General features: G+C 43.5%; 5 protein-coding genes across 5 annotated transcripts; 3 read left to right on the top strand and 2 right to left on the bottom strand.

Moving 5' to 3' along the window:
* Window positions 1-17,803: 17,803 nt before the first annotated feature.
* PSKH1 (protein serine kinase H1) lies at window positions 17,804-35,899 on the top strand. The gene is made up of 2 exons (XM_070952860.1): window positions 17,804-18,724; window positions 35,582-35,899. Exons 1-2 carry the CDS (start codon window positions 17,804-17,806, stop codon window positions 35,897-35,899), a joined length of 1,239 nt encoding a protein of 412 aa, XP_070808961.1.
* A 6,007-nt stretch (window positions 35,900-41,906) lies between these two features.
* CTRL (chymotrypsin like) lies at window positions 41,907-68,517 on the bottom strand. The gene is made up of 14 exons (XM_070953206.1): window positions 68,463-68,517; window positions 66,867-66,970; window positions 64,592-64,671; window positions 63,532-63,613; window positions 61,581-61,761; window positions 60,919-61,052; window positions 59,523-59,672; window positions 53,288-53,393; window positions 48,621-48,724; window positions 46,377-46,456; window positions 45,355-45,436; window positions 43,761-43,941; window positions 42,826-42,959; window positions 41,907-42,068 (listed from the first exon to the last, which is right to left on the bottom strand). Exons 1-14 carry the CDS (start codon window positions 68,515-68,517, stop codon window positions 41,907-41,909), a joined length of 1,635 nt encoding a protein of 544 aa, XP_070809307.1.
* Window positions 68,518-69,323: 806 nt separating this feature from the next.
* LOC139323738 (leukotriene B4 receptor 1-like) lies at window positions 69,324-70,313 on the top strand. The gene has a single exon (XM_070953204.1). It carries the CDS (start codon window positions 69,324-69,326, stop codon window positions 70,311-70,313), a length of 990 nt encoding a protein of 329 aa, XP_070809305.1.
* An 11,162-nt stretch (window positions 70,314-81,475) lies between these two features.
* EXOC3L1 (exocyst complex component 3 like 1) lies at window positions 81,476-95,736 on the bottom strand. Its single transcript, XM_070953007.1, has 13 exons — window positions 95,694-95,736; window positions 94,273-94,433; window positions 93,040-93,259; window positions 91,712-92,387; window positions 90,554-90,671; window positions 89,515-89,640; window positions 89,256-89,356; window positions 88,386-88,496; window positions 88,111-88,252; window positions 86,427-86,552; window positions 84,753-84,908; window positions 82,269-82,393; window positions 81,476-81,662 (listed from the first exon to the last, which is right to left on the bottom strand). Exons 1-13 carry the CDS (start codon window positions 95,734-95,736, stop codon window positions 81,476-81,478), a joined length of 2,292 nt encoding a protein of 763 aa, XP_070809108.1.
* Window positions 95,737-99,466: 3,730 nt separating this feature from the next.
* Window positions 99,467-116,027, top strand: E2F4 (E2F transcription factor 4). Its single transcript, XM_070952959.1, has 9 exons — window positions 99,467-99,622; window positions 104,474-104,583; window positions 106,675-106,838; window positions 107,712-107,753; window positions 108,025-108,086; window positions 108,673-108,946; window positions 110,763-110,954; window positions 112,832-112,876; window positions 113,447-116,027. The coding sequence occupies exons 1-9, from the start codon at window positions 99,494-99,496 to the stop codon at window positions 113,560-113,562; spliced, it is 1,134 nt and encodes a 377-aa protein (XP_070809060.1). The 5' UTR covers window positions 99,467-99,493; the 3' UTR covers window positions 113,563-116,027.
* Window positions 116,028-118,984: the final 2,957 nt, after the last annotated feature.

The raw sequence follows: 118,984 nt of genomic DNA, 5'->3' as shown, positions 1-118,984 counted from the left end.
TTCTAGGCGATCTTCAAAAGCAGTACCATGTGGGTTGCATTACAGAAATCCAGACAGGAGGTAGCCAAGACATGGCCACGAATAGGGCCCTCCTAATTCAGGATGTGGTTGCAATTGTTGCACAAATGTACGTGCAAAAGAACCCCGAGCCATGGCTACTACCTCCTGCTCTCTAAGCAGAAGTTGTGAGTTTGAGAGGTTCCCCAAATCATGCATCCTGTACAGAAGCAGAGATGGAAAAGTCTCAAAGTCCATAGTCACTTCATCACACGAAGGTTGAGCCTAAATCTGTTCCTCCCCATCCAGAACTCCCACAGCCTCCAGATACTGATCTGGGACCTAGATGGCAGGAAGCACAATCTTTGAATATGTTAAAGGTGCGCCTTCTTTCCTTACACATATTAATCATGGAAGCTGGCACATACTAGGAGTTGCAGGTTCCTATCCCAGGTCTCTATCTGGTCTTCTCCTTCTATCTTCTCTGCTTCATGTTTCTCACCCTCTTCTCCTTCATCCTGGACTGCGTATTGAGTCAGACCATGAGGTCCCTCTCCCTTTGTCATGTCCGTATGGATTGGTAGAAGGCAAAGCTTTCCCAGGTTTCCCTAGGAAGAATAGGGATTAATTCCAGAACATTCTCCATGCCAAGCAGGAGAAACATGACCATGAATCATGGACCTTACTCAACCATGACCTGGCCCTACTCAAGAGACCCCCACTAGATAACGTTTCTCAAAGGTGCTCAAATGTGTTCTGGTGTCCCACAGTCCTTGTGTCCATGTTTTTGGCAGTATCTCATTAGGAGAGACAATCTGGTGAGAGATGACATGAGGGCTTGGTGATCTTCAATGAGCTTAGCCACTTAAGTCTGTGTGCTGGGCATTTATGTGTGCACTGACATCTGTTTGGTGGCTACTTTATTTTATAGGTTTCCCAGTTCATCCGTTCAAGAAGACATTCATCTGTAGTTTCTTCTTTTTTGTGTGTGGAAAGCAATTATTTTATTTCTACCCACTTGGTACTTTTATGTTTCCCATTGGGTTCTCCAATTTTTGGCCGCCTGGAAGGCAAAATGAATCCAGTGCTGTGTGTGTTGGCGACGTTTCAATGAGGTCCCACTCGTCATCTCCAGGCTGGTGTCTTCGGCTTCATGCTTGTGCAAGGAAAGCGTGATTGGAGCTGCCGTCTCTCTATAAATACTGGTGGGGAGGTGTGGGGTGCTGGCTTTGTTGCTGTGAGCGGGTTGGTTGCCTGTGTTGTTACATCTTGATTACTTGATGGAGTTGATGTTGCAGATTAACTAATCAAAATGTAACAACACAGGCAACCAACCCACTCACAGCAGCAAAGCCAGCACCCCACACTTCCCCACCAGTATTTATAGAGAGACGGCAGCTCCAATCACACTTTCCTCGCACAAGCACTGAAGATGACGAATGAGACCTCGTTGAAACGTCGCCAAGATACTCTCAATCTTACACGGGAAAAGACCCAAATACACCAAAACTTGCATACCTCTACCCGTGAAAATCTACGAAATAAGTTGGTTAAAATATTTAAAATCCTGGTTAAAATCCCAGCTTAAAATTTAAAATTTTAAATATTTTAACCAACTTATTTATAATGATGTGGGAAAACACCCGAGATTTTAATTTTTTGCATATGCACACCCGCAAAAACTTAAGAAGACATATATTAATACACACACACACACACACACACACACACACACACACTGGACATAGCTAGTAGGGAGCCTCACTTGTATGATTGATGACCGCATAGCTTGTCCATTGATCTTGCTACCAACGAGAGGGTGCATGTAATATTTGTATCACTGCTGTTACGAGCCAAATTTTGAGCATTCTGCATTCTCTGTTTCCTTACCGATATGAAAATATGGGTGAAATGGGATGATCATGGTCTTAACTGTTTTGTTGGCAAAAAAAATATATATATATTTTTGGAAGAGCAGATACAAAAGTATCTTGCCAGCATGGCCTGTCTTTATTACAAAGACACTTCTATGTCTTATCGCTCCTCGTTGGATTAGAGAGAAATCCTCAGCTCTTGTCCATTCATATCTGCTGTTTAAATGTGTATCTATATTTCTATTAAAAGGCATTTTTGCATTTCTTCTTGTCTTGCCTCAGGGCTGAGCACAACACTTCATACACTTCACTTTGTACACCACGCTGCCAATCATCTTTTTTCTTGGGAATTTACAAAAAAAAAAAAAAATTCAGTTTTCAAACATTAGAAAACTCAGCAAACTAGCATTGATCCCACAGTCAGTTTGCTTTCTCTCTTTTGCTCTTGACATAGTTGGTCATGAAGAAAGCAAGCCAGCCAAAAAAAAAAAAAAAAAAGTAAGAACAGGAGATCTTATCCTTCCTCCTATCTCCAATTCCAGGGTCTCAATGTTGTACATATAACCAAAACCGCATCACTCAAGCACCAGGAGATATCAGCAATCTTGGAGGAAGACCAAGGTTTGCAACACAAAAAAAGAGGCTTTGAGTTGGGGGAAGAACTTTAAGGGAGGAATGCAACATGTAGTAAGTATCCCTATTTGGTAGATCCTGGATAAAGAAGGAAAGCGCATCTCAGATAAGTTTCACGGGAAGTTGCTTACTATGAGTCCATCTAGTACCAGAACAAGCCCATCATGGGCTACATTATTTGCAAATAGCTCTCTAGGCCCTGGTGGTGCAGTGATTAGAATGCAGCATTGCAGGCTAACTCTGCCCACAGTCTGGAGTTTGATCCTGATGAGGCTCAAGGTTGACTGAGCCTTCCATCCTTCTGAGGTTGGTAAAATGAGGACCCAGATTATTGGAGGCAATATGCTGATGTTTTAAACCACCCAGAGAGTCCTGTAAAGAAGGGGTCTCCAACCTTGGCCAATTTAAGACTCCCGGAGTTTTGGGAATTCTGGGAGTTGAAGTCCACAAGTCTTAAAGTGGCCAAAGTTGGAGACCCCTGCTGTAAAGCACTATAGAGCAGTATATAAGTCTAGGTCCTATTGCTGTTGCTAGGGAGGATTCATTCCCAGCTACATCTAAGTATGAGGGACCAAAGGAAGCACGATAATGTATGGAAGAGATTTCAGAATGGCATATGTCCATTGTGGAAAACTCTCTACATTTCGTAAATTTAGAACTTGAGTCCTGAAGAGGGCCTTGCAGGTTAACTTCACACCGCATTTTAGCAAGTCTCATACGGGCAACATGGTTTCCTGAGAAGGCTCCTATTCACGGTGGATAAAATAAGGACCACCGCTTTCTGAACTGTAAGTATGAGAATGCTGTAGAGTAGACTTCCAGAAGGTCTTAAGATGCACCTCCCATCAGTCATTTAGGGTCAGAAATGAAGCGAGAGAAAGGAGCTTCCGGAGAAGATGTTCACCCATGCATTATGCAGGGCTGGGAGACGCAGCAGAAGAATGTCTGTGCTACATTTCTTTTAAAAGGTCCTTACCCATCGTGGGACACGGTGGCTCAGTGGCTAAGATGCTGAGCTTGTCAATCCAAAATTCAGCAGTTCGGCGGTTCGAATCCCTAGTGCCGCATAACAGGGTGAGCTCCCGTTACTTGCCCCAGCTTCTGCCAACCTAGCAGTTCGAAAGCATGTAAAAAATGCAAGTAGAAAAATGTGGGAAGGTAACAGTGCTCTGTGCACCTTTGGCATTGAGTCATGCTGGTCACACGACCACGGAGACATCTCCGGACAGCGCTGGCTCTTCGGCTTTGAAACGGAGATGAGCACCACCCCCTAGAGTCCGGAACGATTAGCACATATGTGCAAGGGGAACCTTTACTGTTACATTTTACCCCCTTCTACTCTGGAATACAGGGCACGAAGAATGCATTCTAGCACCGATTTACAAGGGAGGGCAAAAGTTAACTCGCAGATGCCTTCCTCCCCATCCGGATATTAACCGTTTGGCTTAGTTTCTTGCCTGGTGCTGCCATTGCTGCCTTCCATAATTCAATTAATCTCCCTATTTGCTTAAAACCTTAACACCTGTCTTAGTCCAATTAAATCCATGCCTTTGGTCTGCAGCCATGCTGCTCATTTCCAAGCACCTTCTGGGCATGTGGGTTGGGGTTTTTTTTATTGCTGTTGTTGTTTGCCATCCATTATAACGAGAATCTCAAGTTTTATTGTCACTGATGATGAGTTAGTTTGGAGGGCATCAAGGGCCTCCGGGAAATAATCAAACAGCATCCAACGCATCTTTCTCTTTTTATTGCTCAGGATACCTGCTTAACTCTGTCGAAGCTTGAAGGTAGATCTTATTTACAGAATGTTTCCCTTTATACACTGATGGCTGCATTTCTCCCAGTAGAATATTGCAAAATTTATTGATGTGTTCAGATGTAAACACCTGAATTAGAGGGAGCATATATCCAAGTATTGTTGTGAGCGTAGGAGCAGCAAGCCTCATAAACTTGGTTGTGAGGTTTTAATGGAGCAGGGAGAAAGTATTTGCGATGCCTATTTTTTTCATTCTCTTTCTTAATCGTAAAGTTGGCTTCCTCTGGATACAAAATTAGAAAAGTAATCAATACGGAGGGCTTGCCTATGGAATCTGGTTGATTCTCCCCAAAAATTCATCCACCCACTGGAAAACAATGCAAACCATTTACTACTCCTTCTATTATTGCAACAATCCGAGCCATAAAAAATATTGCTAAGTGGTATCAGTAGTGCCTACATTTACAGAAACGGCTTCTTCTGCATCCTTGGGATGTTAATTCTTTCTCCCTGATAATCTGGGCTAAGAGGCAGCTCTTTGTAATTCATCCAATGGAGCAGGACTCTCCAAACTTGGCAACTTTAAGACTTGTGGACTTCAACTCCCAAAATTCTTGGAATTGAAGTCTACAGGTTTTACAGTCGTCAAGTTTGGAGACCCCTGCTATAGAGACAAATGCAAGGCACTTGCCTTCTTCTAAGCAAGCTTAGGTAGGGACAAAGGAGAGTTCTTCTCCCTTCCATTGATGGAAACCATGCATAAAAATAGTTGGACTACAAAATATTTGCAATCCTAGCAGAGAAAAGTCCAGTGTAAAAAAAGTGATCCCTGCAATCATATTCATGCTGTGTTTTGTGTAGACCTGAAGAACCACACCAGCAGTCCCTGGAACACCAAGTAAGAGGTCAGACGCAGTGTGAGCATCCAGGTTTAGCCACGAGGGGTATCATGTAGTTTGATTGCCTGACAAACTGTCCACGAATCCTTGGCTGTCACCAGTCTTCTGTCTTTGGGTCCTAAAGTGTGAGAAATATGGACTTGCAAGCTGATTCTCTCTGGAGGCCATGAGCTCAGTGTTTGCTGAAAGCACAAACAAGAGCTGGAGGCCTCCAAGGAGCTCAAAGCTTGCTTATTTCCATCTCTTGCTCTGTGCTGGCACGCTTCGGGGAGAAGGAGCCTCTTCCTTGTTAGGCCTTATTATAGAATCAGGTGTGCTGGGACAAGCAAGGGAGACGCAGGCTTTCTTTGCCGATAGTCACAAAGTAGTTTCAAAGCCTGGAAGCTCCAGGTTGTGTGTGTGTGTGTGTGTGTGTGTGTTTCTTTCAGCCAGCCCTGTCCTTAAACGGCAGCATGTAAGGCAGTCCTTGACTTATAACCACAACTGAGAGCAGAATTTCTATATTGTTAAGCCAGGCTACTCTTAAATGAGCTGTGCTGATATTATGACCTCATTGGAGTGGTTAAGTGAAACACACGGTCATTAAGTGGAATCTGGCACCCCTCCCCCCCGATTGATTTTGCTTGCTGGAAGCCAGCTGGGGAGATCACAAACAGCAATCACGTGATCTCGGCAGGCTGCAACTGTTGTAAATGCACGCCAGTTTACCAAGTACCCAATGTTGATCCCGTGGTCTTGGAGATACTTGTGTGTCAGTGGTAAGCACGAGGAGTCCAGTCATAAGTCACTTTTTCGAGTGCTGTTGTAACTTCAGACAATCATTAAACGAACGGTCGTAGGTCGAGGACGACCTGTATTCTATGCCTGGCATCACAATATAGCACGCTACCTTCCGTGCATTTGAGATCCTCCTTTGCTCATTCTGTTGAAGGGGGAGGGGGTGTCTTCTGCCCAGATGATACAAGTGGCCACATCTGGATGGATCATTGATATACATCAACAGTCCCTTTCCGGCTCTGTGGACCAGCTGGCAGTGGTGGAGGGGTGGGAGAAGGGATGGTTTCGCGCAGGCAGCAGGAATGCACAACTTCATTTGCGCAATTGGAGTTTCATGCGCTTACTCGCTTACCCGCTGCTTGCACGGCCTGTCTCCCAACAGGCCACAGGACTGGGCCATGGCTCAAGGGTTGGAGTCCCCTAATCAGGGCTGGGATTCAGCCGGTTCAGACCAGTTCAGACAATCAGCTGGGCCCACTCGCCTGCCCCTGCGCTCTACCGACCTATATTTCCTTTGTTTGAAGCCCAGCTGATAGGCACAGCAGAGTGGATTGCTCTTCGCCTCAGCTGTTTTACTTACTGGGGCTGCAGTAGAAGGTAAGTTTTAGAGCTGTTTTCAAACCACTTAGCGGCTGAATCCCACCACTGCCCCTAATATCACAATATAGCACACTACCCTCCGTGCTTAATATACACCCTGCATACAATATAGTTTTTTTTTTCCTTTTGTTTTCTGTTTCTGCAACACATACTAGATCAGGGGTCTCCAAACATGGCAACTTTGCTGGCTGAGGAATTCAGGGAATTGAAGTCCCCAAGTCTTATAGTGGCCAGGTTTGGAGACCCCTGTACTAGATGTATACTCAGTATTAACAATAGTGTTAATGTTAATGAATGCTCATTTTAAACGGGCCCTGGTGCATTGGATGTAGCATCTCTGGGCTGTAGGATCTCCTGGATGGAATTAAAGGAGGAGGAAGAAGAGGGTGACCAACTATTGTTGGGCTTCCTAAATGCTGGGATATGAAATCAAAGCAAAAGTTTATTTATTTTATTTTATTTTATGTGATTTGTATGCCGCCCGATCTCTGTAGACTCAGGGCGGCTCACAACAATAAAAACAAACCCAATGAAACATAAAACACATACAAAATACATAAATGTATAAATATAAATTTAAAGCATATATTAAAATAATCAAACTCCCTCAGTCCAGGTTGGGCGATGTAAACAACCATGTTTTTAATTCGCGGCAGAAGGTGCGAAGGTCAGGAGCCAACCGAAGCCCCAGGGGGAGTTGATTCCAAAGAGTGGGCGCACCCACAGAGAAAGCTCTGCCCCTGGGGGTTGCCAGCCGGCATTGCCTAGCCGACGGCACCTGAAGAAGGCCCTCCATGTGAGAACGTACCGGGCGATGGGAAGCTGTTGCTGGCTGCAGATGGTCTGACAATATCCTGGGCCTAAGCCATATAGGGTTTATAGGTCATCACCAGCACCTTGAATCTCACCCGGAGGGCAACCGGTAACCAATGCAGGTCGTGCAGGAGGGGTGTAACATGGGAGTACCGGGACCCTCCCATCACAACCCACGCGGCCGCATTCTGCACCAGCTGAAGCCACCGAGTGGTCCTCAAGGGCAGCCCCAGGTAGAGAGCATTACAGTAGTCAAGACGGGAGGTGACTAGCGCATGAATAAGTGTGCGTAGAGCATCTCGGTCTTTCGAGTTCAACTGATGTTTTTTGTTTTTTTTTTTTAATTTGATTTATATGCCGCCCTTCTCTGGAGACTCAGGGCGGCTTACAATGCGCTAAGCAATAGCCTTCATTCTTTTGTATATTTTATACAAAGTCAGCTTATTGCCCCCACAAACTGGGTCCTCATTTCACCTACCTTAGAAGGGATGGAAGGCTGAGTCAACCTTGAGCCTTGGAGAGATTCGAACCAGCAGAAATTGCAGGCAGCTGTGTTAATAACAGGGTGCACTAAACCACTGTACTATCAAGGCTCTTTTAATGTTCAACTGATGTTGATGCCCTTGTTGCCTAGACAAACAGAATCTTATCTGGAGTCATGACAATCCTTTCCACTGCCTACTCATAGCTCTTTCTGGTTGCTCCCTCTGCATTCCCATCAGACATTATTGACTAGTGATCTGAGAGCTCTCATGTTAGCTATTCTAGTAGTTTCATCTCATTTGGGTCCAGCTGTACATTGATATACTCAGAATGCGCTGTGTAGAAAGCAGGAGGATTTGAGAGAGGCTATTATGCAGTATGGATAACGCAACCTGGGGTCTGACAGGGCTTAATTAAATCACAACAAAAGGGCCAAAAGTATGCTTGGATAATGAATGCCAAGTACACAACCTGAAGACACCCCCTGTGCGGCAACAAATATGCAGCTGCTGCTCCCCTCAAATCATCTGCAGAAAGTTTAGCAAGGGCTGCGTTAGGAGCACAGAGATGAGAAAGTAAGGCAAGCCTTACGCCGACTATATGCTCATCACCCCAAGCTGTATTTTGTTTAACCATAGTTTCAGTGGTGGAATTCAAATTTTTTTACTACCGGTTCTGTGGGCGTGGCTTGGTGGGCGTGGCAGGGGAAGGATACTGCAAAATCTCCATTCCCATCCCACTCCAGGGGAAGGATACTGCAAAATCCCCATTCCCTCCCCACTCCTGGGGGAAGGATATTTCAAAATCTCCATTCCCACCCCACTCTGGGGCCAGCCAGAGGTGGTATTTGCTGGTTCTCTGAACTACTCAAAATTTCCGCTACCGGTTCTCCAGAACCTGTCAGAATCTGCTGAATAGCATCCCTGCATAGTTTGTTAAAAAAGCATTTGACTGGATGTGTATGATACACAAAGTCAGCATCCCCCAAAATATGTTTTCCATATACCAGTATAAGAGTGAAGTTTGGAAGGAGGCCCAATTTAGTGGATCAGGAATATAAATAAGGTTCAATTTGCTATTAGGGAGCTGTCCAAGGTGCTGAGACTTGTTTAGTCATTGCTGATGTTGTTGGTAACAACCTTCATCTACACAACAGCAACCATCACCCTGCCATCTTATTCATAGTTCTAGGCAATTTACTACTTCTCAAAGCAGCAGGAGTCACCACAGCTCCTGAAACAAAACTACATGAATCAAAAATCAAGAAAACGATAGCACTAATACTTTTTCTCCAGTTTCTTATGCCCTAACTGTTGGAATGGCAATGCATGTGCAGAATTTGATGTATTTGGAACTGCGAATAAGCCAAATTTTGAAATTTGAAATGTTCTAATTTTATCTTTATGATAAATGATGTGATGGACAGATTCCTCACTGGAACACTATCAAAACTTGCTAATGTTCTCCAAAATTCTCCTCACCTGCATCGATGGAGACACTCATTATCTCTCTAACATCCTTTCTTCCCCTTTTTGAGATCTGGCAAACCCACAGGGGAAAGAATGGTTATTTGCAAAGTGATCTTGAAATCTCTTTGGGAAAAGGGCCTACTTGTAATCCCAGACCAAAGCGAATGCAGGTATAGTCCTACCATGTATCTCGTTTTCCTGTTGCCCATTTATTCCCATTCAAATTGGCCCAGAAAAAACAGGTCTTTTAAGAGCGTCGTACAGATGATACAGAAATGAACCCCCTTCCTGGGCCATACATTTTTTTTAAAAAAATCTCCAGTGACCTACTTTATCCTCTCTGCCTTTTTCTTAATTCTTAGAAATGGCTCCATTCCAGATTTTGCCCATCAAGGCAAATTAATTGGAGTCAATCCTAATTTGCTCTCTATCGCTGCTTAGGCAGAAGATTAAATGCTTTGTAGACATTATCCCTTTCTCTGTCCCCTTGTCTCTTCACTGAGGGACAACCTCTTTCTGAACTGGAAAGGATTGTGGATGCTAGACTGGAATGGGGTGAGGGGGAGGGAGGATAAAGGGAGAGGATGATGCTCTGATTCAGAATTGGTAGTTGTGGGGAGGAGAGAGAGAGCGGCTGTGCCATGGCTATTATTCAGAGATTAGGCACCAGATGGGGAGCCTATTCCGGGCAGCTGTGTGACAGCAGTTAGTAAACACAGTAAAAAGGTGAAGGCCAAGGCTGTTCCTCCGAATTACAGTGAATTACAAATTATACTTGGAATGCTTTCCAGCACCACCAGCTCTTCGGAGGATAGGCTAAATTCAAGGATAAACAAATGAATATCAGTGTCACATATTTGCACATATATCAAGTTCACATCATCCAATGTTAGATATATATATATATATATGTCTTTTTCTTTTTCGTAGGCTTTTATGTGCATATTCTTTCTAGCCAGGTTTTACCTATGTAAATTAAGTTGTTCTGCAGCCCTGGTTCTGTGAAATCTCATTCACAAGCTTCTGGGCTTTTTTTCTGTTGACAAACTGCGACTCTGTGTTGCTCTCTGGGAGACTCAGATAGCTATTTCTGCCTTTTAAGGCGTTGTCAGTGAGCCACACCCTCTTCTCAAGTATCCTCCCTGTAAAGGTACAATATATATATATCTCCCAAAGGGCAGCACAGAGTCTGATGTCTGTCAGCAAGAAACAAAAAGCCCAGAAATGTGTGAATGAGATTTCACAGAACCAGGGCTGTATAACATCGTAGCTTACGTAGGTAAAACCTGGCTAGAAAGAATATGCATATATATATATATATATATATATATATATATATATATATATATATATATATATATATATATTTATAGGAACCAATCTGAGTCACACACCGGGACCAGAGATTTAGTCTTCTGAATGGTTGGGCTCTAGCTAGGGCTCGTTGCTAGATTTCCCTAGTGAGGAAAATCCTCACATCCTAGTCAACACTTCTTTACCCTCCTTCCACTGGGAAGGAGATACAGAAGCATAGCCAGCTGCACAAACAGGCTGAAGAACAGTTTTTATCCGTGGGCTGTCAGACTCCTGAATGCGAAATAATATCATAACTACATAGTACGAAGGACTTGCAGGGCGGTGCAACATGGGGTGAAATCCAGCAGGTTCTGGAGAACCAGTAGCAGAAATTTTGAGTAGTTCAGGGAACCAGCAAATGCCACCTCTGGCTGGCCCCAGAGTGGGGTGGGAATGGAGATTTTGCAATATCCTTCCCCCAGGAGTGGGATGGGAATGGGGATTTTGCAGTATCCTTCCCCTGCCACGCCCACAAAGCCACATCACACCACGCCCACCAAGCAACGCCCACAGAACCGGTAGTAAAAAAAAATTGGATTTCTCCACTGGTGCAACATGTTCACACTGGTGCAATAGGAGTGGGGTTCTGTTAATATGATTTATCGGGTTAGGGATTTTCTGTCTTCACTGTGAATTGTATTGTGTTGGGGGGCGGGTGCACTGAGGGAGCTCAACCAATCTCATTGTACATATGTTGTGCACTGATAATAAAGATTTGAATTGGTGGAGAGAAGTTCCCGGAGGACGGGCTCCAACATTTTATTTATTCTATTTTATTTTTATTTTTTATTGTTTCTGTATAAATAAGTTGTTGATTACAATCTTTTAAGATATTGGTTCAGATATGTAGTATATAACATACAAAATAACGCAGAAACTGTCATGGGTAGCATATTCAGAACTGTAAAAAACAACTGGTGCTTTGGGATAATTAACATCCTGGTCCTTTTGCTCCTGTTCTCCAGGTCTTATTACCTAATTTGAAGTCCAAGATACAAATCACTTACAGCCAAGTGTTACTGCAATATTAGCCAATTTGGTTGAGTTTTCCTATTTGGCTATTCTTATAATCGTTTACCAATCCCTTGAGCTAATACTACTGGAGCTACTCATGGTTTGGTCCTGCTGAGGTTACTAGATAATTTGCTCCCGAGAGCCTAAGACTTTCCATCATTTATTTTCTGCAACATCTCTCGATATTTGGCCTTAGTTGTATGAGACAGCAGAAAAATCTACTTTTGCAGGACACTGGGGAGAAAAAAGGAATAGGACGAGATGTTCCATCGTAATTATCTCCGGTCGTTCCGTTTGAGAAATAGATGCGGCTTTATATATATATATATCAGTGGGTGAAAGTGGGCCCTTGTGCAAGATAAGAGCCCTGGAAAACCTTTCAGGATTGATGTAAACATACCAACTGTATAAGAAGCCTTATTCGAGTTATGTCTGTCTGTATGTCTCTGTGTATGTCTGTGCAATACCACACAGTTCTTAATTTAAGTTTTGGGGAGACTTAATATTTCACCTATGTGTCCCTATTTCAGTGGTGAAATGTAAAATTTGTTCCTACCGGTTCTGTGGGCTTGGCTTGGTGGGGGGGTAATGTGACTTGGTGGGCATGGGCAACTTTTTTTTTTTTTATGTTTAAAAGCATTTCTTCTACAACCTCTTTGGCCGAAACACTACACAAATTGGAAGAAAGAAATATGCCACAAGAATCATCTTACACAGGTACCTCCTCCTCTCTCCCCAAAACCATTTTTAAAAAATGTCTGAAGGGGGCAGAAGCGAATCTGGCAAAAAGCGGTGTTTTGCGACAAAGACTCTGAAACTCATCGTTTTATTATAAGCTGCCTGGAGTCACTCAGGAGAGATGGGCAGTGCAGAAATGTGATGAATAAAGAAATAAAATACTTTTTATAGAGGCAGCCAATAAAAGCTTTCTACAGCATCAATACGTATTCCCAGCCTTTTTTTTTTAGAAGATATGGTATCACTGGGATTACAAACTGCTTTTTTACTAATTATCATGAGAATATTGGAGTATATTAAAGGCATTTTTCCAGCGATGCCACATGAGACTCTGATGTTTCTATATTTTCCATATAGAAATTAACTGCATCAATTAACCGAAGGATATCAAACTGGAGTGTATGGGTGGAAAAAAAGCCTTACTCTCAATCAAAAGGATTTTAACAAGGAATTTAAACCAGGACAGGTGCCAACCTGATGCCAATGATCTTTGAAGGACAAATCAGGCAGTCTACATGTTAAAACATGTCTATTATCTGGGCATTGGAATTCGAAGAAATCAGAGGAAGGATTTCCATCATGAAGACTGTATGGCCACACATTTTTTTTTTTAAAAAAGAGATTTATTGGGCTAATAAATGGCATTTTCATAATATCACAGCATCCAAATTAAGTTTTTTTCCACACACAGTTGTTTTTGTTTTCATTCATTCATTCCATAGCTGCCTGTTTCACATTTGTGACTCTGGACCAGGAGTGAAATTCAAAATTTTTCCCTACCAGTTCTGTGCGCGTGGCTTGGTTGGCATGGCAGGGGAAGGATACTGCAAAATCTCCATTCCCACCAGACTCCAGGGGAAGGATACTGCAAAATCCCCATTCCCATCCCAGTCCTGGGGGAAGGATATTGCAAAATCTCCATTCCCACCCCACTCTGGGACCAGCCAGAGGTGGTATTTGCCGGTTCTCCGAACTACTCAAAATTTCCGCTACCGGTTCTCCAGAACCTGTTAGAACCTGCTGGATTTCACCCCCTGCTCTGGACGGTTTATTATTAAAACATAAACTATACTTCCCCAAAATAAAGCAACCATACAATAGCAATAGCAGTCGCACTTAGACTTATATACCGCTTCACAGTACTTTATAGTCCTCTCTAAGCGGTTTACAATTTTAGCATATTGCCCCCAACAATCTGGGTGAAACAATACAAATGTTTAAAAACAGTAGAAAAAACCCGTGTTCATCCACTCATTCTAAAATTGCAAGGGAGTTAAAGAACATGTGAGAGTTTTGAACTTTATAATTTGTTAGTTTATTTTAGCATGTTTGTTAGATGCTATACCCTGTTTTTCCTCTGGGAAGTCAGGGGTGTGTGTGGGGAGGGTGGGATAAGGGATGGGGGGGGGAAGTGGTCAATAGAGAAATGTTGTAGCAGAAGAAAGTATATTCTAAGAGTAGAATATAGGAGTTGCTCAGACACTAAAGGAGGAAAATATTTCACAGCAAAGAAGTTAGAAAGGAGAGAGGAGGAGGGGGTAGGAAGAGGAGAGGGAGGGTGAGGAATGGAAGAAAGGAGAGGAGGAAGGGAAGGGAAGGGGACAGGAGTAGGAGTGAAGGCGAGAAGGGGGGAAAGAAGAGAGAAGTGGGGGAAGGGAAAGGATGAGGTGGGAGAGGAGGCAGGAGAAAGGAGAGAAGAGGAGGGAGGGAAGGGAAAGAAAGGAGGAGAGGAAAAAGGTTTGTTGTGGAATGAGGGGGGAAAAGAAGAAGAGCAACTCCGAATGTAATTAAAATGTCTTATTTTAATGCTTTCTTTAAGGGAAACATGTATATGTAGGATTTCTTATGTATAACAAAATGTACAATTTCTATTATGTGGGGAAGGGGAAAGGGTGGGGGAGAGAAAATTGTTTGCATTTCTTATAAAACTTTTCAATAAAAATAAAATAAAATTGCAAGGTTTCTTTTAAAAGGGAAGAAGCAGAATCAGGTTTTCCAAAAAAAAAAAAGGCGTTTTTAAACAAACGTCCGTCAAAACGATGCAGAAAACTATTTGCAGATGGCTTAGGCAAGGGCAAAAAAGAAGAATGACAGCCCTCTACAGGCGGGGCTTAAGTTTCCCTAGCAACCGTCGCCAACCGTTCCTTCCTCTCCCTCGTTCCCCCCCTCTCTCTCTCTATGGACCAGGGAAAGTCCCGCCCCCGTCTCGGCTCCTCCAATCACAGCAGAGGAAAGCGGCCTGGTACCTAGCGTTGTGTATTTCCCCGAGCGCGCGCGCGTTGATGACGTCATGACGCCAGCGCCAGGCCAGAACCCCCTGTGGGCTTGGGCTGGACCCGGTGCCCTCCCGGCCGCGGGCTGAGGTGAGTCCGTTCGGGTCCGTGGCCCGGTGAGTTCCGACCCTCGCCCCGCTCCTCCTTCTTCGGCCGGCCTCGACGGGGTTGGGCTGGAAGGTCTCGGTCCTCCCGGGGCCTGCGCTTGTTTTCCCTCTGGTCCGCGTGCCAGGCCCGTTTTCGGTCGCCCCCTGGGAGAGAGTCTGGGCCTCCGTCAGGCAGGCCGTTTTCTGCCCCCGGGCAAGAGTTTTTCCACGGCCGGCAGCGAGAGGTCTGGGATAGGCAGCGCACGCGTTTTGGCAGCTTGGTTGCCCCCCAACCCGTTGTTGTTGGAGACCCCAGGACCCATAATTCCCAGATGGCCTGTTATCCCAACCCATCTGGAAAGGAAGTAGTACTTCAGGAGGCTGAGATATAGAGAGAGAGAGCTTCAGGGGGCAGGAGAGGAAATGCCAGTAAAGGAGAAAGGGTGAGGAGGGGTGGGTCCCCACTGGGGGGGAAAAAAAAAGACTATATTTAGCTTTTTTTTAAGATAGAGAAATCCTATTATCCTATTATAATCCTATTATTTGTACCCTATGACTACCATTAAGTGTTGGACCTTACGATTCTTGATGAACGTATCTTTTCTTTATGTACACTGAGAGCATATGCACCAAGACAGATTCCTTGTGTGTCCAATCACACTTGGCCAATCAAAAATTCTATTCTATTCTATTCTATTCTATTCTATTCTATTCTATTCTATTCTATTCTATTCTATTCTATTCTATTCTATTCTATTCTCTATCTATATACCATCTATATTTATTTATCTATATATCATCTCTCTATTTATCCATCCATCCATCTATCATCTATCAGCTATTTATCTCTGTCTATCATGTATCTATCATCCATCCATCCATCTATCATCTATCAACTTTATATCTATCTATCATCTGTCTATCTATAGATCATCTCTATTTATCCATCCATCCATCTATCATCTATCAGCTATTTATCTCTGTCTATCATGTATCTATCTATCATCCATCCATCCATCCATCCATCCATCCATCCATCCATCTATCTATCAACTTTATCTATCTCTATCTATCTATTTATCATCTGTCTATCTATAGATCATCTATCGATCCATCTATCCATCCATCCATCCATCCATCCACCCTCTCTATCTATCTATCTATCTATCTATCTATCTATCTATCTATCTATCTATCTATCATTTAGTAATAGGCATCTGCCCCAGGCAGCCCCCCCCCCCCCTTTCATCTAGCTTGGTCTTTTAAACTTTACAAACTCTTTCACATCACCTGTTACCAAAGCTTTTTATTATTATTATTGCTGGCTGGGGAATTCTGGGAGTTGAAGTCCACGCATCTTCAAGTTGCCCATGTTGAAAAACACTGATTTAGAACGACTTTGAATTGAACTTTGTGGGTGAAGTATGTTTCTCGTTGTTAAGTTTTGGTCTCTCTTTTTTTTTTAATGGATTAACTTTTGAGATGTTGTTAAGTCAGGCCTGTCCTTGTGTATGACACTTCTTCACCTACCACATCATAGCTGTGTGTGTGATACTGATCAAGTGTGTGCCATTAGTTTGTGGTTAAATGTGTCTTGTGAAACTCTTAACATGTGTTTCATTGGATAAAATAAGGTAACCACAGCTCAATGTGTTGTGCAAAGATGGATTCAGGTTCTACGGCTAATCTAGCTGACAGGCAGTTGAATTCTTGAGCAAGTGAGAAAAGGGCATGGATGTTCTATCTAGACAGAACTCTCCCACCTTTTTTCAATCCAATACAAAGTTTGATCGCTATCTCTTTCTTGAGCCTGAATGATCATTCTAATCCTGTACATAGAGTTTGGCTTTAAAGAAATGTTTAGGATTATGTATTAACCTTTTAACACTGAATTTCTAAAGCTGCTTGGTTTCGAATATGGGTAGTCTATGTCTTAATGATAATTTGTTTAACAACACTTCAAATATAATTTATATTTATAATGGCCTTTGGAAAAATGACTTATGACCTGTACTTGTATTTACGACCATTGTATCGTCCCCAGAGTTGTATGATTGCAGTTTGGGTGCTTGGCAGCCAGCTCTTATATGTGACCAGTTTCAGTGGCCTGCAGTCATATGATTGCAATGTGTACTTTCTTTGCTATTTTTCAGCATAAAGCCCCATTGGGGAAGCAAGATCTGCTTAATGGCCACTATAAAAATTGTCATAAAATTGGGCCTGATTCAGCTTTCAACCACAATGACTTTGAATGGAAATTCTAATCCCAATTGCGGTCATAAATCAAGGACTACCTGTATTGCATTTCTTTTTGATAGGCTTATAAAGTTGTACTTATTCTGCCATTCTCAAAATATGGGGTTATCTTTCAGTTTCCCAGGTTTTGTTTCTATCTGCGAATAGCTGAAATGCGTATGGTAAACTTACTTGGAAAGATTCAAAACTTTCTTACGTTTGATTGCATGTGTATAAAATTCAGAAAAGTTTAATTAATGTTAAATCTAAAAACTAAAATTTTCTAAACTAATAATCTGTCGATGTAGAACATAAATTTTAATCCTCTTCCTAAACCAGGGTTCCCCAAAATGGTTAATATTGACTCCCAAGGGTTGATGAGACTATTCACTGTTTTATTATTCTATTAGTTAAAGTGGTATTTATTAAATTTCATATAATGTTTAGGGTCCATGAACAATTTGAAATTTCATGAAGGGTTTGATGAGCTGTCCTAAACTCCAGCACTAATTCTAAACCATAATAATTCCCAGGATTAGTATTATTGACACTGAAACCTTAATGCTTTCTACCCATAGAAACTGGATATTTTCTGACTAAAGATTTTTGATATTTCTAAAAAGTTCCTGATGTTTGAATTAAGCTGTAGATCCTGGAAAAATAATTGAGCCAACACCCTGACTGTTCTTTCTTTCTTTTCAGCTTCTTGGGATGTTGCAATGGTTGGAATTGCTCCAGACATGGTTGCTGTGGTGCTATCCTGGGAGACCATTTTGATGGAGGACTAGTACCATTCAGTGATGGGCTGTGGGACTAGTAAAGTCCTTCCCGAGCCTCCCAATGATGTTCATTTGGATCTTGTTAAAAAGGTCGAGCCCTACACTGGTTATAAAACTGACATATATAAACATTTCATCAAAGGTGATGGAGATGCCATCAAGTCTGCTATTCCTTCTCCTCCGTGTCACACCAATCCGTATGTGGAACAGCAGGAGCCCCGCAAGAACAGAGTGGCAAAATACCGTGCCAAATTTGACCCCAGAGTGACAGCCAAGTACGACATCAAAGCTCTGATTGGCCGAGGTAGCTTTAGCCGGGTGGTACGAGTGGAGCACAAAGCTACCAAACAACCTTATGCAATCAAGTTGATAGAGACCAAATACCGTGAGGGGAGAGAAGTATGCGAATCGGAGCTGTGCGTGCTACGCCGAGTGCGGCACACGAACATCATCCAACTCATCGAAGTTTTTGAGACTCAGGAGCGTGTCTACATGGTGATGGAGCTGGCGACTGGAGGCGAATTGTTTGATCGTATTATTGCTAAAGGGTCTTTCACGGAAAGAGATGCCACCCGAGTGTTACAGATGGTATTGGACGGGGTTAAATACTTGCATACGTTGGGCATAACTCACAGAGACTTGAAGCCGGAGAACTTGCTCTATTATCACCCAGGTATGGACTCTAAAATCATGATCACCGATTTCGGGCTGGCGAGTGCTCGGAAGAAAGGAGATGACTGCTTAATGAAGACTACCTGTGGGACCCCGGAGTACATTGCCCCAGAGATCTTGATCAGGAAGCCTTACACTAACTCTGTGGACATGTGGGCGCTCGGGGTGATCTCGTACATCCTACTAAGTGGGACTATGCCTTTTGAGGATGATAATCGCACCCGCTTGTATCGGCAAATCCTGAAAGGAAAATACAGCTACTCTGGGGAGGTGAGTAAAGGGATGATGATGATGATGTGTATGATGAGAACATGACAGAAGAGAAGTAAATATATATACACCGTCCATGTAATTACAAGTAATACTTCTAAGAGGGTGTGTGGTAGTGGCCTCATAACTGGATATCCAATTCAGCTATCCAGGCGATCGCCTCTGGCGTTGCTTCATGCAGATGTAGGGAACCAGGGAACGCACATTGTGGGCAATCTTGCACAATATGTTTAATGGTTTGTATATCAACACCACAATCGCAACAAGGGGAATCTTTTCGTCCCCACTGATAAAGGGCAAAGGCACTTCTTCCAGCATCAGACCTAATTAAAGGAAATAAAAGAATAGCAAAGCACTAGTGCCGTCCCTATACTGTTATTGCAGGGGCATTTTCAGTATTTGAATCACTTCTCAAAGGGGATAATCTGCTTTTTGTGAATTGCTCTGCTCTGAAAAGTTGGTCTCTTCTAGGAATATGCTTGTAGCCAGGGAATGGCCCAAATGCTGCAGTGTGACAGTACCAAAATAGTAATGGTAGAAGGAACTTTTAGCACTGTGCGGCTGTAATAGCAATAGCGCTTAGACTTATATACCCCTTCACAGTGCTTTACAGCCCTCTCTAAGCAGTTTACAGAATCAGCGTATTTCCCCCAACAATAATGTTCTTAATACTCCACCAGTGATATATGGATACATACTATTTCTTAATCTTTTCTTGAAATTTTGCCTGACTGGGGGAGAAGCCTTTTAGGTGTGCTATATGTCAAATTTCATGGATTTCATTTGATCTGTTCTTTCTCTGTGTATGTTTCGCTGGGTTATGTCATGCAGACATCTTTTATAGATGACCTCCAGGTTCCTCTTATGTATGGTAACTTGAATTAATATACATTGACTTTTAAATGCTTCTGATGAAACTTAAACCATAATTCCATCAAATGTATATCAAAAATATAAAGCTACAGTGTCTTGCCAAAACCGTTTGATTATTGAGTTTGTCCCTCTTAGATTCAAGAGCTGACTTTTCTCACTACCTGCATTTGCACGTAATAACCCCCCCCCCCCAAAAAAAAAGAGTTTTGGTGCATGACTCTTTGAAAGTGGAGCCTCATATTTCTGCACCGTCCATTTCCTTCCGGCCTGAGAGTCAGAAGAAGAATTTTGTGCAACTTAATTTAGCTGTCCACATTTCTTGTTTCTAAATCAAAATGTGATTTGAAACAAAGGATTTGTTACTGGCTTTCCTAGTAGTTGGCAAAACATGATTCCTGTTTAATTCATAATAATCAGCCAAGAATGGAAAAAAGATAAACACAATCTATTAAGAGTCTTCCTTTTAGCATGCACAAAGATGAATATCCCTCCCCCCAAGTGTTCTCCCATATTTTCAAAGAATTGTCTGTAGACTATACTAATTCTGGCTTAGCGCTACATACAATTAGGCATAACATTTAGAAATAGAATAACAGAGTTGGAAGGGACCTTGGAGGTCTTCTAGTCCAACCCCCTGCCCAGGCAGGAAACCCTACACCACTTCAGACAAATGGTGATCCAACATCTTCTTAAAAATTTCCAGTGTTGGAGCATCCACAACTTCTGGGGGCAAGTTGTTCCACTGATTCATTGTTCTAACGGTCAGGAAATTTCTCCTTAGTTCTAAATTGATTCTCTCCTTGATTAGTTTCCACCCATTGCTTCTTGTCCTGCCTTCAGGTGCTTTGGAGAATAGTTTGACTCCCTCTTCTTTGTGGCAGCCCCTGAGATATTGGAACACTGCTATCATGTCTCCCCTGGTCCTTCTCTTCACTAGACTAGCCATGCCCAGTTCCTGCAACCGTTCTTCATGTTTTAGCCTCCAGTCCCCTAAACATCTCCCCTAAATTTAATTTAGTTAAAGGATTATTGTTTGTTTGTTCCCAGCATTTTTCCTATTTTTTTGTTGCAACTTCCTATGCACTTGTCCCACAGGTGTTTTTTCAAGAGGAAACTGGACTTTCTGGTTTTTTTCTTTGAAGATGTTTCGCTTCTCATCCAAGAAGCTTCTTCAGCTTCTTCTTCTTCTTCAAAAAAAAAAAAACAACACCCCAGAAAGTCCAGTTGCCTCTTGAAAAATCACCTTTGGGACAACCATGACCTGGATAACTGAGAAATCTCCATATGCACTTTTTGTGAGGAAAAAAGAAGTATTTCAGCAGCAGGGATCTTTCTCCTTTTCCACTTGTTCAAAACCCGTGTCTTTTCAAAACTGAGGCTGGGCTCAATTTCGTAACTAAATTCGCTGAGACTGTTGACAGCGAAATGAAAATTGAAGTGTAGATTGACAAAAAAAATCTGACGCCAGCTACAGGTGGCCCTCCACTTACGACCACAATTGAACTGAACATTTCTGTTGCTAAGTGAGGCAGCTGCTTAGTGAATTTTGCCCCGTGTTACGACCTTTCTTGCCACAGTTGTTAAAAGGAACCACTGCAGATGTTAAGTTAGTAACACGGTTGTTAAATGAATCTGGCTTCCCCATTGACTCTGCTTGTCAGAAGGTCGCAAAAGGTGACCACGTGACCCCAGGACACTGCAGTCGTCATAAATATGAGTCAGTCGCCAAGCGTCCAAATGTTAATCACGTGACCATGGGGAGGGTGCAACGGCCGTAAGGGTCATAAGTTGTAGCTTCGAAAAGTCAGTAAATGAACGTACGTGGAGGACTACCTGTATTGCAGTTGCTGTCTGCCAGTACAGCAGCAGGTGTCTTCCTAATGTGGTTCCATTCTTGAAGTTTTCCAGAGGCTATTAAGCGATCAATGGCCACGGTACTCTAATAACTCATTCAGGTTCTGCTGACTTCAACTGCTCTAATTATTATTCTTTGGCTCCTGGATGATATATAGTTGATGACCAAGAAGGGAAATTTAATGCAGCTTGGAGGAGACACTACAAACACTTCTGATGATGTTAGCTTCCTTGCGTTACAGTGCTTATCGGAGCAGGATCAGCTCAATTTACCTGTTAGGAACTAATTGTGTTTTTCCCTGCACCCTGCAGCTTCTTTGCTTTATCAGGGCTTAGTTCAATAAGCAGAAGGCTTTGTTTTGCCATATATATATATTGCTGATAAAGAAATAAAGGAAGACTAGTATAGATCTATTTCAAGCTTTTTAGCTTTCATCAGCTAGCCATACCCTTACTTGGATTCGAACTTAGGCATCACGACACACAGCAGAAAAAGCTCCATCTGATGTGTCTGGTGATTCCAGATGAGAAGTCAAATGGTTTGATATATCCTATTGTTCTGCGTGGTTATGATTGATAGCAAAAACTCCAGGTAGAAGTATCCCCAAATTACCTGCCTGCATCTTTGACTAATTTATGAAGGGGGCCACATGACAGGAAGCGATAGGCAACGGGGAGAAAAAGGCATCTGTGTTTTACATTTTTTTATATAGAGAGGTTTTAAATATGTACTAAAATGTTCATGTATTTCACATCTCAGAATAGCAGGATGTGATGCTGTTAATCTTCACAAACAATCTGAGCAGCTACTTTTTGCTTTTATAGTTAAACTTAGACCGTCTCCTTAGATTTTCACCCAAAGCTCAGCAATAAATCTTTGTTTGGGAACTTGGATAGGTAAGTTGCTTGTATTGCAGATACAAGAAGCCCTAATGACAATAAGCTGCTGTACAATCTCGAGCCCTCTTTAAAATTTGTGTTTGTTTCTCCTATCTTCACATGGTAATAGACTTCTGGCTGCTTGTTTCTCAGCCTGGCCTCCTATTTTGATAACATCTGGTCTAAGGTTGTTAGTTCCCAGCCCTCCCAGCTTCAGTCTTCACAATTACACAACATGTTTTAAATATACCATGTTTCCTTGAAAATAAGACCCTGTCTTATATTTTTTTTGAACCCTGAAATAAGTGCTTGCCCTTATTGCCATGCGCTCAAAAGCCCGATTGGGCTTATTATCAGAGATTGTCTTATTTTGGGGGAAACAGGTATGAAATAGCTCAATATATTCTACATGTTGCAAAGTGCAGATGGAACTTCAGTAGCAGGCTGCAGTTATTTCCACAGTTCCTAATTTATTTATTTATTGGTTCGATTTATATGCCGCCCTTCTCCGGAGACTCAGGGCGGCTTACAATGAATTAAGCAATAGCCTTCATACTTTTGTATATACCTGCTTAGTAGGGCTTTTGGCCCCCCCTCCCAAGTGGTGTTCTTTTTATACAAAGTCAGTTTATTGCCCCCACAATCCGGGTCCTCATTTTACCTACCTCGGAAGGATGGAAGGCTGAGTCAACCTTGAGCCTGGTGAGATTTGAACTTGCAGTATAATTGCAGGCAGCTGGTGCTACTTCAACAGTGCTTAATCAGCTACGCCACCAAGGCTCCTGTACATAGCTCTGTTATGTCATCCTCCAGGATATTCCATTCTATTCAGTCATTTCATTTTACATTTTTCCTTTCTAATTAATGCTGAGTATTGTGTGGTTTTCTCATTAGAATGCGATTATGAGCTTTTTTCTTTTAATGTCTGCAAGCCTTAAATTCCCTCTGTGTTTGCTCATATGCTCCTGTTGAAGCCCAGTGACTGTTGTGGTTCTAGCTGTATTTCGTCTTAGCAGCTGTCCTCCTGCTTTCCCCCACAAAATCTCCCTTGCAAAAGTAAAAGTTGGTTGATAAGCTTGCACGTAGCCCAAGATTGTCTGGAAAGACACTGTGTTTTACAAGACTACCCTGTTTCCCTGAAAATAAGACCTCCCTGGATAACAAGCCCTATTGGGCTTTTGAGCACATGTGCTAAAATAAGTCCCCGCCCCAAAAATAAGCCCTCCCCGAAAATATTTAAACGCATGCACAACTGATCCCCGCCATTCCCTCTGGTTAGGGTTAGGGAGACAGAGCTGGAAATCAGGTAAGATGGCAAGAGGAGCCCCATCTTGCTCCACGTGCCCCAAAAGGAGAAGACCTCCCCGAAAATAAGGCCAAGCGCTTATTTCGGGGTTCAAAAAAATATAAGAGAGGGTCTTATTTTCGGGGAAACACAGTATTAAGGTTAGAGAAGCCTGGTTTCAAATCTCAGGAAACACAAAACTGCTTGGCTGACCTTGAAGAGTCACTTCAAGTAATCCTCGACACAGATTAGAGAGGAAAAATGCTACCCAGGCAACGAAAACATTTATTGCTAAGGTATTTGATAACGCACAGGCAGAACCCAATTGAATTTGCACATACAGGTAGTCCCGGACTTACAACAGTTCATTTAGTGACCATTCAAAGTTACAACGGCACTGAAAAAAAAGTGACTTATGACCATTTTCCACACTTATGACCCTTGCAGCATTCCCCCATGGTCACGTGATTTACATTCGGATGCTTAGCAACTGACTCGTATTTATGACGGTTGCAGTGTCCCGGAGTCACGCGATCTCCTTTTGCGACCTTCTGACAAGCAAAGTCAATGGGGAAACCAGATTCACTTAACAACCAGGCTACTAATTTAAGAACTGCAGTGATTCACTTAACCAATGCGGTGAGAAAAGTTGTAAAATAGAGCAAGCTCACTTAACTAACTTCTCACTTAGCAACATACAGTCAGGTCCAGAAATATTGGGACATCGACACAATTCTCCCACAAGTGGGAGGCACATATGCAAACTGCTGTAAGTCCTACACCGTTCACCTGAGTTGGATGTACATACCCTCAAATTAAAGCTGACAGTCTGCAGTTAACGCACATTGTGTTTGTTTCATTCCAACTCCATTGTGGTGGTGTATAGAGCCAAAGATGTTAGAATTGTGTCGATGTCCCAATATTTCTGGACCTGACTGTAGGTTTTGGGCTCAATTGTGGTCGTAAGTTGAGGACTACTTATATTAAACCTTTCCAGTTCCTTGCTTGTTATTTAATAATGATATTAAGAGGAAAATACTGCAGATAATGTATGAAGCTTAAAAGAAGGTGAAATAAAGCACTGGTCCAGCCTTCCCTTTTCATTCAGGATTTGTTTTTTTCTGTATTCCTAAAAACTGAAACGTGAAGAAAGGTTGTCTGGAATGTTTCTCAGGCTAGGGACGAAGTAAAGCAAAATGCAACTTATAAACTTTTCCCCATCGTTTAAAAGGCAGGGGATGCATCATCTGCCTGGAAGAGTGGTTGAAATTTGTCATTTACATTTGTCAGCTTGTCTGGGAAAACGGTCCACCAACGTCACTCCCTCCCCGTTGCTTTGTGACTCATAGCAGCTTTTCATTTCTAGTGAATACCACTTCCACTTGATACAAACTTTAATGCACCTTGACGCAGAACACCCTTCAGGAAGTTTTGGTGCAGATGTTGCCTTGAACACACGGTTGTGCATCACTGATGAAGTATTGACTTAACTCGGTGGTGTAATACACAAATGTAAAATTTGTAGAAAAGATTAAATACTGTGAGGAAACCAAGACTGCCTTAGACATCATACATAAATCGTGCCCCTTTTGGTAATTTTAGTCTTAAATTGTGAGACTGGATTAGTGAGGTTTTTTTATATTCCAGTTTTCTTCTAGATCTCTGGAGAACCCTGGAAAACTCTGGTCCTTTTATGACTTGTGGACTTCAACTCCCAGAATTCCTGAGCAGCATGTCTGGCTCAGGAATTCTGGGAGTTGAAGTCCACAAGTCATAAAGTGGCCATAGTTCCTCATCTCTGTTCTAGATGCCTAAGCTGTCTTACATGGAGGTCTCCTCTCATTTTACTTTAATAGCAACAACTCTGTTTGTTACTACCCTGTTTCCTCGAAAATAAGACATCCCCTGATAATAAGCCCAATTGGGCTTTTGAGCGCATGTGCTAAAATAAGCCTCCCCCCCCGAAAATAAGCCCTCCCTGAAAATATTTATACGCAGAGATGGAAATCAGGTAAGATGGCAAGAGGCGCCCCATCTTGCTCCACCTGCCCCAAAATAATAAGACCTCCTGAAAATAAGGCCAAGCGCTTATTTTGGGGTTCAAAAAAATATAAGACAGGGTCTTATTTTCAGGAAAACACGGTATGTAAAAAAGATGTGGAGACTCTAGAAAGGGTGCAGAGAAGAGCAACAAAGATGATGAGGGGACTGGAGGCTAAAACATATGAAGAACGATGGCAGGAACTGGGTATGTCTAGTTTAATGAAAAGAAGGACTCGGGGAGACATGATAGCACTCTTCCGATATCTCAGGGGCTGCCACAAAGAAGAAGGAGTCAAGCTATTCTCCAAAGCACCTGAGGGCAGGACAAGAAGCAATGGGTGGAAACTAATCAAGGAGAGAAGCAACTTAGAACTAAGGAGAAATTCCCTGATAGTCAGAACAATTAATCAGTGGAACGACTTGCCTCCAGAAGTTGTGAATGCTCCAACACTGGAAGTTTTTAAGAAGATGTCGGACAACCATTTGTCTGAAGTGGTGTAGGGTTTCCTGCCTAAGCAGGGGGTTGGACTAGAAGACCTCCAAGGTCCCTTCCAACTCTGTTATTCTATTCTGTTCTAAACTAGCCCAAATTCACTCATTGAGATGTAATGATTTAGAATGGTGTGAAATCTGGGCCTTGCCTGTTCTAACTTAACTGCTTTTATCACAATGCCCCTTCCCCTGTAAGATACTTCTAATTCTGGATCGAGAAACAATGGCTTTGCAGGTCTGGTTGGTTTCCAGTTCCTAAAAGCCAGCAATCGGTGTGATGGAAGCTGGAGTCCAACAGGAGTTGTAGGGCCTTTGGTTTCTACCCCTCATTAGTGTTACAGATACTTAGAACCGAGGGCTCAATTTCCAAGTGCATGCAAGAACAAAGAAACAAATCCATGAAAACCTTGGATGGAAAGGAGACTAAAATATTCTACTCTTAAGCGGACCTGAAGAGCGGTTCCACCCTTTCTTAGAAGAGAAATCCATTTACCAAGGAATGTGTTTTTGCATCGCTGGCAAAGAGATTGAGCCAGTGATGGTGAGGCTTCATGTAATCTCAAGGGGCCCTGTTGAAAAGGCAGAGTGTTCTTCCTTTTTATATCATTTTTTTTTTTAAAAAAAGAGAAATATTGAACGGAGTTTGAAATAAGATGCTTCCATCCCTGAGGTCAGCCTGACAAATGCACACTCTGAAACTCTCTTTTCTCCCCCCCCCCAGTTCTTTGCTCTTTTCCCCCTATCCTTAATGCAACTGTCCAATGTCTAATGTACCTTTAGAGTTTGCTCCCTTTTGTGCTGATCTGATTGCCTCAGCTCTGTGGCCAGATCTTGATGCAATGGGCAGAAAGGTTCACAGAAGTACAGATTCATTTGGCATTTGCTCTCTTTCAAAGTTGAAAATGGCCTCTTTGCCTGCAACCTTGGCCATCGGAAGCCTTGTGCGCAAGATGTTCCCGTGAGGATAGAAAGGAGTGTACTCGGGCTAATAACCTTTGTGGACTTGAATTTTGCCCACTGCGTATTGACCATGAGGACAGAGGTTATTTAATTGGGATCAAACTCATTTATTTTGCTTTCAACGGCTTAGATTTCAGGTTGATGCACCTGGAAAAGTGGACACAGATTGGATTGTTTGTTATTTCTCTAACTTAATTTTTGTAACGTAATGGTATGGTAGAATGCAGATTTGACTCAGAGAAGAAAGAGGTGAATACCCAGCCACTATTAGAAAAGAGATTTGAATTCTGAGAAAGTAGAAAATGTGAAATAGAACAACTCTTGTCTTAATTGTGTTCGGTATAAATTGAAGCCTAGAGTGGCTTTGACGGGCTTTCAGGATTCTCTACAATATCCTTATCCACAATCTAAGGCTTCTAGCATTTCCTATTTGCTAAACTTCACTATCTCAAAAGGATCGACACATTGTCTCTTAAAATTTATTCATCGTAGAATCATAGGGCTGGAAGGGACCTTGAAGGTCATCTAGACCAACCCACTGCCCAAGGCAGAAGTCCGTATACAATCCCAAATGGATGTTCAAATTTGGTCCCCCCATCTGATAGTGTCCTCAAGTTTCTTTTTTTTGTTTTCCCAACGTCGCCAAATTGTTCTCGCAGCTTTCAGCATTTATTATCTTTCCAAATTTGTGATACTTTTCATTTAGGTTTTCTGGAATTTTAGCCGATAAGAATATTGCGGTTTCAGTTCAGATTTTGGGAATGTTTTGATGTATTTGTTTCTAACGGCTTTTATCATATTTTTTTTTTTTCATTTGTATAAAATCTGTAATAAGCTTGCTTGTTGAAAAGCACCGGAGCAAGATGACCATGTCAAAAGTCATTTCATTACCCTTCCAGTATTTGGCAATGATTTCTTGGGAAAACAGGAAACAAAGAAAAGGTGTCTTGTAAAAATGAGTTCATGAAGTGGCATATACTGTAGAACCACAGAATTAGATTTCCCTCCCTCTTTCTTTCTTTCTTTCTTTCTTTCTTTCTTTCTTTCTTTCTTTCTTTCTTTCTTTCTTTCTTTCTTTCTTTCTTCTTTCTCTCTTTCTCTTTCTCTTTCTCTTTCTCTTTTTCTCTCCTCTGTTTCTTTCTTTCTTTCTATTTTCCTTTTTTTCTCTTTCGTCTTTCTTTCTTTCTTTCTCTTTCTATTTCCCTCTTTCTCTCCTCTGTTTCTCTCCTCTGTTTCTCTTCTTTCTTTCTTTCTTTCTTTCTTTCTTTCTTTCTTTCTTTCTTTCTTTCTTTCTTTCTTTCTTTCTTTCTTTCTTTCTTTCTTTCTTTCTTTCTTTCTCTCTCTCTCTCTCTCTCTCTCTTTCTTCCCCCCCTCTCTTTCCTCCTTGATTGTTCCAGCATATCGACCATTTGTTCAGACTCTGCCTTTTGCGTCTCCTTCATCCCCCCCCCCTTCATACCTGGTACATAGGTTTCAGTCTACACAGTATATGTAGCTGGTGTCAGTGGGTCCCTTTGTCTCCCATCTCTTCCTTTCCTGGGAGTCTGCCAGGCCTGGGTTTAGAGACACATTTCCCAATTAAGGTTTTGTTTTGCTGTTTGGACTTAAATGCTTTCCTGAAGGATTGGCAGGCTTCTTCTGAAACCTGAAAATTGACTCTCAATCAAGCGATCAGTGTCAATTGGTAAAATTGTGCACGTAGCTGATTGTGCGGAGGAGGCTTCCGGTTGTTGGTTTGTAGGAACGCCTGCTGCTGCTTCATCCACGAGCTGGCCTGTATAAATACAAGATGAATGACTTGTATTGACAGATGCCGGCAGCCTACGTAGCAAGTGCCCAGAGGAGTGCCATCCCTACAGAGCAAGTGCCATCCCTACAGAGGAAGTCAATATGTTGAGATATTTCAGGTGACAGATTTAGAAGTTATCTGGTAGCTGCTGGAAAATGAGGTTAGGAAGTTCCAAGTTGTTACGAATTTGATCATAAATAGCACTGAAGGATTCATTCAGCTTCATGACTCTGTAGTGCGAGAAAACTTGTATTTTTTTTTTTTAATTTGATTTATATGCCGCCCTTCTCCGGAGACTCAGGGCAGCTTACAGTGCGTTAAGCAATAGCCTTCATACTTTTGTATATTTTATACAAAGTCAGCTTATTGCCCCCACAAACTGGGTCCTCAATTTACCTACCTTAGAAAGGATGGAAGGCTGAGTCAACCTTGAGCCTGGCCAGATTCGATCTTACTTTTAATTGCAGACAGCTGGTGTTAAATTACAGTGCTCTGACTGTTGAGCTATCCAGGCTCCTGGATATTGTATTTGTACAATAAAAGAGCCCAAATTAGGCACTAGCCATGGATAAACCGCTTATCAATTGGCATGGCAAACTGGAGCCGGTGTCTCTATATTGGTTACAGCTGATTCACTTTTGCAATGTCTGACTGGCTGAAATTGGACAGCTACTGTAGCTCTGTCAAAAGTTTGTTACTGAGAAAATGAAAGCATTGAGTCTTAAAAACGAATGTATTTAGTTGTAGAAATGTCAAGGAATGCCCCGGGCCCCCTCCCCTAAGGAAGTACATCTAGTGGGACCAAGAAGAAGGGCCTTCCCTGTGGTAGCTCACTCCTTGTGGAACATCATCCCCAAAGAAATAAGATTGACTCCCACTTTGGACTTCTCTTTCACAAGGACTGGAAGACCTGGATTTCCCCGGGAAACCCAGAATTTGGATGGAGCCCCTCAAGTGGCTTGTTTGGAGTTTTATGTCTCTTTATTGGTTTTTTTATATGATATTTTTTATCTTTGAAAGCCACCCATAGTTCACGGAGAGTGAGTTGGGCGGGCATATAAATTTCTTTAAATAAATACCCTATCTTTTCTCCCTTTAAATCGGTGTTTCTCAACCTTGGAAGCTTGAAGATGGGTGGACTTCAACTCCCAGAATCCCCCAGCCAGCAGCGCTGGCTGGGGGATTCTGGGAGTTGAAGTCCACCCATCTTCAAGCTTCCAAGGTTGAGAAACACTGATTTAAATACATACAGTTGGAGAAGTCTCTGCGAAACTCTCATTTCCAAACATATGCATTGTTAAACATGAGCTGGACAAAACGGATAGAAGAGAGCGCCTGGGAAGGCCCTGTAAAATATCTGCTATAGCTTCAAAATGCTCTGGGCAGTACATCACCCAATTTCTCACTGTTTAGCTTGCTAAGTCTTTTGCTGACAACAGTCATTTCGCTGGCAATCTGTTACTTAGTAGTACTTATTCCTTTTCTCTGGTGTGCAGAATAAGAATATTGCTTGTTTCAGTCGGCTCAATATATTTAAGCCTGTGCTTCCCCAGAGCCTGATTCTATACTGATTCTTCACTCACAAACTGAAATAGTGCAGCAATTTCTTGAAGCTCTACTCTATATTTCATATGATACTGTAAATGTATGCACCACTGCATACATAAAACTAAACTAAACTAACTGGTCCCATTTATATCTTATCCTTTGTTAGAAAGTCAAGGCAGCATGCATACCCTTCACCCATTCCCAGTTTTATCCACATACAGCAGGACTGTCAAACACATGGCCTGTGGGCCGGATCCGGCCCATGATGTGGTCGGATCTGGCCCACGGGGCCATCCTGGAAAATGTGAGGGGCCACCCCGCGTCACTTCGGCCCGTCTACCCAATGCAAAGAGGAAACATGCCAGCAGTTTGGGGAGTCGCGTCAAGCTGGCCACGCCCATCATCAGCCACACCAACCCAGTCACCCACATCCAGTGAGTGGCGTCAAGCTGGCCACGCCCACCCACCCAGTCAGCCAGCCCCCCCCGAGGTCAACCACAGCCCTGATGTGGCCCTCAGTGAAATTGAGTTTGACACTCCTGATATACAGCAATCGTGTGAAGTGGGTCAGGTTGACAGAGAAGTTCAAGCTAACCGGGATGGCCGGGAGTTAAAGCTAACCGGGATGATCACAGAACAGCAAATCCTTCCTGTTTCCAATACTCAGTCAACCTTAAGCCTTGCTCCTAAGTTTTCATTTTCCATTAAGCCAATCGGGAGCATTTTTGAAACCTTGACAGAAGGTTCTGATAGGTGTTGATGGAACCTTTTTTCTCTCCCTCCTGCTAAAAGAACAAGGAGAAACAAAACCATTAACTAATCATTTTTGATTTAGAAAATTTATATTGCCACCCACTCACTCTCAAGTGACTCTTGGCGGCTTACAAAAAAATAAAAACCCAACATACAACAATAAAAACAATAACACACACACACACACACACACACACACACACACACACACACACACACACTTGGCGACAGCAATCTGTCAGACAAGACACCTTGATGGCCTCCATTCCACTCTGGGTTGCTCAGACCCATTGGCAAAACCTTGCCTTTTCAAGAAGATATATAAAAGAAATAAGAAAAATGGCAGAAGAGTAAAATAGAAATGAATTAACCAAGGATTTAGGGGTGTCAGGGAGGTTAGAATTTCCAGTCTATCATTCTTTGATTGTGAATAACATGACATTGTTTTTGAAAGACTGCAAGTAGCCCTTCAGGAAATCACGATGAAGCTTTAACCAAAGCATGAATATCAGGAACAATGGCGGTATAAATCACCAGGCAAAATAATTAATTTCAAGCCTCTCCTGTCCTTGGCGCTTGGGTTTCCTATTGGAGCAGTATCTCCACCCAAAAGCCCATTAAGGAGGCTCTGAACGTTTATAGCAACAGCTATGGATTTTGTCTATTGCTGCAGCTGCCTGCAGAGTCCCATTCAGCGCTTTCTCTGTTGCTGCTTGCTTGTTCTATGTGTTGAGTTTGGAACAATAAAGAGGAAGAAAGGAGTCAATTTTGGGGGTTAGAATTGGAATTCCAGCTAATTGGAACTTTAAGGTATCTCAAATATACAAATACTGTAGTACATTTCTTTTCCTGCTTGTTTATCCGCTCCAGACTAAAGTGGAGGTAACCCTTGTATGGTTGACTACTAGGCGCCATGCTACACCTACCTACCGTGTTTCCCCGAAAATAAGACGCTGTCTTATATTCTTTTGAACCCTGAAATAAGCGCTTGGCCTTATTGCCATGCGCTCAAAAGCCCGATTGGGTTTATTATCAGGGGATGTCTTATTTTGGGGGAAACAGGGTGGGCAAGGATAAATTGGCACTGAATATCCCGTGGTTCTGCTTTTGGAACCAAAACCATTGTCTTGGCATGTAGTATGATCTAGGCCCGTGATGGCGAACCTATGGCACGCGTGCCACGGGTGGCATGCAGAGTCCTCTCTGCGGGTATGTGAACAGTCATTCCAGCTCAGCTACATCACACATGCGCGAGCGCCTCCTGCGGCCAGCTGGGTCTCTGCCGCACATGCGCAGGGGGTGGGGCACATGCGGGAGAAATGTGCACAAGTGCGGGGGGGCACGCGGGGGCACATGCACATGTGCGGGGTTGTGTGCGCATGCATGATGGTGGGATGCATATGGGTTGCGCGTGTATGCATGGGGGCGGGACGCATGTGTGGGGTTGAATGCATTGCATTATGGGGGTGTGCATGTGCACGCTTTGGTCACTCGGTGCCAAAAAGGTTAGCCATCACTGATCTAGGTCATCTTATTAAGCCATGATATGGTTTATTTTGGAGAACATTTACATGTTATGCAGTGGTGGGATTCAAATTTTTTTACTACTGGTTCTGTGGGCGTGGCTTGGTGCGCGTGGCAGGGGAAGGATACTGTAAAATCTCCATTCCCACCCCACTTCAGGGGAAGGTTACTGCAAAATCTCCATTTCCTCCCGATCAGCTGGGACTCGGGAGGCAGAGACTAGATGGGGGCGGAGCCAGTCAGGATTTTTACTACTGGTTCTCCGAACTATTCAAAATTTCCGCTACTGGTTCTCCAGAACTGGTCAGAACCTGCTGAATACCACCTCTGATGTTATGTAAACACAGCAATTATGTTTTGCTAATGTGGTTTTAGTAAATTGCGTGAACCCATATGTTTGGTGTTGTGCTGGCGTTTTTATTTCTGAGGGATCCAGACTATTATTCTCGAGTGAAGGCTTGTTCTTCTATTTCTGTGCTGGAGAAAAATACATCTTGAAATTTGAATGTCACTATTGGAGAAGTTTGCCACGATCTGCCTGACTTTGTCCTTGAGCTGAGAAGAACGAAGACGAAGAACACACGAAATTGTTGGGAATAGGATACATATCAATTTAATTTATTGTTGTTTGTTATTTTGGTAAAGGTTTAAAATACTGATCCAGTACATATCTTAGGAGATGACTATGGAGATGCTGCAGTAGCCATATGTGCAGGGGTGGGCTTCAAAATTTTTAGCAAGGGGTTCTCTGCTGGGTAGGCGTGGCCTCATCAGCCTCCTGCACCACGACGGAGGGAGGCATTTTTGCCCTCCCCAGGCTCCAGAGGCTTTCCTCGAGCCTCCGGGAGGGCAAAAACAGCCTCCCCAGGCTCCGGAGGCCCTTTGGAGGCCAGAAATGGGCCCAACTTCTGGTAGGCCGGTTTTTCGCCCTCCCAGAGCCTCCACGTGCACCCTGCACTTACCTGCATCCAAAACGGGCCATGTGGGGATTACTGGGAGGGGCAGGGTGGGGTGGGAAGGACCAGCCAGGAGTGGGATATGGGGGTTTTCCGAACTGCACAGAATCTTAGCTAGAGGTTCTCCCGAACCCCTTCGAACCTCCAACAGCCCACCACTGCACACGTGTGAAAAATGGCCATAAGTCACTTTTTTTCAGTGTTGTAACTTTGAACGGTCACTAAATGAATAGCTGTAAGCCGAGGACTACCTGTATAATCCTTTCCAGTAAAGCAGCCTTAACAGTGGCTAAACAAATGTCAATAGCTAGTACATTTTTGAATTATATGCTTTAGATTATCCAAGCAATCATCAGTACTGGGTCTGATTTGATTTAGGACTCAGAGAGGGGGAAATGAGCCATCCTCTTTCCTGTCCATGAACTTGTTGCATACCAATCATCATCTTTTTTTTCCCTTGCTTTGACATTTAAGTGATACCCTAAGGATTGAGTTCAACTGCAGGTTTTTTAACATTGCATCCGATGTAACTCTCCTTGAGCAAATACTAAAAAAAAAAAAAAAAGGTAATATAAAGAAGTAATATGAAGCTCATGAGATTGAAAAACTGCGGCCAGCTTGCCATGTTCCTCTCATTTCATCCTAGAAAATGAAACTGATCATTTTAATGGGTGGTAGGCAAAGAAGCCAGTAAGCTCATTTCACTTCAAACCTTAATAGGGTATATATTTTTCCCCCCTTTTCTTCAGAAGGGTAGCTTAATTAAATCAAGCCAGAGATACATACTGTACAGCAGGTGAAGCCTCCAGCAAGATAAACAGATCAATAAACCAATTTGTGTTTGCTGACTAGAAGAGATTTCTAATTACTAGTGCTCTCTGCTTACCATTTCAGAGGGTGGCAGAGTAATTGAAAGGATAAGAAATCCAATTCCTTCTTGTTTGAGAATTTGTTTCTGTTTAGCGCCCCTTAACTGAGCTGGTAATGCTGACTCGCTTGTCAGATTGAAGGTGATAATTTATTGCTGCCTGTCCCAGTTCCCTATTCAGGAATTGCTTCACATTTTGGTTAAAATAATACTGGTTGGTTAAATTGTTAAAATAACATTGAAACATTAACATTGATTATTTGATGATGATAGTTTGCATTTTCAAATTTAACGTTCTAGCAGTATGTGAGCTCACCTAAGGCCTATTTCTAACTGCAAACATGGTTCTTTTTTTTTTCTTTTTTCTTTTGTTTTATTTATGTACAAAATCTAGATCAGGAATGTCAAACTCAAGATCTGGGGACCAAATCCAGCCCGCGGGGTACTTAGATCTGACCAGTGGCCAACTTTTTTTTTTTTTTTTACTTTTAAAACCATTTTTTCTACAACCTCTTCGGCCGAAGAGGTTGTAAAAAAATGCTTTTAAAAGCCTCTGGCAATTAGGCAACTCAGCTGGGATCATCAGAGGCTTTTAAAAGCTTTTTTTTCCCTACAACCTCTTCGGCCTGGGAATTACTTGGGTAGGGAAAATCCAAGGTAAGTCATAGTTCGAAGTCCACAGACAAAGGAAGTCCTAAGTAGAGCAAATGATGGGGTGCTTGCAGGTGGAAAGGAGAAAATGCCATATTTAAAGAAAAAACAAGTTGGTTTGCTTATTCCCAACTTTAATAGCAGTAGCAATTAAATTTATATACTGCCCCATAGTGCTTTGGACTGTTTACAATGTCAGCATATTGCCCCCCCCCCAACAGTCTGGGTCCTCATTTTACTGACCTCGAAAGGATGGAAGGCTGAGTCAAGCTTGAGCTGGTCAGGATCGAACTGTTAGCAGTGAGCAGAATCAGCCTGCAATACTGCATTCGAATCACAATTCATGTTTTCCCCCATCCCTTTGTTTCTCCTTCATTTTCAGCCCTGGCCCAGTGTGTCCAACCTTGCTAAAGATTTCATTGACCACCTGCTCACTGTGGATCCTAGCGACCGGATGACAGCACTTCAAGCCTTAAAGCATCCCTGGGTGGTGAGCATGGCGGCCTCTTCTTCCATGAAGAACCTGCACCGCTCCATCTCTCAGAACCTCCTCAAGAGGGCGTCGTCTCGTTGCCAAAGCACCAAATCAGCTCAGTCTACGCGTTCCAGCCGTTCCACCAAATCCAACAAGTCCCGCCGAGTGCGGGAGAGGGAACTGCGAGAACTGAATTTGCGGTATCAGCAACAGTACAACGGCTGACGGCCTCAGCAAGAGACGATCTCACTTCCTTCTTTTCGTCACGGGGGGACTGCGTGGTGCCCACTAAGTGCTCCAGCTGCCTTATTTCTTCTCTGAAAGTTCAGTCTCTTGTGTCTGTCTTTCTGTTTTGAAAGAAATGGAGATTTGGGGCCTTGATGCCTTTGGGGGGAAAATGCCCTTACTTGGGCAGGGTCAGTACAGTATCTCTGCTGTGGTGGGAAATGACCCTCCTTGGGTCCAGTCTGGAGCTGATGGTCTGAAATACTGGAAACACATGGAAGAGAAAATGCTTACTCGGTTTAAAATCCTTGCTACCACTGCTTATTTAATGACGAAAGTCCATTGTTGTTGGCACAGTGTCCGATAGTTGAGAGATTTAGAAGGCCATCCTCTGCCCACTTACCTGGAAATAAGCTTGATTAAATTAAGGGGGGGTGACTTCTGCGTAGATACCTACAGAGGTACACACTAGGCTCATTTGCTTAAGATTTGGAATCACCTGGAGTTTGAGGCACTTCCAGGAGTGCACAAAGGGACGGTCAATTTTCTTTACCAGCGTGACCTCTTGGACCGTGCTAAACTTTTTTTTCTAGAGATTCTCGTAACATTTAATGTGTGTGTGTCTGGGATGTTCTCTAGATCTGGGCCAACATTTAGCTGGAAATGGCTTGGAATGAGCTTTGTTCTTCCTTCTCACCTCTTTATGTATTTTGTGGCATTGCTTTGATCTTCGATTTGTTTTTCTCCACTTAATATTGGGATTATTATAATCCCAGTTATCATTCCAAGTTCTGCCAAAATTGTAGGATGTGGGTCAGCATTCCACATTCCCAGAGACTGCAAGACCCTTAACAACTTTGTCTTCCAACATCATATCCTACTATCGATGTTCTATTACAATGACAAGAGTGAGCGGTTGAAATCTCTCATCAAATGTGGTGGTTGAAGTTTGTTATGTCTGCCTGTAGAATGTGCAGAGAATACAGCTTAGAATCATTAACGTACATAGTTTAATAAGATCCACAAATATTCTACGCTGCAGAGACCGCAAAGGATTAACCCACTTTTTTTGAAGAAAAAAAAATTGTACGATTGCAAACAAAGAGTCCGGAACCAAAAGCAATAATCCTGCCGTAGCCATGTTTTAAATAAAGTCAGGTGAAGCAATGCAAATGAGTATAACAAAAAGATTTGCACGTTTACCAAAAGGCATCTTCAAAATCATTAACCAACTTGAAGGAGAGTTGAATTCTTCCATTCTTGTTTAAGCCTGATGTACAGCCAAATTTGGAATTTTGACGATAGCATTAATCCTTTTAATTTCAAACAGCATGGAGAGTCAGTTTTTTAATGGCTCCATATAGAAAATGCATCTCCCTGCACATACAAAGCTAGCACATCAGGGAGCAGATTAGGAGGGAATCTTCAGAGGCACTAGATCTTTATTAGCAAAAAAGAAGATTTGCCAACCGTGGGAATGGATTCAAAGTGGCACCCCTCTGCTTGCATGGTGAAGTGGTCCAACGAATTCTGCTACCTCATTCTGCGGCATAGGAAGACTCTCGTGGGAAGCAAAGGCTGGTCAAAAGACCATCTGGAGTTTCCGAGTAGTTGATCCTAGCTTTGAAAATAACCATCCAGAGATGCTTTTAATTCTCTACGTCAGCCCAAATCGTATTTAGTTGAGCTAGTCCTCTTGATCTTTTTCTGTCCCTTTTTTTCCAGGTTTGGAATTGTGGCCAAGAGAGCTAAAAAGTGCCTTTTATGATCAGCAACCAACTGCTTATACCCTCTGGCAGATCCTATTTTGCTTTGCAATGTAACTTTCTCAAAACTAATACAAATGTCTTGAACGATAATTAGCCGGCAGTTTAAAGTTCAGCATTTCATCAGTCTTGATATTCAAGGGGCTTTATCATGTTGGGCAATTAAATGCCAACTGAATTTTATGAGCGTTATGAGCTTAAAGGTAAGTTTTACTCCAGTGAGGGATGATTCTAGAGGTATCCCGGCAACTTAATTTTTACATTCACTTGAGCATGCATTATTCCACTTTTGATTTATCTCTACTCCTGTGTTAAGCACACCTTGTGTAGAATTGGTTTCTCAGGCCAGGGCACCATCTAGTGGTTCAGGATGTTCTTGCCTGTCGGATCAATTAGTGCAAACATCTATTAATGCATGACTTCATATCTTGTCATTGTTTACTGTACCATAATTGGCAGACCTTAATTCATATTTTGAATTGGACCACACCAAATTTCCAATTGACTTTTGCATCAACTGGACTTTCTTTGTCCAGTTGCCTCTTGAAAAAGCACCTTTGGGATAACCATGACCTGGATGACTGAGACTCTCCATGGACCTTTGCAGTGTTTATTTGACTCTTCAGAACATTCTGAGGTCTGGGGTAGAGATTTCTTTAACTCTTCTTTGCTCCATTCCTTCTGGATAAGAGGCCAATTTGAAAGAGAGGCACCGTTTTTGACCCAAAGGTTGTCCATGGAGATTAGTACCATCTAAGCCTAGAGGTGAGAAACTTCCCTGAAGAATGGCTATCTGTAGCCTGCTGGCCTGCTATTACAAGAAGCAAATCATTTACAAAGTGGAGTGTTTGTTTTTAAATGCATGCCATAATTTCTAAGACAAGAAAAAAATAACGTTTATCATGGATGCAGCATAACTGTTAATCCATGCTTCTTCCTCTCCTGCTCCAGTTCATTTTGGTGTTTTAGCTGCTAAGTTGATCTATGATACGTACACGATAACAAGCATTGAATATTCTCCTGATCTTGAGATTAGGTTGTGCCCAGTGCTGGTGCCCCCTTTTCTCACTCCTGGAAATACTAAACATTGTCAATTGTACTGGAACTTAGCAATGCTGTGTTGAAAACCATGATTAGTTTGAAATCCATCTGTGCCTTGGAGAAAGAATGCAAAGTTGGGGTTACGTTCTAGGTTGCTAACAGTAGGACTCTGAAGACATAAGCGTGCCATAGATTAGAAGTCATTTCTGGCCCACATTTTGCCATTAGAAATATATTCTTTTTATGTCTTGTATTTGAACATCAGTGGGTCCTTTTATGCCAGTCTCTGCCTGTCACTTTCTAAGGGCTCATTGGACCAGAGTCACGCTTATCCAAGGGTTAGCAGTGAGAAGTGTCATCGTATTACTGCCAAGTAGGAAGAAGCGTGAGATCTTTCTCTAGGAGAGTGATTAAAAGAAGGCCGTCTGGAGCCAAGCATCTATATATTCCACAATGTCAGGATATTTAGCTTTTATCAGGCACTCTTACTGTCTGCCTTTAAACTGCCAACTCTTTTTTTTTTTAATCCAGGAACTCTTGCACTTTATCCTATCCCGATAATTTAATATTTCCAATGAGCCACATGTTTCAACATTTCCCATCATTTCGTAGAAAGCACAAATTCCAACGTTTCCCAACATTTCCAACGAGTCACAAGACAGCTCTTGAACATTTCTGGCTTTTTAATGACTTTTATTCTCCCGTGGAAGAGAATTCAAATGTGGAAACGTTACTGTGACCTCAGAGTTAGTCACAAACCAGTCAGAGATGGGTTTCTCGTGAAATTATTGCCGGCAAGATACTCCTCTCCCAATGAGGACCAACGTCTTCCTCTGCTTACTAGCCCATGCTGCACCAACATGGATTTCCCTGCCACCGGTGGAGAGGAGATGGCAGAAGAACATGTTAAGCAGTCCTTCTATGTCTGCCATAATGCTTAGGTTGGCTTTTAAATGTTCATCTCATAAATGACCAGGATTGTATTTGTGGAAGTTTCAGCTTTGATGAGTAAATAGGGGGGTGAAGATGGAATTAAAGCAGTCTTGTGTTTTTCTGAGGTTTTGTAAATAGAATTCAGCAACTGGAGAACTTCAAGAAAGCACTTTTGGGAATGAGATCAAATGCATAAATCCACACCGGTAATTTTGCCAATACTTTCAAAAAGTTGCCTTTATCTCAAGATGAATATAAATGCCATTTTGCCAGTTTAGTGCCTTATTTTAAACCACTCAGTCATTATTCTTGGAAACCATGGACTACATTACAAGGAGTTCACAGTCCTAAGAACCGCTTTGCTGGTGATGCACCGTTAGTAAGTCCAGACGAGTTCCCTTTCTCTCCGTGTTGTGTTACAAATAGCTTTTGAAACCCAGTGTGTCACGGATACTTCTTCCCGTCATCATAACATCCAATTTGTCAAAAATTAATTGTTTCTAGAAGCACCCTTACCACTTTTTCATAGGTCAGCGACTTTCCTTCCCTACTTTTTTTCTCTCCCAAGTATTCATATCTGTGATTTTTGTCTTTGGTGCCTTTTGGGATTTTTTTATTTTTTACACAATGGAATCTACTTTTTTTAGAGGGTGATTTGATGCATGACAGTTAACCTGTAATGTTGAAATTAGTGTATGGAATTATTTATTTTGTATATTCAGTCTGTTTTTAAAATTTGGAACTGTAACCTTTTTATTCAGTAAAATGTCGATCCTCACAGAGTGGTGAAGCGTAGTTTGTTTTCGTTTGGTTTTTTTGGTGGGGTATGGTTGTAATAGGGATGTGGTGGCTCAGTGGCTAAGATGCTGAGCTTGTCAATCGAGAGGTTGGCAGTTCAGCAGTTTGAATCCCTAGTGCCGCGTAATGGGGTGAGCTCCTGTTACTTGTCCCAGCTTCTGCCAACCTAGCAGTTCGAAAGCAGGTAAAAAATGCAAGTAGAAAAATAGGGACCACCTTTGGTGGGAAGGTAAAAGTGTTCTGTGAGCTTTTGGTGTTTAATCATGCCAGCCACTTTACCACGGAGATGTCTTTGGACAGTGCTGGCTCTTTGGCTTTGAAACAGAGATGAGCACCGGCCCCTAGAGTCGGGAATCCCCACTAGCACATATGTGCGAGGGGAACCTTTACCTTTACCTTTTATGGTTGCAATGCATGCTCTAATGAAAGGCAGGTAAGGACTTGCACTTCTGAACTCAAGTTAGTGGATGAGGTTGAAAACAATTGTTTGAAAATGTTTGTAGATAATATGCATTCCTATATATTTTTCCCATCTATTAAATCTTGAAAGAGACAAGGCTGGAACTGATACTGGCTTTTATGTATTTTAATAGGCATTGAGCTATGTTTTATCAAATCCTGTGAGATGGGACAACACTTCTTAAATTGTCTCCTGTTTTCCATATTTGCCGAGGTTTACGTTTCTAAAACTTGCTTTTGATGTTGTCCATTCAAATACTTAAAAGGATGAAATACTTCGGGACAAAATAGCTTATATGTGGAGCTATTTCACCAATAGATGAAGAGATGCCAAGGCATAATGGGAAATTTTCAGTGAGAGTCTAAACCATGATTATGATTTCTAAAAAAATAGTTAAAATTTGTTTGAGATGCTACAACAGCTGGAATTAGCTCCAGAGTTCTGATACGGACACTTGAAGAAAGTTACTACAGGTAGTCCTTGAGTTACAAATGTAATGGAGCTTGCCGTTCAAGAAGTCGGAGTCAGAGAAGCTGAGCAGGGCGCGATGGTCCCGCTCTCCCTCTGCTCTCACCGCTCCACTTTTGGAGCACCGAGAGCAGGCAAAGAAATCATAGCAGAGAGGCTGGAGAGGAGACCCGACTCGGGGGGGGGGGGGGAGGGGGCCGGAATAGGCAGAGTGAATGTTGCATCACCTCTGGTCATTCGTAAGGGTGAACAACAGCTGTGGTGCTCCAAAATTTGTAACCTCAGGACTGTCGTAAGTACTTGGGGGGAAGTTATGTCATAACTTCAAACAGTTGCTAAGTGAGTTATTGTAACTCGAGGATTACCTGTAGTTTACTTCATTTTATTATGACAGATGATCACTGGAAGAAGATTTTTTCTTTGAAATGAAAACTGATGTTTTTTTTTCTGTATCTCAGTTGCAAGAATTTATGTTGATTTATTTTCTACATTGGGGGGAGTCCCAGTGAGAGCATTTGTCTTGTGTCTCCCAGGGGTGTCATCAGTTGCTAGCTACAACTTCGTCAATCCAGTTGCGCAATTCAGAGACTCGGGCATACACAGCAGGAGTATAGATGTTACAGCTGGAGCTTCCCCAGGAGACGACCCCAATCAGATACCAAGTTGAGTCTTTCTTGCATACCAGAGGGCCACCAGAATCACCCTAAAAGGAAAGAAAAGCAAATGCTTTTTAAGAAAACCCCTTTTTTTTTTAGCCTGGGGGGAGAAAAATTAACCAAGGTGGAGCCCAAATTGTACCAAGGATGTTTTTTCAAAAGGCGACTGGACACTCTTTTTGTTTTTCCTTGAAAACGTTTTGCTTCTCATCCAAGAAGCTTCTTCAATCAGAAATGGAGAAGCTTCTTGGATGAGAAGCGAAACGCCTTGAAGGAAAACACAAAGGAAGTCCAGCTGCCTTTTGAAAAAGCACTTTTGGTGCAACCATGACCTGGATGACTGAGAATCTCCTTAGGTAGCCCAATTTGTACTTGAATAAGAGGCCTTTGGGGAAATCAAGGATTGCAAGCTAGCCTAGAAAGCTGAACTAGCATCCTGGACGAAGACAGCAATGGCCTTCAACCATTTTTGTTTGGCTGCAAAGAAGACCACATAGTCATGTTCTTGAATGCCACCAGGTGTTGACCTCAACCTAAAGGAGATGTCTTTGACCTTAAAAAGCCCTTTGAAGCTCTTCATCAAGACCTCATCTCTACATCACGGTTGACACTCTGGTATCCTTTGAGTGAGTGGAACTCTTAAGACCTCCTCCAGTAGGGCCAAAAAGGTATGAAAAACCTAAAGAATATTACTGGGTGCCTTTCTCTACCTTGCCAAAATAAACTCATGGCTGGACACAAAGAACCTCCCTCTTTGCAGTTCAATACGCTGTCCAGATAAAATCTTCCTTAAGAGATACTTACATGGCAGGATGTGGAACCAGCTCCACCTGCACATATCATAGAACTGGTGATAGGCCAGGGATGTTTTTCCTGGCACACATTTTCTTGCACCAAGGGAAGAACGACTTGCTGTAATATGATTGCAGATTCATATGCTGGCAGAAAGAAAGAAAGAAAAAAAAAAATCTGTGTGGACGAAGCAACCAGTTGGAATTTTATTTATTTTATTTATTTTATTAAAATTTATATGCCGCCCTTCTCCCGAAGGATTCGGGGCGGCTCACAACAGTAAAATCACAATAAAAGAGCAAAAATAAATAAGATGAAAAGATTCAATTAAAATCCCACAATTAATTAAAACTCCCAAAGAGCCTTGATAGTACAGTGGTCTACGCACCCTGTTATTAACACAGCTGCCTGCAATTTACTGCTGGTTCGAATCTCTCCAAGGCTCAAGGTTGACTCAGCCTTCCATCCTTTCTAAGGTAGGTGAAATGAGGACCCAGTTTGTGGGGGCAATAAGCTGACTTTGTATAAATATACAAAAGTATGAAGGCTATTGCTTAACGCATTGTAAGCCGCCCTGAGTCTCCGGAGAAGGGCGGCATATAAATCAAATTAAAAAAAAAAACAGAATCAGACAATTTGCTTAAAAAGCCATGTCTTCAGGTCTTTGCGGAAGGAACGGAGATCAGGGGCTGTCCGGAGCCCAGTGGGTAACTCGTTCCAGAGGGTTGGTGCAGCCACAGAGAACGTTCTCATCCTGGGCGCCGTCAGCCGACATTGTCTGGCCGACGGCACCCGGAGGAGGGCAGCCCTATGTGAGGAGGCCGGTAGGAGGTGATCCTGCAAGTACCCCGGGCCCATTGGCAGAGTGAATTCAAGAAGGCAAATTGGTGTCTTCGCTTTCCGGTTTGGGTTTTCTCAGCCCGCCTGATTCCCAAATGGCCACTTACAGCTCAGCTTGTCCCGTCCCCAACCGGTTGTGACACACTTTAAATCTGGGGATAAAACTTCCGTGGAAGAAGCCAGGCAGACCGGAGATACGTAGTCATTCAGCTGCACTGGAGCAGACAGCTTCAATAGGGTGATGTCATTATTTAAATAGTAGGAGTCCCAATCAGGATTGGTAATCACCTGCAAAACATCAGGAGTGGAGGGAGAAAAATTATAGTCTAAAAAATCAAATCAAATTCTGCTTGATTTAAGATCTTGGAAGTCCGTCACTCCCTGGTAGGCTCTTCAGAACTTTTTCCATCCCAAAACCAAGATTAACAGCAACATGGTTATGCAAGACTGATAACTGTTGCTATTTCTGGATGGAAATATCGGGTTTCTCCATATCGCCTTTAGATCGGGTGAAATCTACTTACCGTCCCTACTGGTTCAGGAGTGCACGCTTGGACCCCCTGGGTATGCACAAACCCTTCTGCGCATGCGCAGAGGGTAAAAAACCAGGAAGTAACGACGACCACGCGGGTGGGCAGAGCCTCACGCTGTCATCGTTACCGGTTCTCTGAAGCAGCTGCTGCCGTCGCTACCGGTTCAGTCGAACCTGTCTGAACCAGTAGCATTTCACCCCTGCTTTAGATCTTAATCTAAAATCACAGATTCTGTGAGTGCTATCTTTTCCTTTGTTAAGACTCTCTAAAGGAAAATAAGTAAAAAGAAAATTTAAATAAACGCAGCAACATTTATTTTGACTTAGGAGAGCCAACCATCATAATTTGCAAACCAGCTTTTATAACTTAATGTATAGTGAACTAATTAGCCCAGAGATCTGCAACTTTAAATACTCAAATAGCCATTTGGACCCATTTCCCACAGAAAAGAAAACACCGGAAGCCACAAAACCTGGGTGGGCGTGGCCAACTCGATGTCACTCACTTCCACCAGTCACATGACCCCTCCTAGCCACGCCTACCCAGCTGGTCATTAGGGCAGAGAACCTGTTGTTAAAAAACACAGAGAACCACAAAATCCTTTTGACATCTTTCTCTCTCCCCTCCCTTCCTCTTTCCCCCCCTCTCTCCCTCTCTCTCTGTATCTCTCTATGTCTCTCTCTCTCCCCCTCTCTCTGTATCTCCCTGTCTCTGCCCTGGCCGCTTCTCCATCCCCCACCATCGCCCTTACCTTCTCAGGCCAGGCGAGGAGTGACTGGGAGGGGAGGGAGAGGGGTGGGGCCAGGCAGTGTTGGGATCACCTGACAGGGAGCCACAGCAGAGGGCCCAAAGAGCCGCATGTGACTCTGGAGCCGCAGGTTGCTGACCCCAGAATTAGGCCAACGAACTATGGCTTAGCAGAACTGTTTGTCATGACATCTGTCACGACAACTGTGGGGTTGCATTGCCCTGTGCATCAATAAATAACTTTAAATGGTTTCCATTACAAACTACATAGGATTACAAGATGATCTGGAGGTGGGACCAAAACAACAACAACAAAAAGTAAAGATGATCATGTGATCTTCTATCCCTGATGCCTAAATGTGCTTTCCTTGCATGATGCACTCTTGGCTCATTTGGACATTGTCCCAAATGAGCCACTCACCTTGATTATGGATCGCTGTTGGACTGGCGCAGCGTTATCGAATCTGTTCTGCAGTCCAAAGTAAGCAAAATGTCTTCCCGCTCTGGAGAAATAAAAACACAACTCATGTCTAACGTGCTATGGTGACCTTCTTCTCTCTGATGCATACGTGCAGCGAAACTGAACATTCAGACATACTGTAAATCAATCCCTTAGTGCTGGGGATGGAAGAAGAAGAAGGGTAGGGTAGGGTAGTTTAGGGTAGGGTAAAAAAATAGAATAGAACAGAAATAGAGCAGAGTAGAGTAGCGTAGAAATGGAAAAGAAATAGGAATGGAATGGAATGGAATGGAATGGAATGGAAAAGAATAAGAGTAGAGTAGAGTAGAGTAGGAATAGAATAGAATGGAATGGAATAAGTAGAATGGAATGGAATGGAATGGAATGGAATGGAATGGAGTCCCTCGGGAGTTGGGTGGCATAGAAATGCAACAAAATAAATAAAATAAATAAATGGAATGGAATAAGAGTAGAGTTGGAATGGAATGGAATGGAATGGAATGGAATGGAATTCTTTATTGGCCAAATATGATCAGACATGAAGGAATTTGCTTCCGGTGCAGAAGCTGTCAGTATTCACAGGTAAAACAACAAAGTGATAAGACATAGATCATAAATACATAAATAAGCTATCATAAATAGATAGCCTCTATTGAGATTCAAATTCTTGAATCTCAAATCATTTTGTTGATTCAGTAGTTCAGAAAGGGATAGAATAGTTTGGAGATGCAGATGGGGAAAGAGATGGTTAAATCGGATAAGGCCTTTTGATGGTCAGAGGTCAAAGGTGAGAATTCTCTTTCACTTTTATGGGAGACATACAGTCTTAGGGCAGGGGTGTCCAACCTTGGCAATTTTTAGACTTAGGGACTTTTAACTCTCAACCTTTGATGATTCAAAATAAGGATGAAAACTGGTAACACGGTGCCTCTAGGACAATGATCAATATAACAAGAACACGGAAAGGATTTACCGGTACTTACTCCACATTGCAGTGAGCAGCAGTAACAACCCAATTCTCATTGATCAGGGAACCGCCACAAATATGGTAACGTGAGCTAGTCTAGAAAAAAATTCAAATAGCACAGATTTGGAACGCACGAAAGATAAAATGCATCAAGAAAACAGACTGTTGGACAAGTTTACCCTCCTAATTTTTCCCTCCTTGCTTCCCCCCTTTCATTTTTTTTGAGGAATAAACTAAACATCAGGAGGGAAAAAAAACAATTTGTAGGTCAAATTTTCCAACCTGAATAAGTCCCAAGTATGGATACGAATGAATTCTAAAATCAAGTCCTATTGACACTTAATTTGACCATTCTTCTCACTTTGGATGCAAAAGTAGCAGCAAATAAACTCTAAATAAATTTGTCTTCAAAAAAAATCACACACCCTCTTCTAACAGGAATCCAGAAAGAAAATACAGTACTAAAAGTTGCACACAAATAGTATTAGTTAATTCTTTTTTTTAAAAAAAAAAAAAAAGTTTGTACAACAGAGAAAGGTAAGAAGTCTTTGATTTTTAAAAAAAATCAGTTTATTTACATTTTAAAAGATCTTTTTCAGGAATTTCAGGAAATGGGAAAGATGCATACAAGTGCCTGCATACGTCCTGAAGGTCAGCAAAAATGAGATTTCCACATTTTTTAAAAATGTAAAACTCTCTACCCAGGTAGGAATACAGTACTGTATTGTTATCAGCAACAAAATTTTAGTCACTTTTTCTGGGGCAGCTTGAAGTCCCACCTACCCTATTTTCACCTATGCACTAATATTATCATGTCATCTGCACCTCTATAACTGTCTGGTTTGGTTCTGCAACCCAACAAGACAGACACAGACTTCAGAGGATAATTAGAACTGCAGAAAAAACAGTGGCTACCAACCTGCCTTCCATTGAGGACCTGTATACTACACGAGTCAAAAAGAGGGCTGTGAAAATAATTACAGACTCCTCGCATCCTGGACATAAACTGTTTCAATTCCTACCCTCAAAACGACGCTATACAGCACTACACACCAGAACAACTAGACACAAGGACAGTTTTTTCCCGAACGCCATCACTCTGCTAAACAAATAATTCCCTCAACACTGTCAAACTATTCACTAAATCTGCATTACTATTACTATTAATCTTCTCATTGTTCCTATCACCCATCTCCTCTCACTTATGAGTGTATGACTGTAACCTTGTTGCTAGTATCCTTAAGATTTATATTGACTGTTTCCCTGTGACTATCATTAAAAGTTGTACCTTATGATTCTTGACGAATGTATCTTTTCTTTTATGTACTCCGAGAGCGTATGCACCAAGAAGAATTCCTTGTGTGTCCAATCAAACTTGGCCAATAAAGAATTCTATTCTATTCTATTCTATTCTATTCTATTCTATTCTATTCTATTCTATTCTATTCTATTCTATTCTATTCTATTCTATTATGTCTTAAAAGGATAGCTTTGTTATGCCAAACTACTCTTGTCCATTGTGAGAAAAATACCCATTTAAAGAAGGGGCCAAGAGTATCCCTTCTTGGAATGCATAGCCACGACAATCAATGGGATCCTCCCTATAAGATCACAGGAGTCACAACGCCCATGGGTTTATGGTTATAGACTCTCTAAAATGATAATAAGATTTACAATAGCAGTGTGAATTATAACACAACCTTTACTGCAGGAATGTAGGATCTGACAACCACGTGGAGTGACTGAATTATAGTTTGACTCGACATTCTGCTCTTCTAAGGAGTCTCCAAGCCTGCCCTTTCTACTAGCACCTTCTAATATAAACCCTCTTTTTATGACCCTGTAATCCCTTAATCTAACATAGAGTTGGGGCGACTGGATGGAATTGAGAATTTACTGGCCAGATGCCCTTCCTGATGCCTACACAGGAGTTCACAGCAGATATTTTTTTCTTTGCGCTTTAAGAGAGAAACGTATGCCACCTAAGGTTGAACTCTTATGAATGTGAAGTAAGTGTCTTCACCATTAGGCCACCACAGCACTCTACCTTCTATCATAAACAATATCCTTTAATTGTGCCCACATGTTGACTCAATTCAATCCGACAACAATTTTATGTTCATCTTCTATCTTCTTCCATTCCAGGGTCCTCAGGCAGCTTCAGCTTGCCTGCTGTGCCTAAAATGCAGTTGGATATAAGGAAAATAGTACTTGTCCTCCACACTACTGACCTACCAGTGACTACGGACGATGTCCTTACCTGCAGTGAGACTTGCCAGGGCCAAGAACCAGGAATGGCATCCACCCCGTTGATAATTCTCTCTGCATCTTTCACATTGGGCTTAATGGCTGGGTTCCCACAGCCTATGAAAAGACAAAGAGAGGGTCAATCTTATAAGTATCTCAGATCTGGACTGAGTAGCCTTCTGTGAGGATCCTCCAAGGTTGTGGAGGATTGTTCAGATTTATTCATTCACTGCCTACTCTTGACAATCTCAGAGAAACCAGAATTTACATGCAACTGGTTGGCTGTTACACTTTAGGCTACAGAATAGGGGCATTTTTATTTTTCAAGTTGAGAAAGTCATAATTGGCCCTTGAGTGATACATGTGGCAGGGCCCACATTCTAAAAATTTGCAGGAGAAAGTAGGGCCAAAGTAAATTTGATATAACTCTGCATGAATGTCTATTTCAGTCTTCTAAACAAACTATCCTCAACATTGCTTCCTATACGTTTTTAATCATGTTCCCCTTTGTCTGCATAGGACATTATATAGCAGAGCAATTTTTGAAAAAAGCACTGCTGGAGTTGGAAAGAGCATCCCAAAGAAGGCAATGGCAAGCTATCTTTAAAAAAAAAAAAATTCAGCATTTACATCTTTAACATCTTTGTTACATTTTTACAGCTTTCCGATACCGGCGTCTTTGGTAATATCTATTTTGTCTTTTGACCAACTAACTTACTAATTCATATATTCACTACAATATATACATATCTATTACACATTAAGGATTTTGTTCCTCTATAATATCTTCTCTTACGTTTATACATTTATATATTGATTTTAGATTCTTTCTCCAGCCAACTATACCATCTATTCCAGGTTTCATAATAAATCGTTTCCTCTCGGTCTTTAAGTTCCATTGTTAATTTATCTGCTTCTGCACATTCTACCACCTTCTTTATAATCATCGTATTTGATGGAGTAAATTCCAGCTTTGTGCAAATGAAATTCTGGCGGCCGTAATTATGTGGAGTATGAGATAATAAATTTTCTAATCTTTTCTTTTATAATTCCCAACAAAAATAGTGCGGGTTTCAGAGCAATTTTTCCCCCTGTGATTTCCTCTAGCCATTTTTTTAATTTTTAACCAGTATGCTCTTGCTTTGGGACATGTCCACCACATGTGGAAATATGTCCCGTGTTGATGGTTACATTTCCAACAATGTGGTGAATTGTTTGGGGATATCTTGGCTAATCTCACCGGGGGATACGGCAAGCTATCTTAACTGCCAGAAAACTGCCTCCTTGGCATCATTCACAGTTCCTCTTTGAAGAAGAGTACCGAACCCCTCCAGAGTTGTAGCTGGAAACACTCTTCCTTTCCCAGCCTGTTGCTCTTTTTTATTTATTTTTTGCAAAGGAAGGACATTCAACCAAGCAGGCCTGTGAATTAGGCAATGTGTGTTTGCGCTTGTGTGCAAGCAATGAACCTAAGCATGCCTCCCCCCCCCCCCAGGAACTGCATGATCCATCAGCTGTGATGAAAGAATAGGAAGCAACCAACCAACCAACCTAGAAATGCAGCACATGCTTTACTCACCACAGGCAACATCAAGGAGCACTAGGTAAGTAAGAGCCGCCCACAGGAAAGTCATTTTGGTTGCTACTCCCAAGAGCTTTAGGTCCCCGGGTGCTGCTTTTTATTACTATGAGCCGTGGCGCTTCGCCAGGTGTGGTTGACTTCCCCTCCCCACATCCTTGGATTGATGATAGCAGGAGCAGACTAAATTTAGCCTTGGTGGCATGATGCAGGTGTCTTGACAAGGACGTTTCACCAACAGTGCCACAGAGTTTGCAAACAACACCTGTTTCCCACAACAGTCTTTTTCTTTCAAGCTGAACAGTAGAGTCCAAACTCCCTTGTTGGCCATTTGTAGAGTTTCAGACTTTGCCTAATCACCCCTGTCTTCTTTTCACCCAACCATTTCTAAAGCCTTTCCACGGGGGTCTCCTTAACACCTTGTCACCCTTTCTCCAGGAAGTCTGGAGACACTAACTGGGGCTCTTTCTGGGAACACCGTGTTTTGTTGTTGCCTGTGATGTAGCTCCATTCTGTAGACCTGCTTTCCTGACAATGCCACTTGCAGACGTCAAAACAGAACTCTTACTCAACCTTGTAGGAATTGGGCCATAGGCAAGAATCCTCTGAAAGGAAGTGGACTGGAGAAAGCATCTCTATTTCTCATGTATGTCTGTTGCAGAACCAATCAGGATGTCCCAGTCTGAGTAAAACAAAAAACAAAAAAACCCCAACTCTCTTTTTAAAAGAAACTGGCCCTTGCCAAAGAGATCTTCTTCTTCTTGGGGATCTTATTGACTCCGTGGGGATCCTGTGCTCCATTTGTCCTGGAGCTGTTTTGCCTTTAGACAAGACTATATGGACACAGGATGGCCCTCCTTCATGCCACAGGACACTAACCAACGAGACTACGGAAGCTCTGGAGGCCAAAATTATTCCAACCTTCTTCCTCACTTTGTGCTTCTTGATTGGGGTTCCTGGCAATGGTCTCGTGATCTGGACCATCCTTTCCAAATTCCCCCAGCGCTCATTTACCATTGCCCTCATCCTGAACTTAGCTGTAGCTGATTTACTGGTAATACTGACTGTGCCTTTCTGGACTTACTATTTCGCCAAAGGCTGGGTGTTTGGTGTTCCTCATGTACCTTGTGTATTTGACCGTCTACATCAGCATCTTCTCCATCATGTTAATGAGCCTCCATCGCTTTGCTGTGGTGGTCCTTCCACTTGGTTGCTCCACTTACTAATTTGTAGTTTTTTTTCTTTTAAGAGATAAAGGTAAAGATATCTAAGGGCTTGCCACAAAGAAGAGGGAATCAACCTATTCTCCAAAGCACCAGAAGGCAGGACAAGACGCAATGGATGGAAACTCATCAAGGAGAGAAACAACCTGGAACTAAGAAGAAATTTTCTGGCAGAACAATTAGCCAGTGGAACAACTTGCTTCCAGAAGTTGTAAATGCTCCAACACTGGGAGTTTTTAAGAAGAGATTTCACAGCTACTTCTCTGAAATGGTATAGGATTTCCTGCCTGAGCAGGGGGTTGGACTAGAAGACCTCCAAGGCCCCTTCCAACTCTGTTATTCTGTTCTGTTAAAGTTTTCTCCTGTCCAGTCATGTCTGACTCTAGGGGACGATGCTCATCTCCGTTTCCTTAGCCGTAGCAACTACCGTTGTCCGAAGACACTTCTGTGGCCAGCCTGACTATATGCTGAGGCGAATGCAGCGCTGTTACCTTCCCATCAAAGTGGTACCTATTTATCTACTCACATTTGCATGCTGTCTAACTGCTAGGTGGACAGGAACTGGGACAAGTAATGGGAGATCACCCTGTTGCGTGATGCTCGGGTCTCAAACCTGAGCTGTCAACTTTCTAAGCTCAGCGTCTTTGTCAGCCATCAATGCCCGCCTTAAGAATTTACAATATGAGAGACAATAACCCAAACTAGGTTTATCAAAAAATACCTTAAAGAGATAACAATAACCTAAACTGGCATTGTCCCTCCCAATCTCCATTTTGTGTCAAATGATTCCGAATGACCAGCTCGAAGATCTTTCATTGAGTAAAGCCGGTTTGATTCTGGCAGCTTCAGTTTGGCTAGTTTTTTTTTTTTAAAACACTGCTTCCAAGTCTCAGCCTCTGTGCTTATTCCTATTCCTATTTTCCTTTCTTTGCTGCAAGGAGAAATTTTCCACAATCTCACACCTGTGATCTCTTTAATCAGTCTGATTTGCCCTTCCGTTCTTTCCGCCGCAGATCCTGAGGGAAGAGCCTTGAGGGCTGCAGCTGGGCGACAAGACTTCCGAATGGTCATGCTTGGACTGTGACTTTCCCTTCACAGGCAGCCATCTTTGTTGGGGGGAAAAACTAATATTGTCTGTACTTGCAGATAAGCTCATATTGGGTGTGTTTGGGGATCTAGAATTTTTGGCTTATCCATGAGTGTATTCATTATCTGGTTTCCCACGATAAAATGAGATTGTTCTGTTTTTCAATCTTTAGGCCCCTGCTTGATTAAATGGCCTACTGCTCTACATTATATTGACCAAAAGTAAGGTAAAGGTAAAGGTTCCCCTCGCGCATATGTGCTAGCCGTTCCCGACTCTAGGGGCCAATGCTCATATCAGTTTCAAAGCCGAAGAGCCAGCGCTGTCCAAAGACATCTCTGTGGTCATGTGGCCAGCATGACTCAATGCCAGAGGCGCACAGAACGCTGTTACCTTCCCACCAAAGGTGGTCCCTATTTTTCTACTTGGATTTTTTACGTGCTTTTGAACTGCTAGGTTGGCAGAAGCTGGGACAAGTAACGGAAGCTCACCCCATTACGCAGCACTAGGGATTCGACCCGCTGAACTGCCGACCTTTCGATCTTAGTCTTAGTCTTAGTCACTGAGCCACTGCATCCCTTAATCTACTTTTAAAAGGGCATAATTAACACCACACAGAACTGAACCAAGAATATCCTTCTGCTTATTGCCTCTCAGGTTGTAGTCGTCGTTTTCCCTTACCTTTGTTTGGACCAAATTAGTCTGTCTTTCCCCAGAGATTCCCCCCCTCCTTTTTTTTTGCAGCATTTCTACCCAGCCTGGAGAGTTGGTTTTCCCTCTCCCCTCCTTCTCACCAGGGCGCAGAAGAGTTCCTTCAGCTGAGAGGTATCCTGCAGCATCCTTGTGGACATTTTGCTCCTCTCCTCGGCTGTTCGACATGTCATCCGTTTCTGCAAGTGCCTTGGAGAAAGAATGCAAAGTTGGGGTTACGTTCTAGGTTGCTAACAGTGGGACTCTGAAGACATAAGCGTGCCATAGATTAGAAGTCACTTCTGGCCCACATTTTACCATTAGAAATATATTCTTTTTATGTCTTGTATTTGAACATCAGTGGGTCCTTTTATGCTAGTCTCTGCCTGTCACTTTCGAAGGGCTCATTGGACCAGAGTCACGCTTATCCAAGGGTTGGAAGTGAGAAGTGTCATCCTACTACTGCCGAGTAAGAAGAAGCGTGAGATATTTCTCTAGGAGAGTGATTAAAAGAAGGCCGTCTGGAGCCAAGCATCTATATATTCCACAATGTCAGGATATTTAGCTTTTATCAGGCACTCTTACTGCCTGCCTTTAAACTGCCAACTCTTTTTTTTTTTTAAATCCAGGAACTCTTGCACTTTATCCTATCCCGATAATTTAATATTTCCAATGAGCCACATGTTTCAACATTTCCCATCACTTCATACAAAGCACAAATTCCAACGTTTCCCAACATTTCCACCGAGTCACAAGACAGCTCTTGAACATTTCTGGCTTTTTAATGACTTTTATTCTCCCGCGGAAGAGAATTCAAATGTGGAAACGTTACTGTGACCTCAGAGTTAGTCACAAGCCAGACAGACCTGGGTTTCTCGTGAAATTATTGCCGGCAAGATACTCCTCTCCCAATGAGGACCAACGTCTTCCTCTGCTTACTAGCCTATGGTGCACCAACATGCATTTCCCTGCCACCGGTGCAGAGGAGATGGCAGAAGAACATGTTAAGCAGTCCTTCTATGTCTGCCATAATGCTTAGGTTGGCTTTTAAATGTTCATCTCATAAATGACCAGGATTGTATTTGTGGAAGTTTCAGCTTTGATGAGTAAATAGGGGGGTGAAGATGGAATTAAAGCAGTCTTGTGTTTTTCTGAGGTTTTGTAAATAGAATTCAGCAACTGGAGAACTTCAAGAAAGCACATTTGGGAATGGGATCAGATGCATAAATCCACACCGGTAATTTTGCCAATACTTTCAAAAAGTTGCCTTTATCTCAAGGAACTAAAATTCAGGGGTATTTTAGAAGGCACCAGATACATGAAGCTTTGTTTTTGACATGGGAGAAGATCAAAAAATACCATTATCTGAAGATTCCAGTCTGGGTATCTACAATTGAAGCTTTTTCTTATCCAGTGGTATTTGAAGGGGAACAAATTGTTAGATATAATGAATTATTGGATGAAAAGGGTGAACTTAAATTGAAACAAAACTTAGAAGATCAGGGAATTAAGATAGATTGGTTTTCATACATGCAAATACTTTCCAGATATCAAGAAGTCTTTAAACAAGAAGGTATTTAAACAAGAAGGTGTTTTGACTGGTTTAGACAAGATATTAATGGGTTCAGATGACCATATAATTAAAAAGCTATATGGATATTTACTTGAAGCAAAATTGGAAGAAGAACAAGTTAAAGAATCAATGATAGCATGGGGAAAAAATTTTGGTTATAGTATTGATTTAGAGAAATGGCAAAAATTGTGGTCACATAATTATAAAATGACAACAGCATATCAAGAGAATTTGTATAAGATGTTTTACAGGTGGCATCTACCCCCAACGAGAATAGCCAGGATGTTTAAGAATAAATCGGAGAAATGTTGGAAGTGTCATCAAACTCCAGGATCGTATTACCATATGTGGTGGACATGCGTGGAAGCAAGGAGATTTTGGACTAAAATACATACGTGGTTAGAAAAAATGACAAAGAGACATATTGACTTTAAACCAGAAATATTTTTATTAGGAATTTTACCAGAGACATTTAATAAAGAATTACAATACTTAATTGTGAACATTTTAACAGCGGCCAGAATTGTATTTGCCAAAAACTGGAAAGGAGAGAAGATAATTACCAATGAAGAAATTATTATGAAAATGTTGGACCGTGCTGAAATGAGTAGATTGACATTTGAAATAAGAGAACAGGAAGATAAACAATACTATTTGATATGGGAGATATTTTATCAATGGTTTGACAAAAAAGTATGGAGATGAGATAGCATATATGAAATGTTTAAATATTTATCTTCAGTTTAAGTAAAGAAGAATATATGAGGAGATCTGGAGAATTGTAAGCACGAAATGATTTCAACCGATTGAGATGCTGTCTATAATTGTTTGTAAGGATGATATTTTTATGTTGTTGTCGTTGTGTTTTTATTTTATTTTTTTTAATTTTTAATCTAAAATAAAACTTTTTCCAAAAAAAAAGTTGCCTTTATCTCAAGATGGATATAAATGCCATTTTGCCAGTTTAGTGCCTTATTTTAAACCACTCAGTCATTATTCTTGGAAACCTAGGACTACATTACAAGGAGTTCACAGTCCTAAGAACCGCTTTGCTGGTGATGCACCGTTAGTAAGTCCAGAGGAGTTCCCTTTCTCTCCGTGTTGTGTTACAAATAGCTTTTGAACCCCAGTGTGTCAAAGGAAGTCTGATGTAACACAAGGGACTCCTTTGTTCAAAGGAGGGGAAAAACCATTACAAATCTCAGTGACCTTTTTGAACTACTAGGTGATGTCACGGAAGCAGAAACAATACAAAAAATAGGAATTTTGCCCTTGGATAGGTTCTGGCCTGCCCTGCTTTTAATTTTTCTTGGTTTGGTTCAACAAGCCATGTATTTCCAAACCATTTATCTTAGGGAGAAAGTACTATAGATTAACTGAAATCCTAGGTGGACAGTAGCTGGCCAAGATACCGGTATTACAAGTAGTCCTTGATTTACAACTATTTGTTTAGTGACAGTTGGAACAGTACTGAAAAGGATGACTTACGACCCTTTTTCTCACTTAAGTTGCAGAATCCGCGTGGTTATGTGATCAAAATTCAGGCACTTGACATGTATTTATGACAGCTGCATTATGCAGGGGTCATGTGATCCTACCATTCGCGATCTTCCCGGCCAGCTTCCTACAAGCAAAGTCAACGGGGAAAGCCGGATTTTCTTCACTGCCCACTGAACAACTGCAGTGGTTCGCTTAACAACTGCAGCAACAAAGATTGTGAAACTAGGCACAACTCATTTAACCGCAGAAAGTTAGGTCTCGATTGTGGCCCGTAAGTCGAGGACTGCCCTGTAATTCTGTGTACAGATAGTGTGTCTAGACACCGTATCTCTTAGCAGCTGTACGGTGCTGGGATTACTCAGCAGTGAGGGTCTAGCCATTTCATTGACAACCATTAACAGTTTTTGTCCCCAATTAAGGCTCAATAGGCTTTCCAAGGACCTCAGGGCTGTCTGGAATCCAACATGGGAAATGCTTTTTTTTTTTTTTTTTTTTGGATAAGGTTGACAGGTTGTTCCTTTCCAATAACTGGGATTGGGTGTTGGGAGAGAAGGTACTTTCCAAATATTCAGTACTCCAGCAGCCCCCGACTATTATCTTGCTGTCTTCCTGCCAATATCTGGTGTGCTGGATGTGTCACTTTTGGCACCACAGCAGAGATGTGCTGCATCTCGGCAAGTTTGTAGACTTCAACTCCCAGAATTCCCCAGTCAGCATGGAATTCTGGGAGTTGAAGTCCACAGGTCTTAAAAGTAGACAAGGTTGGACAAGCCCTGCACTACAGTATCCTTTGGAAGTCCTCCAAGATAGGAATTAAGCGACTTTTAGTCCAACTTCACGGATACTTCTTCCTGTCATCATAACATCCAATTTGTCAAAAATTAATTGTTTCTAGAAGCTCCCTTACCACTTTTTCATAGGTCAGCGACTTTCCTTCCCTACTTTTTTTTCTCTCCCAAGTATTCATATCTGTGATTTTTGTCTTTGGTGCCTTTTGGGATTTTTTTATTTTTTACACAATGGAATCTCTACATTTTTTTAGAGGGTGATTTGATGCATGACAGTTAACCTGTAATGTTGAAATTAGTGTATGGAATTATTTATTTTGTGTATTCAGTCTGTTTTTAAAATTTGGAACTGTAACCTTTTTATTCAGTAAAATGTCGATCCTCACAGAGTGGTGAAGCGTGGGTTGTTTTTGTTTGTTTTTTTTGGTGGGGTATAGTTGTAATAGGGACACGGTGGCTCAGTGGCTAAGAATCTGAGCTTGTCGATCGAGAGGTCGGCAGTTCAGCGGTTTGAATCCCTAGTGCCGTGTAATGGGGTGAGCTCCCGTTACTTGTCCCAGCTTCTGCCAACCTAGCAGTTCGAAAGCAGGTAAAAAATGCAAGTAGAAAAATAGGGACCACCTTTGGTGGGAAGGGAACAGCATTTTGTGTGCCTTTGGCATTGAGTCATGCCAGCCACTTGACCACGGAGATGTCTTTGGACAGCACTGGCTCTTTGGCTTTGAAACAGAGATGAGCACCGCCCCCTAGAGTCGGGAATCCCCACTAGCACATATGTGCGAGGGGAACCTTTACCTTTACCTTTTATGGTTGCAATGGATGCTCTAATGAAAGGCAGGTAAGGACTTGCACTTCTGAACTCAAGTTAGTGGATGAGGTTGAAAACAATTGTTTGAAAATGATTGTAAATAATATGCATTCCTATATATTTTTCCCATCTAACAAATCTTGAAAGAGACCAGGCTGGAACTGATACTGGCTTTTATGTATTTTAATAGGCATTGAGGTATGTTTTATCAAATCCTGTGAGATGGGACAACACTTCTTAAATTGTCTCCTGTTTCCCATATTTGCCGAGGTTTACGTTTCTAAAACTTGCTTTTGATGTTGTCCATTCAAATGCTTAAAAGGATGAAATACTTCGGGACAAAATAGCTTATATGTGGAGCTATTTCACCAATAGATGAAGAGATGCCAAGGCATAATGGGAAATTTTTAGTGAGAGTCTAAACCATGATTATGATTTTTTTAAAAAATAGTTTAAAATTTGTTTGAGATGCTACAACAGCTGGAATTAGCTCCAGAGTTCTGATATGGACACTTGAAGAAAGTTACTACAGGTAGTCCTTGACTTACGAATGTAATGGAGCTTGCCGATTACATTCGTAACCTGAGGATTCATTGGAGTGAATCAGGTAAGATGAACGTGAAAACTCCCTGCTTTCGCCCACACATTCGCTAATTGAATGTGCGGGTTGTTAAGTGGACATGAGGTATCTCAGGAGGAGAAGGCCATGGGAGGGGCTAGTGATGGAACAGACCACCTGCTTAAGACCACCCAAGGCCTCTCCTGACCCACTCAGATATCTCATGCTCCTCCCCCCCATCCTGCCACATCTGTGGAGATTCGCCTTGCGAAGATCTAGTGAACTGTTTTCTCCACCCTGTCTGTTGCGGTTTCTTTGCGTACCCCGGGTGCTCCAAAAGCAGAGCGGTGAGACCAGAGGGAGAGAGGGACAAGCGCGCCCTGCTTGGCTTCTCTGCTTTTGCAGAGAATGGATGCCTGAACTTGCACAAGATCACGGCCCCCAGGAGCTTCCAGTCTCGGCCCCCAAAGTGTTTGCAAGTTGATGGGACAACTTTCAAGCAGCATGATTTCACTGCCTCAAAGACTTCTGTCGGCATGCAAATGCTTCCCTGCGCCGAGATTGGAAGCCTTTGGGGGAAACTCACTAAGGCTGTCCGCCGTTCCAGAAGTCGGAGTCAGAGAAGCTGAGCAGGGCGCGATGGTCCCCCTCTCCCTCTGGTCTCACCGCTCCACTTTTGGAGCACCGAGAGCAGGCAAAGAAATCATAGCAGAGAGGCTGGAGAAGAGACCCGACTTGGGGGGGAGGGGGCGGGAATAGGCAGAGTGAATGTTGCATCACCTCTGTGGTCATTCGTATGGGTGAACAACCGCTGTGGTGCTCCAATATTTGTAACCTCGGGACTGTCGTAAGTACTTGGGGGGGGAAAGTTATGTCGTAACTTCGAACAGTTGCTAAGTGAATTGTTCTACTCGAGAATTACCTGTAGTTTATTTCATTTTATTATGACAGATGATTACTGGAAGAAGATTTTTTTCTTTGAAATGAAAACTGATGTGTTTTTTTCTGTATTTCGGTTGCAAGAATGTATGTTGATATATTTTCTACATTGGGGGGAGTCCCAGTGAGAGCATTTGTCTTGTGTCTCCCAGGGGTGTCGTCAGTTTCTAGCTACAACTTGGTCAATCCAGTTGCGGAATTTGGAGATTCGGGTATACACAGCAGGAGTATAGACGTTACAGCTGGGGGTTCCCCAGGAGACGACCCCAATCAGATACCAAGATGAGCCTTTCTTGCATACCAGAGGGCCACCAGAATCACCCTAAAAGGAAAGAAAAGCAAATGCTTTTAAGAAAACCTTTTTTTTTTTAGCCTGGGGGGAGAAAAATTAACCAAGGTGGAGCCCAAATTGTACCAAAGATGTTTTTTCAAAAGGCGACTGGACACTCTTTTTGTTTTTCCTTGAAAACGTTTTGCTTCTCATCCAAGAAGCTTCTTCAATCAGAAATGGAGAACCTTTTTGGATGAGAAGCAAAACGCCTTGAAGGAAAACACAAAGGAAGTCCAGCTGCCTTTTGAAAAAGCACCTTTGGTGCAACCATGACCCGGATGACTGAGAATCTCCTTAGGTAGCCCAATTTGTACTTGAATAAGAGGCCCTTGGGGAAATCAAGGATTGCAAGCTAACCTGGAAAACTCAATTAGCATCCTGGACAAAGACAGCAAAGGTCAACTGTTGAGGAATTCGCAGAGCAACCCTAGAGTAGCAAGGGTGTGCACATGAAAGCGACTGAGAGCAGTTGCGAATAATCACAGCCAACACACAGATACACTGAATTGTGTTTACTTTTAGGAAATAGTAAAAAGGCACAGTCCAATAAACAGTCCAGGTCATACATAGATAAAGCAGAAGATAGTAAAACAATAGTCCAGGGATATTCCAGTAACAAAGTCTTCTTACCAGTCATCGTAGTCATACACAAATAACAGTTGCAAACAGTAGCAAACACAGCAAAGAGCAGTAACGATCAGCAAAGAGAAATAATGATCAGCAGAGAAAAATAATGATCAGCAGAGAGAAACAAACCATGTTTCATGCTTTCTCTTAAGGACATTGGCTACAGAGCTAACCAATCAGGACACAGTATGATGCAATCTTAAAGCTATATTGAGGTTTTATATATTGCCAACCCAACAAGTTAGGTAATTATCATTTCCTAACATCAACCATTTTTGTTTGGCTGCCAAGAAGACCCCATAGTCATGTCCTTGAACGCCACCAGGTGTTGACCTCAACCCAAAGGAGATGACTTTGACCTTAAAAAGCCCTTTGAAGCTCTTCATCAGGCCCTCATCTTTAGATCATAGTTGGCACTCTGGTATCCTTTGAGTGAGTGGAACTCTTAAGACCTCCTCCAGTCGGGCCAAAAAGATATGAAAAACCTAAAGAATATTACTGGGTGCCTTTCTCTACCTTGCCAAAATAAACCCATGGCTGGACACAAAGAACCTCCCTCTTTGCAGTTCAATACGCTGCCCAGATAAAATCTTCCTTAAGAGATACTTACGTGGCAGGATGTGGATCCGGCTCCACCTGCACATACCATAGAACTGGTGATAGGCCTGGAATGTTTTTGCTGGCATACATTTACTTGCACCAAGGGAAGAACGACTTGTTGTAATATGACTGCAGATTCTTGTGCTGGCCGAAAGAAAGAAAGAAAGAAAAATCTGTGTGGCTGAAGCAACTAGTTGGAATTTTATTTATTTTATTAAAATTTATATGCCGCCCTTCTCCCGAAGGACTCGGGGCGGCTCACAACAGTAAAATCACAATAAAAGAGCAATAATAAATAAGATGAAAAGGTTCCATTAAAATCCCACAATTAATTAAAACTCCCAAAACAGAATCAGACAATTTGCTTAAAAAGCCATGTCTTCAGGTCTTTGCGGAAGGAACAGAGATCAGGGGCCATCCAGAGCCCGGTGGGTAACTCGTTCCAGAGGGTCGGTGCAGCCACAGAGAACGTCCTCATCCTGGGCGCCGTCAGCCGACATTGTCTGGCCGACAGCACCCAGAGGAGGGCAGTCCTATGTGAGGGGGCCAGTAGGAGGTGATCCTGCAAGTACCCCGGGCCCATTGGCAGAGTGAATTCAAGAAGGCAAACTGGTGTCTTCGCTTTCCGGTTTGGGTTTTCTCAGCCCGCCTGATTCCCAAATGGCCACTTACAGTTCAGCCTGTCCCGTCCCCAACCGGTTGTGACACACTTTAAATCTGGGGATAAAACTTCCGTGGAAGAAGCCAGGCAGACCGGAGATATGTACTTATTCAGCTGCACTGGAGCAGACAGCTTCAATAGGGTGACATCATTATTTAAATTGTAGGGGTCCCAGGCAGAATTGGTAATCACCTGCAAAACATCAGGAGTGGAGAGAGAAACCTTAAAAAATTATAGTCTAAAAAATTAAATCAAATTCTGCTTGATTTAAGATCTTGGAAGTCCATCAATCCCTGGTAAGCTCTTATTTATTTTTATTTTATTTATTTATTTTTATTTTTATACCACCTTTCTCCCACGGGACTCAGGGCGGTGTGCAGCCGAGATAAAACATAGCATATAAAATTTAAAAACAGTTTTAAAAAACAATTAAATGATTTCAGCCCAATAATTTAAAACAACCCAATTAAAACCGAATTCAATTAAAACAGAGAGGATGGGATCAAGCCAGCCCGGCTAGATGGTATAAGTGTGCTTTCAGGGCCCGACGAAAAGTCCGGAGGTCTGATATCGTGCGTATCTCAGGGGGTAGGTCATTCCAGAGGGCAGGTGCTGCCACAGAGAAGGCTCTCCCCCTGGGGGTCTCCAGAACTTTAGAACTTTTTCCATCCAAAAACCAAGATTAACAACAACATGGTTATGCAAGACTGATAACTGTTGCTATTTCTGGATGGAAATATCGGGTTTCTCCATATAGATCGGGTGAAATCTACTTACCGTCCCTACTGGTTCGGAAGTGCACGCTTGGACCCTCTACGCATGCACACCCCCTTCTGCGCATGCGCAGAGGGTAAAAAACCAGGAAGTAACGACGACCAGGCGGGTGGGCAGAGCCTCACGCTGTCGTCGTTACCGGTTCTCTGAAGCAGCCGCTGCCGTCGCTACCGGTTCAGTCGAACCTGTCTGAACCAGTAGCATTTCACCCCTGCTTTAGATCTTAATCTAAAATCACAGATTCTGTGAGTGCTATCTTTTCCTTTGTTAAGAATCTCTAAAGGGAAATAAGTAAAAAGAAAATTTAAATAAACGCATCAACGTTTATTTTGACTTAGCAGAGCCAACCATCATAATTTGCAAACCAGCTTTTATAACTTAATGTATAGTGAACTAATTAGCCCAGAGATCTGCAACTTCAAATACTCAAAGAGCCATTTGGACCCATTTCCCACAGAAAAGAAAACACCGGAAGCCACAAAACCTGGGTGGGCGTGGCCAACTCGATGTCACTCACTTCCGTCAGTCACATGACACCCCCTAGCCACGCCTACCCAGCCAGTCATTAGGGCAGAGAACCCATTGTTAAAAAACACAGAGAACCACAAAATCCTTTTGACATCTCTCTCTCTCCCCTCCCTTCCTCTCTCCCCCCTCTCTCTCTGTATCTCTCTATGTCTGTCTCTCTCCCCCTCTCTCTGTATCTCCCTGTCTCTGTCCTGGCCGCTTCTCCATCCCCCACCATCGCCCTTACCTTCTCAGGCCAGGAGAGGAGTAACTGGGAGGGGAGGGCAAGGGGTGGGGCCAGCCAGTGGTGGGATCACCTGACAGGGAGCCACAACAGAGGGCCCAAAGAGCTGCATGTGGCTCCGGAGCCACAGGTTGCTGACCCCTGAATTAGGCCAACAGACTATGGCTTAGCAGAACTGTTTGTCATGACATCTGTCACGACAATTGTGGGGTTGCATTGCCCTGTAGGCTGAGCATCAATAAATAACTTTAAATGGTTTCCATTACAAACCACATAGGATTACAAGATGATCGGGAGGTGGGACCAAAACAACAACAACAACAAAAAGTTAAGATGATGATCACGTGATCTTACCTCTATCCCTGATGCCTAAATGTGCTTTCCTTGCATGATGCACTCTTGGCTCATTTGGACATTGTCCCAAATGAGCCACTCACCTTGATTATGGATCGCCGTTGGACTGGCGCAGCATTATCGAATCTGTTCTGCAGTCCAAAGTAAGCAAAATGTCTTCCCGCTCTGGAGAAATAAAAACACAACTCATGTCTAACGTGCTATGGTGACCTTCTTCTCTCTGATGCATACGTGCAGCGAAACTGAACATTCAGACATACTGTAAATCAATCCCTTAGTGCTGGGGATGGAAGAAGAAGAAGGGTAGGGTAGGATAGTTTAGGGTAGGGCAGGATAAAAAATAGAATAGAACAGAAATAGAGCAGGGTAGAGTAGCGTAGAAATGGAAAAGAAATAGAAAGGAATGGAATGGAAAAGAATAAGAGCAGAGCAGAGCAGAGATGGAATGGAATGGATTGGAATGGAATGAAATGAAATGAAATGAAATGAAATGAAATGAAATGAAATGAAATGAATAGAATAGAATAGAATAGAATAGAATAGAATAGAATAGAATAGAATAGAATAGAATAGAATAGAATAGAATAGGGATGGGATGGGATGGGATGGGATGGGATGGGATGGGATGGGATGGGATGGGATGGGATGGGATGGGATGGGATGGGATGGGATTATTTATTGGCCAAATATGATCAGACATGAAGGAATTTGCTTCCGGTGCAGAAGCTGTCATTAGTCACGTGTAAAACAACAAAGTGATAGGTCATAGATCATAAATACATAAATAGGCTATCATAAATAGATAGCCTCTATTGAGATTCAAACTCTTAAATCTCAAATCATTTTGTTGATTCAGTAGTTCAGAAAGGGATAGAATAATTTGGAGATGCAGATGGGGAAAGGGATGGTTAAATCAGATAAGGCCTTTTGATGGTCAGAGGTCAAAGGTGAGAATTCTCTTTCACTTTTATGGGAGAGATACAGTCTTAGGGCAGGGGTGTCCAACCTTGGCAATTTTTAGACTTGTGGACTTTTAACTCTCAGCCTCTGATGATTCAAAATAAGGATGAAAACTGGTAACACGGTGCCTCTAGGACAATGATCAATATAACAAGAACATGGAAAGGATTTACCGGTACTTACTCCACATTGCAGTGAGCAGCAGTAACAACCCAATTCTCATTGATCAGGGAACCGCCACAAAAATGGTGACGTGAGCTAGTCTAGAAAAAAATTCAAAATAGCACAGATTTGGAACGCAGGAAGGATAAAATGCATCAAGAAAACGGACTGTTGGACAAATTTAGGCTCCTAATTTTTCCCTCCTTGCTTCCCCCTTTCATTTTTTTTTAGGACTGAACTAAACATTGGGGGGGAAAACCCAACAATCTGTAGTTCACCTTTTCCAACCTGAACAAATCCCAAGTATGGATACGAATGAATTCTAAAGCCAGGTCCTATTAATTTGACCATCACTTTGGATGCAAAAGTAGCAGCAAATAAACTCTAAATAAATTTGTCTTCAAAAAAAAAACCACACACCCTCTTCTACCAGGAATCCAGAAAGAAAATACAGTACTAAAAGTTGCACACAAATAGTATTGGTTAACTCTTTAAAAAAAAAAAAAGTTTGTACAACAGAGAAAGGTAAGTAGTTTTAAAAAATCAGTTTATTTACATTTTAAAAGATCTTTTTCAGGAATTTCAGGAAATGGAAAGATGCATACAAGTTCCTGCATACGTCCTGAAGGTCAGCAAAAATAAGATTTCCACATTTTTTAAAAATGTAAAACTCTCTATCCAGGTAGGAATACAGTACTGTATTGTTATCAGCAACAAAATTTTAGTAACTTTTTCTGGGCAGCTTCAAGTCCCACCTACCCTATTTTCACCTATGCACTAATATCATCATGTCATCTGCACTTCTATAACTGTCTGGTTTGGTTCTGCAACCCAACAAGACAGACACAGACTTCAGAGGATAATTAGAACTGCAGAAAAAACAATGGCTACCAACCTGCCTTCCATTGAGGACCTGTATACTGCACGAGTCAAAAAGAGGGCTGTGAAAATAATTACAGACCCCTCACATCCTGGACATAAACTGTTTCAATTCCTACCCTCAAAACGACGCTATACAGCACTACACACCAGAATAACTAGACACAAGGACAGTTTTTTCCCCGAACACCATCACTCTGCTAAACAACTAATTCCCACAACACTGTCAAACTATTCATTAAGTCTGCATTACTATTAATCTTCTCATCGTTCCTATCACCCACCTCCTCCGACTTATGACTGTATGACTGTAACCTTGTTGCTGGTATCCTTAAGATTTATATTGACTGTTTCCCTGTGACTATCATTAAGTGTTGTACCTTATGATTCTTGATGAATGTATCTTTTCTTTTATGTACTCCGAGAGCTTATGTACCAAGAAGAATTCCTTGGGTGTCCAATCACACTTGTCCAATAAAGAATTGTATTGTATTGTATTGTATTGTATTGTATTGTATTGTATTGTATTGTATTGTATTGTATTGTATTGTATTGTATTGTATTCTATTCTATTCTATTCTATTCTATTCTATTCTATTCTATTCTATTCTATTCTATTCTATTCTATTCTATTCTGTCTTAAAAGGATAGCTTTGTTATGCCAAACTACTCTTGTCCATTGTGAGGAAAATACCCATTTAAAGAAGGGGCCAAGAGTATCCCTTCTTGGAATACATAGCCACAACAATCAATGGGATCCTCCCTAGAAGATCACAGGAGTCACAACGCCCACGGGTTTACGGTTATAGACTCTCTAAAATGATAATAAGATTTACAATAGCAGTGTGAATTATAACACAACCTTTACTGCAGGAATGTAGGATCTGACAACCACGTGGAGTGACTGAATTATAGTTTGACTCGACATTCTGCTCTTCTAAGGAGTCTCCAAGCCTGCCCTTTCTACTAGCACCTTCTAATATAAACCCTCTTTTTTTATGATCCTGTAATCCCTTAATCTAACATAGAGTCGGGGCGACTGGATGGAATTGAGAATTTACTGGCCAGATGCCCTTCCTGATGCCTACACAGGAGTTCACAGCAGATATTTTTTTTCTTTGCGCTTTAAGAGGGAAACGTATGCCACCTAAGGTTGAACTCTTATGAATGTGAGGTAAGTGTCTTCACCATTAGGCCACCATACCACTCTACCTTCTATCATAAACAATGCCCTTTAATTGTGCCCACTCAATTCAATCTGACAAAAATTTTATGTTCATTTTCTATCCTCTTCCATTCCAGGGTCCTCAGGCAGCTTCAGCTTGCCTGCTGTGCCTAAAATGCAGTTGGATATAAGGAAAATAGTACTTGTCCCCCACACTACTGACCTACCAGTGACCACGGGCGATGTCCTTACCTGCAGTGAGACTTGCCAAGGCCAAGAACCAGGAATGGCATTCACCCCATTGATAATTCTCTCTGCATCTTTCACATTGGGCTTAATGGCTGGGTTCCCACAGCCTATGAAAAGACAAAGAGAGGGTCAATCTTATAAGTATCTCAGATCTGGACTGAGTAGCCTTCTGTGAGGATCCTCCAAGGTTGTGGAGGATTGTTCAGATTTGTTCATTCACTGCCTATTCTTGACAATCTCAGAGAAACCAGAATTTACATGCAACTGGTTGGCTGTTACACTTTAGGCTACAGAATAGGGTCATTTTTATTTTTCAGGTTGAGAAAGTCATAATTGGCCCTTGTGATACATGTGGCAGGGCCCACATTCTGAAAATTTGCAAGACAAAATAGGGCCAAAGTAAATTTGATATAACTCTGCATGGATGTCCTTTTCAGTCTCCTAAACAAACTATCCTCAACATTGCTTCCTATACGTTTTTAATCATGTCCCTCTTTGTCTGCATAGGACATTATATAACAGAGCAATTTTTGAAAAAGGCAGTGCTGGAGTTGGAAAGAGCATCCCAAAGAAGGCAATGGCAAGCTATCTTTTTTTTTTTAAAAATAATTTTTATTCAGCATTTACATCTTTAACATCTTTATTACATTTTTACAGCTTTCTGGGGTCTTTGGTAATATCTATTTTGTCTTTTGACCAACTATATACACATACATTTTATATATTACTTACTAATTCATATATTCACTACAATATATACATATCTATTACACATTAAGTATTTTGTTCCTCTATAATATCTTCTCTTACGTTTATACATTTATATATTGATTTTAGATTCTTTCTCCAGCCAACTATACCATCTATTCCATGTTTCATAATAAATTGTTTCCTCTCGGTCTTTAAGTTCCATTGTTAATTTATCTGCTTCTGCACATTCTGGCACCTTCTTTATAATCATCATATTTGATGGAGCAAATTCTAGCTTTGTGCAAATGAAATTCTGGTGGTCGTGATTATGTGGAGTATGAGATAATAAATTTTCTAATCTTTTCTTTTATAATTCCCAACAAAAATAGTGCGGGTTTCAGAGCAATTTTTCCCCCTGTGATTTCCTCTAGCCATTTTTTAAATTTTTAACCAGTATGCTCTTGCTTTGGGACATGTCCACCACATGTGGAAATATGTCCCGTGTTGATGGTTACATTTCCAACAATGTGGTGAGTTGTTTGGGGATATCTTGGCCAATCTCGCTGGGGGATATGGCAAGCTATCTTAACTGCCAGAAAACTGCCTCCTTGGCATCATTCACAGTTCCTCTTTGAAGAAGAGTACTGAACCCTTCCAGAGTTGTAGCTGGAAACACTCTTCCTTTCCCAGCCTGTTGTTCTTTTTTTTTTTTTTTGCAAACGAAGGACATTCAACCAAGCAGGCCTGTGAATTAGGCAATGTGTGTTTGCGCTTGTGTGTAAAGTGTTGCAAGCAATGAACCTAAGCATGCTTCCCCCCCGCCCCCCAGGAACTGCATGATCCATCAGCCGTGATGAAAGAATAGGAAGCAACCAACCAACCTAGAAATGCAACACATGCTTTACTCACCACAGGCAACATCAAGGAGCACTAGGTAAGTAAGAGCCACCCACAGGAAAGTCATTTTGGTTGCTACTCCCAGGAGCTTTAGGTCCCCGGGTAATAACCCTGCTAGGTTTTTATTACTATGAGCCGTGGCGCTTTGCCAGGTGTGGTTGACTTCCCCTCCCCACATCCTTGGATTGATGATAGCAGGAGCAGACTAAATTTAGCCTTGGTGGCATGATGCAGGTGTCTTGACAAGGACGTTTCACCAACAGTGCCACAGAGTTTGCAAACAACACCTGTTTCCCACAACAGTCTTTTTCTTTCAAGCTGAACAGTAGAGTCCAAACTCCCTTGTTGGCCATTTGTAGAGTTTCAGACTTAGCCTAATCACCCCTGTCTTCTTTTCACCCAACCATTTTTAAAGCCTTTCCATGGGGGTCTCCTTAACACCTTGTCACCCTTTCTCCAGGAAGTCTGGAGACACTAACTGGGGCTCTTTCTGGGAACACCGTGTTTTGTTGTTGCCTGTGATGTAGCTCCATTCTGTAGACCTGCTTTCCTGACAATGCCACTTGCAGACGTCAAAACAGAACTCTTACTCAACCTTGTAGGAATTGGGCCATAGGCAAGAATCCTCTGAAAGGAAGTGGACTGGAGAAAGCATCTCTATTTCTCATGTACGTCTGTTGCAGAACCAATCAGGATGTCCCAGTCTGAGTAAAAAAAAACAAAAAAAAAAAAACCCAACTCTCTGTTTAAAAGAAACTGGCCCTTGCCAAAGAGATCTTCTTCTTCTTGGGGATCTAATTGACTCCGTGGGGATCCTGTGCTCCATTTGTCCTGGAGCTGTTTTGCCTTTAGACAAGACTATATGGACACAGGATGGCCCTCCTTCATGCCACAGGGACACTAACCAACGAGACTACGGAAGCTCTGGAGGCCAAAATTATTCCAACCTTCTTCCTCACTTTGTGCTTCTTGATTGGGGTTCCTGGCAATGGTCTCGTGATCTGGACCATCCTTTCCAAATTCCCCCAGCGCTCATTTACCATTGCCCTCATCCTGAACTTAGCTGTGGCTGACTTACTGGTAATACTGACTGTGCCTTTCTGGACTTACTATTTCGCCAAAGGCTGGGTGTTTGGGGACTTCATGTGCCGGTTCCTCATGTACCTTGTGTATTTGACCGTCTACACCAGCATCTTCTCCATCACGTTAATGAGCCTCCATCGCTTTGCTGTGGTGGTCCTTCCACTTGCTTCCCAAAGATGGCGGAAGCCAAGGGAGGTGCATGTGATAATGCTAGCCGTTTGGTTGCTAGGGGGGCTTCTCTCCTGCCCGTGCTTGATATTCTCATCCAAAGAGATGCCCAGAGGGAAGTGCACGGATGAATTTTACGACTCTGAGAACCAGCGCCTCGCGGTTAACATAGTGGAGACGCTGTTTGGCTTCGTGATCCCTTTTGTTGTGCTGGCAGTCTGCTACACTTACGTGGCGAGGAAGATTCGGACGCTGAAAAACCACAAGGAAATGAAAACCGGGAAGCTGATTGCCGCAGTGGTTGGAGCTTTCTTTGTTTGCTGGCTTCCTTATCACATCTTAAACCTCATCATCATCTCTGCATTGTTGCTGAGGCATGCCAAGCCCCAGGTCAGCCAGAATTTACTCGAGTCCATTAAAATTTTAACAAATGTTCATGGGGCAGTGGCCTTTTTCAGCAGCTGCCTCAACCCTGTTCTCTACGCCTTCGCAGCACGGAGTTTCCGCGGCGGGCTACGTGAGACTAATTTTGCAAAGCTGTTTGAAAAACTGCGCAATGACACCGAGGAAAAATTAACGAAGGACCGTACCGTTTCCATGCAGACTTTGTAGTTAAGAGAAGAACCGGGAGCAAACTGGACAGCAAACTCTTTATTTTCTGAGTGGGATGTAATCGTTGCATCTGGGAAGGACTATAGGGGAAGATTTTAGATAAAAGATTTTAAGAGGATATAGAAAAACTGAGGTGAGAACAAAGTGTCAGTTTTGGAAGCCATATTAACACCGGACACTTCCGCACTGCCCCCTTCTTGTGCTTGGGAAAGCAGGAGGGGAGAATTTGATAGAGCGATTTTTGTTAAATATAATAAGCATTCTTCCCTTCGGTCAAGGTCATGGTATTCCTGCATCTGGAGGAGGAGGGTTTTAATGATGGCTCAAGTTGGGACGGATGGGGATCGGGTCATGTGACGGACTGATGGGTGCAGGGGCTGGATTTGGGATTTTGATTTACTGAGGGAAAACCTGGTACTCTCAGATTCGGGTTTTCCAGATGTGCCAGTATACCTACTCTAATAAATGGAAGATTTGAGATAATGCCTCTCTCAGAGTTTTTGATTGGAGTTGGGTTGTTCTGGAACGCTGACCCAAAGATCTTCAGAGAGCTATTTTAGTTGGGAATATTGGCAATTCCATGATGGCAATTTGGGGATGTTTTATTTTCTCCTGTGTGACTTGTTTGATTATTACTGTTTCATTTGTTTTCCCCAAGTAGTTATTACTGCTCTACTCCTCCCCTCAGACCAATCCTACAGAAGGAATTAGTAATGTTTGCTTCTTATGGCTTATTGTATCCAGGTCTAAACTAATTGTAGTTAGTCCTTATTGGGATTTAAAGAGACACACAAACATTAAACTAAGCGTCTTAGCCACTGAGCCACCGCATCCCTATAGAGTTCCAAGTACATCCTAATTTAATGAGTAGATAAACTTAGTTCATAAGGAAAAATATCTTCCAGGTCAGTCAAGAGACAAAAATATTCTGTGAACTCAGTAACTCTTCCCTCTTTCCCCTCATTTATAATATTCAAGGTGAAGATGGGACCCACCAAGGACTCCTCCTCTCCTCCCCAGTCTGAAATCTGGCTTAGTTTGTGATAGTAGGTGATTGGAAACAAGTATGATGTGATGTGTTGCTAGTACAGTATGACTCAGAGAAACTCTTTTACTCCAAACTCTGCATGTAATGGATAAAAAGTGAAGTCTATCTCTTATCTTAATATAGTCAGAGCAAAAGTATTAGAAGGAGGCTGAGGAAACGTTTCCCAACTCTGCATTACTAACAATTGCAGAAGACTTCCTTTCACGAGATTCTTTCTTTCTCTTTCTTTCTTTCCCAAGACTCTTTAGAAGTTCTAGATCTGAGAATCAGTTTAGGCTAACAGCAGTTACGAGACTAACTTCATAAACTCTGGCTTGGTGGCAGGTGTTTTCTCACTGACGCCAGAACAATTTTTATTTTCAACTCTGCCTACTAAAAGATGCTGAACTTCAGCATTGCAGTGTGGAGAACGGGGAGTGTTAGCCATCTCACAAAAAGAGAATTGGATTGTCCATCTCCCTTAAGGCCTGGAGTGATGATGGTTTGCCTACTAACCTCTTAGTAAGAGCTGAATTGGATGCTTTCTTGTCAGTGGACAATTTGCCAGGAATGTAGCAATGCGAAACATGGAGCTATCAATCCAAAATACCAGCTATAGGATCTTTTCCCTACTCAATTACATCTGGCCCCAAGCTTTGAACTTACTAATTTGTAGTTTTTTTTTTCTTTTAAGAGATAAAGGTAAAGATATCTCAGGGGCTGCCACAAAGAAGAGGGAGTCAACCTATTCTCCAAAGCACCAGAAGGCAGGACAAGACGCAATGGATGGAAACTGATCAAGGAGAGAAGCAACCTGGAACTAAGAAGAAATTTCCTGACAGAACAATTAGCCAGTGGAACAACTTGCCTCCAGAAGTTGTAAATGCTCCAACACTGGGAGTTTTTAAGAAGAGATTTCACAGCTACTTCTCTGAAATGGTATAGAGTTTCCTGCCTGAGCAGGGGGTTGGACTAGAAGACCTCTAAGGCCCCTTCCAACTCTGTTATTCTGTTTTGTTAAAGTTTTCTCCTGTCCAGTCATGTCTGACTCTAGGGGACGATGCTCATCTCCGTTTCCTTAGCTGTAGCAACCACCGTTGTCCGAAGACACTTCTGTGGTCCTGTGGCCAGCATGACTATACACTGAGGCGAATGCAGCGCTGTTACCTTCCCATCAAAGTGGTACCTATTTATCTACTCACATTTGCATGCTGTCTAACTGCTAGGTGGACAAGAACTGGGACAAGTAATGGGAGATCATCCTGTTGTGTGATGCTCGTGTTTTGAACCTGAGCTGTCAGCTTTCCAAGATCAGCTTCTTTAATCGCTGAGCCATCATGCCCGCTTTAAGGATTTACAATATGAGAGACAATAATCCAAACTGGGTTTATCAAAAAATACCTTAAAGAGATAACAGTAACCTAAACTGGCATTGTCCCTCCCAATCTCCATTTTGTGTCAAATGATTCAGAATGATGAGCTCGAAGATCTTTCATTGAGTAAAGCCGGTTTGATTCTGGCAGCTTCAGTTTGGCTAGTTTTTTTTTTTTTTAAACACTGCTTCCAACTCTCAGCCTCTGTGCTTATTTCTATTACTGTTTTCCTTTCTTTGCTGCACAGAGAAATTTTCCACAATCTCACACCTGTGATCTCTTTAATCAGTCTGATTTGCCCTTCCGTTCTTTCCGCCGCAGATCCTGAGGGAAGAGCCTTGAGGGCTGCAGCTGGGTGACAAGACTTCCGAATGGTCGTGCTTGGACTGTGACTTTCCCTTCACAGGCAGCCATCTTTGTTGGGGGGAAAAACTGTACTTGCAGATAAGCTCATATTGGGTGTGTTTGGGGATCTAGAATTTTTGGCTTATCCATGAGTGTATTCATTATCTGTGTTGCAATATTTTCAGGATCAGACTCAATAAAGATAATAGAAGTTAGAGATTCAAATATATTTTTCTTTAATCATAATAGGCATTCTATATTCGCTGAATATTCAAGATAGAAGCAAGTAAAATGGGGAGGATGGCTCCTTATATATACAAGGGGTGGAGCCAGGAATGGGAGTGGTAAATTATGAATACATTAAAGTCCAAAGAATAAGTTAACCCCTGATGTTCCATATATACATTATTTACACATTAGAGAATAAGGCATTTACATCTGACAAATCCCCCTCTAAATGCCGGTTCGTTATACAACACCAGTTACATTCAGATTCAGGACAATATAATACATATAATTTAGAAGTTAAATATTTATGTTGTTTAGAAGGTAAGGGTTTTGTTAATATGTCAGCTAATTGTTCAGAAGTATCACAATGTATTGCTTTGATGAATCCGTCTTGAGATAGTTGTCTCACGTGCTTAAATTTTATATCAATATGCCTGGACCTTTGTCCAATTGCATCGGATCTAGATATTTCAATGGCCGCTTTATTGTCTTCATGCATAATAAATGGTAAAGTAGGTTTCTTCCAAACATCTGTGATCAAATCATTGAACCATACAAGGTTATTTGCAGCTTTAGACAAGCAAACATATTCCGCTTCTGTGGTAGAAGTGGCTACCAGTTCTTGTTTACCAGTATACCAGTAAACTGGACAATCGTTCAATAGAAAAACATAACCAGAGGTACTCTTTCTGCATGATGTATCACCAGCCCAATCTGCATCAGCATAACAAGTAATTTTTGGTTCTTTGTCATTATTGGGTTCCAATATTAAACAAAAATCTAATGTACTTTTCAGATACCTTAAAATTCTTTTGACAGCTTCCCAATGATACAAGGTTGGTCTGCTAACATATCTTGACAATAAATTGAGAGGTAATGCAATATCTGGCCTAGTCCAATTAGATATATAAAGGAGTGAACCTATAACTGATCTGTAAAATGTGTTGTCTTTAAACTCAGGGGAAGATTCATCAATGTTTCTGAGAAAATCAGTTTGCATAGGTGTGTCACATGTTTTGGCATTATTTAAGTTACATTTGTTTAGGAGTTCAATGATTTTATCTTTCTGAGTAAGTTTGAATCCCCTTTTTGTTTTGTTAATTTGTACACCAAGGTATTTGTTCACTCTACCTAGTGATTTTAATGAGAAGTGTTCGTTTAACTTATTTACAAAGATTTCCCTGCTCTCTTTATGCTTTCCAATATATAAAATATCATCAACATAAATTAATACAAATTCAATATGATCATTACTCTTTTTTACAAAGAAACAGTTATCAGCAGTGGTGGCGTTGAAATCCATGGTCTTAAGTACTTTTACCAAACAATCGTACCATCTTTTGCCAGATTGCTTCAATCCGTACAGACTCTTATTTAATAACCAAATTTCGTTCTTATTAGTGTATTGACTGTGTGGTGCTCTTACATATATTTCCTTATCTAATTTTGCGTGTAAGTATGCAGTCTGTATGTCATATTGAAACACGTCCAGATTGAGTGCAGATGCTACTACAAGAGCTGTTTTGACACTCTCTGTTCTCACTGTTGGTGAATATGTGTCAGTATAGTCTTCTGGATATTTTTGTGCATAACCTTGTGCAACTAGTCTGGCTTTGTATAAGGTATTACCTCCTTCTAAATTCTTAATTTTATAAATCCACCTGGTACCTATAATTGTTTTATCCTTAGGTGCGATCGCAGGTGTGAATACATTTAATCCTTGTAAACTTTCCATCTCTTTTTCCATAGCTAGTTCCCATTTTTCTCTTTCTTCACGGGGAAGTTTCAATACTTCCTCATATGTATTAGGTGTTATTTGTTCTCTATCCATATGCATTATGTAATCTTTGTATTTATTTGGTATTTGGTTTCTATTGTTTCTAATATTTCTTTCAGGTTTGCTATGGTTGTCATGCAAATATCTAGCTTCCTTTTTTGTTAATGTGTCTGTCTTTATTTTATGCTGACTATTTGTCCAAGTTTTGGTTTTGTTCTTACTTTTGTTAATACTTTGATTTTCTGTTGTTCCTTCCTCGCAAGATATATTATCTTTGCTTTTATTAGGAAATATTTCATTAAGGTGCAATTTAGACCAATTGGCCTGCTCATGGAACACAGCTGTTCTGGATACTATAAATTTGTTATTATTATCAATGAATCTGTACCCTTTGGTTCCAGTTTCGTATCCCATGAATCTTAATCTCCTGGATACGTTTTCTCCCTTTCTCCTCAATTGTTTAGGTATGTGTACGTCTGCAGTAACTCCAAATATGTGCATGTGTGCTAATTTGGGTTTTCTATTGTACATCACCTCATATGGTGTCTTATTCACAATACTGGACCATGTCCTATTTTGAGTGTAATTTGAATAATGTAAGGCTTCTGACCAAAATTGTTTGCCTAAACCAGCATCCTCTAATGTGCATCTAATCATGGTTTGTAGTGTGGAATTCTTTCTCTCTGCAATCCCATTTTGAAATGCAGAAAATGGATTGGACGTGAAATGTAGCATCCCTCTATCCTTTAACCATTGGGAGAATTCTTTAGACATGAATTCACATCCCCTATCTGTCATAATTTGTTTTATTTTGATATTATGTTGTGTTTCTATGCGTTTGTAGAATTCCTTAAATTTCTGAAAGGTTTCATCCTTGTGCTTTAATGTATAAACAAAACCATAGCGACTGTAATCATCCACTATTGTTAGGAAGTAACGTTTTCTATAGGTAATTGATGGAGTTAATGGACCAACTAAGTCCATATGTACCAAATCAAAAATATTGTTGGTTGATCTGTTAGATTTTTTTGGTCTGGGACTGGTTTTTAGTTTGGTGGATTTACATACTGAGCATTCCAAATAATTTTCACAATTTTTTATTTTGACACCTTCTGCGTGTTCAGTCATTTTTTGTACTACAGGAAAGCTTGCATGTCCTAACTTCCTATGTAAGATGTGAGCACACTCATCATGAATTGGTTTACCTATTTTTGGTTTCTTCTCATTGTGTGTATTTTTGTTATCATGAGTTATTTTACATTCATCATTGTCACTGTTACTGACATTTTCATCATCTGCTTCAATACAATCTTCCATATTTGAATCAATGTTATGTAACCATCTTTCTTTGGTTATCAGATAGGGTAGACCCCCTTTTATCATCACAGTGCCTACATTTGTTTTGTTCTTTTCTATAGTTGCTTTCCCCTTTGAGAAAACTATATTGATGTCAGATTCTCTGCTTAGTTTTATAGCACTCAGTATGTTGTGAGGTATTTCTGGGATTAGTAATACCCCCTCTATTTTCCCTAAACCAGGCAAGGTCACATTTCCTCTGCCTAATACTTGAACCTTTTCTTGATTAGCTACCTTTATCACAAACTTATCTTCTGTAAATGAAGATAATATACTTTTGTTGTTAGTGGTGTGATTTGTTGCACCAGAATCAATAAGCCAATTATTGTTCTCATCTTGTTGTGTTCTGATGCTGTCTTGTTTATTTAGCCCATTTAGTGACCCAGATTTTCTCTCTTTTGAATTTTCTCTACCCCCTCTACTTTCTCTGTAATTTGGTGGACTCCTATATTTGTGTCTATCTGTGGAAGATTGTCTGTAATTGTATTTGCTCCTATATTCTGGCCTATGTCTCTCCCTTGGGACTTTGGGACAGTCTCTTCTACTGTGTTCCCTGGATCCACAATTGTGGCATCTAAAGGCCTCATTATATTTATCTTGAAAGACTACTTTCCTAAAGGATTTGTGTTCTGTTTGGTTACTGAAACGATTTTTTCTTGAATTGTCTTCTGCTATCAATTTGTTAGATAGACTTTCTATTGATAAATATCCCAAATTAATGGTATCTAAGTGTGACATAAAGCTATCCCATGATGGATCAAGTGAATTGATAATAACACTTTTCATTGTTTGATCTGAAATCACTTCCCCCCTCAATTGCAGCTCAGCTCTTATTTTGTTTAGATTTATCAAATGCTCACTTATAGAAACCCCTGGTTTCACTCTAGAAGAAAAGAAATCCTTAGACATTCTTGTGGTTGTGGCTACGCTATCGCTGTGAAATAGATTAAACATGCATTGAATTATTTCTGATACAGTTAGGTTTGGTTTGATGCTATGATACATTGCAGGAGACACGCTAGAAATTATTATGAAAAATGCTCTATGATGTAAACAATCTATTTTTAAAGTCCAAGGTCTTCTTGGAGGACTAGTTATAAAGAATAGTAAATTTTCTTTCATAAAAATAACCTGAAGCTGTTGGTACCACTCTTGTAAATTAATGCCATCAACTCTAAGTTTTGGGAAGTCACTGGGTAAATTCCCCACATTATTTTGTCCATTACTTACAACCTGAGGCAGTCCGTGATCTCTCAAGTGCAGGAAATTACAGAACGGCATTGGGATGCTTGTAACGAGTCTGCGCGGTTCTCTGGCCAGTTCAAGTCTTTCGGGGCTGTCTACGTAGTTTTGCACATGCGCGTTGCTCATTTCTTCTTTGGCGCCGTTGTGGAAGGTTCTCTCTATTTCAGCTCTCTCGATCCGCTCCTCTTCAGATGAGTCGGTCTCTGGCTCGGTTTTTGGGGCTTTGGTGGTGGCGACGGTTCTTCTCTTTCTCTTGTGTGTGCTGGCACTTGATTCTGTCTGCGGTGTAGGACGGAATCGGCATGGCTCTCTGGGCTCGGGTGTCGTCGTTTTCGAAGTCAGGATGGGAGCGTGCAGGTCTTGAGTTGTCGGTTTGATTTCTTGCTTCTTTGTTGATGTCTTGGAAATTTTCAATCTTGGCCCAAAAGCAGCAAAAAGCGTTTTCATTGCTGACTTTACTTGAGACTTTGTTAAATCGTCTTCACTTTCTGATTTTGGTTCATCTGAAGAGTTTGAGACTTCTTTTTCACTTTCTTCTTCTGATAGCGTTTTTCGCGCCAGAAATTTTGAACTGAGCGTTTTGATTGGCTCTGCTTCACTCTCTTTTGAAGTTCGTTGAAACCAAGATGGCTGCCATTCAAAATTTCGCGCGATGTCACATCTTTTCTTTTTTACAACTATTTTCTCAGTAGTCATTTCACTCACAGTTTTTTGATCTTTGGGTTTTTCTTTAATGACGTTTTTCTCTCTCGCTGCTCCGCTGTTTCTCAGCATCTCCTGGAGGTCCGCGATGAGGCTCTCATCATTCTTTTGGCTTTTTAGTATTTTTAATATCTCTGACCTGAGTTCGTTATTTTCTATCTCGATTTCTTCCTGGTCGTTATTTTCACTCATCAGTTCTTCTTCTTCAGTGGTGTATTCTTCGGATTCTCTCGAAATCGCATTAGTGGATTCGTTGATCGTCTCTTGATCAGTTTCTATTTCTTTGCTGTAGGCCCTGGTGTTGGGCCTATCTTTCTTGGACATTTTTAATTACTTATTGAGTCAATTAACCATCCTCTGCTACCAGCTTGTTGCAATATTTTCAGGATCAGACTCAATAAAGATAATAGAAGTTAGAGATTCAAATATATTTTTCTTTAATCATAATAGGCATTCTATATTCGCTGAATATTCAAGATAGAAGCAAGTAAAATGGGGAGGATGGCTCCTTATATATACAAGGGGTGGAGCCAGGAATGGGAGTGGTAAATTATGAATACATTAAAGTCCAAAGAATAAGTTAACCCCTGATGTTCCATATATACATTATTTACACATTAGAGAATAAGGCATTTACATCTGACAATCTGGTTTCCCACGATAAAATGAGATTGTTCTGGTTTTCAACCTTTAGGCCCCTGCTTGATTAAACGGCCTACTGTTCTACATTATATTGACCAAAAGTAAGGTAAAGGTAAAGGTTCCCCTCGCTCATATGTGCTAGCCGTTCCTGACTCTAGGGGCCAGTGCTCATATTGGTTTCAAAGCCAAAGAGCCAGCGCTGTCCAAAGACGTCTCTGTGCACCTTTGGCATTGAGTCATGCCGGCCACATGACAGTCATGTGGCCGGCATGACTCAACGCCAAAGGCGCACAGAACGCTGTTACTTCCCACCAAAGGTGGTCCCTATTTTTCTACTTGCATTTTTTATGTGCTTTCGAACTGCTAGGTTGGCAGAAGCTGGGACAAGTAACAGAAGCTCACCCCATTACGCAGCACTAGGGATTTGAACCGCTGAACTGCCGACCTTTCGATCGACAAGCTCAGCGTCTTCGCCACTAAGCCACCGCGTACCAAAAGTACAAAGCAGCTAATGTCCTTTAGTGGTTAAGGCATGATACTGCAGTGAGGAGACTTGATTCTAGAGGTCTGCTCAGAGGTGACATTAAATCAGGATTGCTTCGTAGCCCAAATATTTATGTGATGTAGTGGTGAAGATACTGCCCTAGAGCCATGGTGGCACAGTGGTTAGAATGCAGTGTGAATGCAGGCTAATTCTACCAACTGTCAGCAGTTCGATTCTGACTGGCTCAAGGTTGACTCAGCCTTCCATCCTTCTGAGGTTGGTAAAATGAGGACCCAGATTGTTGGGGGCAATAGGCTGACTCTGTAAACCTCTTAGAGTGGGCTGTAAAACACTATGAAGCGGTATGTAAGTATGTAACAGCTATTGCTGTTGCTAAGATCAGAGATGCTCAGTTCTGGTCTACCGCCAGCCATGGAAACCACAATGTTAAATCCCATTTGTCTTATTCCCCATCTGCAAAATCTCCATTCCCTCCCCATTCATGGGGGAAGGAAATTGCAAAATCCCCATTCCCACCCCAATCTGGGGCCAGCCAGAGGTGGCTATTTTCCGGTTCTCCGAACTATTCAAAATTTCCACTACCAGTTTTCCAGAACCTGTCAGAACCTGCTGGATTTCATCCCTGCCTTAGAAGCCAAAGTACCCCAAATATTGATAATGGGATCTGTCAGGTCCTGGCAGATCCTGATTAATGTAAATAAACTTTGCTGTTGAATTTTTTTTTTTTTTTTTTACTTTTTGGACCCAATATTACGATGCTGGATTTGACCTTTCAAGAACTTCATTGTCTAGATTTCTGAAACTCTCACGGAACAACTTCTTGCACAGATGTCCCTGCTTAAATCACATATGTTAATAAGGTCCCATCCTTCAGGAGGATAAATATCAAGATATCTAATGCAGAGCCTTTTCTGAGATGTCTCTAGATCTAAGGCACGGTTTTGCCTCAAGCCGCTCATATTTACAGGAATGCACGTAGATATTTCCTGAAATGCAAACGGTGAACAGAAAATTAAAACACTCAGGAAATTTTCATACACAAGCACAAGAGAGATAATTTTAATCCTTGTCCGCTGAACTGACAAATTGCCCAATTATTGCATATTTAGAACAGTGGTGGAATTCAAATTTTTTTACTACCGGTTTGTAGGCGTGGCTTGGTGGGCGTGGCAGGGGAAGGATACTGCAAAATCCCCATTCTCACCCCACTCTGGGGCTAGCCAGAGGTGGTATTTGCCAGTTCTCCAAACTACTCAAAATTTCCGCTCCCGGTTCTCCAGAACCTGTCAGAACCTGCTGAATAGCATCCCTGATTTAGAGCAATGAAAGTGCAAAAGGCACTCGTGGGAAGTTAGCGAATGTTTCACTTATCGGCAGAAAGTTTGGGCTCAACTGTGATCGTAAGTTGAGGTCTACCTGTATCTGCATCTTGCATCTGGCCACGCAAAATGGCACAGTGCTTGTTGGTGTAGGGCAGGGGTGTCTCAAGGCTCCGGGGGCCGGATCCAGCCTGTGGGGTACTTAGATCTGGCCTGCAGGGCTGCCCTGCAAACAGCGAAGGACCAGTCTGCAGTGCTTCTGCCAGTGAAAATGGAGCTTGGGAGAGCTGCATGCGGCTCCCCCAAGCTCCGTTTTTGTTGGCAGAGGGTTCCAGGAGGCCGTGGCAGCCAAAAACGGAGCTCGGGAGCCCGTTTTCGCTGGTAGAGCTCTCTGGCCACCACAGGCGTCCCCAACACAAGTGACGTCAAGCTGGCCATGCCCACCCCAGCCACGCCCACCCTGGTCCCCAGAGGTAAACCACAACCCTAATGTGGCTCTCAATGAAATCAAGTTTGACACCCCTGGTGTAGGGTAAGTTTTCCCCACCAAGGTTACCAACTGAACTCTGGGCAGGTCGGTGAATTCAGACAGGCCGGCGAGACAGTTGGTGGAAGGAGGAGGAGCAGCTACAGTTCAAAGGTCTCAGGCACACTTGGACTTGCCAAGGCAGAAGGGCAACTCTGGAGCCGGAACCAAGATATTGCTGAAAACGGGATCGTAATTCTCCGGTAAGACTTGAGGATTCTGCACCATGATTCCCAGCACGTGATGGCAGATTTCTTTGGAAATGTCGCCCCGCAAGTAGAAGAACATGGAAATGTGGTCCTCGCTGGAGAAACAAGATGAAAAACAGATCCCAGAAGGATAAGCGTGGTACGTGTTTTTACACGCAGGCATGAGAAAGACTTTGAAACCAATTTATTATCACGGAAGCTTGTATGGCAAGCTGTTCCACAGTGAGAGCAATCCACCAATGGGACAGAAGTTGCCTTCAGAGGTTGTGGGAGCTTCATCGCCAGAAGCTTTCAAGAAGAGACTGGACTGCCATCGGTGGACTGCCAAAGGTGGTCCCTATTTTTCTACTTGCATTTTTTACGTGCTTTCGAACTGCTAGGTTGGCAGAAACTGGGACAAGTAACGGGAGCTCACCGCGTTACGCAGCACTAGGGATTCGAACCGCTGAACTGCTGACCTTTGGATCGACAAGCTCAGCGTCTTAGCCACTGAGCCATTGTGTCCCGAAGTACCATTACTGATGGCTAATTATGCCTACGGTCCTAGTATATTCTGTCCTGAGTATCTGGTGTTAAAGAGAACACTGTAGCAGTTTCTGAGTTTCTCGTTCAGTCCCCAAATGCAGATTTGATGCCAGAGGATGTTGCAATTAGAAGATGGAAGATTGTCCTTTTTTTTTTTCACCACTTGGGTGTCCTACCTGATATCAGGATATTTTGACATGAATCCCAACACTTCCAGGCCAAGCATAGAAGGGTCCTTGACACTGATGATCTGCTGCAGGTCTGCAATGACTTTGAGGGATAGTTTGTCCTCCTCCAAGCCCTTGGAAGAAAAGAAGGCCAGGTGGCTCAGAACCAATACATTCACTTACTTTCAAAATAGAGTAAATCCCAACACTGCAACCTCATACCCACAAAATAGAAGTTTGAAAGTGATGTAGGGGAGAATTGCAAAAATGCAATTAAGGAAGACTGGCAAATGTTGGCATAGACCAGTGATGACTAATCTTTTTGTCTTTGTGTGCCAAAAGCGGGGGTAGGGCGGGGGGGGGTCACGTGCGTGCGTGCCCACACCCATAATTCAATGTACCCCGCCCCCCGTACATGTGCGCGCAACCCCCCGTTCTCCCCCCACTTTTGGCACATGATGGCACAGTGAGCCCGGTAGGCCCGTTTTTTGCCCTCCCCAGGCTCCAAAGCCTTTCTAGGAGCCTGGAGAGGGCAAAAATGGCCTTCCCCACCCGCCTGGAGGCCCTCTGGATACTGGAAATAGCCCGTTTCTCGACTTCCAGTGGGCCTGGAAGGCCCGAAAATCAGTTGGCTGGAGCGTGCATGTGCCCTGGAGCTGAGCTAGGGCAACGCTCGTGTGCCCACAGATATAGCTCCATGTGCCACCTGTGGCACACGTGTCATAGGTTCGCCATTACGGGCATAGACCAATGATTGATTGATTGATTGATTGATTGATTGATTGATTGATTGATTTTATTCAATTTGTATGCCGCCCTTCTCCTAGTGGACTCAGGGCGGTGCACAGCCAAAACTAAAACACATACCAATACAAAATTTAAAATTATTAAAAGAATTACATACTTTGGCCCAAATTTAAAACAATTCAAATTAAAACCCATTGACAAATTGAAAGCTTAAAAAACTAAAAAACTAAAAAAAAAGGGGGGGTTTCACACCAGCCCTGCTTGATGGAAAAGAAAAGTTTTTAGGGCACAGCAAAAGACCCGGAGATCTGATATCCTTCGTATCTCCGGGGGCAAATCGTTCCAGAGGGCAGGAGCTGCCACAGAGAAGGCCCTCCCCCTGGGGGTCACCAGCCGACATTGCCTGGCTGACGGCACCCTGAGGAGTCCCTCTCTGTGGGAGCGTACTGATCGATGGGAGGCTATCGGCGGCAGAAGGCGGTTATGATGGCTAACTTTTTCAGCACCGAGTGCCCGCAAATCCCCAAAATGCAACGCACACTCGTCCCCTGTGCATGTGCCCCACCCTCATGTATATGCCCCAGCCCACATGCATGCACACACATCCCTGCGCATGTCTCTACCCCGTGCATGCACATGCATGCACTTGCGCCCCGTGCATGCGTTCTGGCCCCCCTGCATGCCCCCCCCTGCATGTCAGAGACCTGAAGACCAGCTGGCCGGCGGGAGGCAGCTGCACATGAGTAGCAGAGCTGAGCTGGGGCGACGGCTCACGTGCCCACAGAGAGGGCTCTGTCTGCCACCTCTGGCATGCATGCCATAGGTTCGCCACCACTGGCATAGACCAAAAGAAACTATAGCAAGGTTTTCATGCTATAAAAACAGTCAACCGGAAATAAAATCGCACAGATTTATTTATATTTACTTGATCAGCCAATAAATGTTCAGACATATTTGGAATGTCACAAATGTTACTTTTTGATAGCATGGATATTTTATTGTATTTTCTTTCGGTCTATGCCAATGGTTGCCAGTCTTCCTTGATTGCAGTGGCTACAAATCTTCCTTTTTTTAATTATTATTTTTTTTTGCAATTCTCATCCTACACCACTTCTATTTTGTGGCTATGAGGTTGCAGTGTTGAGTTTTAGTCTATTTTTAAAAGGTAAAGGTTCCCCTCGCACATAGGTGCTAGTCGTTCCCGACTCTAGGGGACGGTGTTCATCTCCGTTTCAAAGCCGAAGAGCCAGCGCTGTCCGAAGACGTCTCCGCGGTCATGTGGCCGGCATGACTCAACGCCAAAGGCGCATGGAACGCTGTTACCTTCCCACCAAAGTGGTCCCTATTTTTCTCCTTGCATTTTTTATGTGCTTTCGAACTGCTAGGTTGGTAGAAGCTGGGACAAGTAATGGGAGCTCACCCCGTTACACGGCAATAGGGATTCGAACCGCTGAACTGCCGACCTTTCGATCTTATTCTTAGTCACTGAGTCTTAGTCTTAGTCACTGAGCCACTGCGTCCCTTAGTCTACTTTTAAAAGGGCATAATTAACACCACACAGAACTGAACCAAGAATATCCTTCTGCTTATTGCCTCTCAGGTTGTAGTCGTCGTTTTCCCTTACCTTTGTTTGGGCCAAATTAGTCTGTCTTTCCCCAGAGATTCCCCCTCCCCCGTTTTTGTTTTTGTTTTGCAGCATTTCTACCCAGCCTGGAGACTTGATTTTCCCTCTCCCCTCCTTCTCACCAGTGCGCAGAAGAGTTCCTTCAGATGAGAGATATCCTGCAGCATCCTTGTGGACATTTTGCTCCTCTCCTCGGCTGTTCGACACGTCATCCGTTTCTGCAAGAGGGACTTTACATACTGGTTCATGACCAGGTGCTCAGCTTCTGACAGCAGGTACTGAGTGGGCATTATAGGAGAAAGGAAAAAAGAGGCGCGGTATTTTCTGGATATGGCCGAAATCCAATTTGTGAAGATACAATCTTCAGCTCAGATTGTATCTGAGCTGAAATTTACGAAACGCTGCTGTAGGGTCAATGATTGGTATGAAAACGATTCTATCTTCACTCTTGGCATTTCCAGATAGGACTGTTGTGGCCTACCACCGGCCAGCAGATCTGGCAGCAGACTTGGACAGTGAGGAGGTTGGGGAGAAACATGGGCCAGTCCTGGAGTCTGGGGAAAGCTCGGATGAGGGCTCTGCGTCGGAGGCAGAGAGGGGGCCAGGGACGTATGCCAGTTACCAGCTGCCTTCAGAGTCAGACATCAGTGAGGCCGACGAGTTGCAGTGCAGAGTTGCCAGACAAAAGCAACAGCTAAAGAACAAGGGTCAACTTGGGAGTAAGGCCACAGGTGGACGATGAATGGCCCTTCCCAGAGGGAATAAAAGAGAAGCGAAAGGGGAGTGGAGTTTGCAGGAGACAATTAGTTCATTACTGCATTCTTGCCAAGTATTGCGGCGTCTGAAAGATATCGACCTGGCCACTCTCCAAGCCTGATAAAGGTCGGTAATTGTGAACTATCTTGAAAGACAGTGGGAGAATTCACTGTAAATTAAATAAAAGGGTTTTTTTATCAGGACAAGGAATCTGCTTCGTGATTTGGGGAAGCCTACGTCAAAACAAGGACAACATGGGCACCTACAACGCTAAGATCAGGGGTAACGTTTGACTGAATTTTAGGTATCCCTCTGCACGTTGTCAATTATTTCTCTTTTCTGTAGAGCTTGGGTGAGAGAGAGAGAAGGGGATGTGAAAAATAAAAGGCATAAGAAAAAATGATTATCTAAAAGTGGGAGAGAAAGAATGATGAAAAAAAGGAAAGATTTCCAGCTTCTTTTCCCCTCTGTTCCTCACGGCTGGTTTTTATCCCATCTGTCATATGGTGTCTCACAGATTACCTCTGTGGAAATGCAATTTTGTATAGAAAAAGGCCATCCACTTTAAATTGGAAGGATTAAAGACAGCCTCCTGTGATATTTTTGTTCCTTTTTCTCTCATTTGCATGTAATGTCTAGAATTTCCTTCATTCAGAGCCATGGTGGCACAGTGGTAGGAATGCAGTACTGCAGGCTACTTCTGCTGATTGCTGGCTGCTTGCAATTTAGCAGTTCGAATCTCACCAGGCTCAAGGTTGACTCAGCCTTCCATCCTTCCGAGGTCGGTATAATGAGGACCCAAATTGTTGGGGGCAATGTGCTGATTCTGTGAACTGCTTAAGAGAGGGCTGTAAAGCACTGTAAAGCGGTATATAAGTCTAAGTGCTATTGCTATTGCTGTTTGTCTCTTGTTTTGCTAACAGACTGACCCGCCATTAGGCTTGTGATGATCTCAGGATGATGCTCACTCTGGGATTTCAGTAGTGGATAGATCTTCCCCATCCCCACCATTGATGTCCCCAGCGGTGGCAGGATCTTACCATGCTGACAGGTTTGTGAGTTCTGCTGAAACCTTCCGCATGCTTTTCAATCACCTCGCAGATGTTGTTCGTCAGTTGACTGTCATCCAACAGCCACTGGCGGGAGGGCAACTGGGCAAAAAGTGGCTGGAACAGACCACAAGAGAAACCAAGTCTGTTAGAGTTTGCAGCACATCCGGCCAGCACACAAGTAAATGAACTTCAGCAGAATTCCGCACACAATATCAGGAACACAGAAGCAATATCCATAGAAGAAAGGCATTACAGAGTAGAGAGGTATAGAGGCTAATATATTGTACAGGGACTCCCATTACAGAGGCCAACCCAACTCTTATAAACATTTCAGCAAGTCTAAGCCACGCCCAGACTCCAAACTGTCTCTTACGGCCCCATACAAATAAATATTATGTTTCAGTTTCCAAACAGTCCCCATTGGCTGACCTATTACCATGTCTATTCCAGTCTATGAACATTCATACTCTGACAAAGTCTTCTCTCCTCTTATTTAGAGGAGCTCAGAACAGCATTCCAAGTAGCAAAAAAAGAGAGAAAATGCTGGTAGCTTTTAAATAGAAGTGAATCTGCAGGTAATCCTCCACTTATGACCGCAACTGAGCCCAAAATGTCTGTTTTTGTTAAGGGAGACATTTGTTAACTGAGTTTTGTTACGACCTTTCTTGCCAGTGTTGTTAAGCGAATCACTGCAGTTGATAAGTTAGTAACCTGGTTGTTAAGTGAATCTGGCTTTCCCCTTGATTTTGCTGATCGAAAGGTTGCAAAAGGGGATCACGTGACCTTGGGACACAGCAGCAGTCGTAAGTGTGAACCAGTTGCCGAGCATCGGAACTTTGCTCACATGAGCATGGGCCTTCCACAAAGGACATAAGTGTGAAAAATGTCCATAAGTCACTTTTTTCAGTGCCGTTGTAACTTTAAACAATCACTAAATGAACTGCTGTAAATTGAGGACTACTTGTATTTGAGATTAATGCTATCAATATGAGGTGCAAGGCTGTACCAGTAGACTCGGAAAGAGCAACCAGTACAGACAGACCTAGAGGGTTAAAAAAATCCAATTGGTTTGCTGTGATCTATATTATAATGGGGCTCCGAGGTTAAAGATGCTGAGCTTATCCGCTAGAAAGCTGGCAGCCAAGGGTTCGAGACCTGAGTGTCCCGTGACAGGGTGAGCTCCCGTCATTTGCCCCAGTTCCTGCCCACCTAGCAGTTCAAAAGCATGCAAATGCGAGAAGACAAATAGGTACCATTTCAGTGGGAAGGTAACAACTATCTTCAGACAACACTTGGCTCCCTCCGCTAAGAAACAGAGATGAGCATCGCCCCCTAGAGTCAAACACAACTGGACAGGGGAAAACTTTGCCTTTACATTAGAGCAGGGACGGGCTTCAAAAATTTTAGCAAGGGGTTCTCTGCCCAGTTGCTGGCTGGGTGTGGCCATGTGGCTCTCACTTTTGAAGTGGTGGTGTCTATTTGCACAAGGCAGCTGGAATCTGCTCTGTTTTCCAACAGCTGTGCCAGATGTGTAGTAACCCGGTTCAGGCTGCAAGCTAAGCCCTGAATCGTTTGATCATGGCATCTTGAATGACCGCTATTAGTTAGGTTCTCCAACCATCCTAAGGCAGAACCGAACCCGCCGCGGTGTGTGATCCTGAATGAGGCGTACCTTCAAGTCAGCCAGCATCTCCTCTAGTAGAAGCTGGCATGCCTTCTTCTGAGTTTTCTCTAACGCCGTGTGTAGAGAGGGTAGCATCCTGGCAGGCTCTTCAGATGGCAGTCCATTAGCACACAAGGCTGAGATGGAGGAGCTGCCAGCAAAGAGAAGAGAAATAATTAAGGAGGAGCCTTCTGGCTGATGGCTAAGAAGATGAAGAAAACAGACCTGGAGAGAGACAGAGAGAGAGACAAGTACAAAGTACCAGAAACAGCCTTCGGGAATACCTGAGAGCCAAGCAGTTGTTGACAGTGGACAGCAATCTCGCTGTGTAGTACTTAGATGCCATGGGCTCTTGCTGATGTGCTTTGCAAAATTCCACCAGTTTCTCATACAGGCTGCAGAAAGGAAAGATACACTTATCACGAGGGGCCTTGCTCACCCAGAAGCCTTTGGTGCAGGGGTGGGTTTCAAAAATTTTTAGCAAGGGTTCTCTGCCTGGTTGCTGGGTGGGTGTGGCCATGGTGGGCATGGCCTGTACCATGGCGGGGTGGGGCATTTTTGCCTTCCCCGGGCTCTGGAGGCTTTCTTTGAGCCTCTGGGAGGGCGAAAACAGCCTCCCCAGGCTTCAGAGGCCCTCTAGAGGCCAGAAACAGGCCCGTTTCTGGCCTTCCTGAACTTCCGGTAGGCCCGTTTTTCGCTCTCCCCAAGCCTACATTTACCTGCATCCAAAACGGGCCGCGTGGGGACTCCTGGGAGGGGTGGGGTGGGTGGGGCCAGCTGGGAGTGGGATTTGGGGGTTCTCCGAACTGCACAGAATCTTAGCTAGAGGTTCTCCCGAACCCCTGCGAACCCCCAGCAGCCCACCCCTGCTTTGGTGAGGTTATAGGGGGAGTGAAACGATCCATGTAGTCACCATACTTCCAACTTGCAAGCCAACCCCTTTTCCCCACACTGATGTGCAACCGCCAATAAGCTGACGTAATGGTGGACAGGACCAAGATGGATCCAATTACGAACCAAGAATGTTCAGAAATGAACGTTCAGCTCGATTCACCTCAGATGTGGCTACAGGTTGGATCTTTGGGTGTTGAGGTTATAGTGGACAGGCCATCCTGGTTTTTTTTGAATTAATCGGCATACAAGACGAAACTCACCTGCCCAAAAAGGCCTCCAACTCTCCCAAAGCCATTTCAAGAACTTTCTGCTGGAAAATACCAGAAATGAGTGATACCACTCTAATGTTTTCATCAAGCATCTGAGATATTTAATGGGAAAGAAAGAGAGAGAGAGGGAGGGAGAGAGAGAGAAAACAGATGGGGGAGTCAAACTCATGATTTGGCTTCTACAATTAAAAATATCTTCTTTGTTGAGTTAGCTAAGTCTTCTCTTCTCGCCTCCCCAATTCCTCCTGACCTTCATGGCAATGGTAGGCAGAGTAGTCTGGAAAAAGCCTTGATAGTCGGATTCGGGTTCTTTTCCACAAAGCCATTCCTCAAACTCCATTTCTAGAGCCTTCTGCATCCATTCTGCAATGCTAGCCTAGAGGAAGGAAATAAAATGAAACAAAAGGTAATCCTGAGCCCTTTGAAACGAACTCAAGGCAAGGGCCAGCTCTTTTAGGAGTTCCCACCTGCTCCGATTCACATGTGTCTCATTTGGTCTGCTTTAAACCCACTTGAAACATAAACAGAGCCGTGGCTTGGCTTTTCGGTGGATGACATCCTTCTCCCGCCCCCAAAAATAAGACCTGTGTTAAGGATATTGTTGTTGTGTTACCAACCAGCAGAGTAAATGCACAAGGAAACGTTGCTGAGAGCAATGAATAAGAGATAGGCAAACTGGTTTATCAAAAGCTTACTTTATAGTAGAAAAACAGTCTCATAGTCTTTAAATAAATTCCAAGTCTTTGCCATTTGAATCAGTCCAGTAGTTACAGATATCTTCTTACCAAACAAACATTAGTTGGTTCGAATAACAAACTCACTCTGGTTCACAAACCACAATGGTAGCAGATCCATCAAATGATGATTAGCAGAATGTTAGCAACTCCTCACTATGGCAGCATATCATATCAGCTCCATACACAATGGCAGCATATCATAGCAGCAACTGAACACCTTACAATACCTTGCTTAAATACTCTCACAACCAGTGATTATCTAATTACAGCATGACTCAGCATTACCTTTAAAATCATATAATACATTTACAGATTAAAGTTACAGTACACATATATTGCCTGGACAGCTTGTTAGGCTCAAACCATATCCTAACAACCTGGTGCCTTTTTTTTTTTTGGTGGCAAAAAAATAAGACAGGGTCTTATTTTCGGGGAAAGATGGTAGTAGCCCACAGACTCAAATTCAGTCACTCCTAAAGACATTCCAGACCTCCTTCTGTGCCCACAGATAATTGGATTGTCTAAAATCCTGACCCTCGTCTTCTAACTCACCTGTACTTTCCCCAGGTAAGACTCTTCCAGAGAGCTTATTGTATCTGCTGGAAGCAGAGGACCCAAGGTTGAGATGTTCACTTCAGGAACCAGATCTGGGTGAGCCATCATTTCAGAACTGTTAAAAAAAAAAAAGAGGGGGGGAGGAGAGTCAGGACCAAAATGCAGAACAAAAGCTTTTAGCAGTCTCTAGCAACATGCCAGATTGGTGATGGCGAACCTTTTCGGCACCGAGGGCCCAAACCGGAATGCGTGTATGTGCGTCAGAGCCCCGGAAACCCGAAGACCAGCCCGACAGTGTGCATGTACGTGCTGGCCACCCGGTCTTCTGGTTTCCGGCGAGTGTATGCACGTCAGCCAACTGCTCTTCGCATGTATCAGAGTGCCGGAAACCTGAAGACCAGGAGGCCAGTCCATGCAAAGATCAGCTGATTGGCGTGCATGCGCACACCAGAAATCAAAAGAGCAGCTGGTGACAGTGCAGGTGCCCACAGAGAGGTCTCTGCATGCCACCTCTGGCACGTGTAGGTCAGGGGTGGGTTCTAAATTTTTTTACTACTGGTTCTGTGGGCGTGGCTTATTTTGTGGGTGTGGCTTGGAGGTCATGTGACTAGGTGGGCGTGGCTAGCTGGTCAAAGTCATTTCTGGAAGGTCCTCGCACTTACGACCAAGTCCGCGCACTTACGACCTGACTCATTTGTTTGCTTTTAACACTGATCAGCTGTAGGGCGGCCCTTTGAAGCCCCGCGGCAAGAGTTTAAACAGTTTTTTTTCCCTCTAGTCATCAGCTGGGACGCAGGAGGCAGCAATAGATTGGGGGTGGGACCAAATAAAAGGTAAGAATAACGTGGGGGGTGGGAGGGCGGGGAGGGAGAACCGGTTCGGTGACGTCATATCGTCACCGCTACCGGCTCGGCCGAACCGGACCGAACCGGGAGGAACCCAACACTAGTGTAGGTTCACCATCATCGGGTTATAGTATACCACGAGTAAAATTCTAACACGCACCCATGTTGGGTTCCTTCTACTGAGGCATAATGTATTATGCGTATATATGGATGCTACAATCATCAATATCACTTCCAGAACTTCTTCCTAAAAAGTTTAGGAAATGCCTTTGCCTCACAGCCTTCAGCACCCAATCGCAACGGCACCCACCTTGGGTAGACCTGGATTGCCCAGTGGAGGAGAGCAAAGATCTCTTGTTTGTCTAGGTCCCAGGTAAGAATACGATGCAGGTGATGGGTTAGGCCTTGATGGAACATGGTGGCGAAGGCCGTGAGGATGTTGTAATGAGGAGGGCAGCACTGGACCATCAAATCTTTCACGATGCGTAATTCAGCTAGGATGCTATTCTGCAGGGATGCCAAGTGGCTACTCAGCCCCTGGCCTTGAGTCTTGTTCGGCTCAGCTTGGAAACAGGAAGCTACGACAGTGTCTTGAATGACTTGGAAGAATTTCCTTCTCCAATGTTTTGGGCGTCCCGGTGGGAGGAAGCCATGAGGTTGGGATCTCAGCAGCACGACGGCATCTATATTTTCCTCCCTCTCAATGATCCGTACGGCCGACACAAAAAGGGATGGGTTCTCTGATACTAGTTTTGTGGCACGGGCAACTGTGCCCCACACATGCTGGGCCAAGGCATCGTTCAGTTCCAGGAGGCCTCCGAAGTAAGATTCAACGCTGGTCCAATTCGAGGGGCTGAGCAGGTTGTGGTTATGCATCTGGGACAGGATGCTATCCCGTAAACTCTCCAGGTCCATGAGCCCGAGATGAGCTTTCAAGAGGTTCTGGCTTTGTAAGAGATCGAAGCCTTCCGAAATGAGTTGAGGTACTGCAGGGAGAAGAGTAAAGGAGAGGCAGGGATTGAGTTTAAGCTTTCCAAATTGAAATTCCTCTAAAAGGAAAGGAAATAAAGACCTTATGATTCTTGATGAACGTGTTGTGGTCCGCCAGCAGCCCGCAGAGCTGGCAGCGGAGTCAGACAGTGAGGAGGCTGGGGAGGAACATGGGCCAGTCCTGGAGTCTGGGGAAGGCCCAGATGAGGGCTCTGCATCGGAGGCAGAGATGGGGCCAGGGCCATCTGGGAGTGATGCGCGGACTACAGAGCCTCCAGAGTTGGACAGCAGAGAGGCAGAGGAACAGGAGGAGCCTGTTCCTAGTGCGCGCATGTGTAGAGCTGCCAGAAGGCAAGAGCAGCTAAAGCAAAAAGGACGACTCGGGAGTAAGGCCAGGAGATGATTGGCCCCTCCCATAAGGCTTAAAAGAACAGCAAAGGCTCTTGGGCTTTTTGTAGGAAAGTAACTTCAGTGACTTTATGTGAAAGGAATTAAATCTAAGGTTTTCGTCGAAGCTAGGAAGAGACTCAGAGTGTTATGCTTCTGTGTTAAGGTTTCCCCACCTGTGCGTGTCTGCCGTAAAATTTTGCAATGGGTTTCGGAATGTCACAGCAAGAACGGTGGGGTGTCCCGCAGTGTGTAAGTCACCTGAGAAAAGCTGAGGCAACATCTGGACCACCGCCTCCAGCTGGTCATGTTTCGTGGCCAGTTCTCGTAGCTCCTGTAAGCTCCGAAAAGAATTGATGCATGACGTGAGATCCTTCTGAATGGTACCCAATTCTTCTTGCACATGTTGGACGTCGGTGAGGGCAGAATGCAGTTGCTCCAGGCCCGTGTTCATGCCTTCCAGGTAGGACTGAGCAGTGGACTGGAGGCAAAGCCAGAAGTAAGTCATTAGAGGTAGTCCTTGACTTACAACCGTTCATTTTTGTGACCGTTCAAAGTTACAACGGCGCTGAAAAAAAGTGACTTGCGGCCATTTTTCACACAACCGTTGCGGTAATCTCCATAGTCACGTGATCAAAATTCGGACACTGGGCAACGGGTTCATACCAGAGGTGAAATGCTCCCGGTTCGGACCGGATCGCCCGATCTGGTAGTCACGTGATGGAGGCAGGTGGTTCGGAGAACCGGTAGCAAAAATCCATGCCCCCGCCCCATGCCCAGCTGAGCCGCACAATCATCAGAGGCTTTTTTTCTTTTAAAAGCCTCTGCCCATCAGGCAACTCAGCTGGGATCGTCAGAGGCTTTTGAAAGCATTTTTTTACAACCTCTTTGCAGAAGAGGTTGTAGAAAAAATGGTTTTAAAAGTTAAAAAAAAAAAAAGTTCAGAGAACCGGCAAATACCACCTCTGGCTGGCTCCAGAGTGGGGTGGGAATGGGGATTTTGCAGTATCCTTCCCCTGGAGTGGGGTGGAAATGGAGATTTTGCAGTATCCTTCCCTTGCCAATCCTTCCCTTGCCACACCCACCAAGCCACACCCACAGAACCAGTAGTAAAAAAAATTTGAATTCCACCACTGATCCCCACAGCTCCTCCTTTGCACAAACCCTGATGATGTAACCTAGTTGGGTCATGAAACATCTGCAAGAAAACAAGCAAGCTCAGAGAGCACCAAGTCCTCCTCCTCCTCCTCTCCACACACCTCACTCCCTTCTAGCACTGATGATGTTACCTAGTTGGGTCATGAAATGTCTGCCAGGAAACAATTAATTTAATTTAATTAATTAAATTCATATGCCGCCCTGAGTCTTTCGGAGAGGGGCGGCATATAAATTTAATTAATTGAATTAAATTAATTAAATTAAATTAAACAAGCAAGCTCAGAGAGCACCAAGGACCTCAAGATTTTATGAAATTACCCTGCCATGCTTACCTACCTTTAGGCGGGATTCGATGAACCTGTTACGCTGCACCTCCCGAATCTGGTACTGCGGAAGACTATCCAGCTTGTCCGGTTGGTAAAACACCCCAGATGCCCACTTCAAGGCAGCCCCTCTTGCCAGCTTCTCTGCTTTCTCCAGTTCGGGCCATTCTCCCACTAAGACAACAACAATGAAAGGAAGTAAAACTTCCAGGCAGTGGAATGCTTCATCAAGGATGCAGAAAGGAAACGGGAAATGAATGCATCACTTTGCAGCTGGTGGAAGGTCAGCTCTGGGTTCCCCCAGATTTGAAAGATCCCTGGGGGGGGAGTGTTCCTTGCTACACAGAGGAGGTTGGGTTTTTAGGGGGCTTTGAGGGAGAAGAAAGCGATTGCAGAATTGAAGCTATTCTCACTGCGGCAGTGGTGGAATTCAATTTTTTTTTACTCCCGGTTCTGTGGGCATAGTTTGGTGGGCATGGCTTGGTGGGCGTGGCAGGGGAAGGATACTACAAAATCTCCATTCCCACCCCACTCTAGGGGAAGGATATTGCGAAATCTCCTTTCCCTCCCCACTCCTGGGGGAAGGATATTACAAAATTTCCATTCCCATCCCACTCCAGGAGAAGGATACTGTAAAATCCCCATTCCCACCCCACTCCAGGAGGATATTGTAAAATCTCCATTCCCATCGCATTCCAGGGGAAGGATACTGCAAAATCCACATTCCCACCCCACTCCAGGGGAAGGATACTATAAAATCCCCATTCCCTCCCCACTCCAGGGGAAGGATACTGTAAAATCCCCATTCCCTCCTCACTCCAGGGGAAGGATACTGCAAAATCCCCATTTCCTCCCAGTCAGCTGGGACTCAGGAGGCAGAGAATAGATGGGGTGGGGGACAGTCAGAGGTGGTATTTACCGGTTCTATGAACTACTCAAAATTTCCGCTACTGGTTCTCCAGAACCTGTCAGAACCAGCTGAATAGCACCTCTGCGCTGGGGTAAGAAGGCCACGAAAATGCAGCCTCTCAAAACCGGTCAGCTAAGTTGGCCCCCAAAAAGAACGAAATGATAGACCTTGGTGTCAATACATCTGGAATGACACACACTACTCAGGCTGAGTTGTCCCTAAAAAAAAAACCTAACTTTTTTTAAAGCTGAGAGATCATGGAGGGGATTTATGGAACGTCGCCAATTTAAAGTAGGTTGAACTTTCTGTTCCAAGATCAACCAGATTCCAGATTTTGGTCCTGGCTCCAATCACCAAGTTTGGGAATTGAGTTCCTGCGTTCCCCCTGTATGGAATAAAATGACATTTTAAGAGACAGATCGAAAGAAGTGAGTGACTGGCATATTGGGCTGTTGCTTGATAGAAAGGGTTACGTATCCTATGCTGCCCCTAAAAATCCCCAACCTTCATTTCTTAATGGTTACCTCTGGGATGGGTGGAACTGCTGTCCTCGGCAGACATCCCCATGACTTCAGTGGCAGCAGGATCTTCCCGGTTCAAAGCTTAGGACTGGACGGGGGCCGAGCAGAGGAAGCCGAGCCAGTGAATAGCATTTCCGTCAGTTAATACTCCTCACAGGCTCCTTGGGGGTTTGCTCTGTAACACTGAAGCCAAAACACTCAGGATGTTGGAATAGGAAGGCGGGGAAAACAGCAAATCTACCGGTCAGTTTCATTTCTTTGGGAACGCAGATGAAACAGCACAAAATGTTAGCTCAGCGCATCAATGCCGCTGCTGGCTTTTTTTTTTTGACCACAGCAAGAATCCACGATTTCTTCCTGAATGTTTTGTTTTTATTTCTTAAACGTTCAAGGTCAACTAATGCAGTACTCAAGAGACTGTGTTTTGGGACGATGGCAATTCTAGAGCTGAGCTAATGCATCAATAGAAAAAAAAAAAAGTGTACATTTCCTCCAAAGATGCTTTTTCAAAAAAGGCAACAGGACTGGGGGTTTTTTTCCCCCTGGAGGAAGAAAATGATATCTGCTTCTCATCCAAGAAGCTTCATCAATATGGACCGGAAGATTCAAATGATGAATCTTTGAGTCTGTCTTGTACCTCTATTATGGATTCTTCTGTTCTGTTCCGTTCCATTCCATTTCTCTATTCTATTCTATTCTATTCTATTCTATTCTATTCTATTCTATTCTATTCTATTCTATTCTATTCTATTCTACTATTCCGTTCCGTTCCGTTCTGTTCCGTTCCTCTGTTCTGTTCTGTTCTACTATTCTGTTCTGTTCTGTTCCGTTCCATTCCATTCCATTTCTCTATTCTATTCTATTCTATTCTATTCTATTCTATTCTATTCTATTCTATTCTATTCTATTCTACTATTCCGTTCCGTTCCGTTCCGTTCCTCTGTTCTGTTCTGTTCTACTATTCTGTTCTGTTCTGTTCTGTTCCATTCTATATTCTATATTCTTCTCTTCTCTTCTCTTCTCTTCTCTTCTCTTCTCTTCTCTTCTCTTCTCTTCTCTTCTCTTCTCTTCTCTTCTCTTCTCTCTTCTCCTCTCCTCTCCTCTTCCCTTCCCTTCCCCTCCCCTTCCCTATTCTCTTCTCTATTCCCTTTCATTTCATTCCATTTCATTATTCCATTCCACATCTATTCCATTCTATTCCATTCCATTCAGCTTCTAGGATGAGGTGAATTTTTTTCTTATCTTCTTTCAGGGGAAAAAAAAACACAGTTCCAGTCGCCTTTTTGAAAAAGCACCATTGAGACAATTATGACCTGGATGACTGAGAATCTCCACAGGCATGTAAACTTTAGTCCCTTTTTATCAAGACATGGGATATGTGTCCCATGTGTTTTATTACCAAATATGCTTATTTCTTCTCAGACAGAATAATGATATGCTCCTGAAAACCACATTGGTATCCTTCTTTCCATTCTTGATAAAAAAATTTATTCATGTTCTCTTCTGAAAAGTCCCCCAGGGATCATCAATCACCATAGATTTTAAACCAAAGATTTTAAAATAAATAAATAAATAAATAAATAAATAAATAAATAAATAAATAAATAAATAACTTTATTGTTATAAAATGTCACAGCATTAGTCAATTACAAGGGTAGACTGGTCAATTACGCCGCCATGTTTAGCTGCCGATGTAGAAACATCCCTTATATATGCCTACTTTTTCAGGAATAAGCTTTCCAAGATATTTGTTCCCAGATTCTATGTAACAGTAAGGTTGCGAAAATTAACAGGGGAGAAGCGATACATCCTGCGCAACTATTACATAGCAATAATACTTTCCCCAAAGAGATTTCTAAAACATAACAATATCTTACAATAAGATATTGATCTGATTCCCTGAACCAGTGGTGGCATTCACTTACCTTCGCTACCAGTTTGCAAATGTGAGCGCGCTTGCGCGCACCATCTCTGCACATGCACGGAGCCTTCTACGCATGCACAGAGCATCAAAAACGGGATGCGATGACATCCGGGCAGGTGGGCGGAGCCTCCCGCAGCCACTGCTACCGGTTTGCACGAACCGGTTAGCCCGAACCGAATAGCAACACTGCCCTGAATGCATTTGTATCACAGCCGAGAACACTTGTCTTTGGAGTTTTGCATTTTCACCTATCCCCAAAAGTTTGTGTATACTACCCCCCCTCTCTCTCACACACACACACAGTTAGTATGCATGTTTTCCAATTATCAATTTTCTCAGACATTAGTTGTTTCCGGATGACGTCAACATCAATAGTTCCAAGTGGCAGGGAGGTCTGGTTATTTGACTAAATAGGAGTGCAGTGCAGTTACCACCTGAAACGCCATTCTCAGATAACTCTTAAGACACAACAATTCACAAGCTAATGATTTGTGTTGCATTTCAGGGTGGGAAGCAGAGTTTGGAAATATAAGAACGGTCTGGAAAAATAACACAGGGACTACTAACTATGTAGTGCTTTACTGAGATTATTCACATATCGTGAGGTTCTGTTTTGGAACTCTGTTATCTATTCGGGTTGATTAAATTATTCGGAGAAGAAAAAAAGCATTTCCGACTTCTTATATCGTAATAGAAGGCATGGCATGCCCATCTGGTGTCTTGATAAAAAGGCAGGAAATTTGCAGAGGGGTTGAGCAAGAGTGACGGGCTCAAGGTCACCCAATTTGGGTTTGTGCTTAAAGTAGGACTAGAACTCAGGACTTCTGGGTTCTATATTGACGTCTAAACCACTACGTTATTGTTTTATTTTTTATTTTTTTTGTATTATTGTTTTATTTGTTATTGTTTTTTTTAAAATTAATTGCATTATTTGCATTAATTGTATTATTATCCTTTTTTTTTTTTTTACCAAGCCTTTTCGGCTTCAAGCTTTTTGCAGTCCACATAGCTTTGCCAGCTATGCCAGTCGGAGTGGGTGGGGGGTGGGGGGAATAGAAATAGAAAAAGAATAACAAGAGTTGGAAGGGACCTTGGATGTTTTCTAGTCCAACCCCCTGCCCAGGCAGGAAACCCTACACCACTTCAGACAAATGGTTATTTATTTATTTATTTATTTATTTATTCATTCATTCATTCATTCATTCATTCATTCATTCATTCATTCATTCATTCATTGGATTTGTATGCCGCCCTTCTCCCGAAGGACTCAGGGCGGCTCACAACAATAAGAAACAGAGAATACAAAAGTTAAAAAAACAAATTAAAACAGAATATCATGGTTATCCAACATCTTCTTAAAAACTTCCAGCGTGTTGGAGCATTGCACAACTTCTGCAGGCAGGTGATGAGAACTGTAGTACAACAGGCCTCCTGCGTGAACAGGGGGTTGGACTAGATGACCTCCAAGGTCCCTTCCCACTCTGCAGCGGTTCGCTCGCTCTGCTTCTCCTCGATCTGAAGAATTTGCAAAAGAGAAGGAAGTCTGTTCGTCTCCTGGCCAGTAGGCGTCGCTATAACACACACAGAGAGAGAATGAGAGAGACCGCCGACGGAATGCCGCACAAGAAAAGCCGGCCGGAATGGCTGAGGGAGGGGAGGGGAGGGGGGGCGGAGCTTGGAGAAGAGGGCGGGAAGGCGGGCTCGGCGAAGTCCCCGCCCCTTTCATTCAACATGGAGCGGCCTGACTCCTCCCCCCGCCTCCCGTCATGCCCCGCGGCGGCCGGAAGCGGCGGCGGAGCGGAGGAGGAGGAGGGGGGGGGCCGCGGCGGAGCGAGCGCTGGGATCCCCACACCGGCGGCGGCAGGTGTGAGCCGTCCGGATGGCGGAGTCCGGACCGCAGCCGCCGGGCGGCGCGCCCAGCCGGCACGAGAAGAGCCTGGGGCTGCTCACCACCAAGTTCGTCTCGCTGCTGCAGGAGGCCAAGGACGGCGTGCTCGACCTGAAGCTGGTGAGCCGGTGGGGGTGGAGGGAGGGAAGGGGGAGGGGAGGGGAAGGGAAGGGCAGGACCCTAGCCTGGAGAAGCACGAGTTCCCCCCCTCCCATCTCCCCCTCTCCGGGGAGAGGCAGCCAAGGTTTGCAGGTTTGCAGGTGTGTGGACTACAAAGCCCATCCGCCTGCGCGGGGGTGGAGGGAGAGGGGAAGGGAAGAGTAGGACCCTCGCCTGGAAAAGCACAAGATTCCCCCCCCCATCACCCCCTCCCCGGGGAGAGGCAGCCAGGTTTGCAGGGGTGTGGACTACAAAGCCCATCCGCCTGTGCGAGGGAGGGAGGGAGGGGGGAAGGGAAGGGTAGGACCCTCGCCTGGAGGAGCAGAAGATCCCGCCCCCCATCTCCCCCTCCCTGGGGAGAGGCAGCCAGGTTTGCAGGTGTGTGGACTACAAAGCCCATCCGCCTGAGGGAGGGAGGGAGGGGGGAAGGGAAGGGCAGGACCCTCGCCTGGAGAAGCACAAGATCCCCCCCCTCCCATCACCCTCTCCCCGGGGAGAGGCAGCCAAGGTTTGCAGGTGTGTGGACTACAAAGCCCATCCACCTGCGCGAGGGAGGGGGGAGGAAGGGAAGGGCAGGACCCTCGCCTGGAGAAGCACAAGATCCCCCCCCTCCCATCACCCTCTCCCCGGGGAGAGGCAGCCAGGTTTGCAGGTGTGTGGACTACAAAGCCCATCCGCCTGAGGGAGGGAGGGGGGAAGGGAAGGGCAGGACCCTCGCCTGGAGAAGCACAAGATTCCCCCCCCCCACATCTCCCCCTCCCCCGGGGGAGAGGCAGCCGGCCCGCAGGTTTGCAGGTGTGTGGACTACAAAGCCCATCCTGGGGATGGAAGTGCTGGCCGCGCTCTCAATGCTTTCCCCGGCCAGGAGAGGTTTGGGCCGGGCTCTGCTGCAGCCTCCAGGGAGGAGGGCTCTGTCTCCCTTCCCCCTTTCACCCCCCCCTCCCCCCAGCCATGTGGGGCTGAAAGGGGGGTTTGCTGGTGGTCTTCTTTCCTTCCAGCAGCTCGGAGGGCGAGGACTACAACACCCATCTGTGCCCCGAGCCTGAGGAAAGAGGCTGCGAGCTAGGGTGCTTGGTTGCAAAGCCGAGCAAAGTAGCATTCTCGGCTTGCTGGGCAGCAGCATCCTTTGCCCGGCGTGTGTGGCTTTCTCGTGTGTGCACGCATGTGCGCCCCATGCACATGCTCCCTATTTGGTCACATTGACACGGCTTCTGTGTGAGCGTGACTCAGTCATTGGGGAGGGAGAAACGATAGCTCTGGTGCGGTTATGGGGTCTTCCACCCATCTCTCCCTCCGATGACCTTCCTTCCTTCCTTCCTTCCTTCCTTCCTTCCTTCCTTCCTTCCTTCCTTCCTTCCTTCCTTCTTTTTCCTTCCTTCCTTCCTTCTTTTTCCTTCCTTCCTTCCTTCTTTTTCCTTCCTTCCTTCCTTCCTTCCTTCTTTTTCCTTCCTTCCTTCCTTCTTTTTCCTTCCTTCCTTCCTTCCTTCCTTCCTTCCTTCCTTCCTTCCTTCCTTCCTTCCTTTCTTTCTTTTCTTTCCTTCCTTCCTTCCTTCCTTCCTTCTTTTTCCTTCCTTCCTTCCTTCCTTCCTTCCTTCCTTCCTTTCTTTCTTTTCTTTCCTTCCTTCCTTCCTTCCTTCCTTCCTTCCTTCCTTCCTTCCTTCCTTCCTTCCTTCTCCTTCTCCTTCTCCTTCTCCTTCTCCTTCTCCTTCTCCTTCTCCTTCTCCTTCTCCTTTCCTTTTCTCATCCAGCATCAGCAGGGCAATGAGGGGGGGGGCATCCCCTTTGGAGTGGATGCCCGTGGCATTCAGCTTTTCGTCCTTTCTTTCCCTCCCTTCTGCCAGCTGGTGGGAGCCCTTTCTTCCCCTTTTCTCCCCCACCTCCTTTCCGCCACCTGCTTGCTTGCTTGCCAAGGCACGACCTCCCCCCCCCGAATGGCGCGACGGCTGCATTTTGTGCAGGAGCGAATCCGTTTGCCCACCTTCTGCCGACTTGCAGGTAGAAGTGATTCACGGTGGGTGATGAAGAGCTGCGGTACAGTTGCAACGGCCTTGGGCTCCCGTGCAGGCTTCCTTAGGCGTGTTTAGATTTCTGCAGAAATCTTGATCCGGCTGCATTTGGGGGGTGGGGTGGGGGAAGGGAGGAAGAGCCCCAAACTTCTTGAAACTATGGACAGTTGGTAGCGAGGGACAGCAGGGTGTCTCCCCAGAAACATACATAGGAAACCTAGAGCAAACTTTCCGGGCAGGAAATTGGCTTCTTGTGCTGTGAACCACAGCTGAGGTTTAACACAGCATGTATCAGTAAATCCCCATGTGAATAATAGATGGGGAAATACGGTCTTTTCGATGCTGAAGGGCAACTCCTAGCATCCTTCCCCGTTGGCCATGTGGACTGGGTCTTGAGAGTTACCGTTCAGCAACATCTGGAGATAGCTGCAGATGTCTAGTCCTCTGTGGTTGCGACACAGAAACGGGTCGTTCTCATTTCATTTTTTCATTTTTTCATTTTATTAAATTTGTATACCGCCCTACTCCCGAAGGACTCAGGGCGGTGAACAGCCATAAAATAAAACATATAGATACAAAATTTAAAATAAAGATAAAACTAATTAAATAAATTTGGCTGAACCATTTTAAAACCCCAATAAATTAAAACCAAATTTAAAATTCCATTTAAAAAGAGGAAAAGTTTAGGTCAGGCCAGCTTGATGGAATAAGAACGTCTTAAGCGCGCGACGGAAGGTACGCAGATCCGGAATCCTCTGTATCTCCAGGGGGGAGCTCGTTCCAGATCGTAGGTGCCCCCACAGAGAAGGCTCTCCCCCTGGGGGCCGCCAGTCGACATTGTTTGGTTCTCGATTTAGGATCACAATGGAGCCTCACATTTCTATTGCTAAGTGAGACAGTTAAGCGAATTTTGCCCCGAATTTTATGACCTTTCTTGCCGCAGTTAAGTGAATCACTGCAGTTGTTCAGTTAATGACACGGTTGTTAAACGAATCTGGCTCCCCCTCCCCCCTTCTTACCTTGCTTGTAAAAGGGGATCACACGACCGTCATAAGTCATGGGACACTGCAACCGTCATAAGTATCAACCAGTTGCCAAGCATTTGAATTTTGATTTCATAACCATGGGGTTGCTCCAATCATTTTCATTTCATTTCATTTTATTAAATTTGTATACCGCCCTACTCCCGAAGGACTCAGGGCGGTGAACAGCCATAAAATAAAACATATAGATACAAAATTTAAAATAGAGATAAAACAAATTAAACAAATTTGGCTGAACCATTTTAAAACCCCAACACATCAATGAGTAGATGTGTGAAAAATGCTCGTAAGTCACTTTTTTTCAGTGCCGTCGTAACTTCAAACAGTCCAGCTGTTGTAAGTCGAGGACTATCTGTGTATATTCCAAAAGGAAGCGGTGATGGGAAGTGTTGCTACAGCATTTATAAATATCATAGAAGTAAGCTCATCTGCATTCAGGCAAATCCAAAGAGTAGGAATGTTACTTCTTCTGCAGCGAAAACAATTCTTTGGCATCATAAAAAAATTTATAAATCCTATACATGTGTGTGTATGTCTGTGGGTCATTCTTGTTCAACGAATTGAAAAATGTGCTTTGAACATGCAGGATGGTACTTTCATCTAATGCAGTGTTTCTCAACTTTGGTAGCTTGAAGATGGGTGGACTTCAACTCCCAGAATCCCCCAGCCAGCAGCGCTGGCTGGGGGATTCTGGGAGTTGAAGTCCACCCATCTTCAAGCTTCCAAGGTTGAGAAACACTGATCTAATGTATTGCAGGAAAATAAAAACTGGCTCAAAATTCACTGCCACAGCACTGCCATTTCAGTATTTATCTATATACATAGCCACGATGAAAGAGAAACGATTTAACCATGTCGAGTAATGAAAATAAATTTGCAGTAGCATGCAGGAAACAAATTAAAAGCAGAGTGGTGCGGTGGCCTACAGGTGGAGCTCTCCCCTCACAGTCAGGACGCTGTGAGTTCGATCCTTGGTAGAGGCAGATCTCTCTCTCTCTCTCTCTCTCTCTCTCTGGGCACAATGAGAATATATCTGCCGAACAAAACTCCGCACTGGCGATAAGAAGGGCATCCGGCCATTAAACGCTCTGCTAGCTCCATTCAGTTGCCCAGACTCCACCTCGCAAGGGATTATGGGGTCGCTAAATGATGATGCAGGAAAAAAAATTAAAATGGAAGGCCCCAGAAACAAGAATGTGAGCCATTCTTGATTAGCAACCATGGCTGATGAATTGACAAAGCATGAAGCGCATTCGCCTAATCTGAACAACAGTTAATTTTTGCATAAGGTGCTCCGTTTTATGGTTGTTGCAGCTGCTTTGTACAGTGTTAGATTTGGTGATGGGTTTGACGGTTTCACACCACAATAATCATTCCTGAAACAGATCGGCTCTTTTCAGTCTTAAAATAGACAGTCCTGAGCAATGGAGAATAGAGTCCTCGAGAAAGTTGACTCAGCCTTCCATCCTTTCTAAGGTAGGTAAATTGAGGACCCAGATTGTGGGGGCAATAAGCTGACTTTGTATAAATATACAAAAGGATGAAGGCTATTGCTTAACGCATTGTACGCCGCCCTGAGTCTCCGGAGAAGGGCGGCATATAAATCAATTTAAAAATAATAATAATAATAAAAAAGAAAAAGTTCACAAACAAGGTGTGATGTAATGAACACAGCTTTTGTGTTGTGATGGTCCAGGTATATATTTTTTTAACACTATGGTGCCTATGAACTCACCTCTTTTTTTGTTTGTTTGCCTTTGCAGGCAGCCGATACTCTCGCCGTGCGGCAAAAGAGACGTATTTATGATATTACAAATGTCCTTGAGGGCATTGGGCTAATCGAGAAGAAATCGAAGAACAGTATTCAGTGGAAGTGAGTAGGGGGAGACAGAAGCCCTGACACCAACTTCCATTGGAGGGGGCTGCAATTGCATCTACTGTTAGCCAGTCATACGTGTGAATCAGAGGCAGAACAATTTCTCTGAGCAGCTGTGGAGTGTCGGTGAAGTTTCTCAGTTCTCAGTCATCCAAGCCATGGTTGTCTCAGAGGTGCTTTCTCAAAAGGCAACTGGGCTTTTCTTTGTTTTTGTTTGAAGACGTTTCGCTTCTCACCCAAGAAGCTTTTTTCAGTTCTGACTGACTGACTGACTGAATTGAGTCAGAACTGAAGGAGCTTCCTGGATGAGAAGTGAAACGTCTTCAAATAAAAACAAAGAAAAGCCAGGTTGCCTTTTGGGGAAAAAAAAAAAAAACACCTTTGAGACAGCTGGGATGCGTGTGTGTCTCAATGTTTCCCTGAAGCTAGCTTTGGAAGAACTTTTATCAGTAGCAAGACCTCTCCTGATAATAAGCCCAATTGGGCTTTTGAGTGCATGCGCTAAAATAAGCCCCCCCCTTTGAAAATAAGCCCTCCTCCAAAAATATTTAACTGCATGCACAGCCGGTTCCCGCCATTTCCTCTGGTTAGAGGAGACAGAGCTGGAAATCAGGCAAGACGGCAAGAGGAGCCCCGTCTTGCTCCATGCGCCACAAAATAATAAGACCTCCCCGAAAATAAGGCCAAGCACTTATTTTGGGGTTCCCGAATATAAAATATAAAACAAGGTCTTATTTTCAGGGAAACATGATGTATGTGTGTGTATAATATAAATATAATTTATTATATTTATTATATTTTTACATATATTTTACATATAATTATATTTATACATATAATTATATGTAAATATAAATATAATTTATATTTGCTGATAAAGAAATAAAGGGAGACTAGTATAGATCTATTTCAAGCTATTTAGCTCTCATCAGCTAGCCATACCCTTACTCAGATTTGAACTTGGGCTGCCTGCATATTAGGCAGTTGTATTAACCTCTGAGCCACAAGTTATCCTCCCTCTATCAGCTTGAGCCTCCCTCTATCAGCTGAGCCACAAGTTATCCTCCCTCTATCAGCTTGAGCCAGGGGAGAGATTAAGTGTTTTTCTGTCGAAGCACCTGGTCTACCCCAATATGGAAGGGAGCATATTGCTTCCCTTTCGCCTGGTATAAAATGGTCTGTCGTGAATGCAATTGCTTGAGGGCTCCTGGATTGGAGCTGAAAGGTGAAAGGGAAGCAGTATGCTCCCTTCCATATTGGTGTAGATCAGGTGCTATTTAGCGCTCATCAGCTAGCCAGACCCTTACTCGAATTCAAATATATATATATGTGTGTGTGTGTGTGTGTGTGTGTGTGTGTGTGTGTGTGTTTCTCAGGTTTTCGCGGGTGTTTGTATGTAGGTCTTTGGTTATTCGGGTCTTCTCCCACGTAAAATTGGAGGTGTCTTGGCGACGTTTCGACGAAGTCTCATTCGTCATCTTCAGGCTGGTGTTCTCGGCTTCGCGCTCCTGGAAGCACGAAGCCGAGAACACCAGCCTGAAGATGACGAATGAGACTTCGTCGAAACGTCGCCAAGATACCTTCAATTTTACGCGGGAGAAAACCCGAATAACCAAAGACCTACATATATATATATAGAGAGAGAGAGAGAGAGAGAGAGAAAGAGAGAGAGAGAGAGAGAGAGAGAAAGAGAGAGAGAGAGAGAGAGAGAGAGAGAGAGAGAGAGAGAGAGAGAGAGAGATTTTTTAATGGAGTGGTAAAGAGGAAGTTCAGTCCTATTGCTTTGATCAGATAATTGATCTTCTAGGGTTGAAAACTTTTGAGACTTTTACTAGGGGGTTTCCCCACCCACCCCGGGAAAATATGAGGCAGAGAAGAACTTTGAAAAGGGTCTTTTGAGTTCTCTCATGGGTGCATTAAATGTGTCACTGAATCCTCTTTGGAAAAGATAGAAACTAAAACAGGAAACCTGGAAGGCTTTTCTTCAGCAGGCAGTGTGTGTGATTAAAATGGCCATTGTTATCGGATTCTTAATACGCTGTGGAAAAGGCCGACGCCTTGACTTCTCTTGTTTCCCGTTCTTGACAGAGGCGTGGGGCCTGGCTGTAATACTCGAGAAATTGCCCACAAGTTGATTGAGTTGAAAGCAGAGATTGAGGACCTGGAGCATCGGGAACGAGAACTGGAACAGCAAAAGATGTGGGTGCAGCAGAGTATCAGAAATGTCACCGATGATGTACAGAACAAAGAATATCCTTGGAGTCTAGTCTGGTTCTTCCTGCTTTTGGGTTTCTTTGATGCTAAAACGCAGGTCCTTTCTGATGATTCTGCTTTGGCCTAACTTTACCTGGATATTTGGGACGGCAGGGCCCAGAATTCAGTCGTGTTGGCTGGGAATTCTGGAATTTGTAGTCTCAGTGTGAGAGCATCTCTCATCCTTATATCATTGATGATGTCAATTTCTATAGAGCTAGTTTTTTTATGCAAGCTATTTTCTGTTAGAAATGTTTCTAGGCAGGTAACCTAATTTGCACACGATAAGAGCAAAATAGCTAACATCAAATTAGAAAAGGCTCTTCTATTCCACTGCCCTAATAGCGTGAAATAAATAATGTTCCTTGTGTTTCAAATGAGTATCCTTTCTCTTATCCTTGCTTTTGATTTTGCCCTAGTTCTTCCTTAGATATTTTTCCTGTGTTGGTGGCCCATTTGTTGGGCTCCAATTGTCCAGGATTGGTGGTGGTGGGAGGGTAGGACAAAAGGAGGATTAATTTTCAACAGGATTGAGGCTTGTTAGGGTGTATGTTACATTTATTGTGCGTATCTATCTTGGAATGGCAGAAAACTGCTGATTTTCAACAATCCAGGTTTTGAGAGTTCAATCCTAGGCAGCGAACGATGGTTATCAAGGCACAGAGAGTAAATTTTTGCTGCGAACTTGACATAGGCCACTGGAAGGGCATCCGGACGGTAAATGCTCAGCTCCATTCAGTCGCCCTGATTCCACCCCGATAAAAAGGGATTACGAGGCCGTAAAAAGAAAAAAAAATACTATTGGGGTGAAGGGGCGAATGATCTTGCTGAGTTTCAGAGGCAGCTGGTTTTTCCCTTAACTTCAGGAACATTAGCGTATGTGACAGATGAGGATCTTTGCAAGTGCTTCCCAGGTAAGGATGGCGTGTCCCTGCCTAACATAATTCCACCTTTGCAACATCTTCATAAGAAGTTGGTCCTTCCTTGGATCAACTTATCTTTGATTTGCGTTCTGGGTAGAATTGGGAGTGTGGGAGATGGGAAGAAACTTCCTGGCAATTAGGGACTGAAAACATGGTGCCCAGCTGGCGCTGGGAAAAGGAAGAACTGAGGAATGCGTAATCTTGGGTTGCTCTCATCTTAGCTCTGTTTCCTGAATTGCAGCGTTTTGATTTCTCGTTACAGGCGACACACTACTGGCCATCCGAGCTCCATCAGGAACCCAGCTGGAAGTTCCCGTCCCTGAGGTGAGTGTAGATGTTTGGAGATGCTAGCAGAGAGCTCTCTTCAAGCCAGTATGCAGCAGCTTCGATGATTGAGGGCCTTTTTACAGCCAAACATATTTGACAGGTTACAAGTGTAAAATAAAGAAGGGGAAAGCTCTCTGCAAAAAGTTACCAATCAAATGCCAATAAAACAATGTGATGACACCAGGTGATGTTGTTGCACCAATACCGTCATCATATATATACTGTTCATATATATGATGGCGAGCCAATGTCGTCTTGCTGTGCCCAGGGGTAGGGCGTTCTCTGTGGGTGCTCCCACCCTCTGGAATGAATTACCTACCGAGCTCTGGACGGCTCCTGATCTCCATTCCTTCCATTGGGACCTGAAGACTTGGCTGTTCAAACAAATAGGCTGACTCTGATTCCGGGTTTTATTATTTACTATTAATTAGTTATTTGGTTTAAAATGGGATTTTATTGTACTTGTTTCTTAACTTGTGTTCGCTGCCCTGAGTCCTTCAGGAGAATGGCGGCATATAAATACATGTAATAAATAAATAAATATACTTGCGTCTCTGCAACCTCTCTCTTTCTTTCTCTCTAGGGCTTAAACGGCCAGAGGAAATACCAGATCCACTTGAAGAGTAGCAACGATTCCATTGATGTTCTTCTAGTCAACAAAGATGCCTGGAGCTCTCCTCCAGTGGTGCTTCCTGTCCCTCCCCCCGAAGACCTCATTCAGTGCCAGCCAATCACACCCTCTAAGAAGCCATCCCTTGCCCCGTCCCAGGAGGCCTCTCTTCCCAGTGGTGCCCACCCTCCTGCATCTGTACCCAGCAGCACGCAAGACCACAGGTGCTCTGTGCCCAAATCGACAGGTGAGCTGTAAAGTGAAAAGAGCCGAGGTGGTGCAGTGGTTAGAGTACAGCACTGCAGCACTGCTACTTCAGCTGACTACTAGCTACAGTTTGGCAGTTCAAATCTCACCAGCTCAAGGTTGACTCATTCCGAAGAGCTGGAATGAGGTCGGCTAACCCTTTCAGAGAGATTTAGAATAGAATAGAATAACAGAGTTTTGGAAGGGACCTTGGAGGTCTTCTAGTCCAACCCCCTGCTTAGGCAGGAAACCCTACACCACTTCAGACAAATGGTGATCCAACATCATCTTTAAAACTTCCAGTGTTGGAGCATTCACAGCTTCTGGAGGCAAGTCGTTCCACTGATTAATTGTTCTCACTGTCAAGAAATTTCTCCTTAGTTCTAGGTTGCTTCTCTCCATGCTTAGTTTCCACCCATTGCTTCTTGTCTTGTTTTCAGGTGCTTTGGAGAATAGCTTGACTCCCTCTTCTTTGTGGCAGCCCCTGAGATATTGGAAGGCTGCTATCATGTCTCCCCTGGTCCTTCTTTTCATTAAACTAGACATACCCAGTTCCTGCAACCGTTCTTCATACGGTTTAGCCTCCAGTCCCCTAATCATTTTCATGGAGAAGGAAGAGAATTCTGCTCTAAAAATAAAAACACTCCTTTTGAAAATTGGGAATGTGGATGAGAGGGGAGCCTGTTTAACAGCCCTGCTCGGACTATTCCTTTCACTAAAACTGCCCTTTGGCAAGAGAGCCAAACGAGTATCGATATGGCCTTTGGGCAGCCATAGAGTAATGGCAGATTGTCAACTTTGGGTTTCTTTACAGGAGAGGAAAAAATGCAAAGGAGCAACTAAGATGATTAAGGGCATGGAGAGAAAAGCATGAAGAATGGTTGGGTATGTCTAGTCTAGAGAAAAGGACTAGGGGTGACATGATAGCAGTATTCCAGTATTTGAGGGGCTGCCACAAAGAAGGGGGGTGGGGTGTCAGCTTATTTTCCAAACCACCAGACAGCAGCAAGACAAGAAATAATGGAAGGAAACTAACCAAGGAGAGAAGCAACCTGGAGTAAAGGAGAAACTTCCTAACAGTGAGGACAATTAACCAGTGGAACAGCTTGTCACCAGAAGTTGTGGGTGAGGTTTTTAAGAAGACACTGGACAGTCACCTGTCTGAAATGGTATAGGGCCATGATGGCGAGCCTATGGCACACGTGCCGGAAGTGGCACACAGAGCCATCTCTCCAGGCAAGCCAGCCGTCGCCTGCTGCTCTTCCGGGTTCCAGCGTGCACACGCGCGCCGGCCAGCTGGTCTTGGCGTATGTGGGAGCGCTGGAACCGGAAGAGCAGTTCCCCAGGGTGCATGCGCACGCTGGGAAGCTGACCTTCCGGTTTCCAGTGAACTCATGCGTGCTGGCCAACTGGTCTTCGCGCGCGCATGCGCACCAGAAACCAGAAGATCAGATGACCGGCGTGCATGCGCACACGGGAAACAGGAAGCTCAGCTTTCCAGCATGAGCATATGCGCCGGGGAACTGCTCTTCCGGTTTCCGGTGCTCCCTTGCACATGCGCATGCTCCCATTTCAGCACTCGGTGCCCAAAAGTTCGCCAACGCTGGTATAGGGTCTCCTACTTGAGCTGGGGGTTGGACTAGAAGACCTCCAAGGTCCCTTCCACCTCTGTTCTGAAGTACTTTTCCTGATGGTTGCTATGAGAGCGCCAGCTGTTTTTCCCCAGCTCTGTGGAATTCATCCTGCACAACGGGTCATTGAGTAGCATGCAAGTTTAAATAATAGTTTCTCTTTTTGTCATCCTCTTCCCATTGCAGAGACGGGCACCTCGACAGCAGAATCAAAAAGCAGTGAGGAGTTGGACTCGCTTACCCCTTCGACTGTACCGGCCAGCCCACCGGCTGGGCTTGACACGCAGCCCCTCCAATCCTCTGCCTTGCTGGACAGCAGCTCTGTCCTACCCAGTTCCTTTACCTCTTTTGAACCAATCAAGTCCTTCCCCACAGAAAGTAAGTGCGCTGGGTTTTCCAGCTGTCGGGCGGGCGGTTATGATGGATCAAAACAGTACAGAACCTCTGGCTGAGTTTGTTTGGCTCTGACCCCATGCATTGTGCTTCGATGTGGGGGCTGTTTTCAGTTCCAAAGTGATTGGGTGTGTTTGACAGTCTCTACTGGCTCCTTTTCTCAGGCATTCTGCTAAAATGAAGCAGAGATAGAGCAAGTGATCAATAACCAGGAGAAATGAGCTGTCTAGATACAGCGTTTCTCAGCCAGGACAACTCTTTAAGCTCCCCAAATTCCCCAGCCAGCATGAATTCTGGTACTTGGAAGTCCACACAGCTTAAAGTTGTCCTGGCTGGGAAAAATCACTGGCGTAGACCAGGGGTCTCCAACCTTGGCAACTTTACGACTTGTGGACTTCAACTCCCAGAATTCCCCAGCCAGCATGAATTCTGGGAGTTGAAGTCCACAAGTCGTAAAGTTGCCAAGGTTGGAGACCCCTGGTGTAAACAATGGAAATCTTCGAGTGACATAAAAACAAGACCTCTTGGCAGACTGCGGTTTCTGGAATTGTCTCTTGGCCTTTTCCCTACCTGGGCTCCTGAATAGGTCGGAATGACTGCTTCCAGAATTCGTCTCTCTATTCATATGGGGAACGGCAGCCCCAAACATCTGAAGGACTTCGGGTTGGAAACAGAGCTGGCCTGTGCCACAATAATTGCCATTGGTCTTTAAGATGTGCAACGTTTGTTCTTTTTTTTTTTTTTTTTTTCCAGTCCTGGAATTGCCCAAAGAGCTTTCAGAAATGTTTGAGCCAACCAGAGGTGCGTTGCTAGTGTCCCTGTAGCAAACCTTGTTCGTGCTTTTGCCTTTTTTTTTCTTTCGGAAGTTGCAGAAAAGTCAGGTGTCAGGCTTTCGATGCTATCTCAAAATAAATGAACTTCCAAACTGCCCATCTTTAAGGAAATTTTCTCTTTATTCGAGTACCGCAACCGGATCCTGGCTCTTTCGCGGTCAATACTGACCTTTGCCCCCCAATCCCTCCCTTTCCGATCCCCAATTCTCTGCTTCTCATTGGCTATCTTCCAAGTCACTCTCCTGATTCCTTTTCCCGTCAGTTCACAGGAATGTTTCCCCCCCCCTCCTCATCTCCAAGGAGACCGAAACTTCAAAGGGATTTAGCAGGCAAAAGTTCAGGCTTCATCCTCCCTTTTCTATGTCAGCGCTGAGACGCTGACATCAGGCTATTTTAAAGCAGATGTGAATTGGGCCTTCTGTTGGGCCCTTGTAGAATAAGCAACAGAAGGAAGCACTTTCTCTCGGCTTAGGTCTCCTGTGCTGGTTGTAAGAAGGACTCTTTATATGCTGAAAGATTAAAACATTTAAACCTGTTACCGAAGGGTTATTTCAAGGAGATTTCATTTGGTTTTTTTTAATTTTATTTTTATTTTATTTTGAATTTGTATACCGCCCTTCTCCCTGAGGACTCAGGGCGGTGAACAGCCAAGTAAAAACATCAAGTACAAATATTAAAATACAATTAAAAATATATATATATAAATTTGGCCCCATTAATTAAAAACAATAAACAAAACACTTAAAAACACTTAAAAACACTGGTTACCTGCGTAGACCAAATCCATCCCTGGGGAAAGAAGCAGCAGCTGCTAAAAATGCATTGTTTTGATGTTGCTCGTGCAGGAGCCTGCAGAATCTGCCCAATTACTCATACGTAGTCAAGAGAGGAGCGAATTGAGACATTGAGACAGAAAAAACTGGGCTGAAACAATGACCCATCAAATTTGGGGCAACGGGATATTTTGCACACGCGTAAACTTCTGGCGCATTCTTTTTCTTCTTCTTTTTCTTCTTCTTCTTCCCACAGAGTGCGTGAATTCCGAGTTGCTTGAAGAGCTGATGTCATCGGAAGGTAGGACTGCATTTCTTCAACTCCCACTTCAACTTCGGAGTGGAGGCCACGTCGGATAGCAGAGAAGACTAGGGAACGCAGCTGTAAAAAAATCTGCATTGTTTTAGTTGAGCGTGGCTGGCTGGCTGGCTGGGGAATTCTGGGAAATTGTCGTCTTTAAAAGTTGCTGAGGTTGAGAAAGATTGGGCTAAAAGGCCGTGATGGTGAACCTATGGCACGTATGCCAGAGGTGGCATGCAGAGCCTTCTGTGGGCATGTGCACCGTCGCCAGCTGCTCTTCTGATTTCCGATGTGCGCCAGCCAGCTGATCTTCGTGTGTGTCGGCCTCCTGGTCTTCAAGTTTCCGGCACTCCGGCACCCACAAAGAGCAGCTGGCCGGCATGCATGTGTGCACCAGAAACCAGAATACTGGGTGGCCGGCACGTGCATGCCCACTGGCCAGCTCTAGTGTTCTAGTTTGGGCACTCGGTGCCGAAAAGATTTGTCATCACTGGGCTAAGGGGTGGGTGGAATTGCTGAGTCAGAAGAGGCACCAGCTTCCTAAAAATCTCCTTTTCTCTCTCCGGGCAGTGTTTGCTCCTTTACTCCGCCTCTCCCCGCCTCCTGGAGACCACGACTACATCTACAACTTGGATGAGAGCGAAGGCGTGTGCGACCTTTTCGACGTCCCGATTCTCAACCTCTGACTTGGACTGGCTTGGATGCATGGATGGACGGACTTTGGGATATGGAGTCTTCTTTTTTTTTTTTTTTCCTTCTTTTTTTTTTTTAAGAAAGAAAACCTGTCTCGAGGGAATGTGGGGGAAACCCCCCAAACTCTTCATTTTGGATTTTTTTTTTTTGTCTGCTAGTGCTTGAGTGAAACACAGAGCTGCTCTGGTCTAGACCGAAAACTCAAGGAGGATGAGACTCTCGATTCCAGCTTTTTTTTTTTTCCTTTCTTTCTTCTTCTTCTTCTTCCCTGGCTTATCTTAGTCCACTCCTTGTCCTTTCATGGATCCTGGGTGAGCCTCCTTCCCAGGCACCTGCTGTTGAACCTTGCCGAGCAGCAAAAGCGCTTCCTTGAGTCCTGTCCCTACCTCCACCTAGCCTGTTTTGGCATCCCTGCACTGCTGGGGGCACTTTGCATCTCCCCCTCTCTTCCTTCTTCCTTTCTGGTTACCAGCAGAACAGCTGAACCGTAGCCTGGTGGGTTATGGGAAAATCCACCCCTGGCCTCCCTTTTGGCTCGTCCGTAAGAATTCAAACGAGACGGGGCCTTTCTCTCTTTAGCAATCGTCTGTTTTTGGCATGATGGAATGAATGCAGGCGTCTCAGCCGCTCCCCGGATCGGTTTTTTTTTTTTTTAATATGCTTAAAAGTGGCGTTTTAAGTAACCCTCCTGGTCCATCTGATTAACATCAAAGCACGAAGCCCCTTTCCCTTGTAGGCTGCGTAGACTTCAATTGTGTGTGTGCGTGTGTGTTTTTAAGGTGCCAGTTTTGCACAGTCACTTTTCCTCCAAAGAGTCAGAACTGAGAAACGATTTGTTAAAAAAAAAAAAAAAGAGGGGGGGTGCGAAACAAGTTGGGGCTTCAAGCAGGTGGGACCTGCCTGTCGTCAACACAAAGCCTATTTTTGCACACCCGTCCCTCTCTACCCCCCCATGTCTCCGTCGGGAGCCTCCGCTGGAGGAGATTTAGTCACACCTAGTGAAGTGAGTCTCAATAGCGTGTCCTCCTTCCATAGCTGCTAGAATAGGGCTTTTTGGGATGCGCTGGGGGCTGCTGTTTCCCTTCGCGGATTTGCTAGCTGTAGTACGTTGCCGGGCCTGTTGACGCAGTCCGACTTCTCTTTGGAACTTAACCATGGCGTGCCCTTTTCTGCATTCTCTCCAATACGCACCATCGGCCTCTCCATTGGGGGTGGGTGGGGGTGGGTGTCCTCTCCGGATCCTCGGGACGTGGATGGAAGGAGCCCTCGCTTTCCCCATCCTCCCCCTCTGCACTTCCGAACCTCCTCCCCTCTTGAAAGCCATATCCTTTTCACCGCCCGTTGGCCTCCGGGTTACGCTGCTTGTGCAAACCCTGAACGTCATTTCCCGGATTCCTAGGCTGTCGCAGGTGCCAAAGGCCCCCTTCCTGCAGTGGGGCTGGTAAAGTGGGAAGGGTTTCGATCCGAAGGGGGGAAAAGCCCTCTCCCACATCCCAGCCCATGAACGGCCTGGCTGAAAAAAATCTCTTTTTGATGGGACTGAATGAAGAAATGTGCTGCTTAGAATTGTGGAAGGGTTCACGTGAGCGGGCGGGCCTGATCCTGATCTCCCCTCCCCTTCCGTCCCCCCTGTAATCAGGGAACGTTTCTATTGTCGTTAGGGAGACCTAGGCAAAGCTGGGTGGCCCTCTACCTCGACCTTGTCCACTATAAGATGGGTGGACTTCAGCTTCCAGAATTCCCGAGGCTAGCCATAGCGGCTGGAGAATTCTGGGAGTTGAAGTCCACCCGTTTGAAAGCTCCCAGGCTTGAAAACACCTGGGCGAAAGGATCCACAAAAGCGACTTCTGCGTTTTTCTGGATAGGAAATAGATGTAGATCAGAGGTCTTCAAACTTGGCAGACTTTAAGACTTGTGGTCGCTGGCTGGAAAATTCTGGGAGTTGACGTCCACAAGTCTTAAAAGCTGCCAAGTTTGAAGGCCTCGGATCTAGAGATTTTCACCTCCCCGGCCTAGGAGCAGGCAGGTGACTGTCTCAAAAAAAAAGCCCCTCTGGAGCCCCGTTTGCCTCTCTTGAAAGGACACAGTCCCACCTCCAGGGTTTCTGAGCTCTTCTTCCAGCTCTTGTGTGGCTGTCTCCGGCGAGCCACGGGACTTCTCTTGCCTGCCTCCATTGCATCCCCTCCCTGCCTGTCGTACGTGGTTTGGGCCTGCTCTTCAGCAACCAAACCTTCGTTTCTCTTTGCCGTCACCTTCTTGGCGCCCCGACCCCCCCTTAGGTGACATTCCCCCAAAGGATGCATACACAGAGGAAATGTTTGGGGGAGGGGAAGGGAGAGAAATGAGTTTTGATTCATAGAAAAAAAAAAGATTATTTTTATACTTTTTTGCAGCAGAAGACACTTGCCTGTAATATTTGTACAGTTTTTTTTTTTTCCTGAGTGAATAAACAAACTTTCCAAAGCTTTCTGCCTATCGTGTTGTCAAAAGAGGGCATTTCATACCTTCCAGTTCAGCGGTTCGAATCCCTAGTGCCGCCTAACGGGGTGAGCTCCCGTGACTTGTCCCAGCTTCTGCCAACCTAGCAGTTCGAAAGCATGTAAAAAAAAATGCAAGTAGAAAAATAGGGACCACCTTTGGTGGGAAGGTAACAGCGTTCTGTGCGCCTTTGGTATTTAGTCATGCTGGCCATATGACCACGGAGACGTCTTCGGACAGCGCTGGCTCTTCGGCTTTGAAACAGAGATGAGCACCGTCCCCTAGAGTCGGGAACGACTAAGCACAGATGTGCGAAGGGAACCTTTAACTTTTTATGGTACATCTGCCATCTTGTGATGCCAAGGGTTTAGGCTACAAAATGTCCTGAGTGCAGATCGTTTTTAAGATTTGGCATCTGACTGCCAGGGTCTTCTTTTCTTTGGGTCCCAGGTGTGTTTATTATTAGTACTTAAGAATGAAAGGCAGGAGTGGAATGTACGGTCCCATATAAGGACCGTATAAAGATGAAAGAATTGCCACCTGCTTGGATTGAAATAACTACACAAGCCCCCCCCCCCTTTTTAATTTGATTTATATGCCGCCCTTCTCCAGACTCAGGGCGGCTTACAATGTGCTAAGCAATAGCCTTCATACTTTTGTATATTTTATACAAAGTCAGCTTATTGCCCCCACAACTGGGTCCTCAATTTACCTACCTTAGAAAGGATGGAAGGCTGAGTCAACCTTGAGCCTTGGCGAGATTCGAACCTGCAGTAATTGCAGGCAGCTGGTCTTAATAACGGTGCTTTAGATCACTGTACTACCAAGGCTCTTAGGATTCCAGAATTGATCTACTGAACATAGCACTAGATCTGGGGTCCAATTTGGTGTAGGATCAACAGTAAATCAGCAACTTCTAGAAAACACAAATTTTCTTTTACTACAGTTATTGTCCCTGAGTGATGGAGAAAAGAGTTATTGCATCCAGAATACATCAAGTGGGGGAGACCAACAGGATAAATACCCCTGCCCCAATAATGGTTTATTTGGGGGAGGGTATTTTTTTTGGGTGTCATCGTCTTTCCCACTTGACTTGTTCTGGATGTAAGACTGTTGTAGGTCCATCACTATGGGACAATATTAACACTGTCATGGGACAGTGGAGCCTCTCCTGAAGTGGAAATTCCAGAACTGGTTTTCATCAGCTGGGTGAGGCTTAGCATCAGGCAAGGACCACCAGAGCGCCATCATGGGAAAACGAAAGGGCTCCAGTATGGGACTAGGAAGACTGGAGAACCTCAGAGGATTGTGGCAAGAAGAGGAGTTGTTCTTTGTAAGGCATCTGAAGCCCTGCAAAGAGACCATGAATGCAGTCGGTGGAAGGTCTGTGACTGGCACTCAGCAAGCCAGCTGCTCCTGTTGTTCCTCTGCCAGCCGGAAGCCACATCTGTTGGCCAGTCTAAATAGTTGCCAGGGGTGGTTGCTCGGGCCCCGTCTTCTGACAAAAGGGCCAAGAGTTGGGCTGCCCTAAGGAAACGATGGGCATCGAAGGATAATTCCAGGAAGGAGCAGAATGGAGGGTTTGGGGGGAAAGGAGAAGAAGGGGAGCTAGCCTGCACAAGAGGCCTCAGCTCTTTTGAGGCAGCTGGAGAAGCAGCCGTGGGTTTGTTTGCTGGACCAACCTTCCTTGGACAGTTCACATAACCTGCTGGAAAAAAAGCCCAAGATTGGGGAATCATTGGCAGGACTAAAGCCCAGAAGTTTCATTTTCATTTCGTTAAAATTTCATTTTAATGTATGCCGATTAGCGTACATTCAAAGTGACAATAAAGTTATTCTACTCCTGTTCTATTCTGCTCTATTTTTTTCTTTTCTATTCTCTATTCTATTCTATTCTATTCTATTCTATTCCATCCTATCCTTTATTCTATTCTATTCTTCTATCGTATCCTATTCTCTATTCTATTCTATTATTCTATCCTGTCCTATCCTATCCTATCCTTTCTTTATTCTATTCTATCCTATCCTTTATTCTATTCTATTATTCTATTCCTATTCTACTCTACTCTACTCTTACCCTATGCTATCCTATCCTATTCTATCCTTTCTTTATTCTATTCTATTCTATTCTATTCTATTCTATTCTATTCTATTCTATTCTATTCTATTCTATTCTACTATTCTATCGTATCCTATTCTCTATTCTATTCTATTCTATTCTATTATTCTATCCTATCCTATCTTCTATTCTATTCTATTCTATTCTATTCTATTCTATTCTATTCTATTCTATTCTATTCTACTATTCTATCGTATCCTATTCTCTATTCTATTCTATTCTATTCTATTCTATTCTATTCTATTCTATTCTATTCTATTCTATTCTATTATTCTATCCTATCCTATCCTATCTTCTATTCTATTCTATTCTATTCTATTCTATTCTATTCTATTCTATTCTATTCTATTCTATTCTATTCTATCCTTTCTCCTATTCTATTCTATTCTATTCTATTCTATTCTATTCTATTCTATTCTATTCTATTCTATTCTATCCTATCCTTTCTCCTATTCTATTCTATTCTATTCTATTCTATTCTATTCTATTCTATCCTTTCTCCTATTCTATTCTATTCTATTCTATTCTATTCTATTCTATTCTATTCTATTCTATTCTATTCTATTCTATTCTATTCTATTCTATTCTATTCCTATTCCTATTCCTATTCCATTATTTCCTCTCCTATTCCCTTCTCTCTTATTCCTACCTACCCCCATTCCTAATCCATCCCATCGCATCGCGGCGGGGTCTCCATCCCTCTTTCGGAACCACGCCGGCAGCCCCGGGGCAGCTTCCTCCTCCGGCAAAGGACTCGGCGCCTCTGGCACAACCGGCCCGGGCCCAGCATCGCTCGGAGCCGGAGCGGGCGAGGAAGA

Source organism: Pituophis catenifer, unplaced genomic scaffold (genome assembly GCF_029215685.1).
Source record: "Pituophis catenifer annectens isolate HBS135680 unplaced genomic scaffold, rPitCat1.0.hap2 SCAF_13, whole genome shotgun sequence".
Lineage (NCBI taxonomy): Eukaryota > Metazoa > Chordata > Lepidosauria > Squamata > Colubridae > Pituophis > Pituophis catenifer.
Note: the sequence above shows the minus strand (reverse complement) of the source record. Positions and strands in the feature narration are given on the sequence as shown.

What these genes read in the sequence shown, in the direction of transcription:
- PSKH1 (XM_070952860.1), top strand. Translation starts at nt 17,804, where the DNA reads ATGGGCTGTGGGACTAGTAAAGTCCTTCCCGAGCCTCCCAATGATGTT. An exon ending in AATACAGCTACTCTGGGGAG is followed by an intron (nt 18,725 to 35,581) that starts GTGAGTAAAGGG and finishes CTTCATTTTCAG; the next exon opens with CCCTGGCCCAGTGTGTCCAA.
- CTRL (XM_070953206.1), bottom strand. Translation starts at nt 68,517, where the DNA reads ATGACTTTCCTGTGGGTGGCTCTTACTTACCTAGTGCTCCTTGATGTT. An exon ending in GCTGCTCACTGCAATGTGGA is followed by an intron (nt 63,614 to 64,591) that starts GTAAGTACCGGT and finishes TTATTTCTCCAG; the next exon opens with AGCGGGAAGACATTTTGCTT. An exon ending in CTGGTTCCACATCCTGCCAT is followed by an intron (nt 42,069 to 42,825) that starts GTAAGTATCTCT and finishes CTTTCCTTTTAG; the next exon opens with GGTGATTCTGGTGGCCCTCT.
- LOC139323738 (XM_070953204.1), top strand. Translation starts at nt 69,324, where the DNA reads ATGGCCCTCCTTCATGCCACAGGGACACTAACCAACGAGACTACGGAA.
- EXOC3L1 (XM_070953007.1), bottom strand. Translation starts at nt 95,736, where the DNA reads ATGGGGATGTCTGCCGAGGACAGCAGTTCCACCCATCCCAGAG. An exon ending in CAGTTCCACCCATCCCAGAG is followed by an intron (nt 94,434 to 95,693) that starts GTAACCATTAAG and finishes TTGTTGTCTTAG; the next exon opens with TGGGAGAATGGCCCGAACTG. An exon ending in GCAATCCAGGTCTACCCAAG is followed by an intron (nt 90,672 to 91,711) that starts GTGGGTGCCGTT and finishes TTTTTTTAACAG; the next exon opens with TTCTGAAATGATGGCTCACC.
- E2F4 (XM_070952959.1), top strand. Translation starts at nt 99,494, where the DNA reads ATGGCGGAGTCCGGACCGCAGCCGCCGGGCGGCGCGCCCAGCCGGCAC. An exon ending in TGGAAGTTCCCGTCCCTGAG is followed by an intron (nt 108,087 to 108,672) that starts GTGAGTGTAGAT and finishes CTTTCTCTCTAG; the next exon opens with GGCTTAAACGGCCAGAGGAA. An exon ending in AGAGCTGATGTCATCGGAAG is followed by an intron (nt 112,877 to 113,446) that starts GTAGGACTGCAT and finishes CTCTCCGGGCAG; the next exon opens with TGTTTGCTCCTTTACTCCGC.